The sequence below is a fragment of the Mesoplodon mirus genome (genome assembly GCF_964341445.2).
Source record: "Mesoplodon mirus genome assembly, chromosome: 4".
Taxonomy (NCBI): domain Eukaryota; kingdom Metazoa; phylum Chordata; class Mammalia; order Artiodactyla; family Ziphiidae; genus Mesoplodon; species Mesoplodon mirus.
In genome coordinates, this window is record NC_138979.1 from 162,674,262 (window position 1) to 162,816,847 (window position 142,586).

The 142,586-nt window shown below is 49.4% G+C and overlaps 3 protein-coding genes across 5 annotated transcripts in view; 2 read left to right on the forward strand and 1 right to left on the reverse strand.

Moving 5' to 3' along the window:
* The window catches only part of VASH1 (vasohibin 1), a 19,957-nt gene extending 6,439 nt beyond the window's left edge, over nucleotides 1-13,518 (forward strand). The window contains exons 2-7 of the mRNA XM_082616996.1: nucleotides 1,526-1,614; nucleotides 2,834-2,890; nucleotides 4,409-4,483; nucleotides 7,180-7,561; nucleotides 9,365-9,477; nucleotides 10,413-13,518. Of these exons, the coding sequence (XP_082473122.1) occupies nucleotides 1,526-1,614; nucleotides 2,834-2,890; nucleotides 4,409-4,483; nucleotides 7,180-7,561; nucleotides 9,365-9,477; nucleotides 10,413-10,485 (789 nt within the window). The 3' untranslated portion in view covers nucleotides 10,486-13,518. The remainder of the gene's footprint in view (nucleotides 1-1,525; nucleotides 1,615-2,833; nucleotides 2,891-4,408; nucleotides 4,484-7,179; nucleotides 7,562-9,364; nucleotides 9,478-10,412) is intronic.
* A 3,871-nt stretch (nucleotides 13,519-17,389) lies between these two features.
* ANGEL1 (angel homolog 1) lies at nucleotides 17,390-40,947 on the reverse strand. Of its 3 annotated transcripts, none has more exons than XM_082618552.1 (10): nucleotides 40,813-40,947; nucleotides 37,418-37,993; nucleotides 36,059-36,285; nucleotides 35,533-35,602; nucleotides 34,494-34,927; nucleotides 32,082-32,208; nucleotides 31,666-31,776; nucleotides 21,920-21,989; nucleotides 21,231-21,394; nucleotides 17,390-17,753 (listed from the first exon to the last, which is right to left on the reverse strand). In XM_082618552.1, exons 1-10 carry the CDS (start codon nucleotides 40,874-40,876, stop codon nucleotides 17,734-17,736), a joined length of 1,863 nt encoding a protein of 620 aa, XP_082474678.1. In that variant the 5' UTR covers nucleotides 40,877-40,947; the 3' UTR covers nucleotides 17,390-17,733. The 3 variants fall into 3 exon arrangements, with proteins under 3 accessions (XP_082474678.1, XP_082474677.1, XP_082474679.1); XM_082618551.1 differs by lacking the exon at nucleotides 17,390-17,753 and adding an exon at nucleotides 18,225-20,257; XM_082618553.1 differs by lacking the exons at nucleotides 17,390-17,753; nucleotides 21,231-21,394; nucleotides 21,920-21,989 and adding an exon at nucleotides 25,380-31,206.
* Nucleotides 40,875-99,078, forward strand: LRRC74A (leucine rich repeat containing 74A; the record flags this gene model as incomplete). Its single annotated transcript, XM_082618791.1, is given in 16 exon segments — nucleotides 40,875-41,184; nucleotides 56,890-56,924; nucleotides 56,928-56,979; nucleotides 58,734-58,862; nucleotides 61,812-61,984; nucleotides 64,263-64,370; nucleotides 65,386-65,482; nucleotides 70,305-70,354; nucleotides 70,705-70,786; nucleotides 75,302-75,387; nucleotides 75,753-75,947; nucleotides 79,180-79,275; nucleotides 81,757-81,903; nucleotides 86,293-86,400; nucleotides 87,305-87,387; nucleotides 98,883-99,078. Coding segments are annotated over 16 exon segments (1,947 nt in total).
* Nucleotides 99,079-142,586: the final 43,508 nt, after the last annotated feature.

Genomic DNA, 142,586 nt, shown 5'->3' on the forward strand with positions numbered 1-142,586 from the left:
GGTGTCATCGGCTTGGGACTGCCCAGACTGGAGGAGGGGTCAGGCAGGGAGTGGGGAGGAAGTTCACGCAGAGCTGCCTCCTGGACTGGGCCTTCCCTCTGTGCCTCGGCCCCTTGGGGCAAGTAGGTGTCTGTTAGAGGTTGTGCTGTGTCCCCCTGCCATCTGTGATCACTGGTGTGTCACTTCCCTTCATGTCAGAGCCCCAGCCGCTGTAGCAACATTATTTAAAAGGCTGTGCCTTCACCACACCACAGGGAGCACCTCCCCCAGCCCAGCCCTGCCTGTGGGCCCCTGCTTTACCCCTTCCCTTCCCTACCTGTGCACACTGACACTCTCAGCAGCCCCTGCCTGCTGGGGGGCTGGGCAGAGGCCTGGGGGGAAGAGTGTGGGACCTTTTTGTGTGAGGAGCCTGAGGCCACCTCACAGCTGGCAGTGCTGGTAGCCAAGGGGGACCCCAGAGGGGTGGGCCTTGGCCCTGGAAATCTGGTTCTTCTACCCAGTGAAGGCCGTTCCGTAACCCCGACGACCCGGTTGATGCTTCCCTTGGCTTCTGAGGCCTCACTGACTTGTTGCAGCCAAACCGCCAGCCTTTGGGCTCCCCTGGCCAGAGAGGGTGGCCTGCGGGTGTACACCTGGTGGTGGCCTCTTTCCTGGCAACAGCTTGGTTGCTGAGGGACAGCCCTGGGGGTCCACAGCTCCTAACCTGACTCCCAGCATCCGGGCAGCCCAGGCTGGCGGTTCCCAGCCCTCAGGAGGCCCCTGCCCGACACCCCACCTCTCCCCTTCCTGGGTCTGGCTCTGGAAAGTCTCTTCTGGTGAGGAGGACTGTCCAGTTCCCTGGTTACCTGTGCTGATTACAGGTGTGGAGCTGGTAGGACAGGGGGCTGTTGAAGGGGGAACCGGAGTTCCTGTGCTGCCGTGGAACCCCTTCAGAGTGGCTGCTTCATGGCAAGACCTGTCCCAAACCACGTGTCCCCTGCGCTTAACTCCTAGACAGCTCAGCTTGGAGCTGGAAGGCCTGGTCGCTGTGCTGTGATATGGGGGGGGGGGGGTGACACCACCTGCCGAGGGTGTGTCCACCTCTCACGGACCGCTCCCCCAGCCCAGGGCAGGGACACCTGATAAACCGATTTTGATCTGGCCCTTGAACCAGAGTGAACGCCACCCCAATACTGACATTCCTGTTAAGCCTTGAAGTTAATGAAATTTAAAATTCAAACACCTGTGAGTCAGGTGAGTCAACCTGTGTTTTTCTGAAATCATTAAAGAAGCATAAAATTGGCACATGGACGTAAGCTCCAAATTAGAAATGCTGTCCATTGCCAGGAGGGAGAGGAAGGGCTGTGGTGGGGGCTTGACGGGAACCTCTGGAAGGGGCTGCCGAGGAGAGAGGCTCGGCCGAGGAGAGAACCGGGGTGGCCCTCCATGGGATGTGGCTTCTCCGGGGGCTAATCTGAGTGTCGGGTGGGCTGGAAGCTCCACGGTGAGCGTCCCTCCATGACCAGAGCTCTTTCTCCGTCCCCAGATTCCCATACCGAGTGTGCCTACGTTCCAGCCCTCTACGCCTGTCCCTGAGCGCCTGGAAGCCGTGCAGCGCTACATCAGGGAGCTGCAGTATCCTCCCCGGTCAGGGTCACGGCCACCGTCTGGCTGGTCCAAAGGCCAAGCGGGGCTTGTTTTCGGACAGGGCCAGAGAGGGCTCAGCAGAGCAGCCTCACTCCACAACTCCAGGGGCGCCGTTGCCATGGCATCTCTGTGCCCCGGAGTCGTGTAAGCACAGCCTGTGTCCGCCCGGGCGTTGGAGGTAGTTTGATGAATGCCAGACCCACTCCAGCCTCTCTGCCACCTGCTTCCTCCTCTGTGTGATGGGGTATATGTCTCCTGAGCGACCTGCCGGTGGAAGCCTAGTCCAGGTCCACCAGGCCAGACCTCCTGTGCTGACCATCCAGCGCCAGCAGAGGGAGAGAGGGGAATTTCCCTTGGGGCTGTTTAAAAACTGGTCTAAAATAGGTGTGTGGTGGGAGGGTGGCAGGTAGATGGAGGAGAAGAAGGATTTTATGGTTCGGGAGGTAACTTCCCCATCTTGGAAGTTTCTCCCATTACTTCACCTTTTTCTTCCCTGGCAGGAGGCCAGTTGCCCAGCATGGGAAGAGCCTCCTCTGAGCCCAGGATTCCCCAGTGTCCCTGAGTTGGGCCCCTCCACCCCTGTGCCCTGCCTGGAGCTACAGGACCTAGGCTCTCCCCCGCCCTCCTAGCTGTAGATTCTGTCAGAGATGGCAGGACCAGGCACCAGGAGCGGGTCCTGAGCAGAAGAAAAGCCAAGCTGGTGACTGAAAACTGGGTCCAGCCCTTCCTTTGCCGTGGTGGGGTGGGGGGGCATTGGGGCCCCGAGAGGGAGGCGGTTGGCTTGGGAGCAGCACTGAGCAACGCAGTCGTGCAGGAATCCCACCCCAGCCTTCTCTCAGTTCGTGCTGTTTCTCACTGGTTGGACTATGAGGTGCTGCAGAGAGCTGTCCAGGGCTCAGCCTCTTTCCCAGCCCTGGCCTGCCTGGCTGCCTGCCCCACGGCTCCCTCCCTAGGAGGGCGAGGGTGGGAGCAGAGAGGGAAGGATGCAGAGGGGCCCTGAGGGGCAAGGAGAAGCAGCGTGCTGCGTCCCCTTCTCCCTTCAGACAGTCAGGTCTTGGGCATCCTCCCAGCTGCCTTACAGAAGCATTTTGTGGGGTCCTTACCCAGCCTGCACCCCTGGGAGTGCTGGACCCCCAGGGTCTAGATGAGGGCAGAGGGACACGCCTCTTCCAGGTCAAGCCAGGAAGCCCTTAACCGGCACCCACAGGTACAATCACACAGGGACGCAGTTCTTTGAAATTAAGAAGAGCAGACCTCTGACAGGGTAAGTGTGGGGAGTGCCTCGTCCCTCTGCACCAAGGTAACAGCGCCTGGTCCAGTTGGAGCCCCTTGGGCACCTGTGGGTGGAAGCTTATGAGGCAGGCAGGGACTCTTCCCAGGGGAGCCCGCCAGCAGGGCAAGTACCACCGTGGGGCCCTCCTTAGGACATCCTAAAGAGGGGACTCTGGCCAAGACGGGCAGCCGGGGCTCCCTTGAGGATGAGGAACCCTGATATCCATGCTGAGCCAGGAGGGTGATGGCAGCCCCCCAGCTTGGTGATGACAGAGGGCAGTCCCAGGTAGATGTCTGGGTGTGAGCCTCGTCTTCTTTTTAAGAGAGGTGGGCCTCGCAGGAGAGAGCCCTCCGCCTTCTCTCCATTCCCTGGAGCTGCCTGTGCACTCCCCACGGCAGGGACCTGCGTCTCACCCCAGTGGCCTTACTGGACTCTCTTCTGGTCATTTAGTACAAGGCCCAGTGTCTGAGCAACAGGGACCCCACTGGAGAGAACACTGCATCTCTCACTTCCCATTCTACACCCCAAGTGTTGACCTCTGACTGGATCCACCCCGAAGAAACCCTTAGGGCAGATCAGAGTGGAGACTGAATGCCACAGCTTGGTCTGGGGGCCCAGCCCAAAGCTGTCCAGGCGTCTAAAACCCTGTGCTTTTAAAATTAATGTGAATTTTATGTCTTGTTCCACATATAATCTGTCCATGTTCACTGCCTTGTAAAAAATGCTTTAAATGGTTTATTAGCTAATTACTTAATTACCCCCTTTCCAAGCCCCAGGGTGGAATGCAGCCTTCCTAACCCCAAAGCTTTGCTCTTGTTGTCCTGTGGCCGCTGTGTGTGTGGGCCCAGCTCCAGCCTCATGGGATGGAGGAGTCCAGCACCCTCCCCAGCAAAGCCAGTGGCCAGGCTGCATTCCAAGGCCCAGAGGGCAGCATTCGGTGAGGAGGGAGGAACCAGGCTTCAGGGATACTCTATGTTAAAGTGGCCTGAATTCCAAGTTCAAGAAGCGGGCAGGGGAGTCACTGGGCAGCTAACTTCCTGAGATCCCAGGTCCAGGCCCCAGGCAGCTGGCCAGCTGCGGGGCAGCAGTTACAATCAATGACAAACTCTTCAGAGAAGTCATAGTTGGGTCAGGGGTGTCCACTGTGCTGTGGAAGAGACAAGATCAAGGTCAAGGCCAAGGTCTCCAGCATCCTTGGCATGCTTTCCCGTGGGCCCCCCAAACACCATCTTCACAGAGGGCCCCTAGCCCAGTGGCTGTCGAAGATCTGCCTACCACTGCATGCCCCCCGTTCACCCTCCCCTCCAGAGGTCTTGGAGCAGAGCCTGAGGGGAGGCGGAAGAGGCCTCTTTCCTTATCTTCAGCGGTTGCCTCTTCTCCCACCCGCTTAGGCTCAGGAAGGATGTGAGGGGAAGGAGAGGGAGGTGCTGGGCCTGAGCTGAGGCAGCTTGGAAGGGAGGGGACCGGAAGGAGCCTCTGTCCTTACGACTCTGCCCCCCTTTCCCCCAGGCTGATGGACCTGGCCAAGGAAATGACCAAAGAGGCTCTGCCAATCAAATGCCTGGAAGCCGTGATCCTGGGAATGTATCCTTCCTCTGAGAGGCCTGGGTGGGGGTAGGCACGTGCTCAGCACCTCTGGGCCAGCTTCGTCCTCTGGAAGGGGAGGGCTGAGTGAGCTCCAGGGCCCTCCCAACTCCCTCTCCCAGCAGTCATGAACTTGGCCCAAAGTGAACGAGCTCGAGGGGGACTCAGTCCCTTGCACCTCAGTTGCTAACTTCCGAGGCTTACTGGGCAGCTTTTTTGAGTCGTGGCCGCGGTGACCCTGTTCTCCAAACCACAAATCAGGGCACATTGTTTCATAAGGCTGTTGTGCTATTTCCCAGAACCAGAGTCTGGAAGAAGCAGGTTGGATGCCCAAAGGTTGGCATTTCCAGGACATGTTAATGTGTGGAGATGATGGATGGGATCTTTGATATAAAACTGCCTATTAAAAAGAAAAGCAAACAGGGTTTCTCAGTCTCCCCCACCCAAAGGGTAGAGCTGGGACCTATAGCTGGGTTACCAGCTATAAGCCCCCCAATATCCCTAGTTAGAGCAAAGTAAGGAGACAGGTGTTTATGGCCAGTTCTCTGTCATAAGTGGACCCTGCCTGAGCCCTACCCTGTTTTGTTTTGTTGCAGAAAATCTTAACCTTGTATAAACATAGATTAATGTAGTGGAATGTAATTAATTAATGTAATGGAACCCATGTGCCCATTACTCAGTTTTACCAATTGAAGGCCAATCTCGATCCATCTCTGCCCACCCCTCATATCACCCTCTTTCCTGTACCTACCAAGGCTTTTAAATATTCTGTTTGCCACTCCTGGTGCAGGCACCTGGCTCTGTGCTGAGCAGGGCAAGGCGGCAGGTGCCTAATGGGACGGAGGAGTCCACTCACTAGGGCAGGTCATGGAGGAGAAGACGCCGGTCAAAGGCCAGGACCACAGCTTCTTTGAGGAGGACTGTGGTCTGAGGGGGACACTCCCCACCCCCGTAGGCATACCTACCTTAAACTATGTGAAGACACTGAAGGGGTGCCCCCCCGTCCCCCTCCCTGAGGGGTCCTCAGAGCTAACCCTACTGTGGCAGTCCTCTGTGGACCAAAGAGCCCCACGAGCATGGCCCTGTCCAAAGGGTTCTTTGCTGGGACGAGTGTGAGGCCAGCCCAAGAACTCCAGGCTGCTGCCAGCAACCCCTTCAGAGCCACACACCAACGTGGAGGTTCCCACCCCATCGTAAGAGGGAGACTCAGTTCCCCTCCCCCTGAGCACACAGAGAAGCTGGTCCCGACGGGATCACGTGGTCCTGCAGGCTTTTCAGGGGTTACCTGCTGGCTCATACGTAGGTGGGAAGAAACCAGGAGCAGCCCCCATCTGGGGGGACCCCTCCCCGCTGTCCCCACAGGACCACCACGGGCCCCCCCTACACCCGCGGTGAGCGCTGTATTGGGTTTGTCCCTGGGCCTCAACCTCGCTGCACACTGAGCCTGCGCCTTGCTCATCTGTGTCCCCAGTCACTCGCTTGCAAGGAGTCGGGCTCCATAAGCATCGCAGTGACTGAGAGAACAGACTTCGGGGTCAGGCCAACCGGACCTGAATCCTGGCTCTGCCGCATCCTCACTGTGTGACGCCGAGCAAGTTCCTTAACGTCTCTGAGCCTCGGAGTCCTCTGCAGCAGGGGACGATGGCAGTCCCATCCCGCAAGTTTGTCAGGACAGTTGAATGAGCGGGTGCATGTAGGACGCTGGATGCAGTGTCTCCGTGGTCTCTCCTCCAAGCTTTTATCCTGTTTATCTCATTCTACCCGTTTGTTCAAGCAGAATTTTGAGTGACTGTTATGTGCCCACCTCTGTGCTGGGCCCCAGAGATACAGCAAGGAACGTGACAGACAAGGTCCCCATTCTCAGAAGATTACATTCTAGTCGGGGAGACAAAAAATAAGCAAGTAAACCAAGAAGTAAGAAAAATAATTACAGATTGTGGTGAGGTGCTGTGGGGAAAATACGTAGAGCAGACTTGCTTTAGAAAGGGAGGTCAGCGGTGCTGGCCAAGCCTGAGGCCTGAGGAGGAGCTGGCAGCTGCAGCGGGGGGTGGAGGGGACAGCTAGAGGAAAGAGCTGGTGCAGAAGGTCCCCCGTGGAGGTAGCAGCAGGCCGCTGGACCAGGCTCTCGGCCTCCCAGGCCACGGGGGCAAGCTTGGTTTTATTTGAAGAGCAACAGGCAGTATGTCTGTGCGTGGGGGGTGGAGAGAGAGGGAACAGGATTGTCAGTGCATCTGTGAGGAAGTGTGTGTGAGAGAAAGACAGTGTGAGAGGCAAGGTAGAGGTGAGGAGGGCTGTGTGACTGATGGGAGGAGAGAGGGAGACGGGGTGATGGGCAGAGGACCCTCTTACCCTTCCTTCAGCCCAGGACTCCGGAGGGCCCTGCGGCTTGGAGTGCCGGCCTCACTCTTAAGGTGTTATTTGGTGAGCCCTGCTTGACGTCATAGCAGCAGCCGGTAATCACTGAGTGCCCTGACCCATAGAGATTGCGTTTATTGAGCACCTACTTATGCCAGGCCCAACCCTGACGACAGGAAGTGGAGATGAGCAAGACCTGTTGCCAGCACCCAGGAGCTGGGATGCAGGGCCGCTCACTTAGCCTCTCACAGGTTGGGGTGGAGGCCGTCCCCGTCCCGCCCCTGCGCGCTGGCCCTCGGGCCTCTCCCTGGCTGTTTCCTTAGCTGGGGCGGCGCGGCCAGTTACCTCACCAACAGCATGCCTACCCTGGAACGCTTCCCCATCAGCTTCAAGACCTACTTCTCAGGGAACTACTTCCGCCACATCGTGCTGGGGGTGAACTTCGGCGGCCGCTATGGGGCGCTGGGCATGAGCCGGCGCGAGGACCTGATGTACAAGCCGCCGGCCTTCCGCACGCTCAGCGAGCTCGTGCTGGACTACGAGGCCGCCTACAGCCGCTGCTGGCACGTGTTGAAGAAGGTGAAGCTGGGCCAGTGCGTGTCCCACGACCCGCACAGCGTGGAGCAGATCGAGTGGAAGCACTCGATCCTGGACGTGGAGAGGCTGGGCCGCGAGGACTTCCGCAAGGAGCTGGAGCGGCACGCCCGCGACATGCGGCTCAAGGTCCGTGTGTGCGGCCGCCCCGCCCGCGAGCCTCCAGGGGCGTCCAGGGGCGTGAGCATCCAGGGGCCGGCAGGGGTGGAGACAGAAGGGCTGCCGCTTCCTAGCGGGTCGCTCTTCCAGGGAAGCCCCCTCCCTCCTCCCCTGTCCCCCCGCCCCCGCCCCAGCAGAGGTGGTGCCAGGATTAAGGGAGATGAGGGGGAGAAGTTTCCGGGCTTTGCTCAAAGGTCGTTATCCATGAGACAGCCCCCTCCGGTGAGCAGGCCAGGGGTGGCTCTGGAGGGGGCAGCAGACGAGCCGGGTTTGAGCACGTGGAGGAGGGCAGGGGTGCCACAGGCCAGGTGGAGGGGGCTGTGCGTCAGGACTGGAGGGAAATCATGGCCTGTCTGGAGGGAATGGTAGTGTGGGGTGGGCAGCAGCTGCCATCACCCACGTGTATCCTGACTCTTGACCCCTAGCCCCAGTGAAGGGCTAGGAGGAAGTCAGAAAAAGGAGGAGGTTCAGACTGTGAGGACACAAGGAGGGGTGGTCCCTTCTCCCGCTTTCCCACACCCACTGAGCAGGGGTCTTGGAGGAGGGGGAGGGGCTGCTCTACCCAGAAGCAGTCAGGCTGAGCTGCTGAGGAGTTGGCCCCCAGAGCCGTACAGGTGAGCAAAATCTTGGCCTCTCCCTGGTTTCTCATGTATGGGGGTGCCTCCTCTGGGGCCTGCCAGCCTGTCCCCATTGCCCAGTCATGCAGCCCTGTGCGCTGCCCCTCCGGGTAGCCTGGGGCCGCAGCCACGACTGTGGCACTTTTGCATCCACTGCTGCTCCCCAAAACGCCTGGAGGGCAGCGGTGGGTGCTCCCTTTTCAGGGTAAGGAAGTGAGGTGTGGGCAGCCTAGAGACTTGCTCGCAGGCTGTGGGAGGCAGATGGGACTGGGGCTCAGTCTCCAGATGGGGAACCCAGGCATATCACAGGTGCTTTCTGGTGTCCCAGCGGGGATGCGGCAGAGATAAGGCTGCCCTGCCCCGACAGCCAGCCCCTAGGCCAAGACCGTGGGGCAACAGTGCCTTCCCCAGAGCAGAAGCGGGCTATAGTTGACCCTGCCACTTTCAGGGGCTGCCCTCTCCCCCTCCTGAGCTGGTCCTCCCCTGGTCTTCTCCTGCAGAGCTCTGGGTGCCCAGCTGCGGGAGTGTTACTGCATCTTCAGGGGAGCAGGTTGGATCTAGGGTTGGAGGCACTATTACCTAGTTTTTCGTGCTGTGTTTCCCAATCTGTTTGGTGCTGTGCACTTCCCATGTTATTTGCCCCCTTCCAGTACCCCTCCCGTATACCCCAGGTTTTGAAAATTCAGGTCAAACAGACAGTTTTGCATAAATTCACTTGCTTTTCTCATTTTTTTCTTAATCAGAGATATAGCTGCTAGTCTGAACTTCTGATTGACTCGAGATAACCAGTGTCATCCTTGGGGCTGGTAGGATCCCAGCCCAAAGCTCAGACATGGGCTGTTTCCCCAGCCAGCACATCTACCTGGCATGGGTAAATAGCCCTTTTCTCAAGGGCCACCATGAACCCTCAGTAACTTCCACCCATATCCTTACTATTTCAGGGGCCAACAGAGATTAGGCAGCCCTGCTGTGGAACCACTGCCCTGGCAGTTTTAGTGCCTGGGAAACAAGTTTGGGAAGACCCTGAGACGGCAGAGCATGGCTTGAGGCTTCCTGGGCCCTGCCCAGGGCAGCTTTGGGGCTTGTGGCTCCTGCCGGGCAGGACGGGCTCTGGGGCAGTCCTGGAGTGAGTGTTTGTTTCTTCCTTCCCACCAAGATTGGCAAAGGGACCGGCCCTCCCTCCCCCACCAAGGACCGCAAGAAGGATGTGTCCTCCCCACAGCGGGGCCAGTCTAGCCCCCACCGCAGGAACAGCCGCAGTGAAAGGCGGTGAGAAAAGGGTTTCGCCTTGTGTGGGGGGCTGGGGAGACAGCAAAAGGCGTTTTCCTTCCCTCTCATCTTCCAGATCCCTCTGTTCTTCCCCCACCTCTTCTCTTTCTCACCTTTCTCTTTTTTGCCTCTGCTGGAGGGAACTTGGGATGGTGTGTTTGTTTGTGTGTTGATATGGCGGCAATGCAATCCCATTTCTCGAGAGAAGACACTGCTGGCCCACTGGTCATCCTATGCAGGGCCCAGATGCCAAGCCGGAGACCCACAGGGAAGGCTGGAGGCCAGCGGCAGAATGGGCTCTGTGGGAGGGAGGGTAGAAGGGGCGGGGCCCTGCCTACAGTGAGTCCTTCCGGGAATATCACTGGAAAAGGTCTGACGTCAGATGGCAGCTGGTGGCTGGCTTTGGACGAAACTTTTGCCCCTGTGAGTCTGTGGTTTCTGCCTGTAACTAGATGGCAGAAACATCCCGTTAAGACACCAGGCTGCCTCATCAGATTTGTCTCCCACACGTCGGCCTGGCTCTTGCTTTAAATGTCATCATTCTGGAAGCACCTCTCTGGTGTAAGGGGCGCCAAGCTGACCTCCAATATCCAGCATCCTTCACTTTGACCCAGGAGGCTTTCAGAGAGAACAGATCCCCCTCACAGACACCAACGCATTACACTATTACTTTCTTACTTAACTGCAGCTGGAATTGCTGACCTCCGTGAAAAGCAGTACCCTGCAAGAAAGCGCAGGGACCACACTCAGGACAGCAAGGCGTGTGGGCGCTCCAGAAGCACACTTCCGCAGGGGCTCTATCGATTCCTTTGGGACACCTTGGAGACTGGGGAGGGGGGGAGCCAGCAGGGGCAGCCACCCCTTGCTCCCTGCTCCTGCACCCCCCTGACGGGCCACTCACCCTTCCCCCCTCCTCTGCTCTCTCCTCCCTGCAGGCCTTCTGGTGAGAAGAAGCCTTCGGAGCCCAAAGCCATGCCAGACCTCAATGGGTACCAGATCCGGGTGTGAGGCAGGCGGCAGTGCCCCAGCCGCACCCACTTCTGGGGGCCAGCATCTGCCTGCCAGAACCGGCCTCGCTCCTGGGGAAGGTGGGGCTGATGATGGGGCAGGGTGAAGGGCCAGCGGGAAGAGCGTGTCCCAGCTCAGCCACCCAAGATGCTGCCCCTCCCGCTGGGCCAAGCCCCCTAACTTTGGACCACGAGGCAGTGAAGAGTTTAATTTTGAGTTTTTAACTCAACAACTGAAATTTAAGGTATTTGGGAAAAAACTTAAAACTAATGGATCTGCCAGTGGCTGGAAGGCCAGTGCTCAGAGGATCTAAGCACCACAGGGCTGGGTGGGGAGGGGTTGCTGGCTCTGCCGGTACCCCTGCCCCAAGGTCTCTCTGGGATTTGGGTCCATTCCATCTATGGGAAACCTCCCAGCTCTGCTAGGCCTGTGGCAGGACGGGGGGAGGGATGTTTCTCCAGTCCTGTCTGCCCTGGCAGAATCTTCACCCAGGGAAAGGAAAGCAGGGTAGGAACCACCCTGAGAAAGGGCTGTATGGCCCATATCAGGAGCTTAGCACAGGCCACATCTGCCCCAAGAGCCAGAGCCTGTGGCTCAGGAGGGTCCTCGGGCCCTTGCAGCCCCATGAACAGTGCTTTGTGGGCTGACATTGCCTCATGGCAGGGCCCATGCTGGCAAGGGCTGGACGAGAGCCCAGGAGAGAACCACTGGGGGAAGGGTTCCCAGACCCCTACCTGGCCTCCTTGCTCAGCCCAGCTCTGCCTGTTGCTGAAGCCGGGGCCTCCCTGCAGAGGGGCTGGGCTCTGCCAAGGGCCCAGATATGCACTGGGCTCAGCATGACTGTGGGGACTGAATAGACCTGGTGGGTCCAGGAACCATGGCTGGGGATGGGGTGGTACACTCAGGCCCAGGTCTGTCCCCCTGGTAGGTAGTCCCCAGGGACTGCTCCCCCGTCCTATTACCTTAGCCCTTGCTGGGGAAATGAAGACCGGATCAGGCTGCCTGTGTCCCAGCCCTACCTCCCCTCACTCAGCAGCCTGGGTAGGTGTGAAGGGTCCAGTGATGATCAGGCCTGTTGTGTGAGGCAGCTCATCAGGGAAGAACCTGAGCTGCTGGAGTCTGCACAGCCTGCCTGGCAGGTGTGAGATACCTGGCGGGCAAGTGAGAGGTTGTGGAGAGAGGTTGGAGGACCTGCGGGAAGGTTCTGGAGGCCCAAGTAACAAAGAGGTGTAGGTCAAGGGGGCAGTGCGGCCACTAAGGAGAGGCAGGGCCCGAGAACTGGGGAATGTAAGTGAGAAAAGAATGTGGGGGAGAGTGTAGAATCAGGCGGCCTTGGGGAGTAGTGAGTTCCCTATTGCTGGAGGTATTCAAGCAAAGACTAGATGGCTGCTTGTCACCTTGAAAGCTATAGAAAGGATTTAGGTTACGGAAGGATAACTGGATGAGATGACCGTTAAGGTTTCTTAATACTGAGAGGCTATGATTCAGCCAGGGGCAGCTGGCGGTAAGGCTACAGCGGGGCTGGGGGCCTGGAAGAGGGAGGACCAGAGCCAGAGTTGTAAACTCAAATGCCTGCGGGGCCAGGCAGATGACTAAAAGGAGGGCTGCAGGGCTGGGTGGGGATTGTGGCAAATTAAAGAAGACATACCCCATTAAAGCAGCCGCTGTTGCTCAGCCATTCTGAGCGCAGGCCCTGCAGTATCAGATTGCCTGATTTTTTGTTGTTGAGAGGCCAGAACTCTTGAGTTTTTATGTGAAATATGCTGATTTTTAAATGTTGGCAGTCAGTTCAGAAAATTGTAAAGCCCAACGTGAAAAAGAATGCTGGTTTGTAATCTCTGAAGTAGAGAGGGCTTGGGCTGGGGAGAGGTCCACCAAGGTACTTTGAGGTGGAAAGCGTGGAAAGTTGTAGGCCTCCCAGAGCAGGCCGGGCCAGGGCAGTGTGCTTGCTGCTGATGCTGCTCAGAGAGGGCAGCTACCCCACGTTCATGTTCGCTCTCCCTGCTGACCAGAGACACACGAGGAACTCCCTGCAGTTGCTGAGACACCAGAGGGGGTGGAGTGGAATAGAAATAGTGCAATTCTCAGCCTGCCAGGGAGATGGATTGTGCCTGAGAAGCAAAGAAAGGGAGAGAGGGAGACAGGATGTGTTTGCTGACGCAAGTGCCCGCCAGGGAAGGCACCAGGCTAGCAGCTCTTCACACCAGCAGCTCTTGGCCCAGAGCCAGGCCCAACAGGGAAGCCGGCTGCTCAGTCCCCTGGGTTTCTCATGGGTCACTGGGCCCTGGGGAGGTGCCTAACCTGTCCCCTGGGCTACACCCCAGCCAGACCAATCGGAGGGCCACTGTGAGCTCTAACTCACTATCCCATCCCATCCCAGTTTTCAGGGAGAGGGGTGGTGGGTCCCCACGTTCACACATTCGCCTGAGGCAGAGATGGATCTGTTTGGGATGCGTGAGGCTGAAAGTGAGGCCTTTTGTGGGTCTGGATGTGGGTGCCTTGTGCAGGCCGCTCATCGGCAGACACCCCAGATGCCCCTGTGGACCACAGGGCTTGAGGGTGAGACGTGAGGGAGCCGCTTCTGGCATGGGAGCCCAGCAGGGTGCTCTGACCCTCTGGCTCCTTCCCGAGCCCTTTGGGGAGAAGGAAGCAGGACGAAGCCCCAACCCCTACTGCTGTCTTCCAGGGAGGGAGCCGACCACCCACAGCTGATAACCCCCTAGCACTCCCCCTTCCTCGCTCAGACCTCGGGCCTGTGGACACCCACAGGATACAGCGGTGCTTTTTAATTTAACAGTTTCACAGATGTAGCAACCCCTCCTCCCCTCCTGGGCGTGTTTACACAGGCTGTGCTCCCCAGGGCTGGCCTGGCTGCAGTTTCTGGGGAGGCAGAGGCAGGGACTTCAGGGCCTTAGTCAACATCCTCAGCATCACCTCATCTCAATTCCTGTGAGGGACCGGGCCTAGCTCCTCCCGACTCAGGACTGCCTTCCAGCTCTCAGCGTGGGTTCCTCGGGGGTAGGGGCTGCTGGCTGGGGAGGGGTCAAGGGGAGGGCAGAGAAAGCTGCTTGATGAAGGGGGGTCAGCAAGGGCGGGCAGTGATTGCTCCCCAAGGCCTGGCTGCCTTTGCTCTGTGCTGGGTGCCGGGTCGGAACACTGGGAAACTGGGTTTCAAGCCTTCCCACCCACCTACCTGCCAGTCCTCCCTCCCGTGGCCTCATTACAGTCATGGTCCCCTTGCCCATCTCGCCAGCCACCCCATCCTTCCTAGGCGGGGCCAAGTGGGGAGAGCGGCGCCCCCGGCCCCCAGGTGCCATGATGAAGCCTAGGGCCGGGGTTCTGAGCAGCAGAAGGAGCCTGGAGGTTGACCGTATCTGGTTTCTGGCCCGCTCTGTCATCTTATGCCCCCCACCGCTTCCAGCTCGGACTGGACTTCCCGGCCCAGGGACGGGGTCTAATTCTGGCTGGTGGCACCCAGAGGCCTGTGTGCCCGTGCGTGCCTCGGTCTCCTGCCTGGGTGGTTTCCGGCTTAGCTACAGCGGCTTCCCCAGGCACCGTCCCCCGGCGTCCGAGTACAGGGAGGTGTGAGCTGGGCCCGGCGTATCGACCGCGTTGTGTGTGCCAGAAGCGGGCTGTGTTGAAATCCCCATTTCCCTTGCTCCACTGAGAAACCAGTGTGAAGGGCAGGGAGGTCCTCTGGGGGAGCGTGGGGTGGGAGGGGAGGTCTGCCCCCGGCCGGGCAGCGCTGCCACGGTGCTAGCTCCAAGTCCATCAGTATTGACCCGCTCGCCCCATCTTGGTGCTCCAGATTCCCAAGTTTCCCTTTTTCTTCAAGTCGGATGAGAGAAGAAATCGGGTGCGCTTGGCCTGGGGCCTAGTGATGGTGGACGGCCCCTCCCTCGAGCTCTGTGTTGGCTGCCATGTTGTACTGGACTTTGTTCCCCCTCTTCTTCTCATATCAGTGTTGCCCCTCCCCCTTTGACTTTTACACTGCGTCTCATTCCTGTTCTCACTTTTTCCTTGAAATGAATAAAGTCTCCCCAGCTCAGCTGTGTGGGCTGGGAGGAAGCCCCAGTTTGTAAACCTTGTCTTCTTCCCTCCGGGAGCTGAGGCTGGAGCTGCCCCACCCACCAGTGTCAGCCTCAGCAGCTCCGAGAGAACCTGCCCGGAGGTGAGCAGAGCCCCAAACAAGCCAACAGGACACCTCACAGCCCCTGCAGTTAAGATAAAACTTCTGGGGTCCCAGACTGTCACCCTCAGCCTGCTGAAGCCACTCAGCTCTTGCTAATCCTAATCTGGGAGATCTTTCCTGCTGGCTGTAAATGAACCCCTTCTCCCTCACACAGCCAGTTCAGCCCCCAGAGGTGCAGGATGCATTCCAGAGCCCTGCTCTTCCTGTCCTAGTCCCCAGCAGTCCATCGGGAACAGAAGAGGAAGGCTGGGTGTTCTCCTGGGAGATGAGGCTATTTCAGAAAACCATAGCAACAGGGATCTGCAGTCCCTTCTCATCACAGTTGCCAGTGCAGAATCTATGGTGGTTAAAGCCACAGCTTTGGAAAACACTGCTGGTTCCACCCTTCGTCCTCTACACTGTCCCTCCAGCTCTGGACCTCTTCCCAATGCTTTAAGGCAAGTCCAAACAATTACAACCAGACCTGCACAGAAATATCTTTTAGACCCCACAGCATTTTTCACCTTTAACCCTTCCTCCCTGTTTCTCTGGTCTCCTTTCATTCAGCTTGGGAGTAAAACCTAGACTTACAAGAGGAGGGAGTATATTTCCTACTTCTTATCCCAGCCAATCCCCATAAGGTCCTAACTAGAAGTGTCGCTTAGCACAGCAAGAGTCCCTCACTTTCAGTAGCGTGGTGGTGAGGCATGGCCACTGGGAAGAGGAGGGGTGGTCCGTTGGAATCCATGAACGTCTTAGACTGTACGCCATTAAAAAGAGGCAGTTATGTTAATTACAGGTTCATTTAAATCCAGCTTAAACGATAACGAAAAGGAGCCTTTCAATAAACTAGAGTTTGTGAATAACCTGGATTATACACCTTTACACAAAGGCAGTGTTGAAATTTACACATTCAAGTCCAGCTAAAGTACCAAGTAAAGGGCCTTGTGGGTGGACTTCAATGAGATGGGCTCATACACAGTAGGCCCCTGGAGTGCCCTCGTGAAAGGAGGGCTGGGTTAAGTGCAGTGAGTCTGTATGAGTCAACCAGGCACACCATGTACACTGCCTGGCCACTTTCTTAGAATTGACGCAGAGGTAAGTGCCAACTGTGGACTCCCAAGAGGACCAGAACCCGACTTGCTGGGGGGATTACCGTATTTCCTTCTGCTCCCTTTCTTTCAAGCTCACAGCATGTGCCTGCCTAGTTTAGGCACATGACTAAAGTGGGTCGGACCTTTAAATGCAGGTGGCACTTCTCAGAGCCCTGGACATGAAGAGATTGAAGCTCTGCACCCACATCTGCCAGGATCTGACATCTTGACCACGACTGTGGAGGGCAGTGGTGACAGGAAGTGCTGGTCATACCAAAGACCAAGCCGACTGGGCCACATGCAGGCTGCCTGGTAACCCTTTTAGTGTTCGCCAAGGGGGTGAGGGGCCCGCTGAGGCCTGGCAGGTGGTTGGAGATGGGCCACCTCAGCTGGGCTGAGGGACAGCACTCTGAGCAGCCCACATGGGAATGTGCACTCCCTCCAACCCCCAGCCAGAAAGGACTTGGTCACGGGAAAGACAAAACCTCCAAGAATGTTAAGTGTGGAGATTCCACTCTTCTCTCCGCAGCTGTGTGAGGCCTCTGGCCTTATGGGCACAGGAACTGACTAGGGATGGGCAGAAGGCAGAGTTCCCAATTCAGGTCACATTCTCCTAACCTGGGAGAGATCACCCTACCAGGTTCTCATCTGGCTGGCTGGCCCTTGCCTGGGACAGTTTTGTTTTGCTCGCTCTCCCCGGGTGGAAACTAGAGGAGGTGGGCCCCTCCTGCTCCCAGAAGACAGGAAGCCATGCTTTGCCTTATGTAACCAATCAGAAAACAATCCTCTAGTCCAGTAGCTCCACCAGGGCAAGAACTGGGGAGAAAAAACAGGGTTTAAAAACAAGCCAGCAGGGCTTCCCTGGTGGCACAGTGGTTGAGAGTATGCCTGCCGATGCAGGGGACACAGGTTCGTGCCCCGGTCCGGGAAGATCCCACATGCCGTGGAGCGGCTGGGCCCGTGAGCCATGGCCGCTGAGCCTGCGCGTCCGGAGCCTGTGCTCCGCAACGGGAGAGGCCACAACAGTGAGAGGCCCGCGTACCGCAAAAAAAAAAAAAAAAAAATTTAAAAACAAGCCAGCAGAGGGCTGGTTGGTCACTTCCATTCTCCCAGCCCCAGCCCCATGTATCTGCCTTACATGACAACCTGTCTCTTCTCCTCCCAGGAAAGGCTGTGTTCTGAGGAGTTGGGTGGCAAGAAATAAAGGAGATTCTCAGTTTACCTCTTTGGGATCTCTGTTTCCTTGGATATAAAGGTAAGATATGCACACCTGAACTGCCACCTTGTAGTGCAGCTGTCTACGGATCACGGAAGTGGAAGCACTCTGGAGACTGTGAATCAAAGTGCCGTGCAGATGCTACCTGACTCACCTCACCAGGGGGAAGCCCTCCAGGCCAGGAAAGGGGTCTCTGGGGACATACCTCAACGCTTAGGAGCTATAAAATAATTCCAAGCCCCCAGGGCCAATTGTCCAGGCTGACTAGGGAGAACTACCCACCCTCAATTCCAATTGTAACCAGTAATTACCAATTATTGTAATTACCAATAATACTCTGGGATTTTTAGCATCCCTTCAAATAACGTAATTTCAGATCTGAAAATTCCTCACACATGGAAAAGAATATTACTTTAATTTCTATTTCACCAAGATATGTGCAACATAGGGAGGGGTTAACTTACCCACAGTCACCAAGTGACCAGGCCAAGATGACAAGTGGTGTTCCTAATCCCTGGCTAAATCCCAACCCAGGTGGTTCAACTGGTACCCAGGTAGCTTTAAATAACCCAGATTCTCAGGTACTGATTCAGAGGTGTGGGGTCTGGGATTCTGTTCAGGTAAGGCAGAAAACCACACCTGTCTCAGGGCTTCTTCCCACGGGCACAGGGGCTGGTGGACCTGCTGCACAGGAAGGCCGGAGGAAGACAAAGTCCCAGCACAGTGAGGCCCGGGAAAGATGAGAAACCTTGCCAGCAACAGGTGGCTCACAGCTCAGCCCTGGCTCCTGAACACAGAAGAGATGATCAAAAATAGAAGCATGGCAAGAGGCATCTGCCACATGCATCATGCCTCATGCAGCTGCCATAGCTTTGACCAGGAAAACACTTCTCATCCTGCTTTTGCGACAGATCCTCCTCCTCTTGGACTAGGCGGAGGTACGGGAGGTACAGGGGCAGCAGATGGAATAAGAATGAGAGCAGCTGAAAGCAGTATTCTCCTCTAGCTTGGCGAGGACGGACAAGAGAGCTGCACCCCACGAAAGTCCGGGCAGGAGGCTGCGCCCAAGCCGTTCCTCCCAGGCCTCAGAGTAGTGGGCATCTGCTCAGTTACCAGAGGGAGATGATAACGCTTTTCTCTGGTCTAGATCTCAGGTTTGAGGCCCCACCCCAGGATCAGTCTCTTCCTCTCTGCCCACCTCATTCCCCAGGCCTTCCCTCCCCCATGCCTTTCAGGATCCTAATAAAATAACCACCAGTAGGGGGGAAAGGTAAACCTTTATTTGGAAAAGAGAGTTAAAATGACCATTTAAAACCCCCTTTCATTTCCAAAACAGAAACAAATAAGAAAACAAGGAAAAGATCATCTATCAAGCTCCTGCCCTCTGCCATCTTTAGCCATTTTTAAACTACATTTCCTGGCAGAAAAAAACAGTGATGGGCCCTAGTCCTACAAACCAATAGGGCACTGTCTTGAGACCATCTCAGGAGATGCCCAGGGAGAGACAGAGTGGATGGTGGAGTGTGGACAGATAGGCCTGGGGCTCAGACAGGCACATGCCCAGTACCCAGGAAATAATGTTGAAAAATATACATGAATAGATAAATTCCCCAGAACCCAGGCATGGAAAGCTTATAACCATGAACGCAGCAGCAGAATTATTCAAGCTGGGTCTTTGGCTCTCAAAAAAAAAAAAAAAAAAGGAGAAAGCATTAACCTCTAGCTAACTGTCCCGAACTCCAGCCTCTCAGCTATATCCTCCAGTCCCATTCTGGAGGCCAAGTGGGCCAACAGCAAGTCAAGTCTGCAGGGCCAGCAGCTACACCCAGCAATGCAGGATTCAGTCATGCAGGTGACTCATGTGGGCAAGGGAGCACCCCCTGAAGGGGTCAGGGTGCCCCTGCACCAGGAGAGGGAAAGCAGAGGCCATGAGCCACCACCTCCAGTTCTTGGGCCAGTTTTGCCCAGGGCCACCTTTCTGCTGAGAAGTTCTGGCCTGAGCTAAATACCAGGCTTTTCTAGGGGAAAAAAGGAAGGGGATGGGGGAGGCAGCAAAGAGTAAAAAGCAGTGGGAGGAGAGGAACAGAGAACTGCAGCTTAGCTGTGCAGAGGAAAGGGAACAAGTCCCTGAGGTCTTGCGTCCCAGCTGGGGCAGCTGCAGAACCTGCCGGCGCTCCCCCCCGGGACTCGCACCCTCGCCGCAGTCCTCCAGTGAGATAGGAGTCTCCTGACAGTTCTTCCTCCTCATGCTTAAAGAGTTTGGCACCTCAATCCACTACCCCTGCCCACTGACCCCGCACAGGGGTTCAAACTTTGGCCTCCCACAGGGCAGCCTGGGGAAAGGGATGAGCCCTAGAGGAAACATGCCAGGTCTGTGGGGAGCTCTGGGTCGAGGGCATCCCTGAATCCGCTGCTCCAGCTCGTGGGGCCCACTTGTTACCAGAGCCCGGACAATGAGGGTGCCCTGGTTGGCAGGATGGACACCTAACGAAACACAGATGATAAAAGGAGACGGGCCCACGCTCCTGCCGCTGGCAGCCAGGTGCCCATGTGCCTGGCAGCACACAGCTACCCGGTCATGCCCTCCACCTGCCCCTAGGTTGACAGCCCCAGTGTGGAAAGTGGGCTAGTCAGAGACAGGCATGGCTACACAGAGCAGTCCCACCCCGAGAGGATGCACACACAACACACATCTCACGTGTGTGTGTCTGGCAAGAGGGCTGGGCCCAGGGGATTCAGGCAGGGAGAAGGTCAGGTCAGAAGGCACCCCACCATGAAACGGCCTGAAAACAAATAACCAATGAGATCAATAGCTCCCGCAACCCTGGTAATTAAAATCAAGGGAGAGCACTGGATACATGGAAGGAAGGGGGAACCCCCCCTTCTGCCTCTCCCAGGGCCACCCAGTATGTGGCACAGGTTTAGGAAGAGGCTGGGGCGGGGCAGCGACCACAGGCAGAGAATGTGGACAGGCCTGGAGGAAATGTAGCCATGGGAGAAAGGGAACAGGGAGGGGAGGGGAGGGGACGTAAGTTTCTTGGATCTAAGTTTCCAGAAGCATGGGATATTTCCACAGTCTCTGATCCAGGTGGCTCTTCTGGAAGAGAAGTTCTCTTCCCCTGGGAGACCGTTATAGGGCAGTGACTTCCATCTCAAAGCTGGCCAGTAGGCAGAGGTGGTCTGAAGAGCAGAAGGGGTTGGGTAAGCCATTGGCAGCCCAGAGAATCTCTTCAGAGAGGAGGGAGAGCCGGCCCAGGAGCTTGAGAGTTCCATCCCGACAAAGCCTGCGATCTGGAGCACAAAGCAGAGGCCGGTGGGTAAGGCAGCCGCAGCCACACTGCACGGGGTGGGGGAGCCCGTGGGAGCTACACCTTAGCAGCCTGCGTCTCCTCGACGGCCCTATCCTCCCTCACCTCCTGCCGCCTCTGGAGGAGGCCTCATTTTCTCAGATATGCCATGATATGTCAATGAACGAAGCCGGGTGGCTTCGGTGGGACTGCGGCAAACTAGAGTGCACGTCCAAGCCCAGCATTACAAGATCTTCTGATTTTCCAAGAGAAGCCGAAGTCCAGATTTGCTATATGAAATTTGATTTCTCAACAGAAAATCTAAACATTTTAAAAGACATGCTTTAAACAAAACAGGCATGGGGCTGATAGACTGCTATACTGTGACTATTGTGAGGGGTGAGAAGACAGGAAATGGGGTTTCTAACCTAACCAAGTCCCTTACTAACCAGCTGCCACTGAACAAATCCAATAGAGCACCTCCTGGTGCTCTATTTTCATCTTTAAAATGGAGGGACGGGGCTTCCCTGGTGGCACAGTGGTTGAGAGTCTGCCTGCCGATGCAGGGGACACGGGTTCATGCCCCGGTCCGGGAAGACCCCACATGCCACGGAACGGCTGGGCCTGTGAGCCATGGCTGCTGAGCCTGCGCGTCCGGAGCCTGTGCTCTGCAACGGGAGAGGCCACAACAGTGAGAGGCCCGCGTACTGCAAAAAAAAACAAAAAAAACAAAAAAAAACGGAGGGACGGCTTGTTCTGCCCACATCTCTCTAATGCTACAAGGATAAAAAGAGAAGGCGGGCAAATGGCCTAAGGGAAGTATGATGAGGATGACCAGTGTCAGGTAGGTATGAGATCTGCTCCTTTGCTGGTCAGGTCCCAGCAGCCCAAGCCATGTGATCAAATGCCTGACCTACCATCAGTTCCCAGGGACTCTTGGGGGTGGCTTCTAGGAATCCAGGATCCACCAAGCTTACCAGTTCTGTTCCCATTCTCGCAGGACTCAGCTGAGAAGAAGATGTAATCTACTGTCATTCCAAGACCCAAGGGCATTGTGGTGACCTCTGGGCGGCCATGCTGGGGCAGGAAATGAGTATATACCGAGGTCAGGTGGAGGCAGTGCTGGATGGTGCCTACAGTCCTTCGGGGATGGAGGGGAAGATGTCAGTCAACAAACATTACTGAACTTTTCCCAAAGTCACTTCTCTGTGGGTTTTATCAAGTTTTTTAAGGGATGATCCCAAATAACTCAACCTCAGCAAATGCCTTCCCATGCTAATTAAGAGGCTGAGGGTCTTAGCTAAAATTAGCCTAGAAACAGACACATTTATATACAGTCCTGCTGACATTTCTCACCCCCCACTCTCCTCTTGCTACCTGGTGAAGTATACCTAATGTACCCTTGTCCATGGGTCAGCAAGCTCTTCTGTGAGGCCTTACTCCCAAAGGAAAAGGGCAGGGGCTTTTCATCTGCAAGAACCTAGGTGGGTCACCTCTGGCCTCTGCACACCAGTTTGTTCCTCCATAAACTTAGCACACACAAGGGGAAGAGAGAGCTCAGCAAAATGTGTTCCCCCAAATCAGCCCCAGGAAAGCCAACAGGAATCTCTCGAATACACCTCGATGGGGCTGGAATGCAAGCAGAAGGGAACTGGAAGAAGATTACCTGGGGAAGTCAGGCTCAGGCTCAGATATGTCTTCCTCAATGACAGACTCGGCCCAGCCAGGAGGTCGCTCTGTAGAAGACCAGAGAGAAAGGGTTTTATCACAGACAGTGAAGCAGGGTTAGAACCTTGCACCCTGAAATCCCACTCAAATCCTTGACTAGATTGTTCCAGAAGGGAAAAGGGAAAGAGAAAAGGTGAGGAGAGGAAGAAAACAATGGACCAAAGTCAAGAACCTCAGGAAGCAGACAGACAGAGGTCTCTAACACAGACATCCCTTCCCTGGCTCAGCAACTTTTTAAAAAATTTAAATTCATTCTTTAGAATAGGTAATATAGTCACATGGTACAAAAATCAAAATGTAGAGAAAAATATCAGTGAAAAGGCTCCCTCCCACTCTGGGACCTTGCCACTCAATTCCTCTCTCCAGAGGCAACCAATGTTAACAAATTCCTGGTGTATTCCTCCAGAGATTTTCTATCACCCACCATCCATTGTGTGCATATATGTATCTGTGTATGTATGTGTATACATATGTATGCACACATACGTGTCCATACTTATACACACCTATACATGTACACACACATACACGAAGAAAAAAGACACACATTACCAATATCAGGAGAGAAAGAGGGAATATTATTACAGATCTTACTGACATTCATAGGTATTATGAACTGAATGTTTGTCTCTCCCCAAAATTATGTTGAAATCTTAACCCCCAGTGTGATGGCATTAGGAGGTGGGGCCTTTAGGAGGTAATTTGGCCTTGAGGGTAAAGCCCTCATGAACAGGATTAATGCCCTTATAAAAGGGATCCCAGAGAGCTGTCCTTTCTGCCATGTATGGATGCAACAGTAAGTTGGCAATCAGCAACCCAGAGGAGGGTCCTCACCAAAACTGGACCATGCTGGCACCCTGACCTCGAACTTCCAGCCTCCAGAACTGTGAGAAATAAACTTCTGTTGTTTATAAACTACTCAGGCTGTGGTGTTTTGTTATAACAACCCAAACTAAGAAAAAGGATAACAAGGATCAACAAAATTGACAAACCCTTAGCTAGACTGACCAAGAAAAAAAGAGAAAACTCAAATTGCTAAAACCAGGAATGAAAGAGGGGGCCATCACCACCAACCTTAAGAAATAAAAAAATTATAGGGATACAATAAACAATTGTATACCAACAAATTAGATGACTTAGGTAAAATGGACAAATTCCTAAAAAGACAAAAACTACACAAACTGACTCAAAAAAAAGAAAATCTGAATAGTTCTATAACAATTAAAGAGACTGAATTAGCAATTTAAAAATTCTCACAAAGAAAAGCCCAGGCTCACATAGCTTTACTAGTGAATTCTGCTAAACATTAAAAAAAAAAAGTAATATGAATCCTTCACAAATACTTCCAAAATATAAAAGAGGGGACACTTCCCAACTCATGCTACGAGGTATTACTCTGATATCAAAAGTAGACAAAAACATCACAAAGAATGAAAACTACAGACTAATATCGCCTATGAATGTAGATGCAAAATGCCTCAACAATTACAGTTCTGTGATTTATAAAAAATGTATATTTGGTCATTCAGATGACCAAATATATATATCTCATATATAGTCAGTCTTCATATACATATAGTCTTAGTCCACAGTTGCTGGTTCAAAGCTCTCCAAACCCTTAGAATTTCCTGAGTGTTGAGAGTGAGCAAGGTGCCTTTTGTTATGTTCATGAGGCAATTTTGGAAAATACCTAAGGTTGGGGGCTGGTTGCCAATGGAACCAACCATGTGATGAGAGGAACTTGGAGTCCCACCCTATGACCTCTGGGGAGCAGAGAGAGGTTGGAAGTGGAATCAGTCACCAATGACTAAGGATTTAATAAATCATGCCCATGTAATGAAGCCTTCATAAAACCCAAAAAGGACAGGGTTTGGAAAGCTTCCAGGTTGATGAACTTATGGAGATTCGAGGGAGAATGGTGCACCCAGAGAGGGCATGGAAGCTCCACATCCCTTCCTACATACCTTGCCCTATGCATCTCTTCTGTACAGCTGTTCCTGAGTTACACCCTTTTATAATAAACCAATGATCTAGCAAGTGAAATGTTTCTCTAAGTTCTGTGAACCACTCTAACCCAAGGAAGGAGGGGATAGTGGGAACCTCTGGTTTATAGCCAGTAGGTCAGAAGAAGCACAGGGAACAACCTGGTCTTTTGACAGGCACCTGAAGTGTTGGAGGGGTGGGTCTTGTAGAACTGAGCCCTTAACCTGTGGAATCTGATGCTATCGCTGGGGAGACAGTGTCAGAATTGAGTTGAATTGTTTGTTGGCATTGGGGGAAACTCCTCCTCCCCCATGTTGGAAAACGAGTCTCAGAACAATATACTGGCAAACTAAATCCAGCAAAATAGAAAAATGACTATATACTATGACCAAATACGATTTATCCTAAAAATGTAAGGTTGGTTTAACATCTGAAAATCAATTAATATAATACATCATATTAATAGAATACTGAAGAACAAAAACCACATGATTATCTGAATAGTCACAGAAAAAATTTCTGACAAAATCCACTCCTTTATGACAAAAAACAAACCCACAACACTTAAAAAACAAGGAATAAAAGAGAACTTCCTCAATCTGGTGAAGGGAATCCACAAAACACAAACAAACAAAAAACAAACAAAAAAACCGCATGGCTAACATCATACTCAATGCTAAAAGACTGAAACCTTTACCCCTAAGATCAGGAATAAGACAAGAATATTTGCTGTCACCACTCAACACTGTAATGAGAGTTCTAGCCAGGACAATTATGGAAGAAATAAAACGCATCCAAATTGGAATGGAAAAAAGTAATACTATTTCTATTCGCAAGATGACATGATCTTATACATAGAAAATCCTAAGAAATGTACTAAAAAACTACTAGAACTAATAAATGAGTTTGAGGGACTTCCCTGGTGGTGCAGTGGTTAAGAATCTGCCTGCCAATGCAGGGGACGTGGGTTCGAGCCCTGGTCGGGGAAGATCCCACATGCTGCGGAGCAACTAAGCCCGTGCGCCACAGCTACTGAGCCTGCGCTCTACAGCCCGAGAGCTGCAACTACTGAGCCCACGTGCTGCAACTACTGAGCCCACGTGCCACAACTACTGAGCCCGCGAGCCACAACTACTGAAGCCCGTGCGCCTAGAGTCCCTGCTCCACAACAAGAGAAGCCACCACAATGAGAAGCCCGTGCACCGCAACGAAGAGTAATCCCCACTCATCACAACTAGAGAAAGCCCACACACAGCAATGGAGACCCAACGCAGCCAAAAATAAATAAATAAATAAATAAATAAATAAATAAATTTATATAAAAAAATTGAGTTTGAAAGATTGCAAGATACAAGACTGATATACAAAAACTGCATCTCTATACACTAGCAATGAATAATCCAAAAATGAAATTCAGAAAATATTTCCATTTATAAAAGTAACAAAAGGAATTTTAAATAGTTACAAATAAATTTAACAAAAGAAGTATAAGACACACTGAAAGCTATAAAACATGGAAAGAAATTAAAGATCTAAATAAATGGGAAAACTTCCATGTTCACTGATCATAAGCTAATACTGTTAAAATGGCAACATTTCCCAAAATGATCTACAGATCTGTAAATCCCTACCAAAATCCCAACTAACTTTTTTGCACAAATTGACATGGTGATCCTAAAATCCACATAGAAATGTATAAGAGACCCAGAATAGCCAAAATAATCTTGAAAAACAACAATGAAGTTACAAGATTTACACTTCTCTATTTCAAACTTATACAAAGCTAAAATAATCAAGGCAGAGTGGTACTGACATAAGGATAGGCATATAGATGAATGGAATAGAACTGAGAGTCCAGAAACCCATACGTCCACTGTTGATTTTTTACAAGGGGAGGGATAAAGGGAAAATAACTGCTAATGAATATGGGATTCCTTTTGGGGGTGATGAAAATGTTGTAAAATTAGATTGTGATGATGGTTCCGCAACTCTGAATATACTAAAAGCCACTGATTTGTACACTTTAAATGGGTGAATTTTATGGTATGTGAATTCCACCTCAATAAAGTTATTTCTTAAAAAAGGTAAGAGAATGTTATGGACAACTTCATGCCAATAAATTTGTTAATTTATATGAAATGAAATATTCCTACATTTTCCCTGTTAAATTGTTTTCTCTTTTTGTTGCTATTATAAATAGGGTCTTCTTAAAATTACATCTTTTAACAAATATATCATTATTTTATTATATGAATACTATTGATTTCTGCATATTAATAGTCTACCCAGATACTTTCCAGAATTAACGCTAATAATAGCCGTTAGTTGACTCTCTTGGATAACCAGTTATATAACCATATTAACAGCTAGTAATAGTTTACCCCCTCCTTTCCATTGTTTACTTCTATTTTCTTGTCTATATTTCTATGTTCTATTTCTAAATCTGTGGCTGGTGTCTCTCACAGTTGAATGACAGTAGTCATCCCTATCTTGTTCCCAACTTTGACAGGAATGCCACTAGACTGTCTTCTTTAAGCAAGATGCTCATTTTTGGATTGAGATAAATGCTTTTGTTTTTTTTTTTTTCTTTTTCAGGCACCTGGTGGCTCCACGCCCCTTCCTCCATGGTGCACCAAAGCACTGACTGACCAAGATAAATGTATTTTAAGGGTATAAGGGATTATCTATTTTTTCCTTAAGAAGGTTCTTTTTAAAAGAATCTGGAATAGATGTTGAATTTTAACAAATGTCTCTGACATCTACAGGATGACATGCATTTCTATATTTTAATAGATTTCATATATTTATTAGCATGATAAATACATTAATAGATTTCCCAATATTGAACTACCTTCATATTTCTGATAAACTCCATTTGGCCATAGTATATTGCTCTTTCAGTGTGATGTTAGATTCTGTTTCCTGATCGTCTATGTACATTTTTTGCATCAATATTCATAAGTGGAGAAGGTCTGTAGTTTTCTTTTCCTGTGTAACTGTTGTCAGGTGTTGGTGTCAAATACTTCTTTTGTAAAAATAACTTGGCCCCCTTCTGCTGTGCTCTTTAACAATTTAAACAATAATGGAATTACAAGTTCTTTAAAGGTTTGATGATGTTCTCCTATCAACATGAACATGGTGTTTTTGTGGGACTGTATCTCAGAACTTTCGCTACTTTTTCACCCTGTGGTAATCTATTTATGTTATGTCTCTCTTTCACAATCAGTTTTAGTAAATTACATTTTCTAAAATTAACATAGGCCATCAAAGTTTTCAATTTCTTTTGCACTCGGTTGAGAAAAGGACCCCCTTATAATCCTCTTAATTCTTCTGCATCTGAATACTTTTACCTGCTCCTCCCCTGCCCCCTTAAATAGGTTAGCTAATCTGACAGCTGTTTTTCACTCAAAAAACCAACTGATTTTTAGAGCTTACTAGTCCTACTGTTTTTCTGTTCTCTAAATTATTTTCATTTTCATCTTCTGCTTTCTTTCAGCTTGTTCTCTTTTCTAACTTGGGGGATACTTAATTTACTTACTTTAATCTTTTCTTATCAATATAATTCTCTGATTCAAGATATTCTATATAATTCTATGAATTTTTCACTGAAAGCTATTTTAGCTATATACCACAAATATATGGTATTTTCATTATTGTTATTTTCTACACACTCTGCAGTTTCAGTTTAAATTTCATCTTTGACCCAAAAGTTGTTTGAAATTTTTTAAATGTCCAGATGATAGCATTCTTTTAACTTCTATTTTTAATGCATGTGTGATCACGGAAAGTTGGCTATACTATTTCTACTGTTTGAAATTTACTGATTATTTTTGTGGTAGTCTAATATATGGCCAATTCTCAGGAATTTCCTGTGGATATTTTAAAAGATGTCTTTGCTCTGCTTTCAGTGTTCAGAGTTTGATATGTATCCATCAGATTTACCATACAACATGTTATTTAAGTCTTCTGTATTCTCAGTTATTTTTTATCTACTTGAACTACTGTGAACTGAGAAAGATGAATTAAAACCTTCAACCATTAGTTATCTTCTGACTATTATTCCTTGTTAAATACTGCAGTTTCACTTTGTGATGACTGATGTGATGTTATTTGGAACATAAATGTTCCTAACACTAATATCTTCATTTTGAATCAGAAAAATCACAGTGACCAGCAGGATATTGAAAATGGTTTTCTCTTCAGCAAGAGGCAAGCTAATTTAGGCTTCTGAATCACGTAAGAGGTCAGGAATCAGAGGTACCATTACTCCAGAAAAGAGGTGGGAGGTGAAAATCAAAACTGTCACAATGAACTCACCAGTCAATTAGAACCATCCCTTACAGAGCCATTACGTTTTCATGTCTCATTCCTAAATGTGAATGGACACCTGATGGAATCTTTGGGAACAAACAGTGGGGTAGGAAGAAACTAACTCTCAATTAAAAGAACCTTGGAAGGAACAGATGGAATTTTAAAAATTATCATCCTCAGTAGTAGAAAGGCAATATTGCATTCATTAAAAAAAAAATGGTATAAAAAAGAAGGAACTTTAAAAAAGAGATTTGGAAATTAAAAATATAATGGCAGGGCTTCCCTGGTGGCGCAGTGGTTGAGAGTCCGCCTGCCGATGCAGGGGACACGGGTTCGTGCCCCTGTCTGGGAAGATCCCACCTGCCGCGGAGCGGCTGGGCCCGTGAGCCATGGCCGCTGAGCCTGCGCGTCCGGAGCCTGTGCTCTGCAATGGGAGAGGCCACAACAGTGAGAGGCCCGCGTACCGCAAAAAAAAAAAAAAAAAAAAATGAGGGGGACTTAAAATTTAGATTCCCATCTTATGAATTATTCCTTCACAAAGGGAGTTGGGGAGAGTGAGAATCACAATTTTTTTTTATTATACACCTTGTGTGATGTAGAACTCTCCAGCACAATGCAACGGCAACTTGTTGGAAAGTTAGACCATCACTCCCTGGCACTGTAGCTACTTTGGCAACTCAGATGCTTCCCATTAAAGTCAGTGTCACAGTCAACTTGGCAAGTTTGAATGTCTACAGTTGAGTTGGATGACTCTGGTATTGGACTGGAAATATTATTTGTTAGCACATCTAAACAAATCCTCTAGAAAAAAAGATCACACACTATGATCTCCTTGTACTGCACTTAAGTCTTTCTACTCATGGTCTAAAACTGGTGGTAGGTTTTTAGATCTGGAGTCCTTAAAAGAGATTCATCAGGACCCTATTCGGCCCTGGGTGGGGATACTAAGCAAACGGAAGGGTACGTTCACAGTATGTGGAGGATGGGTGTGTTTACCCAAATTTAATCTCAATTTTGAAAATACTGCTATTATTGGGTACTGTTAGTGAACTGGATATTTTCCCCCATATAATGATTCTACTTACAACGTGATTGTCAGTGTATTTTAAAGGTTCTTATTTTGTTATTAAATTGAAATGCTTATGTTATGTTTCAAGTACAGTACTGAGTTTTTAAAAATAACCTATTCTTAACATGGAATTACCTATGTGGGATCCTACTACTGTTTAACTTTAGGATTTTGTATTCTTAAAACATTGAGCCACTGCTTCCCTGCCTGAGCCCAACTGATCCAAGCACTTATCCCAGTTCCTAGCACACGCCAGTCGCTCTATGCATGGTGGCCACAGCTGTAATAATACATTAGCTTTGCAATTAAAAAAAAAAAAAACCAAGCCATTGAAATGTTCACTGCTCTGTGCAAAATGCCAATTCAAGTTAAATTCCTTCAAGAAAAAAATGAATTCATTGCTTACCACCAGTCCTTTTACTATAGTTTTTTCAGTCATTGCTTGGTTGTCTTAAGTTATTCTTCTAGCAGTTTCTTCATGAAAGGCTTTGGGTTGAGTATAAAATTTTTGACCACACCATCTTTCTTTGAAACCTTGCTCTCCTGTGTTCCAGAGTCGAATGTTAATGTTAAGAAATCTGAAGCTTACCTGATTATTTTTACCTTTAAAAATAGCCCAATATTTTTGGTTCTGCCCAAAGGATTCTTTTATCTTTGACTTTTGTTAACTTCACTAGGATGTCTTACTGTTGACTCTCCTGTGTCATTTTTTACTGAGACATGGTATATCCTTCTCAATGTGGAGAGTCAGGTCTCTTGATTTTGGGAAAATCTTCCCTGAATCATCCCTTTAAATATTCCCTTTGTGCTATTATACTGGGTTTCTTCTTTGTGAACTCGAACTATGTGTATGTTGAATCTCTTTAACTTCCACTACTGTTATTTTCTTTCTAGTGCTTTTTATCCTTCCTGGCCTCTGCCTCTTGCTTGTTTTCAGCAGTGCCTATTCTCTCTTAGACTACTTCTAATTTTGTATTCATTATGTGATTCTTAAATTTTTTATTCCACTTCTTTCCTGAGCTCTGCAGTTTACATTTCATCTACTGATGTCTTGCCACGTGCTTGAACTCATTTTATAAAAGCAATTATTTTATTTTTGCACTCTTATGTTATAAAGACAATAGCTTAATTTTTTTATTCATGGGGAAATAATCATAATTTTCATATGTTCCATGGCAACAGTTTTTATCTCCGAAGTATTCTTTATCTGCCTTTTATTTTTCCTGTTCTTCCACCTTTTTTTCTTATAGTATTTTAGTACAGATCTCACACTGGCTCCTTTTGGGCAGCCCAGCTTGGAATTAGTTGAGGTTTTTATGTACAAGCTATTGGTACAAAGCTTATATAAGCGCAGACCTGGGTACGCATTCCAAGTAACAGGCATTTTTCCTTATGACACAGGGCTGTGTGTGAGTCCTGTTCATCTTTATTTCCCCCTAGCCAAAAGAAATATGCAGTTTAAGTATTACACCTCCCCCCACCACTTAAACAGACTGCTTCGTGCAAATTTGGCTTGATTCCTTGATCAGTCTTTCCTCTACTGCCTCCTTGGACCAAAAGAGGTTAAGACAATATCCTTTCACAACCTGTGCATCCTATTCTTGTCGACGAAACAAGGGATTTTGATTTCGTGCCTCAGGATACGCTCCTCACCTTGGAGAAGGGTACCCTGCTGGCTCTTCTGGAGATCCATATGGCCCCACAGACCAGTCTCTCCATACCTGCTCCAGCACCCCTGCATGACCTCCAGTGCTTCTTGCAACCATTCCACCTGTGCTGTGGTTCATGATTTCAAATATCTTCAGGTCTCCTAGCTTTCTCAAAGATGGAGTTTGCATTTCTCTTTTTCATTCTCCTTGTTGCTTTGGAGTGTTTTCAGAGACAAGAAGGGGAGAACATCAAGCATACTCTGCGACTTACAATCTGGAAGTTCTCAGTAGGAGTAACTTGTTATTACAACCAGGAATACTGTCACCTTATGATTTTCAAAGCCCCATCAAGTGTATTTCCTCTCTTAAACATGCTGTATACATGCTAGTTATTAGCAACTTAATACTAAAAAGCTTGTGGCTTACTCAAGGTCTCAGAGCTAGTTAGAACCCAGGTCTCTTGATTCCTGGTCCATGTTCTCAACACACTGCACACGGCCAGTGAACTCCACTGACCTTCCTCCTAAGCATACTTATTACCAGAAGCTGATCTCTAAGAATTACACATAGAAAAGACTAAGAAACCACATAACTGACAAATATCAGAGGTGCAGAGGAAAGAAGACCAAGCTTAGTTGGAACAAGTTAGGGAACAAGCTTAGTTCCCATTACCTGGCTTAGTATCTGTCACTCCTTCCATAAGAACCAGTCCTACAGGTCGCTGACAGGCGATGCTGCAGAAGCGGAAACGTAGCAGGAAGTCTCGGCTATACTTACGTCTCTCTGTAAACCAGGAAAAGCCATACAGTGAAAGACAGTAAGAGGAGCCACATGCTGAGACTTCCTTAATACCAAGAAGCTTACAGGTAGGGACACAGAGGAAGTCTGGCTCTGAAGACAAGGAGATTTTCCAATGGCTATGACTTAAAGTTGTCCATTTCATTAGGTGACCATGAGGACAATGAAAAAAACAAAGGAACGTGCTAAGAGAATTGAGGGAATTACACTTTCTCTTGTCACTGAGGTGCCAGCTTTCTCCCAAAATGGGTGTGGAGGGACAACCAACCAAGAATATGGCATGTGCTCACCTGATTTCTTGGGGTGACAGGAGGTGACATACTGACAGCAATCAGTGATGCCCAGGGAGCTGGGCCATAGTGGGGCCTGCAGCTTCCTCTGATAAAGCTGATGGGAGAAGTCTTCCTGTCCAGATACCTACAAGGAAAGAGCAGATGGGAATAAGGAATCTGAGATGGAAAAAGGAAATAGCCCATGTTTTGGGACATGCAGACAAACATACATACACACACACACAGAGTCACATACTATGTACGTAACACAAGCAAAACACATACGTCTCAGGGGAAAGTTAAAAATAAGGAGCTATTTAAAACCATTATTTTATTTTTTTACTAGAAACACTGAAATGTCCATGAGACAGGAATAAGGGGTTAAGAGAGTGAGGTATGCGAGTCAAAGAGAACAGAACTATATGAACATAGGGTCCCCTAAATTTCAGCTCAGAAAAATCTACACTACTCTGCCCAGGGAATGTCAACTTTCAGGGGATTTAATCTGCAGTGGGAAAAGGTTTATCCTGATCTTTGGATCTTCTGGATCAACTGTCTAGCATCTTAAGCCTATTACTGGGAAACCACGGGGTCAAACCAAATGGGAAATTCACCAAAGCACTTTACCGTATCTACGTCACCATCCTCGGTCAAAGCCCATGAGCAGCCTGGGAACGGACAGAACGTAGTAGGGGAAACATTCGGCAACATCAGTCATCTGCGTATCTCCAACGTGTGTAGCAAAATCCCCTTTATTTCATTTAACAACAACAAATATTTGAATGCCAACTATGTGCAAAACACTAGCTAAGTGCTGGGGAGAGAGCAGTGATAGACGCAATCTCTCTGCCCCTAAAGGACATACATTTTCAGTATGCCATCAGAAGTAAAACACACCTTCAATTGAATGGCCATTTACTAACTGTGTGACTTTGGGCAAGTTAGTTAACTCTCTTGGGTTCAATACGCTCTACTGTTGAGTGGGATAGTAATACCACATACAATTAAGAATCTGGGTAACCATAACTACCAATTACTGACTGCTTCCTTTGAAGCAGAAACTGGAAAACACTGTGTGCATTATTTTATGTAATCCACCAAAGAAAACCCTCTGAAGTAGGTCCCATCATATCCCCAGTGTATGACGAGGCAAATGGGGCTTACAGAAGTGAAGTAACTTGCCCAAGGCGGCAGAGCGGGGATCTGAACACAGGACTGTCTGGCTTCAAAAGGAGAGCTCTTAATCACTGTGCTAACAGCAGCTGTCACATGGTAGGCACTGAGTAAATTCTTCTTCCCATTCCCTGAGCCCCTTGATTATAGCAGCTTCCTGGCAGGATAATGCCTTTCTCTGCGCATGTGGCAACCAGGACATCGCTGGCACTTGAGGAACCTCGTTAAAATAAAAGCCCAAAGTGCTCCACAATAATTCAGTCATTTTATGTCTTTTCTCCCCTGTGCCTTGCCAAAAGTTAAGCAACAAGTTGGATCAGCAGGGGCAAAAGAGAGGAACAAGGAGATTAAGTGACATGTAAAGAAATCAGCACAAGCTGAATGCTCCTCGGTAGGGCTAAATAAACTACAATAAAACTATAAGATACCTAGGTTATAAACATTCAGCAGTTAAAAGGAATGAGATAGATACATATGTACATTGTTGAGTGAAGAAGCTACAAAATGAAATATACATAATCTATCACATTTATAAATACACACAGTACATTATATACCAGCTGTTAGAAGCAATCACAGCATAGTATTGGAGGGCAAGAGCTCTGGGGCCAGGCTACCTGGTTACAAATCCTGGCTCCACCACTCACTACCTGCAAAAACTAGAGTAAGCAAATTACCTAACTTCTCTACACCTTAGCTTTTTCATTTATAAAATGGAAGCAATGATAGAAATTGTGAAAATTAATGAGTTAATACCTGTAAAGTGCTTAAAATAGCACCTGGCACACAGTAAGTGCTTAATAAATGTAGATTATGATTACATCATCACAACAGCTTAGATACTACTGCAAATGCATAGAAAATGACCTGGAAGAACACCACCAAACTTTGAACAGTTATTACTTGACTCTAAGTGGAGACGTGGGAAATGTAGGTAATAAAGGGGACTTTGGTCTTATTTTAAAATGTCTGAATCCTTAAAGGGATGTACTTGTGTACTTACATGCACTTACATATATACTTATGTACCTGTAAACTAAACATAAATTAATGATAAAAACTGAAAGGATTCCAATATACCAAAGGCACTCACGAGCTCCTAACTTCCAGGCTTGGGTACCAGATATCAATAGAACAAGAAAAAGCCAGAGGAAGCCAGAACAGGTGTAACTGAAGTCCCTGCCACAGAAGCAACACCAGGTGCCAACACCAAAATCTCTCCCTAAGCCAACCCCGCAGTGGCCTCTCCCATTTCACCTTCCAGGCCGGCATCCCACGGTAGTGGAGTTCTCCATCCCTGATGAAGTTGTAAAGAGGTGAACCAGGGACAGAATTCAGGTCCCCACACAAGATGATGGGGCAGTGGCTGCCATCTGACAACCTGGCCACCTTGTCCACTTCAGCCAAGAAAATGGCCATCTGGGCTAGCTTGACATCGCCCCGACGTGGGTTGTACAGGATGTGAGTATTTGCCACACATAACGGGGCCACTGAGACTTGCCCCAGGCCTTCTGGGACTAGTGGCTGCAGCAGCAACACTAAGCCCACGTTGTCCCGATTGAGGAGCTCCAAGCCAGGCCGGAAGTACTCCACAGGGCTGGCGCAGAGCAGACGGAATCGCGTGGGCTTGTAGCAGACAGCACAGCCATCTGTCTTATGCCCGGTCCTCCTCTTGTAGAAACAGGTAAAGCCTGCAACGAACACCCCACCAAGGAGATGGGTCAGAGTCCTTGAAGATGGGTTAGGGTCCCTCTACCCAGTGGCAGTAGCCCAGGCATGTGTGCCTAATGCCTTGCTCCTGCAGTCCAGTAAGGGGAGTCCTTGCCCTTGCCAATTCCTTGGTTCTGCAGAGGCTCCCTTACAGCTGTAACCAGATGACTGAGTGGCTAGAAGGGGAAGGAGGGACAGAAGGGTATGAAGCAATAACCTGACAGGAAAAGCATGGACTCTAGGGTCAGACAAGCCGGAGTCCAGGCTCCACAACCTATGAGTTGTATGTTTATAGCTTTGTGACCTTGAGCTAGTCACACAAATTTTCTGAACCTCAGTTTCCGCACTGTAAAATGGGGATAATAATATTCAGCCTCACAGGGTTGGTTACTTCAAGGATTAAATGGCAATATATGTCAGAATTGCTTTAAAACTTCAGGACTCTCCTTCTCACCCACACAAAGGAGCTAGCTCGCAGATGAGACTGAGGGTTTACTGAGATGAAAGAAAGATACAGTGCTTTCAGGAGAGAGCAGACAGGGCTGTAGGAAGAAAGACTGGCAAACGTGCCAGGGAGCGGCATTACCCATCATTCTCAGAGAGGGCTCCAGCTGCTCCCAGTAATGATCTTCCTGGACTTCCTGGAGACACAAGATCTGGGAAAATGACAAGGACTCCAATCACTCCAGAGTAATGGAGGGCCCTGGAGTACGACTCCCACCCCAGGAGCAGGCACTGAAGCCACATGGGAAGCTGCTGTGGGTCTCAGGCTGGGTCACACTGAAACATCCCCTGATGACTCTTCCCTGATAGCCACTACCAGCAAGAACAGGCCCAGAGTTACGCTGAGATCAGATACATGTGCTGGCTCTTCCTGCTCCTTGAATCCCTCACGTCTCCCTGCCTGCACAAAGGTGCTAGAAAGCGTGCACCACGGACAGTCTTCTCAGCATCTGCCCCAAACTCATTACACCAGGAAGACAAGCACCAGTCCTAGGCAGGAGGCCAATCATATGAACAACTATGGGGTTCAATTCATTTTCTAAGAGCATTGGGAAACAGCCAGGGTCCAGAGCAAATGCAGGATGGAACATCTCCCCATCTTCACTCACATCGGGATCCCAGTGCTGGAATTCCTGCATGAGATTCGCAAAGCGGTAGTTCCAACTGAGGATGTCTGGATGGCAATGCAGGTAGAGCTCTGAGCTCTGCTGCATCAGGTCCTGAGCCAGGATGTTATAGGACATCAGAGTGAACTGGAACTGAGGGCCATCCCCTGCCTCCAGGCCCTGAGCATCTGGCTGAGTGGAGAAATCCTCCCATTCTCGCCACAAGATTTCTGCAAAGGTGTCGGGAAGAAGAGGTCCATGGTAAGTCCATGTTATTCACAGGGCCCACCATCTCCACTCCTGACTCCATGATACTGTGACGAGTTCCTTTTTTCATTTTCCCTGTCATTCATCCCTTTCTGTGGTGATTTGAACAACACTCTAAGGACATTCTCAGACTAGACAATAAGCTCCACAAAGCCAAAGATAATCTTGGCCTGTTCATCACCATATCCCTAGTACCTAGCATAGCACCTGGCACCTAGTACAAGTTCACTAAATATGGCCGACAATTTCTCACTTCTGATAAATCCATGGGTCTCTGGAGAATCACTCAGAATGTGCTTAACAGTCATCTGAGATTAAAGACATTTCTAGAGTAATCTCACCCTTGGGTGTTTTCTGACCTCTAACCCTGAAAATGCCTACAGAGCCAGAAACCATAATGTGTCTCCCATGTGCCCTCGAGCAGGGAGCTGCAGAGTGGATTTCAAACCTATGTGAGCCACAGCACTCATTCTCCAAAGTTGAATGGAAGCCCGATCTATAACACAGATAAAAATGGAGTTATCTGGGCTTCCCTGGTGGCGCAGCGGTTGACAGTCCGCCTGCCGATGCAGGGGACACGGGTTCGTGCCCCGGTCCGGGAAGATCCCACATGCCGCGGAGTGGCTGGGCCCGTGAGCCATGGCCGCTGAGCCTGCGCGTCCGGAGCCTGTGCTCCGCAACGGGAGAGGCCACAACAGTGAGAGGCCCACGTACCACCAAAAAAAAAAAAAAATGGAGTTATCCTGGTTGAGGCAGAGAGCGGAGCCCTGAGAGCTCTCCACCGCTACCCCAGGTCACCTCCAGAGAACCAATAATGTAGAGAATCAGAACTATGGCCTGCTTTCAGTTCTGCCACTACCTAGCTATGTGACTTTAGGCATGTCCTGCCACCTCTCTGTGCCGTGATCACTTCATGTGAAAGGCCACGGGGCTGGATGAAATGCTCTCTAAGGCCCCTCTGGATCTGCCACTGCAGGAGTCTCAGAAAAACAGAATGCAGCAGCAGAGCTCCACACAAGGGAACTTTAGAAGTGACTGTGTGCACATCCGAGACAACCTGCTGCCCCGGCTCACTCAGCCGGTTGCCAGACTCACCGTGATACGGGATTTCCACTGGGGGAGGCTGCAACTGCCCCAGGCCCTCAAAGGGCCAGATGGGAGCCTCTTCCTGGGGCACAGGCTCCGGTGCTATGCTCCAGGCCACCACTGCGGGGTCCTCTTCCCACTGCTCTGCAGCCAGGGCACCCACTGGGAGGACAGCACAGTCTGCATACTGGGGGCCGGTCTGCACCGGGACTGCTGCCCACGTTGGGCCCTCGACCTCTGGCAGTGGCTCCTCTCCTAGCACCTCAGGGAAAGGCTCCTCCAGGTTCTCTGCTGCCCACAGGTCACTCAGCTGCCTGCTGGACCACTTGTCTTCTGCAGCAGCATCCTGTTCTCCAGGATTATCCATCAGGAGCGCCAGGCTGCTCTGGGCTACTCCCTTATCTACAAGCAGACCCTCGCTCACAGTAGAGAGTGGCTGGCTTGACCCTTCTTCTTGCCACTGCTGCAGCAGGCCCTCACACTCCTCCTGGTCGGGGCCCCGAGGGGCCATGGCAAAGTCACCGTCTACCCGGGGGGACGAGCTCTTCGCCAGGAGGGCATTTTTTCGACATGTGAAGAAAGCATCTAAGAAGAAAGCCAAAATACCATGTTATGACAGCATTACCCAACCCACGCTCTTCTCCCAACTTCTACTAAGTCCCATACAAGCAAGAATCATATCCACCTTGCTCATCACTGTACCATCACTGGGCTTGCCCATTTTAGTGCCTGGAACATCATCATCACCAGAGCGAAGTGCTTACTATGTGCCAGGCACTGTTCTAAATGCTTTACAAGTAGTAACTAATTCATATGGTAGGGATCTGATAAATATTCAGTGTGTGAATGAAAGAATGGCTATCCCACATAATCTAGGACAGAGATGGTCACATACAACCACACTCCTTTTATCTGGAGGTTAAGACTCCTATTAACATCAACTCTCTGGTTCTAAGAGCCACATTACACTGGAACCAGCACTTGACCATGAGTCAGAACTGTGGGTCATGGGCTAGCACTGAAATTAACAAAGCTATGTGACCTTGGACAATGCCCCTAGTGAGATGGACTCACTCTTGACTGTAAAATGAGGACAAGGGAAGTTTGAACTAGATAATCCCCAAGAGCTTTTCTAGTTCTATAAGTCCACTAATCTATGAATGCATTCTAAAAGAAAAAGGCCTAAAGTAGACAAAAAGGGTGTCTCAAAATCTGTACAATCTCTCTCTCAGCAAAGGCCCTGGGTCCTCTTCTCAAATCTGTTTATTCTACTCATAAATCTTCACAAACTTCATTATCCCATCCAAACTTCATCTTTCCCATTCCATAGTACTCTAGCGGCTATAAATCAGAAGGTGCCAACAACTGACAGCAACAGACAGCTGCCTAACGGCAGCCACAGTGACAGCCAACAGGAAAAAGCAGGTGGGAAAAACTATAAAATTGGAGCCCCCAAAATCCAAGCACAGTATTTTGGTGCAAACAAAACCTCCCCCCACCAACACACGCTAAGTCACTTATTTATAGCATAGGACAAGTGACATGTATGATGATGACCCTCAATCACCAGAGATTTATTTTATCGGCTCCATTTTTTTTTTAAAGGCAAGAAAAACTTCAAAATGGTTCAAACGTTGAAAGACACTATCTTATTTAGGGTCTATGTGGATTTACGTCCCTCAAACCAGTGGTTTTTCAACCAGGGGTGATTTTGCCCTCAGGGAACATTTCTGCATTGTCTGGAGACACAGTGGTTGTCACAACTGTGGGGATGCTACTGGCATCTAGTGGTTATAGGATGAAGATACTGCTGAATATCCTACAGTGCAAGAGACACCTCCACAACGAACTACCCAGGCCCAGACGTCAACAGTACTGAGACTGGGAAACCCTGCTCTAAACTCATGGGCCGAGTTGCTGACCTTAGTCTCAGGAACTTATTAATTCCCTGCCCTTTGAAACATCCTCTATGTATATCGGATGGCAGAAGTTCTTTGATTTATATGTGTGAGGTTATTAGTTTTCAAACTCAGCAGGTTTTGGTTGGTGGTGGTGGTTTGTTTTTCAACAGCAGAATTCTTTTATTAAAAGAAAATCTGTAGAAACCAAATGTACAAATACAAATGGGGCTACTTTAATAGGTGTGTGCAAGTGAGTCGGGGGAGGTGGCCCTTCCTCTGAGATACCTAAAACTCTGACTACTGGTCTAGAAACCTCTGGACTAGTATATGTCACTAAGGCTGCCATTATGGACACTGGCAGAGCTCCAGAAATGACAGCAACGTGGTTAGAAGAATATGCACTAGTTCTCTGAAAACTTCTGTGGAGTTCCTCATTTCTGAGAAGTATGTGCACATAAGACATTCCCGAATTGAGTGCCTACTGCATTCTGGGCAGTATGCTAGCACTAGATACAGTGAGCAAAACAGACATGGCCCTGCCCTCCTGGAGCCCGCATTCTAGTAGCAGATACAAACATACACATACATACATTAAGTGTTTTATATGAAATATATAGGAAAAGAAATTACACACACACACACACACACATATTGTGTAAAGTTCCAGAAAGGAAAAGCAAAGAATGCACACAGTTGGACCTCTTATTTCTAAAAGTCTTTCTTGGTCTGTCCTGCCCCCTAAAATGCCAGAGAAAAGTCTGGGGGTTCTGTGGGATCTCCCAGAGGAACTGATGGTCTCATAAGAGCCTCGGGAACGTCAAAGACCAGGAGTGGGGAGTGCAGGCAGATCATGGCAAAGTTAAACAATAACTCTTCTCTAAGTACCCGCTGGGCATTGCCTCCACCCCACTACATCTCTAAACGCACGGGACATTGCTTCAAAGCTGAGGTTTCAATGTGTCTCTGGATTCTGAGCATCCGTTTTTTCAACCAGACTCCGCTGAGAGGCGGCTGGGAAAAGTGAGTGTGGAGTTGACCCAGGGGAAAAACAGGAACGTCTAGGTCTTCAGTCCACAGATCCACCCCCAGGGCCAACTGGTCCCTGTCCACAGAGAATTCGGACATTCGCCTCGGCCCCAAGCGGCCAACCCTCCCCGACCCCCAGGGCAGTGACTCAGCGGGACCCGGAACCTCTCCGCAACCCCGGGGCCAGAGAAGAGCAGCTCTGGCCCCTCCCCCAGCCCCCTCCACGTTAACTGTGGCCCGACACCTCCAGGTCACAGGCGTGAGGAGGGGGCTGCCCACGAGGCTCGCCGGCCAGGCCCGGGCCTCGTTTAGTCCAGGACGGCACGGCGGGGCCGAGGGCGGCCTCCCCACATGTTGGCACTGCCGGGGGAAAGTGGTTGTGAGGCCGTCCGCGACGCACGCCGCCCCAGGCCCCGCGGGGCCCCGGCGAGGCAGGCCCGGGCCTGGCACCCGCCCGTCAGGACACGGGGCCGGTACCTGAGAGGGCGCGGAAAACGCGTGCGGCCGGCAGCAGCAGGTAACACAGGCACGACGCGATCATGGCCGGCCGCCTGCGCCCGCTCCCGCGCCCGCTCCAGTGCCCGCCTCCCTTCCTTGCCGCCGCCCGCCGGGTCTCCCTCCGTTCGGCCCCGCCCCCGGCTCGCCCCACCCCCGGCTCCACCCCCGGGACGGCTCACATGGTACCACTGCGCTTCAACAACAACTTTATTGGGAGCGCAGGGCCAAGCGGGCTCCCGCTGGGCGGGGAAGCCAGTTCCCAAGGCAATGGAGCGGAGCGGGCGGGGCCTGGCTCTCAGCTGCGGCAGAAGCGCCGGGATTTGAAATTAAACCCCTCCTGGAGGCACCATGGTTGTTTTTTTTTTGGCCGTACGCGGGCCTCTCACTGTTGTGGCCTCTACCGTTGCGGAGCACAGGCTCCGGACGCGCAGGCTCAGCGGCCATGGCTCACGGGCCCAGCCGCTCCACGGCATGTGGGATCTTCCCGGACCGGGGCACGAACCCGTGTCCCCTGCATCGGCAGGCGGACTGTGAACTACTGCGCCACCAGGTAAGTCCCATAATATTATTTAAAGTCCACAGTTTTATTCCCGCTTCTGCCGCCTCACTACGGCTCCACCTTGGGTCCACCACGTAACTTCTCCGCCCCTCAGTTCCCTCATCTGTAAAATGAGGTGCTGGACCTTGTCTAAGGCTTCACCCAGCTCTGACTTCTATGATCTTGACCGGCTTAGCCCAGACTGGAGAGAGCCAGCTCTTTCCCATTTTTCTCCTTTTCCTAACTCTCTTCCCCAGCTCAGATTTAGGTCAAACATTGAGTCCACACCTTGCTTCAGCACATAAGATTTTATCTCCTTCATCATCCTGTTCCAAATGGGCCCTTTTCCCCCTAATCTGGAAAAAAGGGGTGTCCCATTGATAAGGGGGCCAAAAACGGGAGGGGGTGAACCCTCCACAAGGGCAACAGGACCAAGTCTGTTTGGTTGGTTGGTTTTCCTTGAGGTATCTCTTCCCTCCAGTGTCTATGACAGTGTCAGGCACATAGTAGGGACCAAATAAACCTTTGTTGACTGAACAAAATATATGCCACTAAAAGAAGGCCAGTTCTTCCATCAACTCTGTGCTACCCAGACCTCTTTAATTCTCTCCTCCCCTTTCCCACTCTCAATCTTCTGCCGCTGTAAAGAAGGAGGGACCACTTAATACTCCCAGTTTCAGTACCCAGTGTATGAGTTGTGTGATTTCCAATTTGTGGCTGGAGCCTCGGTTGTTCGGGGAAGCCCTCTGCGGAGTCACCAGATCCGGGACCAGCTGAGTACATCATAACACTGAAAGGCGGAAGGGAGGAAGAAGGAGAGAGTCAGTACTGTGGCCTTCCCACTCTATCCCCTTAGCTCTAGAGGCAGTGTATGCCTTCAGGCAACAGCGCTCTTGCCCTTGCCAGAGATGAGGCAGAGGTTCCAGGGGCAATCTGAAGGTTGGGAAGCCTCTTAGAAACTAGCACACAAACGTTAACTCTACCTAAGGAGGCTCCAAAGTCAGATCACTTCCTTGATATGGCTTAAATAAACCTTCCTTGTATGCCCTTCCATGTTGTCCCAATAAGTACCCAGAAATCCAAGTTCCAAATCAGATCCTAAATCAAGGCACATATCTAGAGACTAGGTTTTGTAAAATGATGGTTCCCTTAACACTTACAAATGTTTTTACTTATATTTTTAATTTAATTTATTTTATTTTTTTATACAGCAGGTTCTTATTAGTCATCCATTTTATACATATCAGTGTATACATGTCAATCCCAATCGCCCAATTCATCACACCACCACCACCACCCCCCACTGCTTTCCCCCCATGGTGTCCATACGTTTGTTCTCTACATCTGTGTCTCACTTTCTACCCTGCAAACCGGTTCATCTGTACCATTTTTCTACGTTCCACATATATGTGTTAATATACAATATTTTTCTCTTTCTGACTTACTTCACTCTGTATGACAGTCTATAGATCCATCCACGTCTCCACAAATGACCCAATTTTGTTCCTTCTTGTGGCTGAGTAATATTCCAGTGTATGTATGTACCACATCTTCTTTATCCATTCATCTGTCGATGGGCATTTAGGTTGCTTCCGTGACCTGGCTATTGTAAATAGTGCTGCAATGAACATTGGGGTGCATGTGTCTTTTCGAATTATGGTTTCCTCTGGGTATATGCCTAGTAGTGGGATTGCTGGATCATCTGGTAGTTTTATTTTTAATTTTTTAAGGAACCTCCATACTGTTCTCCATAGTGGCTGTATCAATTTACATTCCCACCAACAGTGCAAGGGGATTCCCTTTTCTCCACACCCTCTCCAGCATTTGTTGTTTGTAGATTTTCTGATGATGCCCATTCTAACTGGTGTGAGGTGAAAGCTCATTGTAGTTTTGATTTGCATTTCTCTAATAATTAGTGATGTTGAGCAGCTTTTCATGTGCTTCTTGGCCATCTGTATGTCTTCTTTGGAGAAATGTCTATTTAGGTCTTCTGCCCATTTTTGGATTGGGTTGTTTGTTTTTTTAATATTGAGCTGCATGAGCTGTTTATATATTTTGGAGATTAATCCTTTTTCCGTTGATTCATTTGCAAATATTTTCTCCCATTCTGAGGGTTGTCTTTTGGTCTTGTTTATGGTTTCCTTTGCTGTGCAAAAGCTTTTAAGTTTCATTAGGTCCCATTTGTTTATTTTTGTTTTTATTTCCATTACTCTAGGAGATGGATCAAAAAAGATCTTGCTGTGATTTATGTCAAAGAGTGTTCTTCCTATGTTTTCCTCTAAGAGTTTTATAGTGTCCGGTCTTACATTTAGGTCTCTAATCCATTTTGAGTTTATTTTTGTGTATGTTGTTAGGGAGTGTTCTAATTTCATTCTTTTACATGGAGCTGTCCAGTTTTCCCAGCACCACCTATTGAAGAGACTGTCTTTTCTCCATTGTATATCTTTGCCTCCTTTGTCATACGTTAGTTGACCATAGGTGCGTGGGTTTATCTCTGGGCTTTCTGTCTTGTTCCATTGACCTATATTTCTATTTTTGTGCCAGTACTATATTGTCTTGATTACTGTAGCTTTGTAGTATAGTCTGAAGTCAGGGAGTCTGATTCCTCCAGCTCCATTTTTTTCCCTCAAGACTGCTTTGGCTATTCAGGGTCTTTTGTGTCTCCATACAAATTTTAAGATTTTTTTGTTCTAGTTCTGTAAAAAATGCCATTGGTAATTTGATAGGGATTGCATTGAGTCTGTAGATTGCTTTGGGTAGTATAGTCATTTTCACAATATTGATTCTTCCAATCCAAGAACATGGTATATCTCTCCATCTGTTGGTATCATCTTTAATTTCTTTCATCAGTGTCTTATAGTTTTCTGCATACAGGTCTTTTGTCTCCCTAGGTAGGTTTATTCCTAGGTATTTTATTCTTTTTGTTGCAGTGGTAAATGGGAGTGTTTCTTTAATTTCTCTTTCAGATTTTTTATCATTAGCGTATAGGAATGCAAGAGATTTCTGTACATTAATTTTGTATCCTGCAACTTTACCAAATTCATTGATTAGCTCTAGTTGTTTTCTGGTGGCATCTTTAGGATTCTCTGTGTATAGTATCATGTCATCTGCAAACAGTGACATTTTTCCTTCTTCTTTTCCAATTTGTATTCCTTTTATTTCTTTTTCTTCTCTGATTGGCATGGCTAGAACTTCCAAAACTGTGTTGAATAATAGTGGTGAGAGTGGACATCCTTGTCTTGTTTCTGATCTTAGAGGAAATGCTTTCAGTTTTTCACCATTGAGAATGATGTTTGCTGTGGGTTTGTCATATATGGCCCTTATTATGTTGAGGTAGTTTCCTCCTATGCCCACTTTCTGGAGAGTTTTTATCATAAAAGGGTGTTGAATTTTGGCAAAAGCTTTTTCTGCATCTATTGAGATGATCATATGGTTTTTATTCTTCAATTTGTTAATATGGTGTATCATATTGATTTGCATATATTGAAGAATCTTTGCATCCCTGGGATAAATCCCACTTGATCATGGTGTGTGATCCTTTTAATGTGTCGTTGGATTCTGTCTGGTAGTATTTTGTTGAGGATTTTTGCATCTATATTCATTGGTGATACTGGTCTGTAATTTTCTTTTTTTTTTTGTATTATCTTTGTCTGGTTTTGGTATCAAGGTGATGGTGGCCTCATAGAATGAGTTTGGGAGTGTTCCTTCATCTGCAATTTTTTGGAAGAGTTTGAGGAGGATGGGTGTTAGCTCTTCTCTAAATGTTTGATAGAATTCGGCTCTGAAGCCATCTGGTCCTGGGCTTTTGTTTGTTGGAAGACTTTTAATCACAGTTTCAATTTCATTACTTGTGACTGGTCTGTTCTTTCTTCCTGGTTCAGTCTTGGAAAGTTATACCTTTCTAAGAATTTGTCCATTTTATTGGCATAGAGTTGCTTGTAGTAGTCTCTTAGGATGCTGTGTATTTCTGCAGTGTCTGTTGTAACTTTTCATTTCTAATTTTGTTGATTTGAATCCTCTCCCTCTTTTTCTTGATGAGTCTGGCTAATGGTTTATCAATTTTGTTTATCTTCTCAAAGAACCAGCTTTTAGTTTTATTGATCTTTGCTATTGTTTTCTTTGTTTCTATTTCATTTATTTCTGCTCTGATCTTTATGATTTCTTTCCTTCTGCTAACTTTGGGTTTTGTTTGTTCTTCTTTGTCTAGTTTCTTTAGGTGTAAGTTTAGATTGTTTATTTGAGATTTTTCTTGTTTCTTGAGGTAGGCTTGTATAGCTATAAACTTCCCTCTTAGAACTGCTTTTGCTGCATCCCATAGGTTTTGGATCATCGTGTTTTCATTGTCATTTGTCTCTAGGTAATTTTTGATTTCCTCTTTGATTTCTTCAGTGATCTCTTGGTTATTTAATATCATACTGTTTAGCCACCATGTGTTTGTGTTTTTTCCTTTTTTTTCCCTGTAATTGATTTCTAATCTCATAGTGTTGTGGTCAGAAAAGTTGCTTGATATGATTTCAATTTTCTTAAATTTACTGAGGCTTGATTTGTGACCCAAGATGTGATCTATCCTGGAGAATGTTCCGTGCACACTTGAGAAGAAAGTGTAATCTGCTGTTTTTGGATGGAATGTCCTATAAATATCAATTAAATCTATCTGGTCTATTGTGTCATTTAAAGCTTCTGTTTCCTTATTAATTTTCTGTTTGGATGATCTGTCCATTGGTGTAAGTGAGGTGTTAAAGCCCCCCACTATTATTGTGTTACTGTTGATTTCCTCTTTTATAGCTGTTAGCGGTTGCCTTATGTATTGAGGTACTCCTATGTTGGGTGCATATATATTTATAATTGTTATATCTTCTTCTTGGATTGATCCCTTGATCATTATGTAGTGTCCTTCTTTGTCTCTTGTAATAGTCTTTGTTTTAAAGTCTATTTTGTCTGATATGAGAATTGCTACTCCAGCTTTCTTTTGATTTCCATTTGCATGGAACATCTTTTTCCATCCCCTCAATTTCAGTCTGTGTGTGTCCCTAGGTCTGAAGTGGGTCTCTTGTAGACAGCATATTATGGGTCTTGTTTTTGTATCCATTCAGCCAATCTATGTCTTTTGGTTGGAGCATTTAATCCATTTACATTTAAGGTAATTATCGATATGTATGTTCCTATTACAATTTTGTTAATTGTTCTGTGTTTGTTTTTGTAGGTCCTTTTCTTCTCTTGTGTTTCCCACTTAGAGAAGTTCCTTTAGCATTTGCTGTAGAGCTGGTTTGGTGGTGCTGAATTCTCTTAGCTTTTGCTTGTCCGTAAAGCTTTTGATTTCTCCATTGAATCTAAATGAGATCCTTGCCGGGTAGAGTAATCTTGGTTGTATGTTCTTCCCTTTCATCACTTTAAGTATATAACACCACTCCCTTCTGGTTTGTAGGGTTTCTGCTGAGAAATCAGCTGTTAACCTTATGGGAGTTTCCTTGTATGTTATTTGTCATTTTTCCCTTGCTGCTTTCAATAATTTTTCTTTGTCTTTAATTTTTGCCAATTTGCTTACTATGTGTCTCGGCGTGTTTCTCCTTGGGTTTATCCTGTATGGGACTCTGTGCACTTCCTGGACTTGGGTGGCTATTTCCTTTCCCATGTTAGGGAAGTTTTCGACTATAATCTCTTCAAATATTTTCTCGGGTCCTTTCTCTCCCTCTTCTCCTTCTGGCACCCCTGTAATGCGGATGTTGTTGCATTTAATGTTGTCCCAGAGGTCTCTTAGGCTGTCTTCATTTCTTTTCATTCTTTTTTCTTTATTCTGTTCCACAGCAGTGAATTCCACCATTCTGTTTTCCAGGTCACTTGTTCGTTCTTCTGCCTCAGTTATTCTGCTATTGATTACTCCTAGTGTATTTTTCATTTCAGTTATTGTATTGTTCATCTCTGTTTGTTTGTTCTTTAATTCTTCTAGGTCTTTGTTAAATATTTCTTGCATCTTTTCAATCTTTGCCTCCATTCTTTTTCTGAGGTCCTGGATCATCTTCACTATCATTATTCTGAATTCTTTTTCTGGAAGGTTGCCTATCTCCACTTCATTTAGTTGTTTTTCTGTTTTTTTTGTTTGTTTGTTTGTTTGGTTTTTGGCTGCATTAGGTCTTCGTTGCTGTGCGTGGGCTTTCTCTAGTTGTGGCAAGCAGGGGCTACTCTTCATTGCAGTGCACGGGCTTCTCATTGCAGGGGCTTCTCTTGTTGTGGAGCACGGGCTCTAGGACCGTGGGCTTCAGTAGTTGTAGCACGCAGGTTCAGGAGTTGTGGCTCGTGGGCTCTAGAGCGCAGGCTCAGTAGTTGGGGCACACGGGCTTAGTTGCTCTGCAGCATGTGGGATATTCCCAGACCAGGGCCTGGACCCATGTCCCCTGCATTGGCACGTGGATTCTTAACCACTGTGCCACCAGGGAAGCCCGTTTTTCTGGGGTTTTATCTTGTTCCTTCATCTGGTACATAGCCCTCTGTCTTTTCATCTTGTTTATCTTTCTGTGAATGTGGTTTTTGTTCCACAGGCTGCAGGACTGTAGTTCTTCTTGCTTCTGCTGTCTGCCCTCTGCTGCCAATGTTTTTAAAATACAACTTCCTAGGCCCTAGTCCCAGGGTTCTGATTTAACAGGTCAGGGATGGGGCCCTTAAACACTCACCAAGTTATCCTGATGCACAGTCCTCTACTAAAGGACCTACCCTCAGCTGGGCTGTTCAATGAACATGTGGATAAAATGTGTCAGGCCGACTGATGCCATGTTCTTTCAGAGCCTTTTCCTGAGGCCAATTAAGCAAGGCTGGCTTCTTTTTGTTTCCTGATCCATTATCAGCTATGCTGGAAAGGATCACAAGCTTTGGAGTTAGACCACCTGGGTTCAGATCCTGACTCTGCCACTTCCTAGCTTAGGAATTACCTAACCTCTTGGAGCTTCAGTTTCCTGACCTTGCCCAACACAGGGTAAGCTCTCAATGTTTACTATGACATTTTTTAAATTTAGGCCCAAAACAACTCTGGCTACTGCTAATGTAGGGTCATCTTCCACAATTCTGGGCAGAAATAAGGGCCTTCCAAACTGTAATGTGGCACTGCTAAGCAAGCCATAACAGCAGATCCAAGGAAACTTGTTCAGAAGAAGTGCAGCCTCACGAATCCCCAGTCAAAGGAAAATTACGAGTATAATCTGCACCATCTGCAGCCTCATCATGTCAGAAATATTCCAAGAAGAGGGACCACATGAGCCCCTCAATTCATCCCAACTGTGACCACAGCGCAGGCAATGATAAATATCTGCCTCCACCACTGAGTGTTTTCAAGGAGCCAGAACCTACCTAATGGGGCAGGTGGGAGGTTTTTCAATACTTTCAGGGATTTAAAATGTTCTTTTAGAGGGAAATTTCCTGTATATAGGATAAGCCCTCAACTATTCATATTTTACTTATGCTAACAGACATGTATGGAAGTTCAACATGGTGGCTGCTTTTATTAATTTATTGGTTGAACTGTGCAGTACACAGGGTGGCATAACGCTTCCTTCAGGATTGCAGAGGCTACTGACCAAAGCCTAGAGCAGTGCTGCCCAAGACAATTATCATGTCAACCACATATGTGCTTTAACATTTTCTAATAGCTTCATATAAAAGGTTGGAAAAAAAGCATGTGAGGGCTTCCCTGGTGGCGCAGTGGTTGAGAGTCCGCCTGCCGATGCAGGGGACACGGGTTCGTGCCCCGGTCTGGGAAGATCCCACATGCCGTGGAGCGGCTAGGCCCGTGAGCCATGGCCGCTGAGCCTGCGCATCCGGAGCCTGTGCTCCGCAACGGGAGAGGCCACAGCAGTGAGAAGCCCGCATACAGCAAAAAAAAAAAAAAAAAAAAAGCATGTGAAATTAAGTTTAATAATGTTTTATTTTATCACACTTAAAAAATTTAGTGTTTTCAAGTCATCAGTTTTTTTTTTTTTTCTTTTTTTTTTTTCTTTTTTTGCGGTTTGCGGGCCTCTTACTGTTGTGGCCTCTCCCGTTGTGGAGCACAGGCTCCGGATGCGCAGGCCCAGCGGCCATGGCTCACGGGCCCAGCCGCTCCGCGGCATATGGGATCCTCCCAGACCGGGGCACGAACCCGTATCCCCTGCATCGGCAGGCGGACTCTCAACCACTGCGCCACCAGGGAGGCCCCATCAGTTTTTTAAAATGAGATATTTTGTGGGTTTTTTCCTTTTTTTTCTACTAAGTCTTTGAAATCCAGTGTGTGTTTCACGTGGACAGCCCATCTCAATTCATACTAGCCACATTTCAAGGGCTCAGTAGCTATAAGATGGTAGTGGCTACTGTACTGAATCCATGCAGGTGTAAAGGCCTCAAACAGCCTGTCAGATAGGATAGGCTGAAAAGAATTGCCTATGCTCAACTTTTACGATAATCTGAGACCCATACACTCCTAGTAATTGGTTACTAGGAACTCCTAGTAACCATACACTCCTAGTAACATTCTTCTGGGAAGAATGTGACGGATTGGTGTGAGTTGATGCATTCATTCTTTCACTCTTTCCGATTCATGCATTCATGTATTCATTAGAGATTTATCAAGCACTCATCAGTATTTACCCCAGCTTCACCCTGGTCTTATCTTGACCTCAGGTCCACTCCTCCCCTTTCATTGAAGACTCTAGCCCTGGACTCCCAGTCTTCCCTACCTCAAGTCCTCACATCATTATTGTGGGTAAGCCATCCCAAATCCTAGAAGCTCATTGTCACCACCTCCTCATGACCTAATTCCCACTGTACTTCAGACACCCTTGATGTGTCATTACAGGGTACTGCTCCACCTCTAGAATCATAAACTCACACCCCCACTCTAATGGATCCCCTCATGGCTTTCTGCCTCTCTCACTTTCACTCCTGCATCATCTGTTCTTTAACTCCATTGAACCCATGAGCCGTTTTTTAAATCACTCTCTTCCTAACATCTACTCTCTTGCCCACTGTTCTCTGACAACACCTGCCTAGGTTAGTAAAAGCCATTCTCCTTCTTGGCTCTTACATCTGGGCTGCTGAGCACCAATGAAAAAATTACTAGCCGCACAGATTGGAGCTATTAGTGTGCTGGTCTGCAACCTCGCTTTAGCCCTCAACCTTCCCCAGCCATCCTGTGTTCTTCATTAGCTCTCTCTCCTATTTCCACAATGACCAGTCTTTTCAAACTTGCTGTTCTGTTGCCTCCCTTCCTGCTCTGAAGATCAACTTTGGAGAAAAAATAGAACCACCCAGTGAAAACTCTCTGCTCCCCCTTGCCACACCAACACGCTGGCCAGCATCAGTAGCCACCTTTTCCTCTTGGCTGACCGCTCCGCCGTGCTTGGGATCGCCCACTCTTTCCTCCTCAGGGACTGTGCCCCTTCTGCTCATCCCTCTCCTTTTCTTCCCTGACTCCTTCCCATCAACATGTAATCATGCTCAAATCACTCCTATATTATGAGAGTCAGGCGATGTCCCCCTCCAGCCATTCCTCCATCTCCCCACATCTCCTTCAAAGCCAAGCTTCTTGAAAGACTTGTCTCCTCCTCTGTCTCCTTCCTCACCCCTCATTCATCTTCATTCCACTGAGGTATAGCTTCCACCCTCATCACTCCACTGACTCCCCACCAAAGTTCCCAATGCCTTCCTTGTGGATAAATTCAATAGACACTCTCCAAGCTTTATTATTTCTTGAATATTCTGTAAATTTGCATAACTCCCCCTTCTTAGAAGATTCTCTTCCCTCAAGTTATGTGACATTCTCATTTTCCTTCCAACTCTGTGGACATTTTGTCCTAGTACCTTTTATTTCTGTTCCATCCTTTCAATGATGGTATTTCTAAGATTTCATCCTTGGCCCCTCTCCTTTAAAGTGCCTCTTTGTGAAACTTTCACCACTCCAATGGCTTCAGATAGCATCCATATACAGATAACTCACACATCTACATTTTTAACCCTTTTCTTGGGCCATAGACTCATAAATCCTTCTGCCTATAGATTTCTCCAGCAGACGTCTCAGAAGCACCTCAAAGACCCAACACACAAAGTTGCACTCATTTCCTTCCCCCACCATCTGCTAAAAATCCACTTCCCCAGCTTCTCAGTCCTCTTCTTTGTGAGTGGCACAATCGTCTATCGAGTTATCCTGGCTTCCTGCTTTTTCCCCATCTTTTACTTTCATATCTGATCTATCCCCAAGCCCAGGTGGCTTGGCCTTCTTTATATTTATTTAGTCAGTCCACTTCCTCCCCGCAGCCACTCCTAACTGCTGTTGATCCTCCTCCTACCGTCCATCCACTTTCCACACTGCGGCCGGAACAGTCTTTCTACCATGCAAATCACGTCAGCTCATACTGCTGGTTAAAAACCTCTTTGCAAACCCTCACTATCTTCAAAATTCAGTCAAACTCCATTAGCATAGCATTGAAGGCCCTTCATTATTGCCCTCTGCTCACCTCCCATCTCATCTCTTAGCTCTTCCTTCCTATCACAACTCTCCCTGGAGGCGAGAAGCACACTGCTAAACTGCCTGAGACTCTAACATGCTGTTGGGACATTTATATGCTTTTTTCTCAGCCTCAAATACCTCTCCTTCCCCACCAGGTCTACCCCATCCCTCTGCCTTCACCCAATTACTGCCTAACAGACTTTCAAGTCTCAGCCTAGACATTCCTTCCTCAAGGAAGCTTTCCCAGATCTCCTACACCCACCCACCCACAGACACACCACTGCCCACACCCCCAGTCTGGGCCAGAAGCCTCCTCCTATTTGCTTCTGAAACATCCTCGCTTACTTTGGGCTCAACACTGTCACTGTCTGTTTACTCATCAGTATCTCAATAAGTTGTATACTTCATGAGGTTCACCACTCTAACCCCATCACCCAGCCCAGTGCCAGGGCATTCAACACATTCATTCATTCATTCATTCATTAGTAATTAATTAATGAAAAATCCTTCTTTCTGAAGAGCTTTGGTTTCATAAGGAAACCAAGCATAATAAAATCCAGACTTGCAAAGGTGGACACACAATGGGAACTTCTCTGTATTTTCCAAAGACTTTTTTGCTTTACAAGATAATTCTGAAAGTACTTTTCTTTCAAAGTCCCCCGCATATTTGAAATCTGACTTGATTTACAGTTACCATTTAAAGAAAAACAGCCCTTGCATAAAATTGGATATTATTACACCTAATAATGAAGCATCTGTTTCCTTCTGTGGCTGTGCTCCCTCACCCTGCCTCCTCACATGGCTCCTGCCAGCCTTCTTTCTTTGATTCTTTTCTCTCCATTCCTTCCCTTGGAGTACTCGGGCCTTCCGTAATTATCCCATGCTAATGGCCATCAAATACAACAACAAACTTTCTCCCAAAGGACCAGATAGAAAATGTTTTTGGCTTTGCAGGCCATTGCGTCTCTGGAGCAACTGCTTGACTTTGCCATTGTAGCATGAAAGCAGCCACAGAAATACCTAAATGAGTGATTCTGGCTGTGTTTCAACAAAACTTTATTACAGAAACAAGCAATGGACCCGACTTGGTCCTCAGGCTGTAGTTTGCCAACTCCCGAAATACATAACCTGAGCACAGACCCTTTTGAACCATGAACAACAGTTGCCCTGAGTGGGGAACAGCCTTGTCATGTTCAAGGAATAGCAAAGGGGTCAATGTAGAAAAGCAGCAGCCAGACCGACTTCACTTATATCGCAGATCTACCACTTTCTCACTGTTTGACCTTGGGCCAGTAACTTAACCTCTCTGTGCTCAGTTTTCTCCTCTATAAAATGGGAATAAAAATAGCATCTCATATAGTTGTTAGACAATTTAAATGTGTTAATACATGTAATGACCATCGAACAATGCCTGCACTTATAAGTGCTATATAAATGGTTATAGGATAGTAAAGGGTCCCTCTGCCATGATCCCCACTAAAAGATAGATTGTAACAAGAATATTGGCAATAAAGAAGAACATGGTCATTCTCTTAGTATTTGGCCATACCGTGCTCTGGGTGACATTCTCTTGGACTCATTTCCAGTCAAAATCACAGCTCCCTCCTCTCCTGAGACTGTCTCTTTTGCCCTGCTCTGTGGATAGCCTGCAGTCAGTCCACCTCCCACCTCTAAATGCCTTAGGCCCACCTCCCAGCACCACGGGGGCTTATCTCACAAACTAGTGGTTTAAAGTACATTTTGATTAGATGGTCCATCGCATGCTGGTTATGTGGTTTTGGAAATACTAACCCTGCAAAAAGATACGTATTTTTGACAGTGGTGAAAAGGTAATACATGGAGAAAGGACAGTCTTTTCAACAAATGGTGCTGGATCATGTGAACATCCATGTGCATATATAGGTATATTGTATACTTCACACCTTATCCAAAAATTAACTCCAAGTGGATCGTAGAAAAAGTTCTGGAAATGGATAGTGGTGGTGGTTGCGCAACATTGTGAATATAATTAATGCCATTGGATTGCACACTACTTAAAAGGGTTAAAATGGTAAATGTTATGTTAGCATATTGTATTATGACAAAAAAGATAATGCATCATAGACCTAAATGTAAAAGCTAAAACGGTAAAACTTCTAGCATAAAACAGGAGAAAATCTACATGACCTTGGGTTAGGCAGAGAGTTTAGACATGACACAAAAACATGATCCATAAAAGAAAAAAATTGATAATTTTGATAAAATTTGACTTCATCAAAATTAAAATTTGTACTCTGTGAAAGACATTGTTAAGAGTAAGAAGCTAAACCATAGACTGAGAGAAAATATTTGCAAATCACATTTCTAACAAAGGACTTATCTCCAGAACACATTAAGAACTCTCAAAACTCAGCAGGAAAATAAACAATCCAATTTTAAAATGGGCAGAAGATCTGAACAAACAACAAAGAAGATATAGGAATGGCCAATAAACATATGAAAGGATGCTCAACATCATTAGTCATTAGGGAAATTCAAATTAAAACCACCATGAGATACCACTACACACTTATTAGACTGGCAAAACCAAAACAAAACTGGCAATATCAAGGATTGGTGAGAATGTGAAGCACTGATGCTCTCATATATTCCTAGTGGGAATTCAGAATGGTACAGCTGCTTTGAATAACAACTTGTCACATTCCCAGAAATGCCTTTTCCCCACACCTTACTTGTCCAGAGCCCACAAATAATAGGGACTCCTAGATGTCTATTTTATTCTTTGGGTTACAGTACAATACCATTGTTTATTTTGTTGTTCAAGTTCCAACCCTGGCTATGGGAGCTCATTCAAGTTGGTTCCTGGGCCTTTTCAACGTGCCCCCTCTTTTTTTTTTTTTTTTTTTTTTGCAGTACGCGGGCCTCTCACTGTTGTGGCCTCTCCCGTTGCGGAGCATAGGCTCTGAACGCACAGACTCAGCGGCCACGGCTCACGAGCCCAGCCGCTCCATGGCATGTGGGATCTTCCCGGACCGGGGCACGAACCCATGTCCCCTGCCTTGGCAGGAGGACCCTCAACCACTGCACCACCAGGGAAGCCCCACCCCCTCTTTTTTATTTTTGTTTTTGATCCCTTCCTTCTTTTCTGGCACCACAGTAATTAACCACCTTTCCAAGGAAAATGGAAACCTAGACCTGGGCACTGGCATGCTCATCACCACTGGGTTGTCACTGCTTCTGGTCCATTTCAGTGGATAAAGCTAGGAAATATGTGTATGTATAACAACCCATGCATAACCCATATCTATATTTATTTCTGTACCCATCTATCTGTGTATGTATATTAAGCAAAACCCAAACCCATGAATCTACATGGAAACCTCTGACTCCAATCCAGCATCACTCTTTGTGAGCCCATGAATGCTCCCCAGCATGACCCTTATCAATTTCCAGTACTGCCCTTAGACCCAGGCAGGCAGTGTCGCTGCCCAGTGGCTATTTGGAGTGCCTTCCTCCAAATTTTCTAATTTGCCCTTGGTACCTGAGACCACATGGTACTTTGTTCAGGATCTGGACTTAGACCAAAACTTAGACCAGGATCTACATACTCTCCAGTCACCATTTTTCCCCTTTAAGTACACTTTCTTATCCTCTGTACCAGCATGGGGTTGACCAGATATCCCAAGGGTCTCCAGGACTTGTGCCTACCGAGTCATCCTAGGAGTTGATCACTCCCTCTGGCTTGTTCAGTATCTCTCTCACAGAACCACATGAGATTGGACCACTAGAATGACGTTGTCATGCTGATTTAGGATGACTCAAATTGTTTATTTGAACAGGAGCTCTGCCAACAGTATTTATTTTCCCAGGACCCTCACAACCTAGGCGTGGCCCTGTCAGTTTCTATCTTGTTTTATACATGTGTTGAAAGGTCCAAATCTTAATCATATCTGCATTCCCCTCCCCACAATGGTGCCTATCTTAGTGCCTTGTATGTAATTGATGCTCCATAAATATTTTTCAGAATGAATGCCTGGAGGAATGAGTAATATCTCAGATTTACATATTTCTTTTGGTCCAAGGTTCTAACTATGTTTTTCCTACACAAATTCCCAGATCTTCCTCATTCTTCTGAGTGGCAAAGAGGGATTTTCATGTCCCCAAGCCCTCCAGTCACTGACCTGCCCGTTGATGTGCTGATAGTTTATCAGGAAGGAACAAACACGCCTCCAGGTTCTCTTGACAGTAAACTGCAAGTGAACTTCAACTCCAAGACACGTGAAAACAGCCAAGGGTGGGAATGATGGTTGAGTGGTTCCAAGTTTGGCAGCCTGGTAGTTTGAACAATGCTTTGGCTGCAACAAATTGTAGTGATAGAACATATGTTTGTCGTGCTTTGCTTTTGATCTGCTGCTCCAAGGTTGAGGATACTCTCCCAAGGGGTAAAGAAAAAAGCAAGGAGAACTGGGAAGAAGAAAACTGACCTCACCCATCACTGAAATATTTCGTACCTGAAGCACCTTGAGAGAAGAACATGGTGGCAGCTCAAAGCAGTCACCTGATTAAGGGGCTTGGGTTTGGTCCTGACTCAGAGGGAAATACGACTCCACCTAGAGGCCCCCGAACAGCACCTGCACACTCACAGCCAAGCCTGGGCTTGGCCCCAGGGATATAAGAGAAAAGATGACTACCAGAGCCACCAGGAGGGTGGGAGGCTTGCTGTTGCTAGGTCCACCCACGTGGATCACAATGACCACATGAGGTCATGGAATGTTGAAGATGAAATTGAAGTGGGTCCTAAGTCATAAAGTTGCAGGTGGGTGGGCATCCTTTCAACAGGGCTCCCAGGAATAGAGCTGTACCTCTCTCCTTGATGATCCGGGGAAGTAGCTACCTCTCCCAGACAGAGTTGGGGTCAAATCCAGACATGTCCCACCAAAACCCACTCTCCCCAGGGCTTGCTGGGATGAAAGGATAACTACAGCCCCCAACCCCCAGGATCTGTCTAGGTGAGGGCAGGGTATGCAAAGTTTGAGACAGAGGTGAACCGACAGGTAGCTTCCTAGGGAAGCAGCAGAAAGGTGGCAAGAAGCTGGCAGCAGCCCCTGAGAGGGCCCCGGCACCATGGACAATGATGACCCTCTTGAGCCTGAGACAAAAGGTGAAAGAAAATGCATCCCATTTCTCACCACTCAGGCCCTTCTGGCTGCCTCAGTGTAATGCCTAGTGACCACGTAGACCTGGAAGCCCCCTTCCCTCCTCTCCTGGGACCCTCTAGAATTGGGGTGATGTGTGACATTGACTTGACTTCGGGGCTTGCCAACCAGGGAGTGAGAAAGTTGGATGCAATGCTGTGCTGGAACTGGCTCATACCAGCTCTGGCTGACTTTAATTTTCATTCTGTGAGCTGGCCGATGTCATGTTGGTAGTTGGAAATCAGCCATGTTAGGAATATTTACACCACCTGAATTGGCTAACATTACAAAGCAGGATTTTTTTTTTTTTTCTGGAGAGCCAGTTAAACAGTTACCAACATTCCACTGGTTGGATGGAATTCTAAAATGGTTTATCTAAAGAGGAAATTAAGAAATCATCACTTTTTGAGGGCTACGTCTGATGGCTAAGCTGCTGTATGTCTTCTAAATGTCTGACCACTGCTACTTCCACCCCTTGTCACACAGAACTTGTTTTATAGGCTGGGAAATAAATGTTGGAGCTTGGGTCTATGGACAAGGGCTGAGAAGGACACAAACCTGCATGGAATCATTAGGAACTCCACTATCTTAGAAACTGGGTGGTCAAAACTTACGACCCATGCCATGAATGCTCAGCCCACCCAAAGAGAGAAGGTTGGTTGAGTTCTGACAGGCCATCCAGTGGTGCAGCCTGGCTTCCTGAAACCATTGCATCCTGCTGACATGGGAGGACTAGCCCTGGACTTTGTGTGGCTTTCAGGAGCCCAGGGCTGGTTCCAGATCAGTGGCCCAATGGCAGAAAAATCACATCTAGCAAGTGCAGGGGACTAGTGTGAGGGAAGCCCAGGACACTTGTATTCAATCATAGCAATTAGTTTCAATCCCAGGGAGATTTGCAAGCCCTTCCTTCTGCGTGGTCATAAATTTGGACTGGAAGGAAGAAGCTAGGTCAGATCCTAGGAATCAAGTTATCCCTTTCACTCTCTGGAACTGCTTCTGTTCCACTTTATTTCACACTTGACCCAAGTCACCTGCCCTGCCCCTTGCCTTCCCAGCATCATCTGTGCCTGCCAATGAGGAAGTCTAGGCATCACCACACATCCTTCCCCTGAAAGAGTAAAGCAGACCCTGAACCCCACCCGAGCTAATAAGAAGGAAAAGAAGGAGCAAGCAGGGCTTCCCTGGTGGCGCAGTGGTTGAGAGTCCGCCTGCCAATGCAGGGGACACGGGTTCGTGCCCCGGTCCGGGAGGATCCCACATGCCGCGGAGCGGCTGGGCCCGTGAGCCATGGCCGCTGGGCCTGCGCGTCCGGAGCCTATGCTCCACAACGGGAGAGGCCACAACAGTGAGAGGCCCGCGTACCGCAAAAAAAAAAAAAAAAGGAGCAAGCAGCCAACGTCCAAGGCTGGCCCAACACACAGGGTGGGACAGGAGCGAGGCCTCCAGAGAACACGAAGGGCGTTTAGCACAGACGATTCAGCCAGGAGGCAGCTCTGTGTCAGGGAAAGAGGGTTCGTAGAGGGGAGCCCCCCTGGCAGGGCTGAAGGCCGGCTGTAGTCCCTTGGCACCTTGAGCCACGAGAGGCTGAGGGACAAAGGCTGCAGCCAGGACTCGGGTTGCAGATGAGAGAAACAGAGGCGCGGGGTGGCCAGTGGTAAGCTCCACCTGAAAGGCCAGCGAGTTTCGTTTCCAGAATCAAGGAGATGAGTTTCTCTTCCAGATGAGAGTGACACCGTGTCGGCACGGCAGAGCAGTGATGAAACACTCTACTGTGAGGCTGAAGCCCCCATGGCTGTCGAAAAAGAGAAACCAGCCCGGGAGAGCTCAGAAAGAGACCTTGAGATTGAAGGTGAGCGAGCATGGGCCCTTGGTGGGTGAGGGGTGGCTTGCCTCCTTCCTCAGAAGCTGGAGAAATCGGTTTCCCAGTTGGTCAAGGCTCTGCCCGGTGGGACGTGCTGCAGAGGGAACGGACCAGAAACACCTGTGCTCAGTATTATGCCACGACCTCCCCGAGGCTGGCCCGGGGGCAGCAGTCTCTGCTGCCCCATGCTCGTGACTGGACTCATGAGCAGAGGGGTCCCATCAGCTTGCTGAAAGCTGGAGCGATAAGTGAACAGGGGCTTCTGGTTTTCTGAACATTTCCACATGTGGCATCTTATGTCACCTTTGCAATAGTCCCGGGAGGTAGGCATTATTACCTGCCCTTTACAGAGGGGGGAACTGAGGTTTAGAAGGATTGTGTGAGTTGCCCAAGGCCACCGAGAGTTTGCCAATGTCTGCCAACCCCATGTTCCCCCCACCTTGTCGATCTACCTTCCCTATTCCATATTCCAGGGGCCCCTGGAGGATTTATGGCCCATCTTGCATCCTGGCGATGTTCCTCTACTCACATTAGAGTTCTTGTTTCCCCAGCTTGAGAGCCCCGTGTTTTCCCTCCCCGTGTTTGTTCCCTCCAACAAATCCAAGCGTGTCTGGGTATGGGGAGGGGTGCAAGCTGAGTTGGAGCAAAGACTCTGTTATTGCAAACAACACCTCCACCCTCTTCTCCTTTCCAGTTTCCCCAAGGAAGGAAGTGCCTGCCAAAAAGGACACTTGGGAAGCAGGGCCAGAACAGTGCTGGCTCCACCTGATGGGCTGGCCCCAAACTTCCCGGGCTGAGGCCAGCTGGCCCAGTGGCCCTTTCCCTCCCATGTCCCAGCGCTAGGTGGTAGGCTGTGATCAGTGGCAGCAGAGATGCAGGGGAGGCTGCTCTGCCAAATTCAGTTGTGTCGCTCGTCTCCATGGTCACCGCGCCCCCAGGGTCCACATACAACTTCACCCTCAACACAGACCTCCTCCCTGCCACTGCCCGGGGAGCCTGTTGTTGCCTTCCTAACTTCTTTTCCGCTTCAAGGCTGCTGCTGAGACACTGAATTTTACCTGGTTGGCAGGGTGGCAGATGGAAACACTGGATGTTTAGTCCCAGACTCCAGCTTCTAGCTCATTGCCCCTCCCCACCGCCACTCCCCCAAGTGATAACATTGTTGCAAGCTGCCTCTAAAACGTAACCTAGGGGGCTTCCCTGGTGGTGCAGTGGTTGAGAGTCCGCCTGCCAATGCAGGGGACATGGGTTCGTGCCCCGGTCCCGGAAGATCCCACATGCTGCAGAGAGGCCACAATAGTGAGAGGCACGCGTACCGCAAAAAAAAAAACAAAAAAAAAAACCGTAACCTAGGGAATACAGCTAGAAGGCGTCCACAGAATCATCCGGAGCAGAGTGAGTGCCAAGGACAAAGCTGGGGGTTAACCTACTCTGCTTTAGCAAACAGGAGCCTCTAACAACTGAATCTGGCACCAACTATTCTGTGCCGGACGGACACTCAGGGCTCAGCTCCTCCAGCTTCTGGTGCCCCTACAGCTGGTGCTGAGATGCTGGGAATGGGGCAGGAAGGGCTTCCTGGGATGAACTGAGACATGAGCCAGGCGGGAATAGCAAGCTGGTGGTGAGGCTACGGAAGAGGGGAAGTTGCTTGCCCACCACATGCTGCTCTTCCTATACAACAGGCGATTTTGCACCCCAGGGGACACTTGGCAAACTGGGGGTGGGGTGAGGGGTGGGGGGATGTTACTAGAATCTCATGGGCGGAGGCCAAGAATCCTGCCACATATCTTACACTGCGCGGAACAGCTCCTCACAGCAGAGAATTATCCAACTCCAAATGTCCTTAGTGCTGAGGCTGAAAAATCCTGGTCTGCAACCACCGGGAAAAGAAGGCCAATTTGTAGCTGTGCCTGCAAAATCAACTTCCTTGCAAAGACCTTGTCCTTTCACCAACAAAGCTTTCATTGTCCGTCTTAGAAATGTCTGGGGTGGGTTGGCCAAAGACTCTGAGATCTGAAGGGAAAAAACAGATGCCGGCTTAGACCCCCGCTGGCCATGGAAAGCCCTGTGTCAACAGAGCTTGCTTAATGAGGACAGGGCTGTGGGGCATCCAGAACCCAGGGAGTCCCTCTGCCCACCGACCACGAGTCAGGATGGTCTAAAGCCCAAGGAACAAAAGCCCCCAAGAGGTTAGAATGGAGAGGAGCGGCCCCCATTCTGTTCGCTGGTTTAAGCACTTATCAGCTGTGTGTGATTTGGGGCTAGATCTGTCATTGGTAAAGTAGGTGACAGTCCTTTTTGTGAGGAAAAATGACATGCAGGTCTTTGAAAGAAGCAAACCCACTCAAATGCAAGTTTGTTTCCCACGGATTTGGGGGTCTCTCCATCTTGCACTGATCTGCCACCTTCAGAAGCCCACTGTCCTACTTGGGCTTTTTCTAGTTGGTACTTCTCTAAATCTTTAGTAAAACTCCGTTTGTGGCTCACATTTTTACAGTGGTAGTGAAACGAAAACTAGTTTTAGTTTAGTGGAGGCTCCCTCAACCATCACAGATCACCAGCCTTTTGTCTGGTTGGCCTTTCAAAGCTGTCCTGAGGTGGGCAAGGATGCGCTCACACATCCTTGTGCTCAGTCACTAGATGCAGTCAACCTGGGAAGGTGGGGACGGAGCATATTGTTTCTCCTAGGTAGCGTGGAACCTAAAGCCAGGGGCCTTGTCTCTTACCCAAAGGGAGATGTCCACATGGGGCTTTCTGGATTTAGGGTCTCCCATCACTGGCTGACTTTCCACTTGGAGCTGGAACATACACCCATAGGGACAGAGCCTCAGACAAGAGGGGACGCCAGTCAGAATCGAATGTGGTCTGGGTCAACAGGGAGATAAGGCAAAGGTAGAAGAGAAACTCTACTTCATCCACTTGCATCTTTTTCTGCAGATACGGAGAAATTTTTCACCACCGGACAAAGAGAGCTGTACCTGGAGGCCTGCAGACTTGTGGGCGTAGTGCCCGTCTCCTACTTCATCCGGAACATGGAGGAGTCCTATGTGAACCTCAACCACTATGGACTGGGCCCCAGGGGTACCAAGGCTATTGCTATAGCCCTGGTGGTGAGCGTACCAGTGCGGGCACGTGAAGGCTGGCGGAAGTGGGGACTTGACAGGGTGGTAGGCCCAAGAGTCAGAGAGCCCCACCTTGGGACCCTGCATTGCAACCTCTATGCCCGCCTTGCCCTAGACTCTGCATGACTACCAGTTGCTTTCCCCAAAAGGCATGGATGCCCAATAGCTCCTGGGAAGGAGGCTGCTAGAGACCTGGGCCTTGGAAGTCTATGCTGTTTCCTATTCAGAAAGCAAAGGCACCAGCCTGTGGGCCCTGGAAAAGCAACTGGTCTGGGCTTGGGCCCAAACGCTAATGTGAGAACACAATGCAAAATGTCAGCCAGATCTCAATTCCAAAGCTCACCTTTGCCTTAAATGAGTTCACTACTGAGCCATTCCATTTGATGTCTGCCTTTTGCAATATTTTATGTAAATCTTCAAGACCACACTGTAGAGTGGATCATGTTTTCCCACAGGAAGAATGTTCTCTCCCGGCTTGGCTTGAATGATAAGACTTGTCCATGAACTCATCATAGCTTTCTATGATTATAATTGATTATATACAAAACTGACTCCATCCCAGGAAAACAGAAAATGTAACAGGTGTATGTCAGCACAACACTGTTTGTTCACTTAGAACAGTAAAGAAAAATTGCAATTTTTAAAAAAAGCACCCATTTTTGGAACCATAACTGCATTCGCACTTAGCGCATGCCCATTAAGAAGTCACATGACGTGAGATTGTGCTGCTCTCCGGGGAGGGGGAGGGAAGGGAGGAAGGGCAGAGAAAGAAGAAAGCCATCTTGAAATTTATGGAGCGTTGAAAGACTGATTAATGAAGTGTTAGGAATTCACCATTACCTCATGAGCGTCATGGAAATAACAAAATCCACTCAGGACTTGGGCCACTTGTCTCTCAGTAACAGCAGTTGCTGTTTAGGGGGTTTTTCTTCTCTGATTCTTTGTATCATCCATTTGACAATCATTGTGACATTCCAATGGACTGAACTTTTATTTACTTTTATTTATCTTTGGTACTGTTTAACTTCTCACATGTGTTTCCCTGGCTTAGAGGAAGAGTATTCCGATAGGGCTCATTTTCATACTTCTCTGGGTCTGTCCCTCCTCCATCTATCTCCATGCCGTTGGACTTGGTGGGCTATGAGCCCCTCGAGAGGAGGAATGGTCTCTGTTCATCCCTGTTTCCTCGGCAGTTAGCACAGAGGGTGACAAATAGATACTCACCCGTGTGAAATGAATGTGAATGGATTTGGTGATCAGGCTACCTGCTACACCACATACTGTGCTGGTCCCCAGGATGACTCTAAAAGTGGTCCTTCAGCCCCCATTTCTGCTAAATGACACCTAGACTGGGAGACTCCCTGAGCCATCTCGCTTGCCTTTGAGCACGACTGAATTTTCCCACCCCGGCAAGAGAGCGGAGGCCAGAAGACACTTCATGAAGGCCCTGGGGGGCCATTCTGCCTCGCAGTAATTCACACTATCACACTTTCCCTTTGCCTGAAAGGAGAGCTACTTCTCTCACTGCTTTGTGTGCTTTGAAAATCGCTCAAATTCAAAGACATGCCTGTTCTCTGTGCTTTTCTGCACAGGGAATGAGGTGGGGAAGGGAAGGGCAAAAGTTCCGGTTTGAGCTAACCCCAGTCCCTCATGCTGCAAGGCCAGTCATTTCCACTTGTCTTGCTCCCTGTGGGAATGCAGACTAACTTGGATGTAGATATTTATTTAAGATTTAAGTTCCAGCTCCTTCTAAACAGCCTTGAGGCAACATCCTGACTATCAGAGAGTACCAGACAACCCTTAAGCCTAAACTAGAGGAAAGGCCTCTGAAGGAAGCAGGCACAGTAAAGGCGTTATGCTTAAATACCCTTCTTAAATAATAGCACATTCTCCTTAAACTTGGAGTAGGTCACAGGCCTCTCTCCTTAAAGCTAAATAGTTAAAATCTGTCCAGCTCTCCCTTGTGCCTCATCTTTTTCAGGACTTTATTTTAACGTCCCTTTTCTAAATCCCCCTTGGTACCCCTTTTGGGGAGGGAGGTGCTCAGAATAAGCATGTCATCCTAGCAAAACTCACTGGGATGGCTTGTCCCCTGCGCTATTCTCCTGTTCCTAGCCACTCCTCCAGAATTGCTAGCCTGCCTCTCTGTACCCTCTGACGTGGCTGGGATGTTCGAGAGGGGTGATGGGCTCTGGGCAAGGGCAGGGAACTGACTAGGTCACCAACCACCTCTGTCTCTCTCCCCCTCCCCTTGTGGTGGCTGAAGTCCAACACGACTGTTCTCAGGCTGGAGCTGGCAGACAATGGTATCACAGAGGAGGGCATCTTGAGCCTGGTGGAGATGCTACAGGAGAACTACTACCTGCAGGAGATGGTACTGTGCCCTGTTCTACCAGTTCCTACAACCATGCTTAGAGTCTCAGAACCCACTTCAGAGAAGCCAGAGTCCCCTGCCCAAGCCCAGGCCAGCCTCCAGGCTTTCTGCAGTCAGTCTGGGGCCTCCCCTCCCCTGGAAGTGACTTCTCAGAGGAGGTTCCGCACATGAGAGCCTGGCCAGGGGCACTGTGTTCCCTGTGGCCGTAGGAAACCCTGAGAAACCATTTCCGTCTGGATCTCATAAGCCCCTAAATGGACAAACTTACTTCTTTAGAGTGGCCTTAATTAAACTTTCTTAAAGAAAATAAAGCCATGAAATAATTTCATAAAATACAGTGTTCCCTGGCGACAGATGGTGGTGATCGTTGCACAACAATGTGAACGTACTTCAGCCCATTGAACTGTATACTTAAAAATGGTTAGGATGGTAAATGTTGTGTTACGTCTATTTTACCACAATTTTAAAAATTAAAAATAGAAGGGGAAAGACAATTGAGATGATAATGGCTGGCTTATATAAAGTCCCTGCCACTTGCCTGAAAGGACTATGTCCGTTTATACCCCTACTACTTCTGAGCATAGTGATTCATGCTCGTGAACCAATGAAGGGAATTACAATGATCGCTTACTCTAAATTCATTTTTCAATTGTTTCATGCCAAACCCTCCAAATAAAGTTGTCTTAGGTTTCAAAAAATAATAATAATACAATGTGCTTATCTAAAATACCAGGGCTAAACTGGGGAGGTGGGGAGTCACTGAGGTCAACTTCAGAGAACTGAGATCAGCCTGAGAGCTTCACGGTGAAGCATCAGAAAAGCCAGGGTTCCTCTCCTCCTCCTCTTCCCCTTTGCACCACCCTAACCCTTCCCATCCTTTCACCCCAGCCCTGCTCTCCCCACCCCACCCCTACTCCCTCAGTATAGGCCTCAAGTAAGCCCCCACCCCCATCATTTGTTAATGAGGGCCCTTTGATGGGAATGTCACATACTTAAGTGTTCTCTTGCCTTTTAGAATATTTCCGACAATGATCTTGGTGTGGAGGGGGCCAGAATCCTCTCTGAGTTCCTCCAGAAAAACACCTCTTTGCTCTTTAGTCTTCAGCTTTCAGGTGAGCCTATGAAGGAGAATGGGGAGGACATTGGGAATGTAATGGAGAGAAGGGTCAGAGCAGAGAGATCCAGGGTCTAACTGAGCCAGACCAGGTCCTGCTGATTTCAGAGACCAGAACACTGCGTCTACACCCTGCTAGATTCTTCCAACCATTCTCGTCCCCTCTCCACAACCACACTGGCTTCACGGCTGTCCTGGACAAGTGACTTCTGATTCACTTTGCAATATTCCCACCTCTGCTGGAAAGTCTGTACCCCAGACACCCGCACAGCTCCCGCTCCCACTTCATTCCTGCCTCCGCTCACAGGTCATCTCCTTAAGGGGACTTCTCTGACCTATCAAAGCAGCACCTCTCCGTCACCATCACTCTCTAACCTGTTTCTCTTCCTGGTTTTTCTTAACAGCACTTATTACTACCTGACCCCCTGTAGTATAACTAATTTTTAGTTAGTTTATTATCAGTCTTGCTCACAGAAAAAAAAAAAAAAGTCACTTGAGAACTCTATTACCCACAGACCTGCCCTCACTCAGGTTTATGGTTTGCATTTATACTATCTGCAGGGTCCTGGAATCCCTATGGCAGGAAATGAACATGCAAAGTGGTCCTATGTTGGTGATACCTTGGGGCACCCAACAGAAACAAACATAAACCTTTGGCAGGCTCCAGGCTGTTGGGGATTCCCACAGATAAAGCTCCGCTAAAGATGGGTGCACAGTCCAAAATTGCAAAAGAAGGAAACACCATGAGAGCTGTCAGACTCAACAGGTAATAGCATGGGACCCTCGAGAACTTCAGGAAATAGCATTATCCTATATAGGCTGTAAATTGAGTGACCATAAAATTTATCCATCAAACTGCACAGGAGCACTATCAATTAACTGAAACTTCTAATAAATAGATATCTTGCACCCAACTCTAAATCAAGTTTGATATGATTAAGAACATAAAACATACAAGAACAAATCACTATTTTTTAATAGGTCCCCCCCAAAATAGAACTTCTACAAATGAAAAATATATAATTATTGAAATTAAAGACTCAATGGATAAATTCAACAGCAAATTAGATACAGTGAATAAAATTAGTGACCTGGAAGGGCTTCCCTGGTGGTGCAGTGGTTGAGAGTCCGCCTGCCGATGCAGGGGACATGGGTTTGTGCCCCGGTCCAGGAAGATCCCACATGCCGCGGAGCGGCTAGGCCTGTAAGCCATGGCCACTGAGCCTGCACGTCTGGAGCCTGTGCTCCACAACGGGAGAGGCCACAACAGTGAGAGGCCCGCATACCGCAAAAAAAAAAAAATTAGTGACCTGGAAAATAGATAAAAGGATATTTTATCTGTCTTTGCAGTATAGAAAGATAAAGATATAGAGAATATAAAAGATAAAAATATAAAGGAATGAATAGACTCAATATAGCTAATAGGCAGTCCAGAAGAAGCGAATGGGTGAACAACAATATATGAGCAAATAATAGCCGACATGTTTCCTGAACTGATGAATTCTCAGATACAGGAATCCTAGTAAGTCCTAAGTACAGTAAAGTAAAAAGAAATCCACACCTGAGTATATCATAGTAAAAGCACCTAAGATAAAAAGATCTTAAAAGTATCCAGAGAGAAAATACAGAAACAGAGGTTATGTATTTTTTAATATAAATTTTACTACATATTAGATATTATTCTCCAATTTTCCTTTTTTCCCCTCTAAATATATCTTGGATTTCTTTCTATGGCAGAACCGATAGGTTTATCTCATTGTTTTGAACTCCTGGGTAGTTTTTCATGGTATGACTATAGCATAATTTATCTAATATCCCCCTTTTTGAAGGGAAGTGCATCTAGGTCATTTCTAGTTTTTCAATCTTCCAGATAATTTTTAAAGTATTTTCTTATCCATGCATCTTTTGAGCACATGTTCTAGTATCTCTACAGACACCCAGGAGCAGAATTATTCAATATAAGGTATACCCGTTTTAGTGAAGTTAAAAATTAATTTCCAAATTTCCCTTAAGAAGACTATACCAGGTTATAATTCCACCAGTGGAATGTCTGTTTCCCCCATATCTCCACCAGAAGTGTTATTACCAAACTGTTTGTGAACCAGACAGTTAAGTGTGTTGAAGTCACAGTACTTGGGTTCAGATCCCAGCTTTGACACTAGGCAATTTATTTAACCCTTCTGTGACTCACTTTTCTCATTTATAAACTAGGGACAATTATATTACCTATCTCAGGCAGTGATTGTGAGGATTACATTAATAAAAATCTGAATCACCTAGAACAGTACATAGGACGCAAGTATTCAATAACTGTTCGCCACTATTATTATCTTTATTACAGTCCCACATTACTATTGAAATAGAACATCTTTTCAGATGCTTATTTTCATTTTAATTTCTTCTTCTAAGAAATGGCCAATTGCTATATGGGGTTGTTTGTATTCTTAAGTGTTAGGCACTCTTTATATACTACAGATACTCATACCTGAATGTTACATATGGCTTTCTTCATGGTGTTTTCTTACATGAAAGTTTGTATACTTACTGTTGTCAAGTTCATCAGTCTTTTCTTTTATGGATTTAATTTTTGTAGTCTTGCTTAAAAAACGGTTTCCTACTTCAGATTTAAAAATATTTTTCTTTACTTTCTTCAAATATTTTTGTAATTTTGTTTTTTTCCACGTAGATCTTCAATATACCTAGAACTTATTCTTGTTCATGGCATTAGGTAGGAGTCAAACATTCTATTTCCAAAACTCATAGCCAGTTTCCCCAGCATCATTAGTTGAATAATCTACCCTTAACTAATTTGAATGTCATCATCTATTAAATTCCCATATAAGTATAAGTTCCTTTCTAGAGTCTCTATCCCACTTCATTAATCTATTTCTATGCCAACACTGTACTGTTTCAGTATGATTAGAATGTTAAAATTATAATATGCTATATAATATAATAATTAGTTGTAATTAAAATGATATATCAAGTATGTAATATTCAATATATTAGTTTTATAATTATATGATATGCTATAATATTTTTTATGTTTCAGTGGACAAAGTCTGACCTTTTTCAAAGTAATCTTGGCTATTCTTGTGTGGTTTCTCCTCCAGTTGAATTTTAGAATCATTTTGTCAAGTTCCATTAAAAAGAAAACTTACTGGGATTTTGGCTGGGGTTATATTTAATATTCTAGGTAAATTCAGGAAAGAATTGACATATTTAAAGTATTGAATATCTTCATTTAAGAACATGGTTTCTTCAGGTCTTTTTTATGTTCTTCAATAAATTTTATAGTTTTACTTCATTATGAGTCATGCATATTTCATATTAGCTTTATGTCTAGGTCTTTTATCATTTTATTCTTATGAGAATAGAATGTTTTTCTATCACATTTTCTAATTATCAATACTTATTATTGGTATGTTTTAGAGCTATTAATTTTTGTACACTGAGCCTATTACCAATCACTTGATTGAATTATCTTACTAGCTCTAATATTTTGTTAATTTTCTTGGATTATTTAGGTAGGTGATCATGTCTTCAAACAATGGAAGTTTCTGTCTCTTCTTTCCAATATTTATAGCTCTTAGAGAGGTTTCTGGTTGTATTGGCTAAGACCTCTAATATAACATTAATACAGAAAGTTCTTTGCAAAACTACAAATTTCCCAGCCCTATCCCAGGCTGCTGAATCAGAATCTTTAGGGAGAGGGGTCTAAGAATCTGTATTTTATCAAGCTTCCCAAATGATTTCTTATAACCGATGCACTGTTGGTAACCAATGGTATAAACACAACAATTTGAATAATAGATTGCCTAATTTTATACATTGACTAGATTATTATCTCATTTTATTGCACTGGTACCAGAAACAGCCAAAGAAGTACTTGTGTTTCAGTGGGTTCATTCATTTGTTCATTCAGTAAGGGTTTACTGAGCACCTGTTATGTGCCAAGCACTTTTTAGGTGCTAGAGACATAGAGCTTATTAAGGTTTCAAAGGAGAAATTTGGGGGTAAGGGTTTGTGTCATTTATTCTCTGGAAATCACCAATGTTTTAGATTGCTTAGCAATCTAGGGCTAGGGTAAGATAAGGGAGGCACTCACCTCAGCCACAAAACTTAAGGGGCAACAAAAAAACTCAGTAACCAAATAAGTAATATCATAATGCAACATTTTTGAAAGTGAAAATTAATGCAAAAACAAATCCATGATGAAAAAAAATCAAATAAATAAATAAATAAATAAATAAATATAAATAAATTTTAAAAATCAAATAAATAAAAAACAGGATCCAACAGGGACAGATTGGGGTGAAGTGAGTGAGGCCTGGCATGCAAATACAGGGTCAGATCCTGCTTTTATTTAAAATTTGGTTCATCATAGATGTTTTTGCATTGATTTGGATTTTAAAATATTAAGATATTACCCATCGTGATTACTGAGATTTTCAAGTGCCTCATTCACCCCTCTAGTCCCAACCCTGCTGCTCAGACTTGGATTAGCATTTTTATAATGTTACACATTTTAGGCACTAGGCTAGGGGTTGATGCTGTCAATGGATGCACAGGGTATGGTGTACCAACCCCTGGAACTCCCTGGACAGTCATGGCAGAGAGAGAAGGGAAGGACTGTTAAAGAGATGGTAACTGGTTGCCTTTTTTCCCCTGTGTTCGCCTATGCCCAAACATTTGCTTTAAGTACTTGCCACCTTTTCTACGTCTGATTGTTCCAAAGGCAAGAGACTAGCAGGGCTAGGATATGGAGAGTAAGGGAGCCTTAGTCTGGAGAACATTGCTAATGCCCCCCTTCACTACAGGAAATAACTTCAAGGAAGAATCCGCAGAGCTGTTTTGCCAAGCCCTGTCGGTAAGAAGCAAGGGGTGGGTGCAGCCAGCCATGTGAGAGATGCCCTGGGAGATGGGTGGCTCTGAGCACAGGGAGGTGAGGCTACTTGCCTGAGTTAGGGAGTTGGCGAGTATTTAGACTCTGCCAATCCTATCAAAAACCTCAGCAAGTGGTAGGACTGTTTGGATGGTGCTAAATTCTCGCAGCAGTCATCAACAGTTCAGCAGGAAATGAACAAGAAATTGTCCTCAGTCTAAGAACACTAGTCTACTTAATTTTTGGCATATGGGGGCCCACACTGTTCTAAGAGAGGTATTTGCAGTCACAAAGAAGACAAAAATTACCTTTCTCTGCACTGTTTCTTTCTCTAGACCAATTACAGAATTAAGTCGCTGGATCTCAGTCACAACCAATTCTCTGATAAGGCAGGAGAGTACCTGGGGAAGATGCTGGGTGAGTCTTCCGCGGAGGGAGGAACCAGCAAGGGGGAGGGACATGGGGTGTGATGGCTTGTCAGAGCTGCATCTCCGGTTTCTTATTGTTATTGAACGTTCTGATTATAAAAAGTGATGCACACCACACCCGAAGTACACTTTGAATGGAGCAGACACCTGAATGTGGGAAGTAAACTTTAAAATGATTAGAAGAACGTAGAGAGAAGTAACTTGCTGACTTCAGGGAGACTACGGATTATTAAACAGAAATGGGCAGAAACTGTAACAAAATAGTGGCAGAAACTGTAACAGAAACGATTCATATATTTGACAACAGTAAGTTTAAAACTTGCTTGTGATAAAAGACATTGTGGGGGCTTCCCTGGTGGCGCAGTGGTTGAGAGTCCGCCTGCCGATGCCGGGGACATGGGTTCGTGCCCCGGTCTGGGAAGGTCCCACATGCCGCGGAGCGGCTGGGCCCGTGAGCCATGGCCGCTGAGCCTGCGCGTCCGGAGCCTGTGCTCCGCAACGGGAGAGGCCACAACAGTGAGAGGCCCACATACTGCAAAAAAAAAAAAAAAAAAAAAGACATTGTGGGGCAATGATAGAAAACAAGCAATAGTTAAGGAGTAGAAATGTGCAGCATTTGTATAATATAGAAGAGTACTCTTCAGAATATTGATAAAAGTTCCTATAGCTCCATTAGGCAGTGATAAATACTCCCAATAAAACAATGGTCAAAGCATATGGACAGTGACCAAAGAAAGCCAAGTGCCCACACTCTTTAGTAGTTAGAAACATGCAAAATAAAACAACAAAAAGATCTCCCTTGTCATCTAGCAGAGCTGTAAAAATTTCCCATCAGAGAATATCAAGGGCTAATACAAGCAAGAAATAGGAACACTCACAAGTCTACTAGGTAAAGGCACTTTGGAGAACAATTTGACAGTGTTTACTATCGTCAAAAATGTATATATTTTCTATGACGCAGTTCCCCTCTATACGTGTCTCAGAGACGCTCTCACACATACACAGCGAGAGGTGTCTGCAGAGGTTTCACTGCAAAAGTGTTATAAAGGAAAGAAAACCTAAATGCTCATTCCTGGGGGAATGAGTAGAAAAGGAAAGGACTCCTAGCAGTGGGGACGGGATGCTCATCTAGATGGAGGGGTGAGGGAAGCCCCACAGGGAAGGTGGCTCTTTGTTGAAACCTGAATATCAAAGAAGAAAGAGCCGTGCTAGGGTCTGGACACACAGGGCTCCAGGCAGAAAGAATGGAGCGTGTCCCCTGTTTGAGGAACTGGGGGGTCAGTGTGGCTGGAGCAGAGGGGACAGGGGAGGAGGATGGAAGGAGAAGAGGTTGTTGCCCGCAGCCCCTGACATCGGGCCGCGGGAGCCATGGGATGTGAGGAGGCTGGGATCCACGCGGCGCACGACCAAGAGTCGTGGAGGATGTGAGCGTGGGGCGACACGGTGCGGCGTGCAGGGGCAGATGTGCCGTGTGAAGCCCGCAGCTGACGAGGACAGCAATGGAAGAGGGAGGCCGGTCAGGAGGCTGGTGTGGGGGTGCAGGTAAAACAGGACCACAGCGTGAGCTCAGGGAGGAGGTAGTGCCTGAGCAGTGGATGGATTCAGAATATACTTTGCAAGTAAAGCCGAAAGGACTTGCTGATGTGAAGGAGGAGGGAAGGGAGAGATAGACTCACGACTCTTTTGTTTCAGTTACTGGTTAGAGGCAGGTGTCATTTACTTAGAGGGGAAAACTCAGGGAGTAACAGTATGGGGGCGGGCGGCAGGAGTTAGGAGTCGAGTTTTCCGTTTTGGCCGTGGAGGACTTTTGATGCCCATTCGACGCCTACACAGAGATATCAAGCTGTGTGAGTTTAGAGCTTGGTGAACAGGTCAGGACTAGAAACATATATTTGTGAGTCATAGGCACAGGGAAGTATTTAAAGCCATGTGTCAAGATGGGGTCATCCAGACGAGTGCAGATAGAGTTGAGTAGGTGGCCATCCCTCTGGCCCCTGGGCCGCTCCGACATTTTTAGGGTTTGCAGAGGAGGGGGAGCTGGAGACGGAGTCGCGAGTCAAATAGGAAAAGTCAGGAGCCAAGGAGCCATATGAGGACGTATTTTCAAGAAGGGGTAAGTGGTCAGCTGGGTCAAGTAATGCTTAGAGGTCAAATAAGATGAGGACAGAAAAGCGACCACAGCGCTTAGCAACATGGAGATAATCGGTGACCTTGACAGGTGCCATGTTCGTGAAGTGGGTGAGTATGGAAACCCAACTGGAGTGGGTTGAGTTGAAAATGGGATGCAAAGAAGTGGAAATGACCACATAAGCAACTCCAGACGTTCCACTGAGACAAGGTTTGAACAGAAGGATGGGTGGCATATAGAGTCCAGGAAGGTTTTTTTTGTTTTTTTTTTTTAATGCGGTACGCGGGCCTCTCACTGCTGTGGCCTCTCCCGTTGCGGAGCACAGGCTCCGGACGCGCAGGCCCAGTGGCCATGGCTCACGGACCCAGCCGCTCCGCGGCATGTGGGATCTTCCCGGACCGGGGCACGAACCCACGTCCCCTGCATCGGAAGGCGGACTCTCAACCACTGCACCACCAGGGAAGCCCTATATGCAGTTTTTAAAAGAATCCTTATTATTATTAAAGCTACCAAAAATAAGATGATTACTATGTGACAGGCATCATACTAGGCTTTTTACATCAATCCTCACCAAAAAAACCTTGTACAGGTTAACATCTCTATTTTATAGATAAGAAAACAGAAGGACGGGAAGGATAAGTAACCTGTTTAAGGTCACAAAGCTAGTAAGTGTTGAGAACAGAATTAAAATTTTAATTTTGTGGCCATTTAAGAGAGGCAGGCTTGCAAGGTTTAACTTAAGGGACTTCCCTGGTGGTCCCGTGGTTAAGACTTTGCCTTCCAATGCAAGGGGGACACGTTCGATCCCTGGTCAGGGAGCTAGGATCCCATATGCCTCGTGGCCAAAAAAACAAAACACAAAACAGAAGCAATATTGTAACAAATTCAATAAAGACTTTAAAAATGGTCCACATCAAAAAAAATAATATTAAAAAAAAAGGTTTAACTTCAGTGAGGGACTTGGCACAGAAGAGGAGAGAAAAATAAGACTAGGATGAGGGAGACAGGCAGGGAGAGAGAATGAAGGCAGGACAAAAGTTTGTTCTCGATATAATAGAAGGTATTGTGCACTTCCTGAAAGTCTGTCCTGGTGGTTGACACAAGAGAAAGACGCGATCAGTACAGACTGCTCTGTCCATAGAAAATAAAACAGGGGCTTCCCTGGTGGCGCAGTGGTTAAGAATCCGCCTGCCAATGCAGGGGACACAGGTTCGAGCCCTGGTCCGGGAAGATCCCACATGCCGCGGAGTAACTAAGCCCGTGCGCCACAGCTACTGAGCCTGCGCTCTAGAGCCCACAAGCCACAACTACTGAAGCCCGTGTGCCTAGAGCCCGTGCTCTGCAACAAGAGAAGCCACCGCAATGAGAAGCCCGCGCATAGCAACGAAGAGTAGCCCCCGCTCGCTGCAACTAGAGAAAAGCCCGCTTTCAACAACGAAAACCCAATGCAGCCAAAATTTTTTTTTAAATATAAGAAAGTAAATAAAACAGAATAACACATTTTTCCTGGGCCTGAAGGCGATTCCTCCCACTCAGTAATCCTTCAAGAGCACTTTATTCTCTCCTTCCAATGGTGTCCTCGGCACATCCACCCTCCCCAGATAAAAATAACAATGATGAAGTGTTTAAATAGGATGCTTTCCCAGCCCTATGTAGCACATGAGCAAAAGCAACTTTAAGTTAAAAAAATGTGCAATTTCTGTGCAAACCCAACTTCTAGACAAGCCTGATGCCCCCACACTTCCACCTGGCTGTATCCCTAAAGCTCTCCTGGATGGAAATTCTGGGGCCTCCACTGCTCCCGTAGGTCTCCATGAAAAAGACATCACGCGATACCACACCCCACGCCCATCATAGTGTCCCTATGTAAATACAAGGTTTGCCGTGCTCTCTCCATCTGTTTTAATGGTTGTGTAACTTTCCACCAGATGGATATTTATGTTATGCTTTACCCTTCCCCTGTGAGTCACAAACCTTACTTTTATAAGTGATGCCAGGGAAAACATCTACAAGCATGTTGCTCTTCTTAAATCCTGTACTGTCTCCTTAGGAAGAGTCTCAGGGGTGATATTGCTGTGAGATAGAGTAAACAGATTTTAACAGGAAAATGTCTGTGACCAGATAGTATTTGCCAAATAGAGCATACCATTTGCTTGCCACCTGCAATGTATGAGTATTTTACTACGTTGTTGCCAGCCTTGGGAATCATCTTAGAATTTTGTGTTTAAATGAATAACTGACGAATTATTACCTCCGTGTTTTGCTTTGCATGAGGATTGAGCGATCCTTATTCCCAATGTGATGGACCTCTGCCAACCCTGAGACTGGGTTCTCTGTGGTGTGGTGGATGCTGAGATGACTCCTTCCCTCCCACAGCCCTCAACGTGGGGCTCCAGTCGCTGGACCTGAGCTGGAACCACCTCTACATCCAGGGAGCGGTGGCCTTGTGCAGCGGTCTCCGGGTAAGCCCTCCGGGAGTGGTGTGTTAAGCCCCAGTGAGGACGGCCAAGCCCTGAGTCAGCCACCTTGAACCCTTCCCCATGGGTAAATCCACCCTGCTGAAACCTAGCTGGCATCTTTGGGGTACTTCACGGCAGCAGTTTAACTAGGGGGTAGGGAATGACCTCAGCCCAAAGGGAATGAGCCTCAAGAGTACTTGAGACTCTGAGCCCAGCTGGGAGGGATCTGGAAAGATCTGGCTGATCTCCCTCCTGGGGACCACTGAGCACCCTGTCTGGATGACAGCAGGGGACAAAAATTGGGGCCCGTTGGCTGGATGAGTTGCATGCAGTCTTCATGCTGGTGCTGTTCTCCCTTCTCCCTGCAGGCTAATGTGTCCCTGAAGAAACTGAATCTCTCCATGAACAGCTTTGGGAACGAGGGGGCTGCAGACTTAGGGGAGGTCCTCAGAGTCAACAACTCCCTGGCCTACCTAGACCTCAGCAGCAACAACATCAGCAATGAAGGGCTGTCCAAAATCAGCAAAGGATTGGAGTTGAACGAAAGCCTCAAAGTTCTGAAGGTAGTGCTGGGAACGGGACATCTTGTGCCTGCATTTCTGTGTGTGTGTGTGTGTCCGTGCATTCATGTGTGTGTCCATGCTTCCATGTGTGTGCATCCATGTGCGTATACCTGTGCATCTGTGTGTCTCTGTACCCATGTATGTGTGCACGTGTATGTATGTGTCCGTGCATTCATGTGTGTGTCCATGCTTCCATGTGTGTGCATCTGTGTATGTGTCCGTGTGTCCATGTGTGTGCATGCACGTGTGTGTCTGCGTGTATTGGCGTGAGGGCAGCAGGACGATGGAGCTGGATGTTGCTGGAGAGAAAATCTACCCTGTGCTTCATATGTGAGTACGTTCTTGGCTGTCTCTCTGCTGTAAACCCAGTGTCACCCTCTGCTCTCACCTGGCACAGGGTTGGGTCTTCCTTGCTCCCATCTGGGTCTCCTCCAGTTTCTTTGTTTTTCTTTGCTGATAGGCCTGCGAGATCTTAGTTCCCAAACCAGGGATTGAACCCCAGCCCTGTCAGTGAAAGCACTGAGTCCTAACCACTGGACCACCAGGGAATTCCCTCCTCCAGGTTTTCTCCACACTGCGGCAAGAGTGTGCATTCTGAGCATAAATCTGACTTCCATCCCCACCCATACCTACTCTCCTCCCACTTAGGCCCCCCCGACCATGGCCTCCGTTGCTCAAATCCCGTTCTCTCACCCTGTGTGCTTCTCCAGCCTCAGTTTACCCCCCACTCTCCCCCGCACTCCAGCCATGGTCTCAGGGTCTTTTTTCTACTCCCTTCCCGCAGGGCCTGTAGTGCTCCCTCCACTGGCCTCAATTGCTGGTCTGCCTCAGAGCACAGCTGGAGCAGCAATTCCCCCAGGGACCCTGCAGGAACACTCAGATCCTGTTTGCCCCTTCACGCAGAACTCACCAGAGTTTTTCCTTATACTCTCATTTGAGTGACTATTTGACTGTCACCACTAGTTCGAAAGTTTCCTGAGGACAAAGACATGTTTGGCTTTGCCCATTACTATATCCCCCGTACCTAGCAGAGTCCTGGGCATAGAGTAGATACCCATTGAATATTTATTAAGTGAATGAATGAATACATATTTCATTTTAAATCAATTTGCTCATAGATGCTAATTTATAACATAGAAGCTCATGGGAAGTTGGGAACTGATGTAAGATGTGGACTTCTATTAATAGGTCCCCTTTCTGGGACTCCTACCACAAGCCAGGTTCTATATCAAGCGCTTTGCCTCCTTCTTCATGGCCCAGCCCTACCAAGCAGGCTCCAGTAGCCCCATTTGTCAGATGAGAAGACTGAGGCTGTGTGACTTGTCAGGCCGTGCAGCTAGCAAGAGGCAGAGGGATGTCAGCTCTACCTGGCTTTCCACTGCAGCTCCAACTCCCGCAAGATGTGGAGGTGACTCGGGGGGACCAAAGACATGGGGGTGCTGGTGGAAGAAGAATGGGAGTTAGGAATCAGTGAAGATGAGCCACCATCTGAGAGGACAGCCACCTTAGAGCTGCTGAGGTGACAACAGGGAGTCAGATTCCAACCTGTGGAGGGAGCGTGGTGACTGCAGACCAGACCAGGTGGCCATCTAGTGACTGGGGGAGCTCAGAGGCTGGCCTGGCTGGAGGGGCACCAAGTGTGACTCAGAGAAGAGAGACTGACCCAGCCTGCAAAGGACTGAGCCTCGGTCGGTGGCCAGTGAAGCTAAGGAAAGTGCAGAGAATCTGAATTTTAAGACTAAAATGCTGCCTCAGCAAAATGGCAACAGGGATTTTCTCTGGTTAGTGGGATATAGGCAATTTTAACATTTTTTTCTACTGCTTTTTAAATTTTTTCTACGGTGACCAAATATTTTATTTTAATTTTTTAAATTGTTTTAAAAGCGAAAGAAAAAAAGCTTAAAATATACCTTTTAGTTTGGTCGTATGTGGAGGCCACATCAGTTTTGCCACAGGAATTATCTGTTGCTCTCCACAGCCATCCCCAGCCCTCCTTTTCTTAATCTTGGAAGAATAAGGAATTCCCCCTGCACGTGAGTCAAACCAAAGATTCTGGATGCTAAGCCCTATGAGGGCAGGGCTCCAGGCTGTCTTTTCTCACTGGAGTACTGAAAGAGCCTGGGAACCCCCTGACATAGAGTTTTGGTCAGCCTCATCAGGAAACCATCAGCTGAAAGCCTTCAATAATAATAAGTAACATTCATTGGCTGCTTACTATGTACCATGCACTCTTTTGAATGCTTTACCTGAAGTTATGTATTGACTCCTCTGTGCAGCCCTAGGCCATAGGTACACAGTAGTCAGGGAACTAACACAAGACCAGAAAACTAGTAAGCAGAGCCAATGGGCTCCATGCACCCTGCTGTTAACCTCCATACCACGCTGCAGTGGCTCACAGTACTGTGGAGATAAAGCCCTGAGTACTTAGCTAAGCCCCCAAGGTCCTGTGCAGTCTGACCCATCACAGCTCTGTGGCCTCACGCTCTCTGCTCCTGCTCATGAAACGTTTACTTTTCCCCACACACCTCTGCACCTTTGCCCTTGCCTTCCCTTGTCTTCTTTGGTGCACCTTATTCCCTCCTCTGGTCCTGTCTGCCTTCTTCATCCCTAGCTAATCCCCATTAGCTCTGCGAGGCTTAGCTCAAGTGTCCCCTCCACCATACTGGATGCCCCTTTCCTTGTTTTCTGTGGTACCAGTGGGTACCTCTGTCATTGCCATCATCGCACTTCAGATGTCATTTGCTTGTTTGCCTGTGTCCCCCTCTAGAGTGTAAGCTACCTGAGGGAAGAGATATTGTCATGTTTGCCTGTGCATCCCTCAGCACTTAACCCAGTGACTGGCACGTGGATGTTTGTTGGATGGATATTTGGATGGATGGATGGATGATGGATGGATGGATGGATAGATGGATGGATGGATGGATGGATGGATGGATGGATAGATGGATGGATGGATGGATGATGGATGGATGGATGGATGGATGGATAGATGGATGGATGGATCGATGGATGGATAGATGGATGGATGGATGGATGGATGGATGGATGGATGGATGATCAGTGAGATGGACAAGTGAATGGATGACAAATAGACAGGGAGATGGGTGCTTACAGAGAAGTCTGGGAGGATGACAGAGATTAGGATTTGATGGGAGGAAATGGAAACCGTGCTCTGAGCCAGCCTCTCCTGTCCTCATCTCTGCCTCCTTCTGCCTCGCCCTTCCTCCCACAGCTTTACCTGAACCCTCTAAGTATGGATGGGGCTGTGTTACTTATCCTGTCCATCAAGAGGAACCCCAAATCCAAGATGGAGGATATTGACATTTCCGTAAGTGATCAAATTGTTTGCTTGCACTTGGGAGCAAGCCAGTTACCATGGCCACTGTGCCAGCTCTAGCCCTCAGGGCCCTCACAGAACTGCTCCTTGAAAAGGCTACTCCTTTTAGAGTACAACTCTGCCCCCTCCAGAGGTCCTTTCCGTAGGAGTAGCCATTCAGTCAAAAACATCATGATGTGACATTATTTACCAGATCCTGGGAACCCAGGACCTGCACCCCCAACAGTGGGCCTGAAGGCAGAGAGGAGGAACACCAGAAGCAAAGGCAGGGGGACCCCCAGAACAGACTTGTCTACCGTCAGCTTTGTCGATGGATGGCTTTGGGCCTTAGAATGCTTCCAGAATCACAGGATTTTTAGACTCTGAGTATTAAAACATGTGCAGACCTGTGTTTTCATTTCATGACTCAGCCTACTCAGAGTAGTATTTGAGTGTAAAAAAACCTTGATGGAGGAGGGAAGCCTGAGGAGGTGACTCCACTCTACCAGCTACTCTGGCCAGAATCATCCTAGAGGTGGGAGCTGGTGCCAACAATATCCTATACTTGTCTACCATTCTATACTCTTTTTTCATTTTCATTTTTTCATTTACTCCTACCCTGGGAGGTAGGTAGAGTGTATCCATGACCTAGGGCCGCCATGGCAAAGTACACAGACCAAGTGGCTGAAATTTATTGTCTCACAGTTCTGGAGGCTAGGAGTCCAAGATCAAGGTGTTGGTAGAGTTGGTTCCTCCAGAGGGCTGTGAGGAAGAATCTATTCCTGCTTTCTCCTAGCTTCTGGTAGTTTACTGGCAATCTTTGCTGTCCCTTGGCTTGTAAAAACATCACCCTAATCTCTGTCTTCAGCCTCAGTGGCTTCTCCCTGTAGGCGTGTCTATCTCCATATCCCAGTGTTCCCTTTTTTATAAGGACACCAGTCATATCAGATTAGGGCGCACCCTAATGACCTCATTTTAACTTGATCACCTGCCAAGACCCTATTTCCCAATAAGGTCACATTCACAGGTACTGGAGGTTAGGATTTCAACATTTTTTTGTGGGGGGGGATACAATTCAACCCACAACAAGTACATTTCCTCATTTTCCCATTTTACATGTAAGGAAACTGAAACAGAGAGGTTAGGTCACTTGCCCAGGACCACACAGCAAGTGAGAAACACAGCAAGGAGTCAATGCAGGGCTTCTGCCTCCTATTCTAGAGTTCTGTAAAGGTACAGTGTTAAAGTCCTTTTACATTTGTTTAATGCCACACTAATGTGATGTTTTGTTAAGATTTTAATACCTTACAATTCTATCAGTGATGATGTTTTGAATTTGAAACCCAAGCTTTTTGGAACTGAATAATAAGTAAAATTTGCCACCGATTATAAAACATTACAAAAACATACCTGCTTTTCTTTTCACGCTGTTCCCTCGCCCCTTCCTCCCCGCCCCAGGCTCCTTCCTGCGCTCATGGGTCTTCCTCTTCAGAGGCCCCCTCCACCTTCATCCTACAGCTCTGACCTGCACCCCGTGAAGCTGCCTCTGAATCTCAACCACAGGTCCCCAGTTTGTTAGCATTTGGCTCCTCCCCCCCGCCCCCCGCAGTGCAGGTTGGAAGGTATGAACCCCAGCACTGCCTGTCTGCGGAAACGTTAGAAATGGTGCTGTTTACGCCCCAAGACGGCATATAAACCCATGAGCTGGGATCTCACTGCCACTCCACCAGCCTTCCAGAACAAATAGGTTTCAATTGGATTTTCCTTCCCTTTTGTCAATGATGACGCCATAACTCTAAGTGGTGTTGGAATCCCTTCATTGTAGATGTTTCTAGAACTTTCTCTAGAATGTCTCTAAAGGGGAGGGAGTAAGTCTTCAGCCCTTAAGCATGGATCTAATTCTTTGAAATGGCAAAAGATACTGAGAACCACATCTGAGGAATGAAGCAGGTCAATCACATTGAGGGAGGCCAGGTTTGATCCAACACCGTTTCACAGACCACATGTTCTCCTGCGGCCTCCGACCCGGCTCAGAGGCCACTTCCACAGGGGGGCGTTCCCAGTGCGTTTTGAGCCATGACAGGATGGTTGGAATGAGGGGAGCTCTCTGCCATGGCACCTGCTCTGAAGGCCAACACTGGTGTAGAAGTGGGCTTTTCAGGGCCTTTGTTTGGGGACCAGTCTCGTAACCCCACAGCTGTGTCTCATCTGTCACACACAGACACTAATGCGCACCTTCTGAGAGCAGAGTGAGTTGACAGTATGTGACAGGCCACCAGCACCCAACTAGGACATCTGATCAAAATCGCGTGGGAAACTTACAAGTCAAACCACAAGCTCTAAAAAAGGTGAACCATCCCAGTCTAGGAGCAGTACCGCAGAACCAACTAGAAAAGACAACACACTGACTTTGCTTGGGAGAGTCCGCTGGTCTGGGAGATGGCACGATGGCAGTGCCCTCCCCCTGACGGGTCCCCTCTCTCCCTGCTTCAGAATGTGCTGGTGTCAGAGCAGTTTGTGAAAATATTGGATGGAGTGTGTGCTGTCCACCCCCAGCTGGACGTGATGTACAAAGCAGTGCAAGGCGACTCTAACAAGAAAAACCTCTTCACGTGGACGAACCCTGTGAAACTGATCCAGGTGAGCCCTGCTTTCCTCTAAGAGCCCCCAGGGACCCCTGGAAAGAGCTGACCTTTGGCTCAGCTTCCTAGAGTTTCTCCTCCCCCAGAGCGTCTGCACAGTCCTGGCTGACAAGGAACATCTCAGCTGTGGAATATTCCTCTTGGCTCCCAGAGGAAGGACTGAGAACTGGCTGAAGTGGGAGGGCCTTGCAATAGGATGGTTTCTACCAGCCAGGCTCCTCCATTGCAACCAAAGACAAGTGACTGACGTGCTCTGTACTTCAGTCTCTTCACCTGTAAAATGGGCCTGATTATAGCACCCACCCCAGCAGGGCTGCTGTGAAGATTGAATTCTATACTACACATGACCTAGAACAATGCTTGGCAGGCAATAAGCCCACAATTCACGCAGGCTCTTCCCAATAGCTGGTAAGGATGCCAAGACGTCCTGACCCTGTGGTCAGGATGGCTATTTGGTGGCTTCAGCTAACAAGGAACCCTCAAGTGTTTTATACCTAATGGTCACCTTGCCCCTGGCTCAAGTCTTAGATTGTGTCTCGCAGTCACAGGAGGCAGTGGAAATAAAAACTCAGAGAATGTTAAAGCTGGAAGGGATGTTATAGCTCCTCTGGTCGGACAGCCTCACAGAGCAGTGACTGCCCAGGCCTGGTGTTTCTACCACCAGCTCTCACCTGCTGCTGGGTGCAGGGCCATTACCACCTGAGGCGGCAGGAGCTGGGAAGGTGCCCTGTAAACACGGTTCTTCATGGTGTTTGCCACTGGGGCTGCTTCCTGCCCCTGGTTGGTCTGCTCTGTGCCTTAGTTTCCAGAACCAAAGAGGAGAGCTCTTGCATGAAAATTATCATTGTATGAAAAGTTCTAGAAGGCAAAGCGGTATCAAGTATCTTTATATCTTTTCAAGTAAGATGATGTCAGGTGGAACTGAGGGGAAACCTGTTTTGCAAGAAGAGGGGGAATAGAGTTATCCGACGCAAAGTGGGAGCTTGCTCCTTGTTTTAAAACAGTGTAGAAAAGGGATCCCAGAGGAGAGCCTCAATACATACAATGTAAACCACAGTCCTTCCCCTCGGGGCCCGACAGTCGGGTTGGGAAGATGGGACAGATACAGTCGTTTCTAATAGAAAGTGTCATATGATAAATAATAAACAAGTGACAAAGGTAGCAAATACAATCCAAACTAGAGGTCACTGCAAGCAAACAGAAAAGGATGCTTCCTGGCAGAGGTGGGACTGGGCAAGTGCCTTGATAAGCGGAAAAGATGCAGGTGAGCAACAGAGAGCGGGAGGGAAGAGGATGCCAACCAGCAAAGGAGCGGAGCGGGAGTCGCTCGCAGTGTGTCTGGGGCGTGGGAACCGGACCGCGTGGCTCTGGTCTCACAGGGAAGCCTGGGAGTCAAGGCTGCAAAGAGAGGCTAGAGCTGAATGCAGCAGTCCTCAGAGTTTAGGCTCAGAGGGAGGTTTGAGTCCACAGGGAGCAGGGAGCCAGTGCGAGTTGTTGAGCAGAGGCTGTGATGTAAATCCAGCAGGACTGAGGGGTAATTTTTCTGGCAACGGGGAGGGAAATGAACTGGGGGTAAATATGAGACTGGGAAAACCAATGAGGACACTAGTGTAGTATTCCAGATCTAGAACGGTAACTTGGCTGAAAATGACAGTGAGAGTGGAGGTACAGATGTAGGAGATATCTTTATGGAGCATCTCCAGGACTTGGTGAGTGGTTGTGTGTGTGTGTGTGTGTGTGTGTGTGTGTGTTAGGAGAAGGGAGGTGTGTGGGGAGAGGAGAGAGCCAAAGATAACCCCCAATTTTTAAGCCCAGTGGACTAAAAGAACAATGGTAACATTGCCAGCAATAGGGAAGTCCTGTGGGGAAAAGGGACCACCCCCTGGCCCCGCCTCCCGCCTCCCGCCTCCCGCTCTGGCCTCATCCCCCCCATCCCCCCATCCCCCCCATCCCCCCCATCCCCCCATCCCCCCTATCCCCCCATCCCCCCTATCCCCCCATCCCCCCTATCCCCCCATCCCCCCTATCCCCCCCTCTACATTTCAGCCCCACTGGATTTCTCCCCATTCCTTTTTTTTTTTAAATTTTATTTATTTATTTTTCGCTGCATTGGGTCTTCGTTGCTGCGCACGAGCTTCCTCTAGTTGCAGCAAGCGGGGGATACTCTCCCTTGCGGTGCACGGCCTTCTCATTGTGGTGGCTTCTCTTGTTGTGGAGCACGGGCTCTAGGCGCGCAGGCTTTAGTAGTTGTGACACGTGGGCTCAGTAGTTGTGGTTCGCGGGCTCTAGAGCGCAGGCTCAGTAGTTGTGGCGCACGGGCTTAGTTGCTCCGCGGCATGTGGGATCTTCCCAGAGCAGGGCTCGAACCCGTGTCTCCTGCATCGGCAGGCGGATTCTTAACCACTGCGCCACCGGGGAAGTCCCTCCCCATTCCTTTTTGCATCAGTTCTCTCTTAACGTTAACTCGGAGTCCCTCTGCCTAAACACCCTTCCTCTGCGTCTCACTCACTCCTCCTCACTCTCTAGGTCTGCACGGAGTGTCACGTCCTCGGGCAACCCTTCTCAGGTTTCCTGGTCAAGAGTATATGCCCTCTTGCGTCTCCCTCCCTCCCACCCTCCCTATCCCACCCCGTATATGTATAACTGATTCACTTTGTTATAAAGCAGAAACTAATACACCATTGTGAAGCAATTATACTCCAAAAAAGTTGTAAAAACAAAAACAAAAACATAGCAAGTCAGAAATAAATAGTTAAGACCAAGAAAAAAAAAAAGAGTACATGCCCTTGCCACATGCTCCTGCAGCCCTCTCCTTAGAGCAGGAGCTATGTTGGGTCTTATCAAAAGCACCTACCAAAGTAACAGGCCCTTATGCCCATCAAGGCTCTTAGTTGCTGACCACAGAATCCACTCCGCTAGGTTAAGCAAAGAGGGATCTATTACCAGCGATAGACCCCAGAGACATTAGGAGGGCTGAAGAAAGACTCTACATTTAGATTCCAGAAATGGCTCCCCAGACACCCCAACTGGCTAGTCAGGATGGCTGCTGCTTCTGCCTAGGTCAGGAAGCCGCCCAATCAGGAATCGCCCACTGAATTGGGAAGCCACCCCCATGGCTGCCGGCAGCCTGCTCTCTCCAGATCACATGGGTCACACATACGCATCACCCAAGGGCTTGGCGAAACCCATCCCATTCTGACCCGTAGCTTCAAGGGGGCTTGGGGAATGCTGGTTTTTAGTTTTCCAGCCTCTGTGTTATAGAGAGGCGGGCTGTGAAGGAAGCAGAGTGGGTGTTGAGAGCCCGCCCATGGTATCTGCCGCAGCGCTCAGTAACAGATTGCAGAATTCAGCTAACTGAGGTTTGCTTTAGACGTGTAGGATTGAGGTGTCGATGGGGTTCAGCATGGACTTGCGAGCAGCTGCTGGGGACGCAGAACTGGAAGCGTAGGTGGGATTCACCCCGGGGTGGGCTGGTGTAGGCAGCGCACACTAGAGAGGGAAGTGTGGGGAGAGGAGAGCAGGGACCAGGGACTGATCCCCAAGGAATTCCTCTGTGAGCAGGGTGTCTGCAGAAATATCTATCGAGAAAGCTGGGCCTTGCCTATGGCCTTTTGAGAGTCGGAGGGGAAGAGAAACAAAAAGATACTAAAAAAGGACCCAAAAGAATATTTTAATGGTATTGGAAAGTTCACAATATATTAATACAGTGCATTTTATAAAACAGTATGTTTAGTAGATAGGTAGATAGATGGATAGATAGATAGATAGATAGACAGGTAGATGAAAAAATATACATCAAGGTGTTACCTCTGGATGGTGGGACTGGATTTATGGGTTATTTTTAATTTCCTTCTTTCTATTAATCTATACTTTCCTTAAAATGTGAGTAGGTAATATCTTTGAATTGAAAACAGTGAAATATTATTTTTAAATACTCTAACACAGTACGTCTCCATATAAGTATTTGTATAAAACGATGAGAATTCTGTGAACACCAGGAGCCTGTCCCTCTACCTGGCTGCGGTTCAGTCTTTTGGTCTCTGAGTTAACAACAGCCCACCCACGTACATAGAGCACCATCTTTGCTAGTCTTAGCAGGACAACTTCAAAACTAAATAATACGTGTAAACATGATCACCGCCCCATTCCCTCCAAACTGTGGGAGCTCAGCAGTGTCGACTCCAGTGCTTCCACCTGTGGAACGTGGAATGGCAGGAGAGCCTGCTCAGTGTAGGTGGGGCAGACACAGAAGCATCGTGGCGTGTGGCTCTGCCTGACCTCAGACCTCGGTCTGGGCAGGCAGGGGTGGGAAGCAGCGGTGGGGGGTGGGGGCGGGGGAAGTTGGTATAGATATTACAAGGCTCCTGGTGTCTCCTGCTTCTCTCAGAGCTATGCAGACCAACACAAAATCTCGGTCCTGGACTTCTTCAGGAGCTTGAACCCCAGTGGAGAGACGACGATGCCTGTGGGCGAGTTCCGGAAAGCTATGATACAGGTGTGTGGATTCCTAGTGGACGCCGGCACTATGTGTGAACGTGCAGGGGTGTGTGTGTGAGAGAGAGAGAGACAGGACACAGCATGAGCACCTCAAAGAGCTCCTTGGGATTGGCTGTGAGAAGCCAACTTATCCACTGCTCTATCTAGACCCAGAGGGACACCTAAGGCCTCCTTCCACTGCCTGCTGAAGTCAGTCTCTGCACTACACGTCTGGGTGCCACTGGTGACCCAAGATGCTGCCTGAAGACACACATTCTTCATCTTCTAGGTCTTTCTCCCATTGCATGTGGCTACTGGGCGGATTTTAAAAGGAAGTGGGAGAAGAGACCACATCCCGAAACCGCAGTATTTCGCCTTTGGCCCTATCATCTTGCCTGAAATCCCACACCTTCACCTGTGGGGTATGATGGAGGTGCTGAGGGCCCCCTGAAATGCAAGCATGAAGAGGTCTGTCACCAGGGCAGCCCTAGGAAGGACAGGCCCTGCAAGAATAGGACTTCATGGGAGCCCAGGTTGGGGGATAAGACCCTCGGTGCCAGGCCCGTGGTGAAGAGGGCTGGCCAGACTCGGTAGCAGGGAGATAAGGATGAACTTCCCATGCTGCAAAGTCGCCGCCTACTCCAGCTGGATCCCCATCTCCTTCACCCCTATTGCTCCCCAGAGAAAAGAGAGGCTCTGGAGTCTGGGCAGTGACCCACGAACATGGGCGGGGACGCTTATTCCTGCCCTGCATGGTGTGGGTTCAGTTTCTTCTGAACTGAGGAAACTGTTGCCAGCCGTGGTCCCAAGGGCAGTGAGGCATTGTGGGGTGTGTGTGTGTGTGTGTGTGTGTGTGAGAGACGGGAGAGGTCTGGGGGCAGCAGAGAGCTCCACTGACTTGCATGTTCTATCTGCTTCCTCAGCAGAACAAGGTCCCCATAAACCGGTACCAAGTCAGGGAGCTGATAAAGAAGCTGGGTGAGAAGACAGATGTGGTGGACTTCAGGTCAGCCCAGCCCCGCCGTCTGGCCCTATCTGGGCTACCCTTCTGCCCTGGGCAGGCCCCCGTTTCCCTCTAAGGCATCCTGGCTCCTGGGGCCACCCTGGAGCAGATAGGAGGTGACACAAGCAGCAAATGGTTAGGCCCTGGTGTGATGAGAGGGGCAGTTGGGGGCATGTACAGGTATCACAGTGGCCCAAAGAGGAGGTATCACTGGGGGGAAGGGGGTGTCACACAGACAGACAAGAGGACAGAGGACAGCGAGTACCAAGCCCGAAGTGTGGGCCAGCATGGTGCACTGAGGAACTGCAGGTCTTTCAACGCTGCTGGAGTTTAGGCAACCAGGCAGGTTATGACTTAGGCTGAACTCCTTGAAGAGATCGGAAAGGACCATGATAATGGTCGTAACAGCAACCGACATCCATGAGCCCTTACCACGTGCCAAGTGCTCCACCGGTCGCCAGACGGGTGCCTGAATTCTCACCGCGCCCAACGGGCACTAGCATCATGCCCATGCTGTGAATAAGGATCGGAGCTTCAGAGGAGGAAAACAGAGCCAGTGCTTGTGGCCGGAAAGGGCAGCTGTGGCCTTAGCACCCCGGTCTGCGTGGTCCCCGGACCCCGCTGGTCTGCAGGTTGGTCCATAAGGCCCTGCGGCTTGCTGTCTCATGGAATCCCTAAGGGGTCTCTCAGAGGAGGCCCCCATCTGGTCCTGCCCCACAGCCTTCTCCCACTACCTCCGTCCTTGCCCCCATCAGCATCTCTCATGTGTGGAGAAGCCACCGCACAGACTGACCCAGCGGCAACCCTGCTCTAGCTAGTAAGGGTGCGGCCATGCGCAGAGCTTTCAGTCTCCACGTCTTTAGAATGGGGTGATAACCACAGCACCCGAGAGAGTTTCATAAGAATCAAGTGGAGACACCGCACATAAGGGGCTGGCACATGGTGCTGTCATCCAGGAACGACACCATCATCCGGCAAGCACCCCCGACACCCGCAGGGTGGCTCAGGCTTGTACTCCACCCGGGCCCCCCTACTCTGTGCCTGTGTCCTGGACCTCCCCGCCTGCCCTCCCTGAAGTACGGCCTCCTGTTCCTTGGGACGCTGGTGGGGAAGAGCACAAGGCAGAGGTCAGGAGACTGGGTCCAGGTCCAGCAACCCTCCAGCTTTGCAGATGAGGGCACGTGGCCCTGGAGAGGCAGAACTGGGGTCTCAGGACCCAGGTGGGGAGCTCTTGTGGGCACCTCAGGTTCCCCTCAGGTCACACACTGCAGCTCTGTTGGCTCCAGTTGAAGAGCAGGGTGGTCATTTTTACTGTTGCATGATTTTTTCATTGTCATTTTTTGGTACAAATAATGTCTACTTGTAAAAATTCTACATCCACAGAAGTATACTAGGGAGAAAGTGAAGGGCCTCTGTTACCTGCCCCCACAGCCCCTGCCGCCTCCCAGAGGGCGCTCGTGAACAATCCCAGGTCCGCGTTTCCATAGCTTTTCCCACGTACTTGCAATCAAGTGTGTGTGTGTGTGTGTGTGTGTGTGAGTGTGTGAGTGAGTGTTCTCTGAGTGTTAAAAACAGGGACTCTAGGACCAGGCCACCTGAGTTCCAATCCCAACTCCACTCCTGTGGAACCTTGGGCAATTTACCCAACCTCCCTGTGCCTCAGTTTACCCATCTGTATATGGGGCTAATAATAGTACCTATGGTGCTGGGAGCTTTTAAGGATTAAATGAGTTAATGCCTATGAAGCACTTAGAACATTACCTGGCAGGTGGTAGGCTCAGAGTACACATGTGTTTTACTATTATATCGTTTTACCCTCACACACACACACGTGCGCACACACACACAGCTTCTTATTTATCAGAAATAGAATCATACTGTCACATTCCTCTGAATTTGCTTTGCCTTACAATGTGCCTTGGTGAACTGTCCATGTTGGCATGTTTAGATCTATCTCAGCCTTTTTAACTGCTACATGGTATTTCATAGTGCAGAAAGAGACTTTCCTTTTATGGACATTTAAGTGATTGCCAGTGTTTTGCTACTACACGTAATCATCAGTCGCCAACATTCTTTTGCATGTTGTGTTTGCACACGTGTGTTTCTCTAACATGGGCTGGGTGGCTCAGACCCAGGATGAGCGTGTGCACATTCTAAACTTAAATCTGCTACCGAAGCCCTGCCGACAGCGTAAACCCATCCCCATCCCTGTGCCCACGCCGAACCTCTCCACGTTCAACACTCTGCCGAGATGAGAGATGGGTTTACACATGGTCTCGCTTGGGCTCGAGCCTGTCCAAACGCTCTTGTCGATCAGCCACGAGGCTACGTTGGTGCTCAGCATTATCCCCTTACCTTTCAAACCAGTTTCTTGAAAATGACGAAGCCATAGCAACGCGTCTGGTCTGGAAAGAAGTCTCAGTGACAGAGAACTCCTGGCACGTTGGCTGGTGGCTGGGACGAGGCGGAGAGCTGGCTGAAACCTCGGCGGAAAGACACCAAGGCTGTGAGCGAGGCAATAAAGTCTAGCTTGGGTCTCCGGGCTGCTTGTGGCATGCCCTTCCCCCCAGGGAGCACCCTCCTGTTTTAGGGGGCACGTCCTTGGTGGCCTCATTAAGCGCCAAAAGAACAAATTGGGAGAGCGTGGGGTTGCTAGGTGGTGGAAGAGAGCAGTGGGGAGAAGGTCAGTGCACAAAAGCAGTCATCACAGTGCTCGTAAACGGTGTCAAGTGGAGATTGCTGAGATTCAGGAGGCAGTGGCAGAGGGAACAGATGCTCAGGAAATGAGGACAGGGGCCTTTAGAAGCAAATGCCAGGGGGTCACGTGGAGAGAGCCCAGGGCAAGAGACAGAGAACTGGCATCTAGCCGTGACCCGGCATGAGCTGGCCACCTGAACTTGGAGCCTCATGGTTCCACCCGAAAAGTGGGACAGCTGAAAAAAGGGATCCCCATCTGTTCTAGGGATCTGCCATTCTGCATTTCTTTGTAAAATTCCTTGGAAAACTGCGGAGGCATGAGGAGCTTAGCAAAAGATGAGAAGGTTTAGCCAAGAACAGCATATGATGAGCAGGTGTGGGGAATAGGTACCATCAGGATTTTGATTAACCTCGCCAGTCATCCTTAGGATGGACAAGGGCAGGAACTGCCTAGTGCGCCTCCTTTGCACCTGCAGAGTGCCTGCTCATAGTAAGTGCTCAATAAAAAATACCTGTGAAATGAAAAACCTCATTCACTTGGCAATTGTCTTGGGCAAGTGGTGGAAAGCTGGGAGAGTTTGGGGGTGCCCAGGAGCCCACACTTTGGAACACCAGTGAAGTGCTGGAATGGCATCTGGGAATCAAGGCACCAGCCCTCAGGTTTCACTTCGTTTCTTCATCGAGGGTGGAGGTGATGCTAAGACTTCTCACTCCTGGCAGAATCATTATTTGAAATAATCTGTGCCCCCCTCCCCACAGCATATTTCCCCTCCCTTCCCTTATTCAAAGTCTTAACTTGAAGTTGAATTTTCATTGGACGGTTGTATGGACTCTGTCAAAATTAAGATGATGAAAAGAAAATAAAGAAATGCAATAAAGAGTTTGTGAGCTGAAACTCACGTCCACCCTACTCATCAGCATATGTAGATGTCTTTGCTCTGACTCCCCAAATAAATCAAATCCCCTTGAAGTCAGGGAGCCTGTCTTTTAAGTTTATTATAATCTATAAAATTCTCCATCAAGTCCATGCTCATAACTGAGCATTCAGTAATTACTGATGTCTGGGTGGAACCCTAAAGAATATTATGCTATGAAGTATCAAAATTTGTTATGGACTGTAGATTAGGGATCAATAAAAACAGCAAGTTTTCTCAAGATGCTTTTATTCATCTTTAATAGAAAATAGAAAAAGCAGCACATTTTCTCATCAAATGTTATTTTTTGTTTGGGTAGCTTTGAGGGAATGATGGAGCTATGGGGAAGCCACCATCCCCGACCCTCCAGGCCACCCCTTGACACTTGCCACCCCCCATCACGTAGGCCCAGCCAAAACCCTGCCTGTCTGCGGTTGCCCTGGAACCTGCCCAACTGTGGAGTAGTTTCTACTTGTGGCCACTAGGTGTCACGTCAGCTCCAAAATCCACCTGAAGGTTATGCTCCCATCAGACGGCTTTGCAGTCCTTCCTATGCACTTTCCCTGATCTCCCAAACTTCTGCCCCCACGGGACCTGACATGAAATCAGAGCCCCAAAGGGTCTAGCAGCCTGACACCTGGGCAGACCTGTCCAAGGCTTGGTGTCCTCATTATGAATCAAAGTCACTCACAGCTACACCGCACTCCGGTACTTAGCACAATCTCCATAAACATTCAGTCCCCTCCCTCAGCCAGCCCACCCTGGGGCTGGGCCAGACTACAGAGGAGGCCTGCTCCATCGGGTGAGGGGACTGCACAAGGAACACACCCCCTGACAATGGGCTGAGTCGTGCTTTATCAGCTTGCCATGTCAGGAGGCTGCAGGCAGGAGGACCCCAGCAGGAGCTGAAGACCAAGGCGGAGGGAGAGGGGCCTTGAAGGAGGAGGAGGGGCTGTCAGGTCAAAGATGGCCCAGAGGTGCTGGCCCATGAGCCCAGCACCAAAGGGGGTCAGCTGCAGTGCAGGGGAATGGTACCCTGGGCATGCCCTCCTTCCATGCCCAGCTCAGTTTGGCTTTGTGCACTAACTCTTTGTTTTGTTTTAATTTTTATTGGAGTTTAGTTGATTTACAGTGTTGTGTTAGTTTCAGGTGTACAGCAAAGTGAATCTGTTACATATATACATATACATATCTACATATACATATATCCACTCTTTTTTAGATTCTTTTCCCATACAGGTCATTACAGAGTACTGAGTAGAGTTCCCTGTGCTATACAGTAGGTCCTTATGAGTTACCTATTTTATATATAGTAGTGTGTATATGTCAATCCCAATCTCCCAATTTATCCCTCTCCCCTCCCTTTCACGCCTGGTTTTCTACATCTGTGAGTCTATTTCTGTTTTGTAAATAAGTTCATTTGTACCATTTTTTTAAGATTCCACACACAAGTGATATCATATGTTATTTGTTTTTCTTTGTCTGACTTACTTCACTTAGTATGACAATCTCTAGATCCATCCAAGTTGCTGCAAATGGCAATATTTTATTCTTTTTTATGGCTGAGTAATATTCCATTGTGTATATATATACCACATCTTCTTTATCCACTCCTCTGTCGATGGATATTTAGGTTGCTTCCATGTCTTGGCTATTGTAAATAGTGTTGCAATGAACATTGGGGTGCATATATCTTTTCGAATTATGGTTTTCTCCTGATATATGTGCACTAACTCTATGCATCCTCACAGGGACCCTATGCAGTGAGGTATGTAATCATCCCCATTTTACAGCTGGGGAAACGCAGGCATGGAGAAGTTAAGCATCTCGCCCAAAGTCTTCTGCTAGTAAGCAGCAAGGCTGAGATGCAGACCCAGGCAATATGACCCTGGTTCCCTGAGGTCTTAACCACTGTGCTCCCCTGCCCCTCTGTGGCTTCTGTGCAGCTTTGTATCTACAGGGAGAAGTTTAAATGCACTTTCTCTGTTTACATCGTTTCTGTAAGAAACAGAAAAATGACTCAATTGATAAGCAAGCATGAGCTCCAGGCCAGGCTGGACTGGCCAGTGGGGAGGGAAGCGAAGGCAGAGTTGATGATGCTCTGTGACTGAATTCTCAAGGTCAGGTTGGTGTGCCCTCCCTGCCCCCTATGTTGCTCAGAAATTGAGCCAGGGGAGGTAAGATGGGAGATGAGAAGGAAGAGTGTGGAATATCTCTGTGTGCCAGAACCATAAAGTGGTTAAGCATGCAAATTCTGTCATTCGACAGTTCTCGGTTTGAATTCTGTCTGGCTCCACCAATGATCAGCTCTGTGACCTTGAGCTAGTCACTCAACCTCCCTGAATCTCAATTTTCTTATCTGTATATATTGATGATAATGGTACCCCTGCCCCCTTAGAGTTGCATGTGAAACACTGAGCCCCAGGCCTGGCACACAGTAAGTGCTTAATGTAAGCATGACCTCACGCCAGTGGAGTTCCTCTCCTATGAGGGAGAAGTGCAGGGAGATTGAGGTCCAGGAGGGTGTTAGGGGCCAAACTGAGCAGCCATCTTTTTTTTTTTTTTTTTTTAAGTGGTACGCGGGCCTCTCACTGTTGTGGCCTCTCCCGTTGCGGAGCACAGGCTCCGGACGCACAGGCTCAGCGGCCATGGCTCACGGGCCCAGCCGTTCCGCAGCATGTGGGATCCTCCCAGACCAGGGCACGAACCCGTGTCCCCTGCATCGGCAGGCGGACTCTCAACCACTGCACCACCAGGGAAGCCCTTAGCAGCCATCTTTGGAACACCCAACTACTGGGTCTTTGAAACACCGTGGGAGGCATTCCAACCTTGGGCTTTGGCTTAAAACTTGCATGAAATCGAAAGAATTTGCCCAGAATCTTAAAAATCGGAGGGAGGTGGGAGGGCCAGGGTCCAGCAGCACTGTGTGGGCAATGCCGGGGGTGCAGTGGACATCTGGCCTTTTTCTTGGCTCCTGAGGTCTGAATCCCCTTCCTGGGCTGGGAGTGCCCCAGCTTACAGGTCCTGAGAGGGGCAGCTGGGACTTGCAGCTGGGACGTAAGCTCATGCCTACACCAGACACACAGTCTCTGGGCTCAGTTCAGGAGCCAGCCTCCAAAGAAGCAAGGACCACGGAGAACTTCCTCCAGCAGCTGTGGCTTTGCAGCTGGATGGAGTCCCTGAGCAGTGGCAGCGGTGACGCTGGTGGGCGTGGTTCTGGTTGCCAGACCTGCAGGTCATCATTACACGCTGCAGCCTCTGGTATGTGGCTGCAGTGGCAGCTGCAGTGTCCTCAGGGGACCAGGCTGCCTTGCCAAGCAGGGGCTTGGGATTGGTTTTGCTTGGTTTGGTTCTAAACAAAAGAAAACAATGATTGGCAAGGCAAGCCTGTGTCCTAAACACTGGCTGCCAACCAGTGGCCTTGAACTAGAGGAAAGAAACAGCTCTCCTCCAGGAAGCAGACATCCTGGAGGGGAAGGGAAACCGAGGGTGGTGTGGGATGGAGGGGGCTTCTCTGGGGCTCAGCAGGGCCTTTTAAGAAGGAACAGTGGTGTGACCCCTGGGGGGGCTGCTGTGTTGTTTTGCCACCTCTTAGGGGGTCTATGGATGAGCTGGGGTGGAGCTGACTTGTTTCTGCGTGCCCAGGATGAATGAGACTAGCCCTTGTGCCTGCGTCCACGTGCTACCGTATAATCAAGAGCATAACAGGTCTTTTTCCCAGTTCCTGGCATGTGCCTCAAAACCCTCGGGATTTCCTGAGTGACAGGAGTGTCTTCGTGATGCTAACGAGGTGACCCAGGGTAGACCCCTACCTAGACAGCTTCCTGGAAACACCAACCATGTAAGCAGATGTTGGGACTTTCAGCCAACAGAAGGACAGGGAACTGGAGACTGAGCTCACTCCCTAGCCAGTGTGCAATCAGTCATGCCTGCGTAATGAAAAGTAATGAAACCCCAATGAAAACGCTGGGCACCAGGGCCCAGGCGAGCTTCCTGGGAGGCGACTTGCCTCCACTCCACAGGCAGAGGGCACAGAAGTTCTGCCTCCCTCCCAGATCTCGCCCTGCATGTCTTCATGTGGCTGCTCCTGAGTCATAACCTTTATAATAAAACTGCCGGCATCCATATAGCACTTCCAGTGAGTTCTGTGAGTCATTGCAGTGAATTACCAAACCTGAGGAGTGTGATGGGAACCCCCTACTTTGTAGCTGGCTAGTCAGGAGTGCAGGTGTCCTGGGGGAACCCCACTTGTAGCTGGCAGAAAAGTGGGAGCAGTCTGTGGGGGACCGAGCCCTTAACCTGTGGAGTCAGATGCTGCCTCCGGGACGTTAGGGTCAGGATGGCACTGCAGCCGACCCCAGGTGGTGTTACCCCAGGTGCAGTGGAAATGGAACACGTGTACACAAAAGCATGCTCACATTTGAATTATAGGACGTGGTGTGTGTACGTGAACGTGTCCATGCCCAACAGGAGGGGCTTGCCTGCGTACAGACTCGCCTGCTTTCTTTTTTTTTTTTTTTTTTTGTTGTTGTTGTACGCGGGCTTCTCACTGTTGTGGCCTCTCCCGTTGCGGAGCACAGGCTCCGGACGCGCAGGCTCAGCAGTCATGGCTCACGGGCCCAGGCGCTCCGCGGCATGTGGGATCTTCCTGGACCGGGGCACGAACCCATGTCCCCTGCATTGGCAGGCGGACTCTCAACCACTGCGCCACCAGGGAAGCCCGTCGCTTGCTTTCTTGCCAGAATCCTAACAGTGGGGTTTCAATACAGCCACTCCTGGCGTGTACCGCTCTCCCGGCTGTACCTCGATTTTTACAGCAGAGGGCGCTCCAATCCCACAAGTCCTCTGACTCCACACAGCGGCTTCAGCTCTAAGAAAACAGGACTCCAAACTGGCTCAGGGAAATCGAATTATTAGGTACCTGAAAAAGGCAGCAATGCAGCTGGCTTCAGCGACACCAGGGGAGCCCGGGCCAGAACCCTCAATCTGCCCCCTTAGGGGAAGATGCAGGTTCTTGGAGCCTGAGCTTATACAATCTGGGGACCCTCTTTAAAAAAAAAAAAAAAAAAATATATATATATATATATATATATATATATATATACAAATTTACAAATATAATGTTAGGTATAGAAAGTGGATGTATATTTAGAATGAAGAAAAAAATCACAATAAATGATACATTTTAAAAAGCTGACAATGGCATAAACATCAAATCCACCCCGTGGCCTTGCAAGGGGGCCCCTCTGAGTAGCTTCTGCAGGTCGTCCTGCAGAGAACAGACTCCTTGCTGATGCAGAGTCCGGTTTGCTTCCTGGGCCCATCTGGCCATGAAAACGGGCTGGAGGACTCAATCCCGAGGACCCGCCCTTGTCTGGTTCTCTGCACCTCCCTCCTCACCGCTGTCCTTGGAGCGACCACTTGTAGTCACACCGTGAACACGCGTGAGGCGCTGTCGCTTCTCTCTGTCACACCCAAGAGGCTGCCACCTCCACACCCTGCCTTTTGGGAGGCGGCAGGCAGCTCTCCCGGCTTCTCCTTCCATGAGTCCTGGCTCCACCGTGGGTCCTCCATCCACTCAGGGTTATTTCAAGACCATAAAACTCACAGCCCCCCCGCCCCCGACAAATACTTTTCCCAAGAGTGCTGTGATGCAGGGGAAAAACCCTTCTTGGATCAGTGGGGAAAAACTTACAGTGTAAGGGGGAGGGAAAACATGTACATTTATTTACACTAAAGTGTAAGTGACTTCAATTAAATTCAATAAACATTTATTAAGGGCTTACTATGTGTCTGGTGCTGTTGTGGGTATGTTTGGGATACATTAATGAATAAAAACGATAAAACCCATCCTTTACACAGCGTTTACATTCTAGCAGGAAGAGACTGCCCACAAGTAATAAATATAATAAATAAGTGAATCATATACAGTGTTAGAAGATAATAGTACTATGGGCGAAAAAATAGAGCGGCGTATGGTGGTTCAGGAGGGTCATTGCTAGGGGTGGGGGAAGTTATGATTTTAAACGGGTGAGGGGTGGTATCTGAGCAACAGCTTGAAGGCAGTGAGGGAGAGCCATGTGGATCTGGGGGAAGAGCTCTTCAGGCTGAGCACAGGTCCCAGGACAGGAGCCAGCCTGGGGCCTCTGAGGGTCGGTAAGGCAGCCCAAGGCTGGAGCAGAGAGGGAAGGAGAGCATGGCGGGAGGTGAGGTTGGAGCAGGGCCCGATCAAGTGGGGCCTTGAGGCCTGTGGGCAACGTGGGTGTGAGTGAGATGGGCCCTTGCAGGGTTTGGGGCAGAGGAGGGCCAGACTCTGACATCTTTGAAAAGGGTGTTCTGGCTGCTGTGTTAAGAATAGGCTTTAGGGCTTCCCTGGTGGCGCAGTGGTTGAGAGTCCGCCTGCCGATGTGGGGGACATGGGTTCATGCCTTGGTCCGGGAGGATCCCACATGCCACGGAGCAGCTGGGCCCGTGAGCCATGGCTGCTGGGCCTGCCCGTCTGGAGCCTGTGCTCCGCAGCGGTAGAGGCCACAGCAGTGAGAGGCCCGGGTACTGCAAAAAAAAATTGAAAAAAAAAAAAAGAATAGACTTTAGGTGGGACTTCCCTGGTGGCGCAGTGGTTGGTAATCCGCCTGCCAATGCAGGGGACACAGGTTCGATCCCTGGTCTGGGAAGATCCCACATGCCGCGGAGCGGCTAAGCCTGTGTGCCGCAACTACTGAGCGTGCATGCCATGACTACTGAAGCCTGTGCTCCTAGAGCCTGTGTTCTGCAACAAGAGAAGCCACCACAACGAGAAGCCAGAGCCCCACAATGAAGAGTAGCCCCCCCGCGCGCAGCAGCGAAGACCCAATGCAGCCAAAAATAAATAAGTAATTAAAACAAACAAACAAACAAAACCCCACAAATTGAAAAAAAAAAATTTTAGGGATTGAAAGGCGGGATCAGGAAAATCCACTGAGAGACTGTTGCAATGATGGGAGGCAAGAGCTGAAGGAGGAATTGGTGGGGTGATGGGTGTGGGCGGACCTGGACGTGTCTAAAGGTGGCACCAACCATGCTCCCCATCAGGTGGGGCACTGGCTGTGCAAGAAAGAGAGGCATCACGTGGTCCCCAGGCTCAGACCCCCAGCAGCTGGAGGAATGAAGTCTCATCACTGAGCTGGCTGAGGGGAACTCTGCTGGAGCAGATTTGGGTGTCGGGGGTGGAGAGAGAGAAAACTGGGAATTAGTTTAGGCATGTCTATTAGACATTGCAGAGGGGAATGGAGCCGGTGTTGGAGTCCAAGCCTGGGCTTGGAGGAGGGGTCTGGACGGGGGTGTGTTTGCAAGTCCTGGACGTTATATAGATAATATTGAATGTCACAAGACCAGGTGAGGTCCCTGAGGGTCTGAGTGCAGGGGGAAGTGAAGGGACAAAGGCCTGAGTCCTGGGGGGCTCCAGAATCCTTAGTGAGGTCTGTGAGAAGAAGAACCAGCAGAGGGGACCAAGGGGGAGAGACTAGTGAGGAAGAGGGGGCCCCAGAATGGGGGTTTCTGGAAGGTAGTTGAGGAAAGTGGCCAAGCCAAAAAGACTCACCCCCAAGCCTTTCCCAAGAACAGTGTGTGGAAGTGGGCGGGACGAGTGGAGCACAGGTGGGCTGAGGGCAAAGGTGACAGAAGAAAGGGATAGGGGCGTGGCCACTAAATATCCAACCTCTCAGCAGGGCTCCACCCTCTGAGGTACGTGCAACCCAAAGCCTCCTGGGAGGTACCGGCCACCCTCCCCAGATTCCCTGCGCTTGCCATCACTCTGCAGGTCCACTGGTGACACATGGCCCTCCCCAACTGGACTGTCAGCCCCTGGAGTCTGGGCTGAGCTGTCCACGCATGGCTCTCCATGCTTAGCACCGTGCCTGGGGCAGAGTTGGGGGGGGACCTCAGAGATATTGAGTGGATCCAGTCAAAGGATGGGAGAAAGAGTGAACAGATCCTTGCTCTCAGCGGCCCAGCCGTGGGGTTTCCCGAGAACGGTTCCAGCAGACACACCGCCCGGCAGCCTGGCAGTGCCCACTGCAAACACGTCTACGGTGAATACCCATAGATGCTCCAGACGGCAGGAGTACTGGCCCCGAGGCTGCGGCTCCAGCCAAACTCTGGAATCAGAAAGAACCCTATGGTGTTCCAAGGGCACCGGGAAGGCTGAGGACTGGATTGCTCACCGGGAGATCAACACAGGTGTTTCTTCCAGAAGAGACCTCCCTGGTGACACACTCCCTGCCTCCCCAGCCCTCACAGTAAATCTGTCAGGAACCAGCCAGCCCAGTGGGGTCTCCCATGAAGGAGAGCCTCCCCAGAGCCTCAGTGGTAAGGACCCCTGATGGGGCGTGGACAGGGTGACTCCCTTCACGGAGCCAAACTCAGTCCCGCCCCCTTCCCAGCCTGGGAGGATGCAGGGCCCCTTCCGGCCCTACTCTGGCCCAGCAGAAGTATGTCAAGGGAGAGCGGGTTAGACGGAGGCAGTGCAGCCACGTGGTAGGGGTGTGGGCTGGACGTCAGGCCAACCTGTGTTGCCATCCTGACTCAACCCCCTGCTTCCTTCCTTCCCTTGTTCTTTATGGGGGTCTTACTATGTGCCAGGCCCTGTGTGTGCCATGGGCCACATGTGAATTCAAAGGGCAGCGCTACTCAGTGACGTGGAGCTTAAGCCCGATCAGAGAGGCGCACGTTGAACAGACAGACACCCAGACGTTGCCACCACGATGACTTCCGCAAAGGAAGGGCAGCGCGGGGGAAAACGGGGCAGCCCTGTGGCCGGGAACCCGCTTCCCAGCTAATCCGACTCTCACTTATAATAAGAGCACCTACCTCCTATGGCTTTTGTGAGAATCCATGGGAACCTGCACACCGACTGCTTGGGCCCCTCGCCAAGCCCTAAGTGCACCCTAACTGCAGGTTGGTGGGCTTTCTCGTCCCTGAGACTGGCGGGAGCCTGGGGATGAGGCTGTAGGCAGGAGTGTCTCGCCCAGGCTGTGGGCTGAGGGGCTGCCAGGGCACAGCCGTGGTCCCTCTGGACCTGGCCTTTCCCCGCGACTGCCTCTTCTCCCTGACCTCAGCCTGGCTGTTGCTAGCAGAGCCCAGCGCAGTTCCCAAGCAGGACACTCCTGGACCCAGGCCCCACTGTCCCCCAAGGCAGTCACCCTGCCAGGTGATGGCTGAGCCAGCCGCTGTGCGGTGGAGACAAAGGACAAAGCAACGGGGTTTGGCTGTGCCGACGCCTGGTCTGGAGCCGGCAAAGCAGCCCTGAATGTCCCCACACCCGCCCGCCCCTCGGGGAGGATGGCACTGATGGGAACAGAAGGCCGGGGGGGGGGAACTTCTCGAGCCCCACCCAGAGCCCTGGGGTTGGCACACCATGGGCGGCTGAGGGGAGCCCCGGACTCAGCCGCCACCACTGTCCCTCCCCAGTCGTCTGGGATGGGTGGCAGGACACAGGATGGTGAGTCCCCAGGCCTTCCTGATGCCTCAGTTTCCCTGGGAAGAAGGTCAGGGTGGGGCATCAGACATGGCCTCTGAGGACAGTGTCAGACGTGGAGTAGCAGAACTGGCGGATGTCTGCTCAGACCTGCCTTCCAGCCAAGTTCTCAAAGACGTGGTCCGGGAGAGAGACGGGGTGGGGCTGAGGAGGGCCAAGGGCTTTCTGGGAGCAGGGCTGGTGTCATGGGTGCACCCTGTGCAGTCACACAGGGCCGGACTTAGAAGGGCCTGGGGCTTGGTTTCATGCTCTGCTATCACTCTCTTAAAATTCTTAACAATGTTTTAACAAAAACCCCACGGACTATGTGGCCCGTCCTGTCGGAGGGAGAGGACATTTATGCACAAAGGGCCTTCCTGTCTGGGGGACAGAACTCCGGGGGAGCTGCAGCAGCCAACCCATCACCTCCCGGCAGCAGCTCCAGTGGAGGTGAGACTAGAGGCCTCCTCTTGACTTTGGCCAGATGGAATCTGTGATTCTGGAAGAAAGGAGAGATGAAGAACAGCCCTGACCTCAAAAGCTTGCAGGTGAGGGCAAGGGTCAGGGAAGGACACGTCCCTCCCCCTTAGGCCCTGGTTGTCTCCCCAGGAGAGGGGAGGGGGAGCACGGACCCCCCCCCCCGCCCCTTCGGGTTGGAGTTCTCACGCCGCGGTTCAGAGGCAGGCGAGCAGAGACGCAGGCGGGAGGCGGTGAGGCCTCAGAGCCAGGAAGAAGACTCTACAGGGGCCTCGGCCAGCTGGGCCAGCCCAGGCCCGCTCTGGCCTCTGGGCTCCAGCCAGTAGGTAATTCAGAAATTCCTCCAGAATGCTGCCCCGCCTGCTTGCCTCTCTGTCCCAGCCTGAGCCAGCCTGCCGGGGCCGCCGACGCCTGGTTTCCACCTCCTAGAGGCTGGCCAGCCGCTCCTGCACCCACACACACACAGAGCCTCCTCGCTCCCAGCTGGTCCAGGGGTAGATGGTGCCGGGAAATGAGCTAGCAGGAGGGGAGCTGGCTGTGGGTCCCCAGCCAGGGCCAGGCTCCATGGAAGAGGGTGGAGAGGAGGCCCAGCCCTGTGTGTGTCATGGGGGAAGCGGCGAGGCTTGAGCCTTGGGGATCTGCTGAGGCCCAGCCTGGAGCCTGGCCCAGTTCTCAGAAGCCAGCCCAGCGGAGTCTGCCCTCCCTGGCAGAGTCAGCCAGGCATGAGCCAGGAGCCCCGGGCAGGGCCTGCCCCAGCACCCCCATCTTCTGTCCCCAAGGCTGAGAACTGGGCCACCAGAGACTCCTTCCCCGGCATCTCCCAGGATCCCAGGCTGCTAATCCCCTCTCCATTAAGATGCAAATTTTCTCAGAGGCCGGGAGAGGCTGGGACTCATGGCAGCCTTTCATTTTTCACATCTGTGGGAAGCTGTGGCCAGCTGACCTCAAGTAAAACCCAGAGAAAAGGGCGAGGGAGGGAATTCGGTCAAACTGCTGGCAGCAAGACTTGCTTCTGCAGGGGAGGGAGGAAGGGGGCAAAAAGGGTAGGTGAACTCTGCTCACAGGACAGTTTCAAAACCATGTCCCGGGTGGGCTTTGCTACCAGGGCCTCCAGCTCTGCGAGGCCCATCCCGGACAGGGCGCCAACGGCGCAAAGCGGGTCCGGAGTCAGAGCCCTTGCTCTTGCTCTTTTCAAGAGCAAAGCTTGCCCCTGACTGGCTGCAGGACCCTGGTCAGAACGTGACATGTAAACGGGGAGCTGATCGCCCCCTCCCAGGGTCGCTGTGAACGCGGTCGTCCCCAGGGACTCTGAGGGGCTTGGCGCCACGCCTGGCTGCAAGGATGCACTCCCGATGCCGACTCTGCCCTTTTCCACGGCGGTAACTCTGCCCACCCCTGGCCCGAGCTGCATTCCCCCACGTTCCCACGGCCCAGCAGCAATTCCAGGCCTGGTTCTCAGACTCGGGGTGTTAGCAAGCTGCATGTGGACGTGTCCTGGGAAGAGCTCCCCAGGCCCCCAGCACGGTGGAACCAGCCTTCTTCCCTCAGCTTTCTCGGTACCATGTCTTCACCACATTCCCAGAGGCCAGGTGAACCTTCACTGAAGGACCCTGATTCCAGGTGCCTAACGTTGTCAAAAGAGTCCAGGAATACCCTGACCCACCTCCAGGTTTACCAAGTGTACAAACCTGCAGAACACCAGTCTTCATTCCTCATCTCCTTGAAGAATAAGAGGGTCTCCCAGAAGGGCCTCTACGTCCACAGGGCCTTTAAAGTCTGAAAGCCAAGCACAGTCCTCTCTGCCTTCCCTGGAGGGCGACTCTGCCAGCCACTCCTGCCTGACCAGACGACACTCCGCCCTCCACTGCCCCCCACCCATTGCCTGCTTCTCAGAAACTCCTGACTCAGTTTTCCCTGAGCACAGCCTCCTCGCAAATGTACTCCCCTCCTATCTTGACCTCTGTTCCTGCCTGAGGCCTGACTCTTGGCCCCAGACCTTCAGCGATGAGCTCTACACCTTTGACAGCTGATCACTCCCACCTGTCACCTGGTCTCCCTGACACCAGCCAGTGCTAGTCTCCTTGTGCGTTAAGCTTAGAAACAGCTGATAAAAATGGGTGTTGCCGGGACTGCCCTAGTGGTCCGGTGGTAAAGAATCCACCTCCCAATGCAGGGGACCCAGGTTCGATCCCTGGTTGGGGAACTAAGATCCCACATGCCGCAGGGCAACTAAGCCCACGTGTCACAACTACTGAGCTCGCACCTCAACTAGAGAGTCCGCGTGCCGCAACTACAGAGCCCACGCCCTCTGGAACCCACATGCCGCAACTAGAGAGAAGCCCACACGCTTCAAGGAAGACCCTGCGTAGCGCAACTAAGACCCAACGCAGACGAAAAAATAAAGAAAATAAATAAAGAATATTTAAGAAATGGGGGTCATCATCCCCCCGGGGGTCACAGCATTCACACTTGGCTGCTGGAGGGTACAGAGTGACCCCGCGCTGGTTCCTCACTTCCCTGGCTCTGCAGGGTCTCCCGGAGGCTGGGGGGAGGGGGGACCAGCTCAGCCTCCGAGCTCCGGGGTCCCTCCTGGCTCTGTGATTAGCTGAGTGCAGGCGCCTCGGAGTGGGGTGAGTCTACGGCCCTAAGGATGAGAGCACAGGGGGACTGACTGGGTGGGGAACTCTGACCCTGAATGAGAGCCGAGGAAAGAGAGGGCAGGGTGTTTGGTGTCAGACCAACAGGGTAAATCTTAACTCAGCTGGTCCATGACCTTGACCTCACTGGCATTCGTTTCTTCCTCTGTAAACTGGGAACAATCACACCTCACAGGCTGCGCGGTAAGGAGTGAGTGCTGTGTGAAGTCCTTGAGCGCCAGCGGGTTCAAGCATGGTCAGTTGTCAATTACGCTTCATCACTTTTATGTGCACGTGCTATCTATTCTTCATGCGGAATTGAGCTGACGGGTGCGTGTCTAACAAGGTTCGGAAACATAGCAGATGTTCGATATGTGTTAGGTTTCCCTGCACCGGGTGCCATGAGGACATACATCCCCCATGGGCTTGTCTCTCTCTCCATCCCCCAGAAGGAGCCAGAAAGAACACCCTGTACTTAGCAGGGAAGAACCATGAAGGTGAATCTTAGATTGTCACCCCGTAAGGTCCCTTTGCTTCAGGAGATCCGTGAAGATCCCAGGGTGGTCATCCTGGGATGGGCAGGAAGGCTGAGCCTCCCGGGATCCTTAGCGCAGAAATTCCAGGGGAAGGCTGGACTCAGTTTTCCAAGAACATTATTCCACATTCCTTATACTCTGACACACAAACATGTAAATTTTCTTTTTCCTATTACTAAGCTTAATTTTTATCATAAGTCACATTCACCTCTCTATCATCTCAGATAACATAGAATTTAATTCAGTAACTTCCAGATAAACTTCCAGTCACTGCAGTGGTTTCCAAATTGTTTCATGCTTAAACTCCATTAAATCAGGATATCCCTCCTTATCCTTATCCTCTCCAGGGCTGGTTCTAATGCTGGGGGTCCAGGCAGTTTCCCAGGATGGGTGTGTTGGGGTCCATGGCTCAGTTTTGATCTACCCCGTGCGGTCCACACTCTGTCCTTTGGCCTGCCTCCCATGTCAGGCTCCACCAGCCCTTAGCCTCACCTCTGCATCATCCTTGCTCCTGCAGAAAGACCTAAGGGTGCATCCCATGGAGGGGTCTGGGGACTCCCAGTGGGGCTGCACAGGACCCCATGGAACCATCTCTAAATTTCTGACACTGTCTGTCTTCCCAGAGCTACAGCCAGAAAGCAGGGTGCTGGTTCCCATACTCTTAGTTGTTCAAACATAACTGGGGCTTCTAGTGTCTGGCCCCCAATGATTCAGCCCAGCCAATAGGGAGGTGAGAAGATCCACACCAAGTTCCCCACCTCCTACCCAGCCTTCTTCCTCCCTGACCCAGTGACCTTCTCTGTCCTGGGGTTGATGGGAAAAGGGGGCAAAGGAAGGCGGTAATTAGCCTCACCTGATCATATGTCCCATCTTTAACCTTTAAAACAATGTAAAAGCTTCAAGCCTGCGTCGATATTCATCATCTTGCAGCTCGAATGCTGAGGAGTGTCCTAGGGCTCATTGGTCAGCTAGTGCTTGACTGTTGACTCATGGCCTCAGGGAGAGAGTGGAGTGTCAAACCCTCCCCCAGGAGCCAGTGCTGAGGTCATAACCTTCAGTGTCCTCTGCTGCGAGCTGGGGCCCAGAGCTGAGGACGGGAGAGCCTGAGAGATGCCTCTTTCCTCTTCCAAGGAAACAGAGCAGATGATGATTGCTCTCAGCCCCAACTTCTCCCCATAGACCAGAAAGAGCTGCCCAGATGCCCAGCAGCCTGGCTTTCTTCACTGTCCCTGGCCCAGCCCCTTTCAGAGAAGCTCACGTGCAGCCTCTGCTCTGGCTCTTCTTCCTCCCTGCTCACTCCAGGCCTCCACGCCCTGGTCCAGAAGGGGAGCTTAGAGTCGGGTAGAACTGGCTTTACCTGCCTCTACCGCGGACCACCTGTGTGACTTCAGCAGGCCACTTAAAACTTTGGGCCTCAGCTTGCTTGTCTGTACAATGGGAATAATAATACACTTCCTTCCAAGGGTTATGAGAATTAGATAAGAGGATGGGTGTCGAGTGCTGAGCTCAGTGCCTGGTTCAGAGTCAAGAGAGGGTAGTTATTTTTATTCTTACTGTCATTGTCCCCATCATAGCAGGGAAACAAGGTAATAAACTGTTCCCTAACAGAGCCAGTTAAGGGAGGCCTGCTGGGCAGCTGTCCAGGTACTAACCCAGGAGGATGCTCAAATGCTGGGTGTTATAACATCACTGGTCCTATAACTGGACTGGATAGCTGTGCTCTCCAGCACTTCCCAGCAAGAGGACCCACTTTGACAAGCTGCTTAGGAGCTGGAGAGAGACCCTCGCCAAGGAATATGCTCAATACAAGAGCTGTTTACTAAAGCACCTTCCAAAGAGGACGGGCTGGTGACTGGCAGAATGTTTGTTGGTGGAGAGGGGTCAGCAGCTCGGGGCAGGGCTGCATTTCCCCGGAGAGTAAAGGAGAAACAGGCTGCCGCCAGCTTCCCCTCCTCTACCCTGCACCCGCCACTCAGGGCCCTGCCTCTCCTTCAGACTAACGTCAAAACTATTTAAACAACACAGTGTGAAGGCACTCGGAATTATTAACAGGCCGGGATGCCACACAGCCCTGCCTGGGCCTCCTGTCTCCCCAGGGGCTGCTCCCAGCAGAAGTGTAGTCAGTTGGGGGAGGGCTTCCCTGGTGGCGCAGTGGGACGCGGGTTCATGCCCCGGTCCGGGAGGATCCCACATGCCGCGGAGCGGCTGGGCCCGTGAGCCATGGCTGCTGGGCCTGCGCGTCCGGAGCCTGTGCTCTGCAACGGGAGGGGCCACAGCAGTGAGAGGCCCGCGTACCACAAAAATAAAAAATAAAATGTTGGGGGAGAAGCCCGGAAGTGGGAGGGGCAGGATGGGGGCTGGGAAGCCATGTCTTCCAGGTCCCACCCTGTGGCCATCTTCTCTGAAGGTTTCCCCCTCTTGCCCTGTGAGACCCTCTCTGGAGCAGGGCTGCTCAAAGTGCCATCGGGGGCCCTTCTGCAAACCACTTGCTCAGATCCAGGGACAAGTACAGAAAGTGTCTGCAAGCATTTAGATACTTTCCTAGCAAGTCGACTGTCAATTTATGTCAGTTGAATCCAATAAAAAAGCAGCTCATGCAGCTCAATAACAAAAAAACAAACAACCCAATCCAAAAATGGGCAGAAGACCTAAATAGACATTTCTCCACAGAAGATATACAGACTGCCAACAAACACATGAAAGGATGCTCAACATCTTTACTCATTAGAGAAATGCAAATCAAAACTACAATGAGATATCATCTCACACCAGTCAGAATGGCCATCATCAAAAAATCTAGAAACAATAAATGCTGGAGAGGGTGTGGACAAAAGGGAACACTCTTGCACTGCTGGTGGGAATGTGAATTGGTACAGCCGCTATGGAGAACGGTATGGAGGTTCCTTAAAAAACTACAAATAGAACTACCATATGACCCAGCAATCCCACTACTGGGCATATACCCTGAGCAAACCATAATTCAAAAAGAGTCATGTACCAAAATGTTCATAGCAGCCCTATTTACAATAGCCCGGAGATGGAAACAACCTAAGTGTCCATCATCGGATGAATGGATAAAGAAGATGTGGCACATATATACAATGGAATATTACTCAGCCATAAAAAGAAATGAAATTGAGCTATTTGTAATGAGGTGGATAGACCTAGAGTCTGTCATACAGTGAAGTAAGTCAGAAAGAGAAAGACAAATACTGTATGCTAACACATATATATGGAATTTAAGAAAAAAAATGTCATGAAGAACATAGGGGTAAGACAGGAATAAAGACACAGACCTACTAGAGAATGGACTTGAGGATATGGGGAGGGGGATGGGTAAGCTGTGACAAAGTGAAAGAGCGACATGGACATATATACACTACCAAACGTAAGGTAGATAGCTAGTGGGAAGCAGCCGCATAGCACAGGGAGATCAGCTCGGTGCTTTGTGACCGCCTGGAGGGGTGGGATAGGGAAGGTGGGAGGGAGACACAAAAGGGAGGGGATATGGAAACATATGTATATGTATAACTGATTAAATTTGTTATAAGGCAAAAAATTAAAAAAAAATAAATAGTATGTCAGTAAAAAAAAAAAAAAAGAAAAAGACATATAAAAAAATTGTATTTCTTGTTCGTTTCATTTTTTTCAGCAATTCTTTCATGTTATATTTTACAAAAGAAGACAGCTGTCATTTTTAAAAATTTTTATTGAAGTATAGTTGATTTACAATGTTGTGTTAATTTCTGCTGTACAGCAAAATGATACAGTTATACACATATATATTCTTTTTCATATTCTTTGCATTATGGTTTATCACAGGATACTGAACATAGTTCCCTGAGCTATACAGTAGGACCTTGGTGTTTATCCATCCTATATATACTAGTTTGCATCTGCTAATCCCACACTGCCAGTCCTTCCCTCCCCCACCCCCTCCCCCTTGGCAACCACTAGTCTGTTCTCTATACCGGTAAATCTGTTTTTGTTTCGTAGATATGTTCATTTGTGTCATATTTTAGATTCCACATATAAGTGATATCACATGATATTTGTCTTTCTCTTTCTTACTTCACTTAGCATCATAATCTCCAGGTCCATCCATGTTTCTGCAAATGGCGTTATTTCATTCTTTTTTATGGCTAAGTAGTATTCCATTGTGTATATATACCACATCTTTATGCATTCATCTGTCGATGGACATTTAGGTTGTTTCCATGTCTTGGCTATTATAAATAGTGCTGCTATGGACATAGGGGTGCCTTATCTTTTTGAATTATAGTTTTGTCTGGATATATGCACAGGAGTACAATTGCTGGATCATATGGGAACTCTATTTTTAGTTTTTTGAGGAACCTCCATACTGTTTTCCACAGTGGCTGCACCAATTCACATTCCCACCAGCAGTGTAGGAGGGTTCCCTTTCCTCCACACCCTCTCCAGCATTTATTATCTGTAGACTTTTACATGATGGCCATTCTGATAGGGGCCCATCGTTGATTAGAAATTACAAAGAAAACAATTGGCTCTTGACCACAAAGAGCTGGAGAAGCTCCGCTCCAGATGTCTTTTCATCTTGGTCTTCGCAACCATCACATCAACATATTACATTAAAATGTGCCGCTTAGAAAGACCGTTCACAGGAGGCGCCAAACGCCCCCTTCCCTGGTCAGCTCCCCGACCTTAGCGGTCCAGCTTGGAACCTCCCTCCTCCATCAAGCCCTCCCTGCCATCCAGTTCACAGCTCTCTCTCCTCTCCTGGAATCCATAGGACTTTCTGTCTCCACCACTCATTTGGCACTTTAGCTAATAAAAATAATAATACGAATTGAGTGCAAGGCTTTGGGCTGTCATATTAAACGTGCACCTCCATTGTGTTGTCTCTTGGGACTACTTTTCAGCCTCTGCTGCAGACACTTGACCGTTGTGTGTGGAATCCTCCACTCCTAGCTTTGAGGATCCCGGGCAGCAAGCCCAACCTCCTGGGACCCCCCCGCCCCCGCTGGACACAGGGCACCAAGGCGGCAGACAAACAAACAGACAAATACACAAATAGACAAATACACAAATAGACCCAGTGGCAGAACTGCTGCCGGGGAGCTGGCAGTGAGTGGGGAAAGGGAGGAGCAAAGGAACGCCTTTCTCTTTCTTCAACATTTATTTCCAAGCACCAGAGTTTTTTTCTTTTTGTTTTAAAACATACTTGATTCTTTTTTAAGTCATACGTTCACAAGGTAAAAAAAAATGTGAAACCTACAGACAGTAGACATCAGATAGGGTGTGTGCCACCCACCAGACCCCTAGGAAACCCCACCCCCACCCCACTTTGGAGACAACCACTCCTCCCCTCCCTTTGAAGATGTCTGTGCATCTGCGGGTATTTTGTATCCCTCTCTGCCATCATTTTCACGTCTGTGAGAATGCACCACAAACCCCTTTGGCACTTAGCCTCTTCTGTTTCAACAGCAGATCTGCAGGCAGCCACCCACCCTCATGGACTTCTCTCAGAATCTTCTTTCTCCTAGATCCAGAGCTGGAAGTTTCCTCAGAAACCTGCTCTTCCAGGGATGCCCAAATGGGGACTCAGGTGCGGGTGCCTGCCTGCTGGGTCAGAGTTACCTGACATGTGACCACACCTTGGCAGGGGTCCGTGGGAGGGCACCTGGGAATCCGTATTTCTTTAAATAAATTGAATAAATTCAGCTTGGTAATCTCAAGTGAGCCTTGTGCCCTGGCAGGTTGTTTACTCCTCTCTAGTTACAAGTGAGGAAACTGAGGCTCAGGGAGGGAAAACAATTGCCAAGGTCACACAAGAAGTGAGTGTCAGGGAAACTCCTAGCCTGGGGTTGGCAGGGTGGTGCATTTCCCACTGCACCAGATCTTAGTTTCCAAGGACTACCCTAACTAATTACCACAAGCTGGGTGGCTTAGGACAACAGAAATTTATTCTCCCCAAGTGCAGGAAGCCAGAAGTCTGTAATCAAGGTGCCCACAGGGCCCCACTCCTTCCGAAGCCTCCAGGGGAGAATCTTTCCTTGCCTCTTCTAGCTGCTGGAGGCTCCTGGTGTTCCTTGCCTTGTAGACACATCCCTCCTATCTCTGCCTCTGTCAACACACGGCCTTCTGCTCTGTGTGTCTCTGTGTCCTGTCCTCCTCTTATAAGGACACTAGTCATTGGATTTAGGGCCCACCCTAAATCTAGGATAATTATACCTTGAGATCCTCAACTTACTGCATCTGCAAAGACCTTATTTCCAAATAAGGTCACATTCTCAGGTTCCAGATGGACATGAGTGGAGCAGGTGGTTATTCAACCCACTACAAACCTTCCTCATAAACAGCTCCATAGGCAGACTGGAGGCCTGCTTTGGGCTCCCAAGCCCCAGCCTCAGAGGTTTCAGGCAGCCTTAAACCTTGGGGCCAGTGGACCCAGAGGGGCAGCTTCAGGCCAGGAGCTGCACATCCAAGTTGCTGGGCATAGTGCCCCAGCTTCCCTGTGCCAGGTACCCACCCCCAGCTGCTGTTAGTGTGAGTTGCTCTCAGCTGACTCCTTCTCTGAGAATTGCCCCAGCCTACTGGAGATGCCTGGCTGGAAATGCTGGTTGTTTCCAGACAGAAGCAACAATCAAATGATACTGGGGTACAATAAGCCAATCTCCGTGTTTCAGGAAGGGACAAACTTTGCAGTACCATTCATATTCCAGAGCTCCTCATGGGACCAGCTGAAGCGAGACCTCTGCTGAACCCACATGTTTGCCAAGCATCCTTCCTGCCCCCTCCTGCTTCTCTCATTCCCTTACAATTTCACCTGACAGCCCTCCTTCGAAACTTCACTTGCACAGGAATCCCTGCCTCAGGCTCTGCTTCTAGGCAATCTGACCTAAAATAGTGGGGGAGGAAGGCCGTGTGTAACAGGTGGGGGAACAGACACAAGGGCTCTCCTGCTTGAGCCAGCAAACCACCCAGCCCTCCCGCTCACTCAGCCCTCCCAGTCATTCATTGGGTGAGCACACAGTGGGCACCAGGCACCCTCAGGGAGGAGGAGGTGGAGTGGGCATGCGGAGGAGGAAGAGATAAAATAAATAGGTATCTCCATGGAGCTTGTATTATGGAAATAAGATGCACAGTCATGAGCTGACTTGAGAGCAATTGCAGAGGGATGTGTCAGCATGCCAAAACCAGCCAGAAGCTCTTGGTTATCTGGGGAACAAGTCATAAATGGTTTCTGAGCAGGAATTCATTTCTAGGTACCCTCACTACCCCCCACCCCCGACTTGGCCATATTCTCTTGGCTAAAATACTGGGAGGTGAAGGTCAACAGGGCCAACTAGAGTCCATCTGCCACAGACCCCAAGGGCTGGCAGGACTCAGGATCCACAAGTGCCTAAGCCATTCTTGCTAGTTAATTGGTTGGTTGGTTAGTTAGTTAGCTAGATAAAGAAAGAGAAAAATTGGGGGCAACCCAGGCAGAGAGAACAACATGGACTAGGGCTAAAGAGAACGTGGCCTGGTTAAGGGAGTACTGTATCAGGAGGAGTGCTATATGCAGGAGGGTGAGGAGGATTGTTGGCAATGAAGCCCAGGAGCTGGGCAGAGAGACCACAGTGATGTGGAGGGCCTTGAGCACTAAGCACAGGAGTTAGGGCTTCACCTTGAAAGTTGTGGGTAGCCACAGAAGGATTTTAAAAGGAAAATTATTTGATCAGATTTTCATTTTTGAAAGATTACTTTGACAGTGGTTTAGAGGGTAATTTGGGAAGTGGTGTATTAGTTATTTACTGCCGCATAATATGTTACTGTAAAACTTAGCAGCTTAAAACAAAGAACATTTATTATCTGACATGGTTTCTGAGGGTCAGAAATCTGGGAGCAGCCTAAGTGGTGGTTCTTGGATCAGGGTCTCTCCTGAGGTTATAGTCAAGCTGTCTGAAGGCTTGATGGGGGCTGGAAGATTTGTTTCAAGATGGCTCACTCACATGCTTTTGGCAGAAGGCCTCAGTTCCTCCCAACATGGGCCTCTCCTTGGGGCTACTCACAACGTGGCAGCCAACATCAGAGCCAGACACCCAAGAGAGGATGAAAAGGAAGCCACAGGGACTTAATCCCATGAGTCACTTCCACCATATTCTATTTGTTAGAAGTGAGTCAGTAAGGCCAGCCTACACTCAAGGGGTGGGGGTGGGGGTGGAACAATTAGCCTCCACCTTTTGGAAGGAGGAATGTCAAAGATATGTGGACATGTTTTAAAACTGCCGTATGTGGTTGGTTAGCCTATAGGGAGAGAGACGAGTTAGGATACTACAAGAGTATTCCAGGAGAGAAACGTCAAGGTCTGAACCAAGGCAGAGGCAGCGGGGATGGAGAGGAGGGGGCAACTTACAGAGATAGCTTATGTAGCGTGGGGAACCATGATGGGTCAGGAGCCAGTCTGTGGAGCACACCCCCTTGAACACCAGAGCCCTGGCACACAGGGACAGCTTGAATGGCCTCCACCTGCAAATAGGAAGAGTGGTGGGAACTAACAACCTCCAAGAGTGTTTGGATGGTAGTAGTTTTCTGTAGCAGCTTGAGGGATGGAATCAGCACTAACCAGGCTGATAGCTTCCTGGAGCCCAGTGGTGAGAGTCTTTTGAATCTATCCCTCCAGAATAAGATTAGGATGAGAGCACCCCCACCCCTTATAGAAGATAGAAACCATAGGTAGACAATGATAATGGCAGAGCAACATGCTCTGAGTCAGTATGTCAAGTAGTACAACTTTACCAACCATCCTGGATGTGACAAGCATGTGTTCATTCGACAAAGTTTGCTGAATGTCACCATGTCCCAGGCATTCTGCTAGGCCCTGCAGAGAAAAACAAGGAATTTAAATGGCATCAGACTTCTCAACAGTGACACAGTGTCTTCTGGAAGCTAGAAAACAAAGAAGCAATGCTTTCAAAGTTCTGAAAGAAAAGTATGTCCAACCTGAATTCTATATCCGGCCAAACTATCAATCAGTATGTGGAGAGAATGCAAATGTTTCAGACAAGCAAGGCCTCAAAAATCTTTATTTCTAATGCACACTTTCTCAGGAAGATACAGAAGGTTTGTGCCACCAAAAAGAGAGAGAGAAAGAAAGAAAGAATTCCCAGGATAGTGGAGGAAAGGAAGACTCCAAGATGACACTGGAGACACAAGTTCAGTTTGAAGCAGAAGCAGGACAGGGCTCCAGGAGACAGACAAGAAAGGAAAGGAAAGAAGAAAGAGAGAAAGAGAGAAAGAGGGAAAGAGAGAAAGAGAGAGAGAAAGAAAGAAAGAACGAAAGAAAGATAGAAAGGAAGGAAGGAAGGAAGGAAGGAAGAAAGACTACCACTGGCATTTTTCACAGAACTAGAACAAAAAATTTCACAATTTGTATGGAAACACAAAAGACCCCGAATAGCCAAAAAAATCTTAAGAAAGAAAAACAGAGCTTGAAGAATCAGGCTCCCTGGCTTCAGACTATACTACAAAGCTACAGTAATCAAGACAGTATGGTACTGGCACAAAAACAGAAATATAGATCAATGGAACAGGATAGAAAGCCCAGAGATAAACCCACACACATATGGTCACCTTATTTTTTTTATTTTTTTATTTTTTTGTGGTACGCAGATCTCTCACTGTTGTGGCCTCTCCCGTTGTGGAGCACAGGCTCCGGACGCTCAGTCTCAGCGGCCATGGCTCACGGGCCCAGCCGCTCCGTGGCATGTGGGATCTTGCCGGACCGGGGCACGAACCCCTGTCTCCTGCATTGGCAGGCAGACTCTCAACCACTGCACCACCAGGGAAGCCCCAGTCACCTTATTTTTGATAAACGAGGCAAGCATATACAATGGAGAAAAGACAGCCTCTTCAATAAGTGGTGCTTGGAAAACTGGACAGCTACATGTAAAAGAATGAAATTAGAGCACTCCCTAACACCATACACAAAAATAAACTCTAAATGGATTAAAGACTTAAATGTAAGGCCAGACTCAAACTCTTAGAGGAAAACATAGGCAGAACACTCTATGACATAAATCACAGCAAGATCCTTTTTGACCCACCTCCTAGAGAAATGGAAATAAAAACAAAAATAAACAAATGGGACCTAATGAAACTTCAAAGCTTTTGCACAGCAAAGGAAACCATAAACAAGATGAAAAGACAACCCTCAGAATGGGAGAAAATATTTGCAAATGAAACAACTGACAAAGGATTAATCTCCAAAACATACAAGCAACTCATGCAGCTCAATATCAAAAAAACAAACAACCTAATCTAAAAATGGGCAGAAGGCCTAAATAGACATTTCTCCAAAGAAGATATACAGATTGCCAACAAACACATGAAAGAATGTTCAACATCATTAATCATTAGAGAAATGCAAATCAAAACCACAATGAGGGGCTTCCCTGGTGGCGCAGTGGTTGAGAGTCCGCCTGCCGATGCAGGGGATACGGGTTCGGGCCCCAGTCTGGGAAGATCCCACATGCCGCAGAGCGCCTGGACCCGTGAGCCATGGCCGCTGAGCCTGCGCGTCCGGGACCTGTGCTCCGCAACGGGAGAGGCCACAACAGTGAGAGGCCTGTGTACCGCAAAAGAAAAAAAAAAAAGAAAGAAAAAAACCACAATGAGGTATCACCTCACACTGGTCAGAATGGCCAACATCAAAAAATCTACAAACAATAAATGATGGAGAAGGTGTGGAGAAAAGGGAATCCTCTTGCACTGTTGGTGGGAATGTGGATTGATACAGCCACTATGGAGAACAGTATGGAGGTTCCTTAGAAAATTAAAAATAGAACTACCATATGACCCAGCAATACCACTACTGGGCATATACCCTGAGAAAACCATAATTCAAAAAGAGACATGTACCAAAATGTTCATTGCAGCTCTATTTACAATAGCCAGGACATGGAAGCGACCTAAGTGTCCATCAACAGATGAGTGGATAAAGAAGATGTGGCACATATATACAATGGAACATTACTCAGCCATAAAAAGGAACGAAACTGAGTTATTTGTAGTGAGGTGGATGGACCTAGAGACTGTCATACAGAGTGAAGTAAGTCAGAAAGAGAAAAACAAATACCGTATGCTAACACATATATATGGAATCTAAAAAAAAAAAAAAAGAAAAAGAAAATGGTCAGAAGAACTTAGGGGCAAGACGGGAATAAAGATGCAGACCTACTAGAGAATGGACTTGAGGATACGGGGAGGGGGAAGGGTAAGCTGGGACAAAGTGAGAGAGTGGCATGGACATATATACACTACCAAATGTAAAATAGATAGCTAGTGGGAAGCAGCCACATAGCACAGGGAGATCAGCTCGATGCTTTGTGACCACCTAGAGGGGTGGGATAGGGAGGGTGGGAAGGAGGGAGATGCAAGAGGGAAGAGATATAGGGACAAATGTATATGTATAACGGATTCACTTTGTTATAAAGCAGAAACTGATGCACCATTGTAAAGCAATTATACTCTAATAAAGGTGTTAAAAAAAAGAAAGAGAGAGAAAGAAAGAAACAAACAAAGGAAGGAAGGAAGGGAGAAAGAATGGAAGGAAGGAAGGAAGGAAAGAAAGAGAGAGAGGGAGAAAGAAGGAGGGAGGGAGGAAGGAAGGAAAGAAGGAAGGGAGGGAGGGAGAGAGGGAAAATTAGTAACTCCAAGTAGTATAAGAGAGGAAATGTAACCATAGTACACTATAGGGCTCATCTATGAACAAGTTTTACATACGCATAATAATCTAAACACTAAATAATGGTTTAACCAAAAATGGACAGGTGTATAGGAAATGTGTTTGGATGAGGAACAGGGGATGTGGTTAGAGAGCTAAATCCCAAGATTCCACTAATAGGAAACCACTTGATAATATCTAAAATTATATACATATGATAAAATTTCTAATACTTAGAAATCTGGAGGTAATTAGCTTAAAAAGTTAAATGCAGTTGCCTCTGGGGAAGAGAAATTGGGGTAGGGAAGTTACATTATAAGCCTTCTAGTACATTTGATTTTTTAAGACACATACACCTATTAGTTTGATTAAAACAATAAAAGTGAGTAAATAAAAACAGAATGGCTAGTTGGTGAGGGAAGTCGAGCTAGCATATATAGATAACTCTGTCCTTCTCCATGAAGGGAATAGAGAGGTAGTGGTCTCCAGAGCCTGGTGAGTGGGCTTGAAGTGGATGGTAGTGTTAGAAGCCTTCTTGGCTGAGTCACAACAAATCCAGATGGCAAAAGTTCTAGCCCCTTTATTTTGGATCAGTGCCCTCTAGGTAGCAGCAGGTGATGAATAAGAGCAAAGGAAGCCAGGTAAGGATCTTGCAAAGCAGTAGCCAATCCCGGTTGAATTGAATACTGAAGTCATAAACTTTCACTTGGTAAGCCAAACTGAGTTTATGCTTTCTCAGGAGTCCTAAAAAGGTCCCCCTTTTCTCCCTTAGACATAGAACAGTCTTGGAAAGACTTAGATGGTTCTGACCATGTAAATGGGCACTCTCTTCAGCCAGAGAGTGAAACGGGGAGCAGCACACCTAAAGTAGAGAGTGTCTGTTGTTTTAGCCAGTCCAGCATCTAATTCTTCCTGGTGGAGCTGCACCCCCTCTTTCAGTTCATGAAAGACTGAGTGGTCAGCCAGGCTCCATGGGGGAGCACATGACTCAGGGCTAACCAATGAGGGTTAGCTGAGTGTCCTTGACCACCATGATTGGTCAGAAGTGGGCATGTGACCTAAGCTGGGCCAATGACAGACCTCCTCAGCATTTTTGCTGACTGGAGAAATAGTACTATCTCACTGCATGGGTTGCTATGATATAAGTCTGATGTTGCTGATAACTATCTGGCCACCACCAGGCAAAAACTGCTTGAGAATGAAGCCTGCTCAGGGATAAGCAACAGGGAGAGAAGGAAGGAACAGGCTCCTGATATCATCATCTGTGCGCCTGATCCAGTCACACCTGAAACAGCAACCCCTAAGACTTTTAGTTAATTGAGTCAAGAAATTGCCTTGGGCTTCCCTGGTCGCGCAGTGGTTGGGAGTCCACCTGCCGATGCAGGGGACACGGGTTCGTGCCCCGGTCCGTGAAGATCCCACAGGCCGCGGAGTGGCTAGGCCCGTGAGCCATGGCCGCTGAGCCTGCGCGTCCGGAGCCTGTGCTCCGCAACAGGAGAGGCCACAACAGTGAGAGGCCCGTGTACCGCAAAAAAAAAAAGAAAGAAAAGAAATTCCCTTTTGGGGACTTTATGCCATTTACAACTGAGAAACTTCTGAGTGATACACCTCTCCAGAGACAACATGATGTGAAGTGGGAGACCTGGAGGGAAAGGTAAAACACAAAGTCAGCATAACCAGATTATCTAATCCAGCCATCTAATCACAGCCAACCTCTGTAATTCTCCTGCCAAGGCTAACCCAGTGCTGGGAGTTGTTTTATCAAGGGAGGCTTATTCCCTTACCTGTGCATGTGGCAAAAGGCCCACTGCACAATCCTGCAAAGACTCATAATTAGGAGGGTCATGTGATGGTATAGCTGAGTGTCTCACATGCTCAGATATGCAGACCTCATCTAGTTCAGCCCTTATCTGATCAAAACATTGTTCCTTCAGTCGGCCCAGCTTAGGGCCATCCAGTTTCTTCTGAAACTCCCAAGGGTGAGGACTGCCCCGTCTCCCTGTCAACTTTTCCACTGAGGCCAAGAACAAACAGCATAGCTGGAAGATTCTTTCTCCATCTTACTGAGCCAGTTTCTGTTTCTCTGAACCTTCCACAGTCCCTAGCAACACAGGAAAAGTCCAAACCCACTTCCAAAGGCAGTCCTTCAGGCATGTAAGGAGAGCTGCAGTGTCCGTTTTACTAACAGGGATTGAGTTCAACTGCCTGAAACAGAAACCAGACTATAGCGGCTTAACCGAATGCAGAGATAGATATTTCTTCACATTACAGTAGGGCTGGGCAGCCCAGAGCTGGTGTAACAACTCTGTGAGGTTCTCAGTGTCCCCATTCTATCCCTCTACTCCACCACCCTTAATAAGTAGCTTTCATCCTCGCGGTTGCCTCAGAGTTGCAAGATGCCTGCTCCATCTCCAGACCCCAATCCACATTCCAAGCAGGAAGGAAAAAAAGGAAAGCAACAAGAAAACAAAACTTTCCCAGAAATACCTAGCAGACTTCTGCTTTTGTCACATCGGCCAAAATTGTGTTGCATGGACTACGCTAGTTGTGAAGACGTATGGGATGGCTTTTGTTTATCTGTTGAAATCTGGACTTGCTGCTGCTTCAGGTAAAATGATGGTGCTATTGGTAAAAAAAAAAAAAAAAGCGAGAATGGGCATTGGGTAGGCAACTAGCCGTTGCTTCAAAAGCTTTCTCCAGACAAAATTCTTTTATAGAGAAGCAACATTGGAGCAAGGCTGACACCCTGACTTGAGGGAGGGGGGGTCAGTTAGACCCCCAACTCCAAGTCCAACCCCACCCCTTCCTTTCCTGTGTGACTCTAGGGGATATTCTTTTTTCTTTTTTTTTTTTTTTTTTTTTTTCTTTTTGCGGTATGCGGGCCTCTCACTGCTGTGGCCTCTCCCGTTGCGGAGCACAGGCTCCGGACGCGCAGGCCCAGCGGCCATGGCCTACGGGCCCAGCCGCTCCACGGCATATGGGATCCTCCCAGACCGGGGCACGAACCCGTATCCCCTGCATCGGCAGGCGGACTCTCAACCACTGCGCCACCAGGGAGGCCCGTCTAGGGGATATTCTTAAATAATCTAAGTTCCTGTTTGCTTGTTTCTTTTTTTTTTTTTTTTTTTTTTTTTTCTTTTGGCGGTATGCGGGCCTCTCACTGTTGTGGCCTCCCCCGTTGCGGAGCACAGGCTCCGGATGCGCAGGCCCAGCGGCCATGGCTCACGGGCCCAGCCGCTCCGCGGCATATGGGATCTTCCCGGACCGGGGCATGAACCCGTGTCCCCTGCATCGGCAGGCGGGCTCTCAACCACTGCGCCACCAGGGAGGCCCTGTTTGCTTGTTTCTTAAAGAGGATAAATGTGTTTTCTCAAGGGTTTCTGGAGTGATTAGAGCATCTCCATGCAAAATATCTTAACAATGAGACACTCAACAAACGGTAATTCTCCTACTTCCTATAATTGCTCATCACGTGACATGTTTCTAATCCTTTCCTCCTGGACATGCTCCTAGGATCTGCTCTAATGTCTTTTTCTAAATACAGTCCCCATATGGAACACAAAACTCCACTGTGTCCCCACATTGTGGAGGACGATGGGGACGTTTACCCTCCTTGCTCTGGGCATCGTACTTCTTTCTCACACCACCCAGCGTCTTTGGGGTTCTCATGAGCACATGATAACAGCAGGTCTGGAGAGCTCTACATTCACTTCTCCTCCCCTTGGGCTCTTGGCCCATCAAGAACAGAGTGGAAGGAGCTAAGCAGGGACCTGCACTCAGCTTTATTAATGCACAGCTGGGTGCAGAATCGGCAGGGCCTCCAACTTCCCTCCTCAAATCTAGACCCTACACAATCCTGATGAAACCTGCAGTCACAGCCAGAGAAACTGGAACCCAGGGAGCAAGGGCCTGGCTGGGCCTGGCCATGGACGAAGGCCTGCTCGGTCTGCTTAATCTAGCGCAGCCCAAACTGGAGCTGCTCCCGCACCACAGCTGACCTCTGCCCAGCCCAGCAGTGTCATGCCCTCCCCAGACTACCCAATCACATTGGAGGAGAGTGAGAAGGGTGGGGAAGGAAGCTGTGGTAGGCCAAATAATGGCCTCCCCAAAGGTGTCCATATCCTAATCCTTGGAACCTGTGAATAGGTTACCTTATGTAGCAAAAGGGATTCTGCTGGTGTGATTAAGGATCTGGAGATGAGAAGATTATCCTGGATGATTCAGGCAGGCCCTATGTAATCACAAGGGTCCTTCTAAGAGGAAGTCAAGAAGGTCAAAGGCTGAAGACAGAGATAGGATGATGGAAGCAGAGGTTGGAGGGATGTACCTTGAAGACAGAGGAAGGGGCCATGAGCCAAGGAATGCAGGTGGTCTCTAGAAGCTGGAAAAGGCAAGGACACTGATTCTCCCCTGGCCAAATGGATTCTTCCTCTTGACTTTAGCCTCTTAAAACTCATTTCAGACTGCTGGACTCCAGAAAATTAAGAGAATACGTTTGTGTTGTGTTAAGCCACTAAGTCGGTGGTAATTTGTTACAGAAGTGATAGAAAATTACTATGGGTGAGACAGGCGGGGACCTGGGACCTTTTGCTGCAGTGCTGGCACCTGGTCATACCTCTCCTCTCCTCAAGCTACAAAATACAAAGAAAATGTATGGGACTAAAAATAACCATGTGCCTGCACACAGTTGGGGCAAATTCTGGACCCAAAAGATACCAAGAGACCAAAAACCCAACTGCCACTTTTGAAGAGCCTGGAGCAAAAACTGGGTGTCAGGAGCAAAAGCAGTGTACTGGGTATGCCCCCTGCACTCAACACCAACAGAGGGGTGGGCAAAACCCCTAAGCTACCCCTCCGGCCTGACCTCCAGACACACCCCTACCCCCACCCCATATAAGGAACAAGCTTGCCCCCCTCAGCGAGCAAGCAAGGGAACCTGTTTTTTGTTCTTTCTCCCCCCTGCTTCAGGAGGGGCCCCAATAAAGCCTTACCTGAATTTCTTGTCTGGCCTCTGATCAATTTCTATTGATTGGGGAAGGCCAAGACCCCTGGTCAGTAATATGGGGACTGAAAGAGAGAGGACTGTAAGAAAAGGAGCATTGGGAATCACCCAGGACTCCAAGGCTTTCCACAAGCTCAGTCATGGGTTTCTTCACTGTGTCTGCCAACCAGATGCTTCCTTCATCCTTCAAGCCTCGGTTCAAAGGTCGTTCCCTTGTGGAGCTTTTCCTGGCTAACCTGACCTGGAGGGGTTGGAGTGATGTGATTTGAAGATAGAGGAAGGGGCCACAGCCAAGGAATGCAGGTGGTCTCTAGCATGCACAGGGCACTCTGTCTTCACCGCTGTTCTGGACATCGCAACTCGGTATGTAGTTTTCTGTCTGTGTGTCTGTCTGACTTTCTCATCAGAGGGGGAGCTCCTTGGGGATTGAAGCTATAGTAATTTCTCCTAAAAGCATATTGGATTGAGTAGAATTAAGCCACGCCCTCCCCAACCCAGACTTGCATTATTGAGTGTCTCTGCTTTCATTTCGACCCAACCCAGCCATTCACAGCTCATCACCCCAAATAGGAGCACTCCCTCTGCATCTTTGACAAGCTCTCTTTCAGTGTCCTGTCTTGGCATCAATATAAACGTTACCATGGATACCTAGTGTTTTATTTGCATACCTACAATCCAAGTCCTTCCCCAGGAGTTTTGAATCAGAACCAAGAGGTTCCAGCCCAGACCGGTTGCTCCTTTGAATAGAGGACTTGTTAACCCAGCTGCCATTGTTTTCATTGGAAATTTTCTCCTCCCAAGTTCTGTACAGATGGGGAGGGAGAAGCAGGAAGCAGAGGGCAGAGAGGGGAGGAAAGACCTTCTGTGCTTCCACACTGCCCCGTCCCTGGTTTCAGTGCATCCCTGAGGCCTAACAGCAGGCCTACCCGGGAATTCTTGAGATACCTTTGGGGTCTTTCCAATAGATTTCCTGTTTTGCTTAGCTCAGCTAGAGTTCATTTCCATCCCTCACAATGAAAGCAGTCCTAAAAAATTTGGAATGGAGTGAACAGAGTGTTGGCGCATCATATATATGGTACATTCCCAAACCAAATATGGTAAAGCCTCACTTACCCAGAGGTCATGAGTGTGTCCCCTTGCCCACGCAGAATGCTATGGAAAACCCAGAAGGAAGAAAGAGTGCCTCTTGTTCTATCTGCCTGACTGCAGGGTGAGGCCAGGAGGAGACAAATCATAGAGCAGAGTGAAGATCAGGAGATGGACATGGATTGGAGCTTTGGGAGCAGAAGCCAAAGATGCCAGGATCCAGTGGTCAAATAGAGTAGACAGAAAGCAAAGAGGAGTGGGCCAGGGTCCAAGCAGGTGGGAGGAAGCCACCCTTCGGGCACCAGAGACCCCTGATGAATGTTCTCTGTGAATGGACACCCCTCTTGAAGGCCAGGACCATTGTCACTGGCACCTCCCATCTTTGCTAGAGCCACTGAGTCCTGAGGCCAGTTCCTGAGGCCCGGTCAAGCTTAAGTCAGGCTCACAAAGCTCATGCACTGGTTCCATGAGGAGTCCATGGAGCTGGATTCCACACTTCTTCACTCTTATTTGGGAAGCAGTCTTAGCAAGCTTGATTAACCAGTTTCCCAGCCCACGATGGATTGGAAATCCCACATTAGAAATGGGGAGAGGTGCTCTTAGAGGAATCACAGGGATAGTGGCGGGAACTGATAAGCCACCACAGGGCTTCTCCACCTCAGCACAAATGACGTTTGGGGTCAGTTAACTCTTTGCTGCAGGGAGCCGTCCTGTGCACTGCACAGTGTTTACCAGCATCCTGCCCACTAGATGCCAGTAGCACTCCCTCTATTCGTGTCAAACAAAAATGTCCCCAGCATTGCCACAAGTCCCTGAAGGACAAAATCATGCCAGGTGGAGAACGACTGTACTATAAGAAGAGAGTGACAAACAGTTTTAAAATATTCACAAGAACAACAATAAAACTGCAACAGCCCAGGCCAGTTAGTTAGAGGGGCAAAGCCCAGCATCAATCCCTGGCCCTCAAGGCTGAGTCGTTTATGGCAGAGTCACACCATGCTTTCCACTGACCCAGAGCTTCCCTGGCTGGCTCTCCTGCCCCTCTATCAGGCTGATGGAAATCCCGCCAAAGTGGCAGAGTTGTGCTGGCCATCACATTTAAGAAGGCCCCTTCTCAGAAAGAAAGTGGGGAGAAATGTGCTCCCAGAGGGTGGCAGCACTTCCCTGGGGAGGATGGAACAATGGGATTTTTTTTCCCCTCTCTTTAGCATCCTTTGACAGTGGCTGGCACGTAGCAGACCCTCACTAAGTTGAGTTGAGTTCAATGCAATTTTAAAGGTTTCTACACTGACTCCATATTGTTTTGGGACTCATTGGAGGCCGAGATCCTCTCAACACTTGGAGGCCCATCTGCAATTCTGCCTCCCTGCCCTGGGGCCTCTCTCCCATGACCCTTCCCACCTCTCCCAGAACCTTGACCTCCCTGCCATCACCCCACCGCCCCAGCCCCACCTCCACCCTGCCCCATGCTTATCATGTAAGTCAAGAGGAGGTAAGAGGCTCTTAGCCCAGTCAGAGCCCTGCTGTGGTGCAGTCAGATACATGGGGTGTTCGAGGTGGGCAGCGCAGGCCCCTTCTCCCTCCCCTCAAGGGGTGTGGAACATTGAGAGCTGGCCCACGGAGTCTTGATGTATAAAGAGGTGCTGCGGTCGACATCTGGGGTCTCTCAAATCCTAGTCTCCTCGTTTTCTTCAGAACGTCAAAAACCTGAGCTGAGTCGGATTAACTGCTGTCTGGCCCCTGAACAGGATGGTTGTGTGTGCACACATGTATGAAAATGTGTGGGTGACTGTGGGCGTGCTTGGGAGAGGGAGGGAGGATGTGGGACGATGTTCACGTGTGCGCAGGCGCTTGCAGGGCCCGAACACAAGGTTTCAGCTTCAGGTTATTCAGGGCCTGGATTCGGTTGCTGGAAGTAGGTATTGGGTTGGCCAAAAGGTTCGTTCAGTTTTTTCGGTAAGATGACTCTAGTAGCACTTAGTTGTCTTTAACTTCATTCAAAACAGTTTTGTTAGTTTGTATGTGACAGCTGTCATATCAGCCTGCATTTAAAAAATGACTCATCAAAATTGGTGAATTTTTGTGTAGCCATTTTAATATGGAAGAAAAAAAGCAACATTTTCGGCATATTATGCTTTATTGTTTCAAGAAAGGTAAAAACGCAACCAAAATGCAAAAAAAGATTTGTGCAGTGTATGGAGAAGGTGCTGGGACTGAGCGAACATGTCAAAAGGGGTTTGCGAAGTTTCGTGCTGGAGATTTCTCACTGGACGATGCTCCATGGTTGGGTAGACCAGTTGAAGTTGATAGCGATCAAATCGAGACATTAATTGAGAACAATCAACGTTACACCACGTGGGAGATAGCCAACATACTCAAAATATCCAAATCAAGCACTGAAAATCATTTGCACCAGCTTGGATATGTCAATCGCTTTGATGTTTGGGTTCCACATAAGCGAAGAAAACCTTCTTGACCGTAGTTCCGCGTGCGATTCTCTCCTTAAACGTGATGAAAACGTTCCGTTTTTAAAACAAGTTGTGACAAGCGATAAAAAGTGGATACTGTACAATAATATGGAATGGAAGAGATCGTGGGGCAAGAGAAATGAAGCACCACCAACCACCCCAAAGACCGGTCTTCATCCAAAGAAGGTGATATTGTGTATATGGTGGGATTGGAAGAGAGTCCTCTATTATGAGCTCCTTCCAGAAAACCAAACGATTAATTCCAACAAGCACTGCTCCCAATTAGACCCACTGGAAGCAGCACTCGTCGAAAATCGTCCGGAATTAGTCAACACATATGCGTTAGAAAACACATAATCTTCCATCAGGATAACGCAAGACTGCATGTCTCTTTGATGACCAGGCAAAAGCTGTTAGAGCTTGGCTGGGAAGTTCTGATTCATCTGCTGTATTCACCAGACATTGAACCTTCGGATTTCCATTTAATTCGGTTTTTACAAAATTCTCTTAATGGAAAAAGTTTCAATTCCCTGGAAGACTGTAAAAGGCACCTGGAACAGTTCTTTGCTCAAAAAGATAAGTTTTGGGAAGATGGAATTATGAAGTTGCCTGAAAAATGGCAGAAGGTAGTGGAACCAAAGGCTGAATACATTGTTCGATAAAGTTCTTGGTGAAAATGAAAAATGTGTCTTTTATTTTTACTTAAAAACCAAAGGTACTTTTTGGCCAGCCCAATACCTCAGCTGGAGGCCTCTTTCATCCCAGCGGCCTGGGCCTGGGCGTTTCCTTCTGCACTAGAAACGGGTGCTGCTGTTAGTCATGCCAGTGACTGGACAGTGGGGAGGCCGGGCTGGAGAGCCAAGGCTCCCTCCGAGCTGGTACAGGGCCACACCGTCAGACTTTCTTCAGGGACAGTCCAGGAAAGAATGGCCCATGGCAGGCATACAAGGCTCCTGGACCATAGCCACTGGACAGGAAGGTCACATTGCTGGACGTCAAGGTTGACGCACACAGCCTGGCATGGGCCCCAGGACCTGAGCAGATCTTTACAATCACCTTGGAAGAGGTCGAGGGGCAGGGAAATTTGCATCATGGGAGTTCCCAACGGCTCTGTCCTAAGAGATCTGATCTGAAATCCAGGGTTAGCCGTGGAAGAAGTTGGCCTGGTCATGAGTCCAGTCCCCACTGGGTGCTAGTTTCCAGTGCAGGGTCCATGACAAACTCTTGTTCCTGCAGCCAGGAGCCAGAGACACTGAGAATGACAGTTGCAGGAAGACCCTGGGACAATCCTTCAGGGTGGCCAAGATGAACTGGGAGTTCCAGAATAAGCAGCAGGAGGTACAGCAGAGAAAAGGATGAGGATTCACACTGAGAACACACTTTGGGGGATGTGTCCCAGGCACCTTGCCAAGTGCTGCATCATATACCAGCTCGGGGATCTTCAAAGCAAAGCCCAAGGGCACTGGGGCGCTAGACGATTCAATGGACAGATGAGCAAACCGAGGCTCAGAAAGAGGAGATGATTTTCCTGATATCACACAGCCATTAAGAGCAGAGCCAGCATTCAAGCAAGGTCAAGAATGAGGCACAGAGTGTCCAGCAATCAATAGACTCGTTAAATAAATAATGGTTTATTTATGGAATACTAAGCAGCCATTGACATTTCTTGGTAGAAGAATATTTAATGACCTGGAAAGATGTTCAAGATATACAGTTGAGTGGGGAAAAAAGCAGGTTACAAAACAGCATGTGCAAATGGGTTGTTAAAAAATAAAATACAGAGGTGTGATTTCCAATAAAAAAAATCAAAATATTAGCAGAGACTATCTCTGGATAACAGGAGTAGGTGTGATTTCTATTCTATGTCTTCATCCATTTTTTCTTACAAGGATCATTTTGTAACAAGGACAAACCTGACAGAAGGAGCCCAGGTTGTGTTTTGTGGGGGGTGAAGGGAGGGGCTGGATTCCAGGGCTGAATGGACCGGAGGGTGTGGTAGGAAGCAACACCCTCCTTAGAACACTTGGACTTTTTCTGGATCAGGCAGCTGGCAGAGTTGGGTGCCTGCCTCTGCTAGGGGAAGCCCAGCCTGGCTCTGCGTGCACCCGTGATTGAGTTCCACCCCTTTGGGCCTGTACTCTCAGGGCAGGTGGGCGTGGGGAGAGGGCAGCGTTGAACTGAGTTTATCCTAGGTGTGCGTCGTGGGGAGAGCCGGGGAGAGTTGCTTAAATGCGTGCCTTTTTGCCAAGTCTTCAGTTTAGGGGCGGCAGGGGGCTCGCTCACAAGTCACGAGTGGCCGTGTGAGCTCAGTCCTCTGGAACCGTGGCTCTCAAACTTCTGAGACCCAACGACAAGCCTGAAAACATTTACAAATATTTTATAATACTTTAATAACCTGAAAGTAAATTTGTTGATAATATAACCTACCTAAAGGCATAATATATATTGTCAGTCAATCTGATGCCCAAACTGTATTAGAAAGGAAAGAAATAGTTTCTCATAAAACAACAAGTATTTCAATATGTAAATGCTCAGGCAAGACTATACAGTACAAGACAGCATCCCCTCAGCTCCACCACGGCCACCAAAGGCACACACAGATTTCCAAAACTCTCCCTGGGGGAGGTTCAAGCCAGAGGACCACTGATTAGAGTAATCATCCCTGGTGTATAGTGAATGCTTTCTCAGAGCCAAGCTCGCTCTCTCTCTCTCTATATATATATAGTCATCTAATCTTCACAACACTATGAGGTAGATGCTTTTATAAGCCCCATTTTACAGATGAGAAACAGAGGCCCAGAGAGGTTGAGTCACTTGCCCAAGGTTGCACAGCAAGTGAGCTGGGGAGCTGGGATTTGAACCCAGGCAAACTGGCTTTCCTGGGGGAGGAGGCTCAGCCTGAGGGAACTGGGTCAAATCTGAGGAGCATGGCCCCAGGCCCTCTGAGCTGCAGTGTTTCTCAACCTCGGCACAATTCATATTACGGGCTAGATAACTCTTTGTCACGGGGGCTGTCCCGGGCAGAGTGAGATGTTTAGCAGCATCCCTGGCTTCCACCCGTCAGATGCCATTACACCCCCTGCATCGGCAATGACCAAAATGTCACCAGACATAGTTAGAGAGCTACTGGGTTAGAGAATCAAGGCAGAGTCTAGAGGAGGCACAACCTGAGCCAGGTCTGCAGATACGGGAGAATTTCTGGAACTAGAGAAAAGCGGGGTAATGCCCTGGGGGAGGGATGGGAATGACACGGGTATGGCAGGAGTGGGTGGTTGTATGGAGGACATGGGAAAGCAAGTCTGGGTGGCCATGTGCACAGAGATAAAGAGAAAAATTGAGATCATGTGGCCAGAAGGAGGGGCAGTCCTCTCCTGACTTCACATCCTGCCCTGGGAGAGGACCCCTGATGAAGACAGCACCGGAAAATGATTTTGGTTGAGAATCCCACATTGATCAGAATTTACTTGGCTTTTCCAAGCCCACTGCATCCCCCTCTAAAGGTTTGCATGACTTACTGACCCTCAGATGAATCACTCCCACACGTGGAGATCCATCTCCCTGTTTTGTAACCTCCCCTCATTCTTAGCCAGTATCCCAGCCACACCTTCTTGGGCCCTGAGAGCCATCTGCAGTCTCCTTGGCAGGCAGGCTGAGAAGGGGTCGGGGGGACTCCTGGCCTGTAATCCTGAGAAGGGCAAGGAGCAGGGGAGACAAATGCCTTGGGCTGCTCAGTGAGGAGCCCCCTGCAAAACCCCCTTCACCTCTTGGCTCTCAGCTGAGTCCCTCTGGGGGAAGAGGCGATTCTCAGACAACCCTTTGGCCACTACACTTGGCTCTTGACTGGAATAATTAGATCTGGAGCCAGGAATGATGTCATGCCTCTGCAGGAGACTAGAGGATGACTTTGAGCGAGGCACTCATTGTGGCCTCAGCTCTCTTCTTTGTCTAGTGAACTGGGGTGGACTTGGTAATTTTTAACACTCTTGCACTGACATTCTGCTTTGAAGATGAAAGCCTAGGCAAGTCCCCCTTGGAAGGGTGTGGCAGCCATGGCTTTGCATACCCAACTCACTTCGCCTCCTTCTTCCTCTAGTTTCCCTGAGAGCCTCGCTCCTTCCCCAGGTGGTACTGATGCGGCTGTCAATATGATGCCCTACCTTATTCCAAGAGTGTAAGGGTGGGCGAGTGTCCCAGGCAGAGGACTCTCCCTGTGTTGATTGGTTCATTAATGGACATGCTCCTGTGTGAGCCACTTAAGACTCTTCCCTGGGATATGGAAGACAGAAATGATGTTTAAAGGGACTTAATAGGCTAGAAAGGTGTGAGTCTAAGGCTACCAGCTGTCATCTTCCTGAAACAAGAAGAAAGCTCACCTATAGAATAAAGCCAGGATACAGAGCACAACAAAGCTGAGAGCCCAAGAGACAGATAAAGCCTTGATGACATTGTTTGAATCCCTGGATCAAACTGTGCCTGACAGTGATACCCAGTTGTGAGTTAATTCTCTTTTTGCTTAAGCTAGTTTAATTTAGGTTTCTGTAACTCACAACTGAACCAGTCCTAACTAATACGGCCCTTCAGCAGTAGGGCTATGCGAGGGGGTATTGAGTATATGGAGGGGTAGAATCTGCCAGCTTATACCTCCAGCCCAAGGCAACACACCTCAGAACCGCCCCACAAATCTCTCCTGCCATGTGCTTTGACAGTCCCTTAGCTTCAGCCTTATGGAGGGGCACTCTTCTAACCTAACCCATGACCCAGTGCCATCATGCATGTTTTTCAAGCCCAAAGCTTGATAGCAGCTTTGAAAAAGGATGCCCTTGCCCCAAGTCACATAGCACCCAGGAAGACAGGCAAGTGGAATCTGTAATGCACAGCTTTGCTATGGACTGAACTGTTTCCTCTCAAAATTCGTATGCTGAAGCCCTAACCCCCAATATGACTATATTTGGAGACAAGGCTTTTAGGAAGCAATTAAGATTAAATGAGATGATACAGGTGGGGTCCTGACCAATAGACTTGGTGTCCTTTTAAGAAGAGGAAAAGATAAATCTCTCTGCAAGCACGGGCTCCAAGGAAAGGCCACATGAGCACAAAGCTAGCAGGCAGCCGTCTGCTCACAAGGAAGAGGGCCCTCACCAGAACCTGACCATGCTGGAGCCCTAATCTCAGACTTGCAGCCTCCAGAACAGTGAGAAAATAAATGTCTGCTGTTTAAGCCACTCAGTCTATGGTATTTTGTTATGACAGACAGAGCTGACTGAGGCACACTCCTCCCCACCCCCAACAGAAGGCCCCATGTGGTGGTGAAGACATAATTCTTAGCCAAGAGTTCTCAGCAGTTACCACATGCCAGGCTGTTCTAAGCGCTTTCATACCTTAACTCACTGAGTCCTCATAACAATACTGTGAAATAGGCAACATTACAGGTTTCCCCTGATATCTGAAAGCAGAGAGTTCCTATGAAAGCTTTTGTAAGCTGAAATGGCATAAGCAAAGGATTTACCTTAGGAGATGAAGCACAGATGCTCAGACACAGTTCAAAGCTATGGTAACTTGATGCTGAGATGCTGACTGTAATTCCTGGGAAGGAGCTTGGTGCGCCACCCTCACTGCTTGGGGTGCACGCTGCCTCTATAATGCTTGCTGCAAAACTAACGCTCAGGGCTTCCCTGGTGGTGCAGTGGTTGAGAGTCCGCCTGCCGATGCAGGGGACACAGGTTTGTGACCCGGTATGGGAAGATCCCATATGCCGTGGAGCGGCTGGGTCTGTGAGCCATGCCACTGAGCCTGTGCGTCTGGAGCCTGTGCTCCGCGATGGGAGAGGCCACAACAGTGAGAGACCCGTGTACTGCAAACAAACAAACAAAAAAAAAAACTAACGCTGAACTCTATCTTCACTTTACGTCTTTCTTCGTAAAAGCAAAAATCCTCTTTGGATTTCAGTTAGCGAAAACAGGTACTAATGTAGGTCTTTTGTAAACGCGAAGTGGCATAAAGCAAACTTTCAAAAAGTGGGAGATACCTGTATAACCATTATACAGATGAGGCAACTGAGGCACAGAGAGGTTTGGGAAACAAGGTCACACGGTAATACTGTAAAACTGGATTCTAACCCGGCAATCTAAATCCAGCACTCCTCAACCCTGAGAAACTGAGGAAGGAGAGAAAGGCAAGACTGCCCACGACTACCTGAGAGAATCAGCAGAAATGGAAGGCCCTGCATTCAGACACCGGACAGTGCTGTGTGGGAGAAAAAACTTGGTTTCCAGCTTGGCATAGTCCACAGGACGTGACCTGCCACTGCGTGCCCTCCAGGGAGGTGCCATAAGGCCCATTCTCCATTCAGTAGCCCTGTGACCTAGCCTAAGTCATGTGAAAAATAGGAGGTAGACAACAGGATGCTCAAAGCCCTTCCCATTCATTTTGTGGTTCTAAAAGCACACAGGCGCAGCCCCTTGGCATGGGGGGTGCTGCCAGAGAAACTGTATGGAATCAGATCACCCTGCATGTCCCCACTGGGGTCTGTTAATTCTGGCTCAGGGCCTGGCACGGATTCCAACTCACCCCTGAGGGTAGCAGAATCTGCTTTGCCCCCAAACATCCCCAAGCGCTGGAGCTGAGGGCTTACCCCAGGCCCACTCCCTCTGAGACCTTTCTGGAAGCCTCATCCAACCCTAGTGGCCAAGTGCCACGACATCACGACCTGGCCAGGCCCCCAAAAATCCTTGTGTGATGGGGCATGGAATCCTTCCAAGATTCATCTCCTTGTCTCCAGTGGTCCCCAGTGCCTGGGACCCTGGGATGGTGTAAAATGGTGGGTTGCAACCCCTTGTAGGAATGGACTCAGACGCCACCCCCCGTGCTCAGATGCCCTGTGGGATGCTGGAACCAGGAACTCGGCCCATAAAGGACCTCTGGGGTCTCCTTGTAATGGCGCCCAAGATCCACCAGGTGTCGCTGTGTAGCCGGCGCGATGAAGGGTGATGGCGGGAGGATTTTCTCCACCACCGACACTAGGGATTGGGGGAGCAAAGGCAGGAGGCCCGGGTGGAGCACAGCGGTGGCCCTGTCCTCCGGCCTGCAGGCCAGCGGAAGCACCCCCTTCGAAGCCACATGTCGTGATCCGTGAGTCTGGGGACAGCAGAGGTCTCCGTCCAAGGCCTGAAATGAGATAAGGCGGAGGTGGGAGAGCAATTTCCGATCTGTCTGCCAGGCCACGTTTCCCCATCCCAGCAAGCCCGCCCTGGGACTGGAGGTGCCCTCCCACCCGCTCCAGGAGCTCCCCTCAGCTTCCTGGGGCCCTGCCCGGGGCTACTCCAGCCCCCACCCACAGGGGCCAGTGAGCCATGTAGACTGCATGCATCTCTTCGGTGCCAGAGAGCAGAGCCCCTGATCTCACCCCCAAGCAAAGCTGGTTCGAAGTCAGGCAGGGCTGGGAGACTCAGACTGGTCACTTCCAGCCTAACCAGAGCCCCAAAGGCTTGTCACCCAGAAGCCAGCAGGCCCCGACACTGGCTTCCGTCCCATCCTCCTCCGGTCATGGAGGGAGACGGGGGAGGGAGATGTCCTCACCTATTCCAGCCTCTAAATCCTGAGGCTCCACGCACTGGAGGCCCTGGGTATTGCAGTGGAAGGACTTGGAGCATTTTAATTTCCTCAGGCTCCACCCACCTGAGGACAGCTGTGGGCTCACTCTGCAGCTCCCAGAGGTCAAGTTACAGTTCTGGCACTTCTGGTTCCCCAGGTGGGCCTCAAGGGAGGGAATGTCAAAATGAAGAGGGGTGGGTGTCCCCCACAGGCCTGGGGCTCAGCCCCTCCAGCTCCAAGCCCTTCTGTCTCTCTGACAGCCACGCAGAGGCCACCACCTAGCTCTTCCCTGGAAAGGAAAATCAAAGGAGTTGGGGCAGGGGGGAAGGCAGTAGCTCTGTGAGTGACTCAGAGCCCCATGGGCGAGATGGAAAAGGAAGGCAGGGGATGGGAAGAGGCCCAAGAAAAGCAGGGGATGCAGGATGCACCCTCTGCAGGTGTTGGGAGGCAGCGGTGGAACAGCCAAGTGAGGACCCGCCTGAGATAGGGGGTTGAGGGGTTTGGTCTGGGTAATGGCTACTGAAGGTATCACGGGGGTGGTGGGTGCATCTAACTACAAAATTCTGTTAGCATAAATCACCCACTGTCCTTCCTTTATGCATCAAAGCACAAATACAAACTGATCACCCACTGGAGGCTGCACTGTGCCAGGCAATATAAGGGAGACACCAGAAGCATCCTGTTCCCACATGCGTTACGGTCTAGGTCTAGGCAGGAAGACAAGACTTAAGAACAAGAACACTTGTGTGTGTGTGCATAGCATGCAACATTGGCTGAGAAAGCTCATGATAACTGTACAAGTGTGTGAGACCCCAGCTATTAAATAGTTGCTCATGGCTGCTCCCTGATCATTCCTAGCATAAAAAATACAACAAACATACAAGACCCTCAGAAGCCCTGCCTGATTTCCAGTGTCTGCTCAAGATTTTGCACCTATATATGTCTGTGCATGTGTGTGTGTGTATGTGTGTTTGCATGTGTGAGACCAGGCATATCAGTAGCATCTGTAGCTTTGTGCTTGGGAGTCCTAGATGAAGGAGTTTCTAAGAATTGTTGCATGTCAGAGCAGCAAAGGAATGCAGGGGTCCCATAGGCCTCTCACTATACAGAAGGGGAGGAGAAAAGTCCAAGGGGCTAAATCATATTCCTCGGGTCACTCAGCAGTGAACAAGGTAATAAAATTGGCCATGAAGCTTATCTCATGTAAGGCTGACACGTGGGCTCACTGGAGGGCAGAGGTGGAAGCGGTGTTGGAAGTGGACTACGGGAACACTTGTTTCCCCTGCGGCCTATGACAGAGGGGAAGGTGGGGACACGTGGTGTCGCTGTGCCAACCTGGGACACGACAGTCATGGGGAGACAATGAAGGAACGTAGTTAAGGGCCAGGCTCTGGAGACAAACTTCTGTGGCTGGAATCCTGGCCCTATTACTTACTAGATGCTTCTTAACATCTCGGCACCTCCGTTTCCTTATCTGGAAAATAGCCCGCCCATGCCCCCGACTCCAGCCATGGGACAAAGCCGGCACCCCTCAACCTGCCTGCTTTCACCAGGAGGAGGCTAGAGCTTCTGTCTGTGTTGTCAGGTTTGGGAATTACAGGGTAAATCAATGAAAAAGGAAGCTCATGAGCTGGGAAGCTCAGAGGGTAAACTCTGGGTCCCAGCAGCGGTCTCCGGCCGAGGTGGGCTTGCTGGAATCCTGCTGGCCAGCAGCACTAGGCAACAGACTGATGCAGCTCCTTTTAACTTTTATCATTTGCTTTACTCTCTTCATTTCCACCCCTGCCCTACATCATCATATGTCAAAATCAGCAGGAACCATGGAGCCGGCCTTGTCTTCATTTTAGGACAGAGGACCCTGAGCTCAGACGAGAATATTTTTCCTGTGGCTGGTGGGAGCCTCGCCAAGCCTGCCGAATCCAGGCTGGCCACAGCTCAACCCTCTAGGCCGGGTACCAGGCCTTCCTTAGCAACCGCCCCTGAATCTCGGCAGAGAGCACTCGCTCGTGGGATCTGGCCCCCAGGGTGGGTCCCTGTAAAGAAGCCACACTTGAGCCTGAGCCGGGCAGAGCTGGCGAGAGGAAGCGCATGGGCTCCGCGCTGGCACGGGGCCGCCTGCCCCTCCACCCCTGCAAGAACCCGTGACAAACAGCCTTGCCTGGTGCCCGAGCGCCTGCCAAGCCCTGTCGCAGTAAAACCCTGGCAGACTCTGCAAGGAGTCCAATTTCAGCCCAGCGGGTGGGGAAACCAAGGCAGCGAGAGCCCAATGTGACCAAGCTCACACACAGTGCTGGCAACCAGAGGCGGGGCATCCAGGGCTTCAGGCTGACCCCTGAGCCATGGGGCCACTCCAGCCAAGGCTCTGGGCCTGGCACAGAGCAGGAAAGAACATTGCCTGGATTCCTGTCAGCAGCAGAGCCCAGAGAAAGACCCAGCGCGTTCCATCCAGCAGTCCTCACTGCGGTCCCCTCTCTCCTGGGGTAAAAGAGCCACTGGGGACCCCCAGGAGCTCCCTGGGGCATCAAGGTCCAGGCCAGGAATCCAGCTCTGGAGCATTCCAGCTCCCAGCTGAGTGCCTGGAACAGCAGACATCAAAATCCTGGCAGGCAGAGGGAGAAGGGAAGATTAGATCATTACAGCAGAATGAAGGCAACCAAGAAACCCAGGGAGGGGAGGAGGGACAGGGGCCAAGAATGTGTTCAAGGCAACCTGAAAACTCCTTCAGATGAAAGCTGGCCCAGACACTGGCGGCTTCCCCACTGCCTGAGTTACTGGCCGAGGAAGACCTGGTGCGTCTCCGCCCTTCTGGGGGCCCAGAGCTGGTCCACACACGCGTGTGGCATCGGCACCTAAGTGTCACGAAGGCACTGGGAACAGTAAGCAAGTTCGGTGCTCCGTGTGCAGACGCACATTTGGGCATAAAACACACATGTGCAGGTATACACAGTAGTGGGTGCGTGTGTTTGTGTGCAGTCTACAAACATGTTTTCACCAAGCTCAACGAGAAGCAATCAGTCATCTCCGTGGAATCTTAGCAACCGCCATCCCCAGAAAAGGCTCCTGCCAGCTGGAGCTGCGATGAGTCAGCAGAGGCGGCTGGGGTGGGGGAAGGAGGCGAGCTCTCGCCCTGGAGCCGGCCTCTCCCTTCTCCCGGCCTGGCTGCCTCGCCTGGGTCACTGCTTTGGCACCGATGTCCGAGAACACATTCCTGGAACTGGCCAGCACAGGCCGCTCAAGGGTTTTCCCCTCCTCCTCCCTTTCCTCTCCCCTCCCCACACCCGCCCTTCAGTTTTTCCTTCTTGCTGCAAAACCAAAACACTGCACTCACGAGTTCAGGAGCTGCGGCCAAATGGCAGGAGCCAGCGGTGGAGGGGTTGGGACATAGGAGCTGCCCAGGCCCAGGGAGGCCAGGGGCTGAGGACACCTCCCGCCCACCCAACCCCCCGCTTCCAGGGCCCTGCTGGGGACTGCTGAATTCGGCTTAAGTCCTACTGGTGCTAAAGTGTCATTGCCTGGGGCTCCAGGGAACAGGAGTTCAAGGTGGCTCCAGGGAAACGGACTGTGTCTGCCTCTGCCCCATAGCAGAGCCTGAGGTTGCTACCACGGACGAAGGGCGGGAGGCTGAGAAGAGGAAGAGAAAGGCACCGTGATTAATCAGGGCTCTATTGCCTGAGTGCATGTTCATTTTATCTTCACAGCAACCCTCAGGGTGGTAGAATTATCTCCTTTTACAGGTGGGGAGATGGAGGTGTAGACAGATAAAGGGATTTGGCCCAAGGTCACGCAGCTATTAGCAATGGAGCTGGATGGAATTAAACCAGGCTGGAGCCGCCTTGAGGGTTTTTACCGAAGGACCACACATCCTTTCTTCCTGGGCTGCACCCACCCTGCGCCAGCGTGCCAGGATCACTGCACCTACATAAAATAAATACAATAAAAACCAAAATGGCTAGTGCTGTCCCTTATCCCTCTCCCCTCCTGAGAGCGAACAGATCTGGGTGAAAAGCCATCTGCAACCTCAGCAACAGTGGCGGCGGAGGCAGGGGCGGGAACAGCCTGGCCCAGCCTGAATCCCTGGCCTCTTTACTGGAGGCAGGAAATGAATAAAAGCTAAATGAGTCTGAAAATGCCAGGAGGCAGTGTTTATCCCCTTCTCCCTCCCCCTCCCCCTGGCAAGGACCGTGTATAGTTACAGTTTAATCTTGGAAATGCCAGACAGCTGTTCCCCGTTGCTAAGAGACTGGCCCACATTATGCAGATGTCAGGGACCTCAAATGTCTGCCGGAAATTACAGATCATGTTGGAGGAGCAGAAGGGCCTTCTCTCCGCTGGGGAAGCGCAGCAGGAGACATCCCCCCCAGGGTGGGGGTGGTTTGTAGACGGCAGAAATAAGGGGCCCACCCCTTCCCGGGTCTTCCCCTCTGAGGATCTGGATCCTTCACTGTGCCCACTCTGCCGCCCTGGCTCCCTCCTTCCTGCATATCCCACTTCACATCCATCCAGGCCTTCCACCTTGGACAACTGTACAGATGCCCATCTCTACCCTTCCCCTCCAGCTTTCCTTCTGGAGCATCCTTCTTCCCTCCAGCGTCCTCTGCCTGCCATGCAATCTTCCCTGCCACCGGGATGCAGCTGAGCTGGCTGGGACCGAGCTGGGAGAAGAGACGGGCCCCACCCAAGGTGGAGGGGATCCCAATCCCTGAGCCCCCCTCACCTGGAGCTGAAAATGGATGCACATGCGTGCGCGCACGCACCCTCCATGACATCCTCCCTCACCGCCCCCACGGAAACCTAAGGGAAGTCCATTGCCATGGTAACCACAGGCTACAAGAGCTGCTGCATCCCTGGTCCCTGGGGAAGGGGAGCTGCCATCTGGGCAGAGGGCGGGGGAGGAGGAGGGGAAGCCCTTTTCCAAACCCGCACTGTAACATGGACCCTGACTGAAAGTGACAGAGGAATCTATCAGGGCCCTGGAGTGGGAGAGGGCAGGCACAGCTCTTCACTCAGGTTGGAGAGGGGCTCAGAGAGGCTGCCGGGTGGTGCCAGGGAGCAATGGCACCCGCAGGGTCTGAGGGATGACTGCTGGGCATTGTGGAGGTGGGAGATGGGATGGGGCCTGGGTGCAGAGTGGGCGCTGAGTGCCTGCTGTTCCCCTGAGAGTCCACTGGGTACCTTGAGGGCAGAACCTTTATCGCACTGCCCTTGCATCCAGGCGGTATCTGCTCTCCCTGCTGCCAGCTGAGTGACCTTGGCTTCCTCCAGTCTCATAAAATAAAGCCAGGAGTACTTTATGTGTCATGGAAGGTGGCTGTGAAGATAAGAATGGCGGACGCGCGGGCGCGTGTGTGTATGTGTGTGTGCCCATAGATCAAAGTGCTTTAGAGAAAGGTTCCTAGAAGCCCCATGAAAGCAGGGCCATATTAACACCCAACCAGCCTTCCCTGGAGATGCTGGTGAGGCTGGTGGGAAGGCGATGCTATTTACACAGCTTTCCTTCCACATGGCCAGATCTTCCTCCCTCAAAGTGGACACCACCCTCAAAGAGTGCCTCACTGACTTTGTGCCCTGGCTCCTCTAGCCAGCTCCTCCCCTTGCATGTTCCTACAGCAATGGTGATGTCAGATGGGGAAACTGAGGAACAGAGACTTCCAAGACCTGCCCGAACCATCACAGACCATTAGCTCCTCCACGGCCCCTCAGAGCTGCCAACCCTGTACCCGTGTCCTCCAGCCTCAGCCCCTGCCCTGGATTTAAACCCCAGGAGGGCCATGACCTCTGTCCCCACCAGTTAGATGCCCCAGGTCCCTCCCCAGTGTGAGCTGGGCAAATAACCAGACCTCCTTAGCTCTCTCTTCCCCTTCTGGAAAATATAATAGTACGGACGTCTTAGGGTTGCTGTGAGGATTGGATGAGATAAAACATGTAACCTGGGCTTCCCTGGTGGTGCAGTGGTTGAGAGTCCGCCTGCCGATGCAGGGGACACAGGTTCGTACCCTCGTCCGGGAAGATCCCACATGCCATGAAGCAACTAAGCCGGTGCGCCACAACTATTGAGCGTGCGCTCTAGAGCCCGTGGGCCTCAACTACTGAAGCCCGTACGTCTAGAGCCCATGCTCCACAACAAGAGAAGCCCCGCAATGAGAAGACTGCGCACCGCAGGGAAGAGTAGCCCCTGCTCGCCGCAACTAGAGAAGGCCCACACGCAGCAACAAAGACCCAACTCAGCCAAAGATTAATTAATTAATTTTTTTAAGTATATAAAAAACACGTAACCTGCTGAGTTCCGGCTAAGATGGCAGTACATTTCAGTTCTTTTATTAAAGTGGAGCCAGTCGCTGGGCACTGCCTCCTAAAGTGTCAGGTTTCAGCAGTGAGAGAAGGGGGAACTCCTTGGGCTGCACGCACACCTGCTCTCCCCTCAGCACAGCAACCGGTTTCTGCCTCTTTGGAAGGTTCTAGAAGGGTTGTCCAGGACAGAACACCTGGGAGAACTCTGAGGACAGGCACCAGCCATAAAGACCTGGGAGGTTCTTTGGAACCTCAGAGAAGATGCTGCTCCAGAAAAGGAGTGGATGGTGGAGGATGGTGTGCCGCCGCCCCGCCGCCCTCCCCACCCCCTTCAGGCCGTGGAAACTGCTGAAACTGCTGAGCCAGGAAGAATTTGGTGCCGAGCAGGAGCCACCGAGACCGAGTATGGCTGGCTCCCAGTTCATTCAGCCACTCGCGGCCCTCTGAGGCCTTCACTTGGCAGGAGGGAGGACGGGGCAGCTGCTCAGTCTCATCTTTGTTCATCTTTCTCTCTCCCCTCGGCCTCTCCCCATCCTTTCATTTCCTTCCCCCCAGCTTTCTCTCTCCCTCATTCACTTTCTCGCCCTTTCTCTGTTCCCTCCCCCTTTCATCCTTCCCTTGAAGCTGATTTCTTGCCTTCTCATCCTTTCTTCTTCCTCCGAGCTCAGAATCACACTTGGCAGGCAGTCCTCCCTCCCACCTCCCTCCCTCCTCCGTGTCCTTCCCTCCACCCTCTCCTCCAGCAGCTTCTCTTCCCTCCCCCTCTCCATTTCCTCCCTCCTCCTCCTTCCCTCCTGTTTCTCCTTTCTCTCCCCTCTTATCCTCCACCTTCTCTCTCTCTAGCTCTTCTTCACTTAAAGGAGACACTCTGAGTCCCCAGACAGACAAAGCCAGGTCAAGGTCATCCATCAAGCCCTCCCCAGCCCTGATCTGGGAGACTGGGGTCCAGAGACCAAGGTCAGAGCTGACAGAAAATCAGAGTAGGTTGGAGAGAGTCTGTCTCGGCGTCCAGACAACCCCTAGGGCACCTGGAAGCCTCTCCCTACCTGGGGTTCCTATGCCAGGCCACCTGCTTCTTACAAACGCCCCACCCGGCTCCCTGCTGCCAGTGGAGCAGGGAATGTCTGAATCCTGACCCTCCCTGGCTCTGCTTACCTCCTTACTCTCTGCCCTGGTGAGTACAGGTGAGAAGGCAAGAAAGAAATCAGAAGGGATAATAACCTGCTTCGAACTGGAAGGAAATGGCTGCGGGAGGGTTGTTCCATATATGAGGGGCACGTTGTAGTAGGAAAAGCATGAGGCTTTGAAACCAGACAGGCTGAGCTTGAATGTTGACCCTACTTCTTAGTAGCCAATGACCTCGAGCAAGACACTCTCTGCACCCCAGTGTCCACCTCTGTACAATGGGGATAGTAAAAGAGCACCTCCCTCCCAGGGCAGTGGTGAGAACGCAGGGAGTGCTCCTACCTAAGCGCCAGTTTTCTCTCCTTAGAGAAAGAAGAATCCGTGGAGGAGATGGGTTTGTTCTGGGTGTTGAGGGATGATTAATAATAATAATCATACTTCTATTTTTGTTGACACCAGGTGCTATGCTAAGCACTTTGAATGCATTGTCTCCTTTAATCCCCAGCAACCTTATGAGGCAGTTCTTTTTTTTTAATCTCTGTGGCTGGAAGTTGAGGCTCAGCCAGGCTAGGCAATTTGCCCCAAGTCACACAGCAAGGTGGAGAAGCAAAATTCTTAACTCCTCTGCTATCACTTGGGGTGGGGGGTGCGGCATAGCAGAGTGACAGCTGGCAAGACCAAGCCAACCTGCAAACCAGGCACGAGCAGGGAACAGAGAGGGCCTGGGTGTGGCTAGGGGGAAATTCTGAGGTCACCGCAAGCCCACTGCTCCCCCTTGGGTCCGACTCCGAGCCTTCCTGGTTCCTGGGTCGGCGCTCAGCCAGCGCCAGAATTCTTGCTGTTGAACCAGGTGGGGAAGGGAGGGATGGGGTCCGGGTTCCCACCTCTGGAGCACCACGTCCCGGACACTCCCCCTCCTTCCCACACACACCCCCTGCAATGCTGATAATCCCCGAGGTTCCGTCCCGCCCCTTGTATGGCAAAAATGATCTCTCTTGTGTTTTTGCCACCCTGTGTTGTATAACGGGGATAATCGGCTCCTTCTCTGGGGAATCAGGGCAGGCCCTGTGGGGCTACTGCCTGAGATTACAAACGGGCGTGGGGAAAGAGGGCAGTGGCCGCGGGACCGCGGGCGGCAGGTAATTTACGGGAAAGAGCCGGTGGTGAAACTTTAAAACAGTTCCTGGTGAGAAGAGGGGAGCCAGGAGGACATCAGCCAAACAGGTGTAGTTGCCCCACCTTGGTACCCAGCCCCACCGCCCTTCCCCACCCCCCCAGCTCAGATTACACCACGCCTGGCTTTCAAATAGAACTCCGCAGTTTCCATGGCAACTCACCCACGTGGTCTCCGCCTTAGAGGCTGACGGGGGGGAGCTGTGAAGGGCCGCTGACAGGAGGCAAGAGGCTCTCCGGGAGGGTCAGGGTAGAGTCCCACCCTCCCAGGCCCTGCCGCCCCTCCGACCTTCACCCTTCCTTCCGGGGCCCCCGGCTGAGGCCCCACAAAGACCCCAAGGAGGGAGGAGAGGGAGCTCCAAGACAAAGAGGCTACAAGATCACTTCCCCCAAATGTGTCCTTGACCTGAGCCTTCCTGTGCCACTGCCATGGGCCCTGGGACAGCATCTCGTCATCGTCTGGCCTCTGTTCTCTTTAAGGGGAGGTCAGGGCAGAGCCTGAGTAGGAACGTGCCTTCTGTTGTGTCTCATCGTCCCTTCCTGTGAAACGGGGTCGGCGTCCTGTTCTGGAGCTGGGGTTTGAATTCTTGCTCTGCTCCTCTGAGCTGTGTGACCTTGGGAGAGGGGCTTGACCTCTCTGAGACTGTGTCCTCTTTACAAGGGGGATGGGCACATCCACTTCTCCGTGTTGTCAGAGGGGAGCACATGAGACAACATTTGGGAAAGTACTATGTGAAAAAAGAAACATGTAAAAGAGCAGCAGAGAAGCTCCAGGTGAAATAGGAGGGCACTCAGAGCCCACCCTTCGCCTCTCTCTGTGGCCAGGGGCTGGGCTGTACTACAAAGAACCTGCAGTTCAGAAACCCTTGTATTAAAGCCCTGATTTTTTTTTAAGCCCTCACCTTCCTGTACTGTGTCTTGACTGATCTTCCCAGGACTTGCCCCTTTACCAACAGCATCTCCTTCTGGCCAAAACTCTAGTGTAGAACCAAGTGCCCCGTGACCGTGCCTCGCTGCCCTGCCTCCGTCATTCCGACGCTTTGGGCCGGTGAGGCTTTCCCTGGAGAGGACACCAGCACATCCTTCTCTGCGTGTTTCCGCCCTTTCTCCCCTCCTGGCTTTAGACTAGGAGGCTCCCTTGTGGTCTCTGGCTGGCAATGTCTCTCCAGCCCTGCTTGTGGGGACTCATTGGGGCTTGGTCCCCTGAGAGACAGCCAAAACCCTGGGAAGCCGAGCTTGGCAGGGAATGCCAAGGACAGGGAGAGGAAGAAAGAGGCCTGCCACACTCCCTACCCCAGCAAAAGGGACTTGAACTTGGCCATTTGTGTCTCTCTTCCCCCCAGTCTCCAGGCACTGGCTCAAGAGGAGCCCCACAGGCTACATACAGTCAGCCACCTGCTGGAGCCAGCATGTCCCTTCTCTTCTCCCAAGAGGCCCTGGGTTTCCCTGAGCTGCTTCCTCGTGCCCTGGGACCCTGAGTGGGCTTCCTGTCTCCCTCCCTGGGCCTCTCTCCCTCATCCGTCAAGTGGGGGGGGTGATCTCCAAGGGCCCCCTTGGCTCTAAAGCACTGACTCGGCAACTCCCTGCAGCTGGCAGAAGCGCCTGGCCTGCAGCCCCCCGCCCCACAGCCCAGCCCCCTCCTTTCCTTTGTCACCTCATTCGGCAGTGCCCCCAATCCCCGAGAGGGTGGCTTTCATTGTTTTTTCTTTATTTTTATCAAAGGGTATTTTTGGTCAAAAATTGTGTCTCCCCTGAGACAAGGCAGCCTCTGCGCAGGCTCCCCTTGTTTCCATGGTGACAGCAGCTGGCTCACATGTGTGGTTGCTGTAGAAACAAGGCTGGTGGTTCTCCTCCCCTCCTCCCCTCCCATCTCACTTTCCCTGCCTTCCTCGTCACCTCCTTCTCCTTCACACCACAAATATTAGCGAGAGAAAATGGAAAACTTCACACCACCTGGGAGGCAAGAAAGAGCAATGGAAGTTCCCCACCCCTGCCCGGCACCTTGGGAGCCAACTGGGTCCTGGCCTC

What these genes read in the sequence shown, in the direction of transcription:
- ANGEL1 (XM_082618551.1), bottom strand. Translation starts at nt 40,876, where the DNA reads ATGATCGCGTCGTGCCTGTGTTACCTGCTGCTGCCGGCCGCACGCGTT. An exon ending in TCCAGCACTGGGATCCCGAT is followed by an intron (nt 35,603 to 36,058) that starts GTGAGTGAAGAT and finishes TCATTTTCCCAG; the next exon opens with ATCTTGTGTCTCCAGGAAGT. An exon ending in CTGTCACCCCAAGAAATCAG is followed by an intron (nt 31,777 to 32,081) that starts GTGAGCACATGC and finishes CCTGGTTTACAG; the next exon opens with AGAGACGTAAGTATAGCCGA.